At 39.9% G+C, this 135,154-nt stretch overlaps 9 protein-coding genes and 1 long non-coding RNA gene across 14 annotated transcripts in view; 6 read left to right on the forward strand and 4 right to left on the reverse strand.

Moving 5' to 3' along the window:
- The first annotated feature begins 1,294 nt into the window (after positions 1-1,294).
- On the forward strand, positions 1,295-33,545 carry coro1ca (coronin, actin binding protein, 1Ca). The gene is made up of 11 exons (XM_071482914.1): positions 1,295-1,446; positions 14,774-14,970; positions 25,722-25,844; positions 27,336-27,465; positions 27,625-27,806; positions 28,197-28,316; positions 28,677-28,781; positions 28,908-29,053; positions 29,244-29,301; positions 29,453-29,695; positions 30,681-33,545. Exons 2-11 carry the CDS (start codon positions 14,776-14,778, stop codon positions 30,798-30,800), a joined length of 1,422 nt encoding a protein of 473 aa, XP_071339015.1. The 5' UTR covers positions 1,295-1,446; positions 14,774-14,775; the 3' UTR covers positions 30,801-33,545.
- Positions 33,546-35,299: 1,754 nt separating this feature from the next.
- tmem119a (transmembrane protein 119a) lies at positions 35,300-40,491 on the forward strand. The gene is made up of 2 exons (XM_071482916.1): positions 35,300-35,438; positions 38,155-40,491. The coding sequence occupies exon 2, from the start codon at positions 38,170-38,172 to the stop codon at positions 38,914-38,916; it is 747 nt and encodes a 248-aa protein (XP_071339017.1). The 5' UTR covers positions 35,300-35,438; positions 38,155-38,169; the 3' UTR covers positions 38,917-40,491.
- A 1,978-nt stretch (positions 40,492-42,469) lies between these two features.
- Positions 42,470-44,017, forward strand: LOC139624767 (leucine-rich repeat-containing protein 24-like). Its single transcript, XM_071484143.1, has one exon. The coding sequence runs from the start codon at positions 42,470-42,472 to the stop codon at positions 43,805-43,807; it is 1,338 nt and encodes a 445-aa protein (XP_071340244.1). The 3' UTR covers positions 43,808-44,017.
- iscua (iron-sulfur cluster assembly enzyme a) lies at positions 43,831-46,365 on the reverse strand. The gene is made up of 5 exons (XM_071482917.1): positions 46,048-46,365; positions 45,754-45,867; positions 45,541-45,651; positions 45,362-45,440; positions 43,831-44,542 (listed from the first exon to the last, which is right to left on the reverse strand). The coding sequence occupies exons 1-5, from the start codon at positions 46,147-46,149 to the stop codon at positions 44,451-44,453; spliced, it is 498 nt and encodes a 165-aa protein (XP_071339018.1). The 5' UTR covers positions 46,150-46,365; the 3' UTR covers positions 43,831-44,450.
- Positions 46,366-46,382: 17 nt separating this feature from the next.
- Positions 46,383-54,827, forward strand: sart3 (spliceosome associated factor 3, U4/U6 recycling protein). The gene is made up of 19 exons (XM_071482912.1): positions 46,383-46,580; positions 48,062-48,188; positions 48,289-48,393; positions 48,484-48,668; positions 49,041-49,146; positions 49,724-49,848; positions 49,975-50,130; positions 50,758-50,896; positions 51,112-51,219; positions 51,327-51,404; positions 51,481-51,539; positions 51,905-52,014; positions 52,112-52,224; positions 52,319-52,395; positions 52,483-52,654; positions 52,763-53,226; positions 53,746-53,898; positions 54,059-54,246; positions 54,355-54,827. The coding sequence occupies exons 1-19, from the start codon at positions 46,383-46,385 to the stop codon at positions 54,545-54,547; spliced, it is 2,856 nt and encodes a 951-aa protein (XP_071339013.1). The 3' UTR covers positions 54,548-54,827.
- A 1,946-nt stretch (positions 54,828-56,773) lies between these two features.
- Positions 56,774-59,571, reverse strand: ficd (FIC domain protein adenylyltransferase). Its single transcript, XM_071482913.1, has 2 exons — positions 58,971-59,571; positions 56,774-58,484 (listed from the first exon to the last, which is right to left on the reverse strand). The coding sequence occupies exons 1-2, from the start codon at positions 59,239-59,241 to the stop codon at positions 57,403-57,405; spliced, it is 1,353 nt and encodes a 450-aa protein (XP_071339014.1). The 5' UTR covers positions 59,242-59,571; the 3' UTR covers positions 56,774-57,402.
- Positions 59,572-74,585: 15,014 nt separating this feature from the next.
- On the forward strand, positions 74,586-77,067 carry cmklr1 (chemokine-like receptor 1). Of its 3 annotated transcripts, none has more exons than XM_071482921.1 (2): positions 74,586-74,707; positions 74,830-77,067. In XM_071482921.1, the coding sequence occupies exon 2, from the start codon at positions 74,864-74,866 to the stop codon at positions 75,893-75,895; it is 1,032 nt and encodes a 343-aa protein (XP_071339022.1). In that variant the 5' UTR covers positions 74,586-74,707; positions 74,830-74,863; the 3' UTR covers positions 75,896-77,067. The 3 variants fall into 3 exon arrangements, with proteins under 3 accessions (XP_071339022.1, XP_071339020.1, XP_071339021.1); XM_071482919.1 differs by having other exon boundaries at positions 74,588-74,721; XM_071482920.1 differs by having other exon boundaries at positions 74,599-74,717.
- Positions 77,068-79,712: 2,645 nt separating this feature from the next.
- Positions 79,713-113,898, reverse strand: wscd2 (WSC domain containing 2). The gene is made up of 9 exons (XM_071482918.1): positions 113,567-113,898; positions 94,190-95,110; positions 90,799-90,913; positions 88,322-88,506; positions 86,030-86,151; positions 85,766-85,940; positions 84,240-84,404; positions 83,949-84,149; positions 79,713-80,386 (listed from the first exon to the last, which is right to left on the reverse strand). Exons 2-9 carry the CDS (start codon positions 94,575-94,577, stop codon positions 80,034-80,036), a joined length of 1,704 nt encoding a protein of 567 aa, XP_071339019.1. The 5' UTR covers positions 94,578-95,110; positions 113,567-113,898; the 3' UTR covers positions 79,713-80,033.
- LOC139624109 (uncharacterized) lies at positions 109,135-112,749 on the forward strand. Its single transcript, XR_011691630.1, has 3 exons — positions 109,135-109,479; positions 109,700-109,819; positions 110,905-112,749. It is a non-coding gene; the product is annotated as an uncharacterized lncRNA (long non-coding RNA).
- Positions 113,899-128,156: 14,258 nt separating the features above from the next.
- Positions 128,157-135,154, reverse strand: part of LOC139624110 (sodium- and chloride-dependent GABA transporter ine) — a 15,555-nt gene continuing 8,557 nt past the window's right edge. For all 3 annotated transcript variants that reach the window (XM_071482922.1, XM_071482924.1, XM_071482923.1), the window contains 7 exons: positions 134,738-134,862; positions 133,539-133,651; positions 132,523-132,663; positions 132,308-132,407; positions 132,002-132,102; positions 131,735-131,902; positions 128,157-131,273 (listed from right to left, as the gene is read on the reverse strand). In XM_071482922.1, coding sequence (XP_071339023.1) covers positions 131,172-131,273; positions 131,735-131,902; positions 132,002-132,102; positions 132,308-132,407; positions 132,523-132,663; positions 133,539-133,651; positions 134,738-134,862 — 850 coding nt within the window. In that variant the 3' untranslated portion in view covers positions 128,157-131,171. The remainder of the gene's footprint in view (positions 131,274-131,734; positions 131,903-132,001; positions 132,103-132,307; positions 132,408-132,522; positions 132,664-133,538; positions 133,652-134,737; positions 134,863-135,154) is intronic.

Consider the following 135,154-nt stretch of genomic DNA (forward strand, 5'->3'; position numbering starts at 1 on the left):
GCACCAAGACCGGCCAAAGCCAGCTGAAGTCAAGTCTGACGAGCAGGGCCAGTCGGTGAAGGTGGCACAGATGAAGGCTGCTTTTGACTCAGTTCAGAAATCTCCAGACAAGGCAATCGAGAGGAAGCCATCAGTGAGAAAAGGTAAGGGCATTTTAAAAAATATATAAAAAATAAAATAAAATAAAATAAAAAAAAAAAAAATATATATATATATATATATATATATATATATATATATAGAGAGAGAGAGATGTATGTGTATGTATATGTAGATATACAGATATATGTACTGCAGTATAAAATAAGTGGAAACTGCAGGTATTGCAGAACATGCTGGTAATAATAGTACAGCAGATAAATTAATCAATCAGCCACTGAAGTGTGCTTTCCTGGTACATGGACCCTAAGATGTTAGGTTGCCATAGTTACCACAAACAATTGCATCAACCCTAATACAAAAAAACTGGAGGAGGGTGAAGAAAAATAGATTGGATGATGGGATACAGATGTTTTCTGCTGTCAAAAGTCTGCATCACTCTGGATTTGTGAAATATCGCCATCTTGTGGTGCTGTAAGACACTTGTGGTACATTGTGTTCTTCAGGAGAATTGAAATATATTTTTAATATTGTGAAATGACATCTAGGACACCAATATTGTATAAGCATTGCCGATTGGTTCACTGCAAAGTATATATTAGAGCTTATAGTTGTGGACACTAGAAGCAGCCTCCATAAGAAGTGGAATCTAGAAATTATTTTCTAACATATAACCATTTCTAACATTGAACCATACATCCTTATATATGTGTCTATATCCCTATATTTACAATTCATAAATTGACCCTCCTCAATCACAGTTGCACAAACATACATACAAACATATATGAAGTCAGACCCTAAACACAGCCAATTTTTGTTGTTTCACCCTGATTAATATGTTGTGTTAAGGATCATCCTGGCTCATTAGAAATGTTGTCACATGAGTTAGTGAGATGCATTTTTCTATCCCTCAAAGAAAGAACTATGTAACTCCTATTAGTTGATAAATGTGATGACTGTAACATAACAATCGCAGATAATAATAGACAGACAGTTAACGGATGATAGGAATATCACGGGAATCAATAAACCACAATAAACACAAAATTGAAGGTGATTTTCTGTGACTGGGAACCTGAAGAAAGGAGGCGTGAGCCCTGGTCCCTGTTTTCCAACGAGTCACTCTGATTGGCTGTTGGCGCTGTCCGTCAGCGGCCACTGAGCCACTCTGGGCTCGCCAAGGCAAAGGAGGGGGCGGGGCTAGTGTAGGAGTGGGGAAAGAGCACAGAGCGAGCGGTGTCAGCACAGCGGCGGCTCCGGCACAGGGAGGAATCAATTGGGATACACGTCGGGCTGTGTTATATCCTTCGGCTTTCGGGAATACTTTCATTTTCCTCTCAGAAGGTAGGTTACAGATTATATGGTCTGTTTAAGGTGTTTTAGGTTGTTTCCTCCCTTAAACTGGTTGCAACGGTCTTAATTTGTCCACCCACAGTAGAAAGTGCAAGCGCTAGCTAAAATGAATCAGGATATAATGTGAAGTCTGTTTTTTTTTTTTTTGTTTTTTTTTTTAAGCTAGCACTTAGCCTTCAACGGCAGTTTACTAACTGACAATGCTAGGAAAGTTTCTGACCGATAACCAAAGAAATTCCTGTTTTTCGAGCAAGGTTTTCGTTCCTCTCGCTGTTGGGTGGGTTTCGTGGACAATTCACGACATGAAATGTGCTGTTGTACGTTATTGAGCGGGGTGGGGTAGCTAACCATAGTGCGGCAGGAAAACTTATCTCCGAAGCGATAGATCCACACAGACGGAGGTGCAGGCAGCACAAACCGCGCCCTGGCCCCTCGTATCCTGTAGGTTAACATGGTCTCTTCCAACTGAATCATCTGCTCCGAACATGTAAAAAAAATCCATCAACAATTTGATTTTCACAGACAGTTATTTATGGTCAACCCCCCCCCCCCCCTTTTTGATTTAAACCCGGTATCCGCACTATTCATCCAGATGCCAGGTTCAGATATGACCCACTAACACACTAGTATGGAAGATAAAATGGAAAAAGGTCATTGCACAGAAGTGGTCGCTGCTTCCCTGCTTGCAACTCCAAATGTTGCCAAGTTGCATAGATCCTCCACCAATTCTGCTTGTTTGGTTTATTCATAAAACACGTGGAGATTTAGTGGTATAAAATTATGCAGAATCTGTTCATGGGCTGCCTCAACCTTATCAAGTAGTTAAGCATAATGAGGGCAGACAGAAATATCATGTTGCTGCACCTGAGTGTATTCCTGCTTATAAATGGCGTCCTCCAGCTCTATTAATAAGTTGTTTGAAAGGAATATTTAATCCTGGAGTGTGTCACAAGTAGGGCTGTGACGGAAGAGTGAAGACTATTTCCACTATTTGCTGGTCTATCATTTTTTGATTCATTATATGATCTATTGAAAAGGGAAAAAATGATGATACCATGAAACGTCCTGATTTTTCCCGACCATCATTGTAAAGCCTATACATATTCAATTCACAATGACATAAAACAAAAACAACAAATCTTCACATTTGGTTAACTGCAACCAGAGGGCATTTGGCATTTTTTTTACAAGATGACTAAAACAATCAATTTGTTCATGTACAATAATTAAAAAATCGTGAATTTGTCTCATCCTTGAAATTAGGATTGGTTCTGCCTGTGAGTAATGTGATTCTCAAATACCAGTACCATTCTGGGGAAGCCTTTGCGGTTGGAAATTGATCCAAAACTGAAGGTTGTAGAGAGATCACTGAAGACTCTCTCCTCCTCACTTGGCAGTCATAAATAGTCTCTGAAGTTGATCCCTAATGGCTGGCTAATGATCCAAATAGTCCTCTAGGTGACCCCTCTGTCTGTATTCCACCATCAGCTCATTTGCTTGCTCATGACAAAAGATCAGTTTGATTTGTAATAACCATGGTTGGTGTGGCAAAGGGGCAGCATGATTTGCATATTTGGCCCCTGTCTTGAACAATGTTACTTAACTCCCATGTGTAATCAGCTTTGGAGTTGAAGGAATTTCTCTTGCCGAGTCTCGCTGTGGGATGCAGAGCAGGTGAAGGCTGAGAGAGCGACCCCAGGGTCGACAGTCAGCAGTGCTACAGCTGTGTTTGGGCTTGTTACCCATTCCAGATGCATCAACCTCTGCTGGTTAGGCTGCAGTATAAGGTCTTTAGAAGTGCGTAGCCTGCCTTCCTATGGCTGAGCTGAAAGAGGAAGTGGGTCAGGAAGCAGAGGGAAACTAAGCATGAGATGTGAGGGAGTGTTTGGGTCCTATCAGCAGTGGAAAGGCACTCTTGTGTGGGCCGTGGTGAACTCTTAAGTGCATTTTTAACATTTTGAATTGGTTCAGGAAGATTTATATCTAGTATCCACCATATTCATTACATTAATTCGATCAGTGTTGAGTGAGGTCCAGCTGTGCTGAAATTGTTCAGATGTAGAAGCTTGGGCTTTGTTTTGTGTACTGGATATGTACATTAGATAGTTGGTAGCTTAGTAGTGGTATGATATCTCTCCTGTTACAGTTAGTTCCCATATCACTCTGCTGGAATAATCACCATCCTATGGAAATAAGCTGAATAATTAGTCCCTAGCTTGGCCTCTGCATCTCAGTTGGACTCAAAGATTACATTCTTTTAACTTGTCTGACATACCTCAGTTTGTGCCTAGTCCTGTCTGTGCAAGATGTTATCTCACTGCACTCTTTCAAGAGGACTTTGTGCCAGAAACTTTCAGAATGAAGTACCACTACTTTAACTGACTTTTGATTCATATTTGGAATTTGTTTTACTTAAGATTTATTTTTTTCCCACACATAATGGTAGTTTTTTTTTTAAGGACAGGTGCAAAGAAACATGTCATTATCTAACCACCTGTTTAGCATGTTAGTCTTTGGCACCAGTTTGTTTGGACCAGCCTGTGGGATGAAGAGGATCACATGCCTAAATCTGTGTTGCAAATTGTTTACGCAGTAGAAAATGGACGTTGACACAACCCACTGACTGTACAATTTTTTTTTTTTTATGAAGATAAACAAATAACAAAGGGAACAATAAAATTATAACTAAAAAATGAGTGAGAAAGCAAACCATATGTCATCATTTGATATGCCACAATTATGATAAATGCATATATATATATATATATATATATATATATATATATATATATATATATATATATATATATATATATATATATATATTATGATAAATGCATATATATATATATATATATATATATATATATATATATATATTAGTGTCTTTCAGCTTATAACTTGACTGAATTGTCTTTGTGTTTTTACATGTTGAATAATCTGCTGGTTTTCCTTGGAATCTCAATCATAGATAAAGTTCAGATGCCACACCTGTTTTGTTGAACCTTCTCTTTTAGTTTTGGTATGTTTTGTAGTTTAGCAATTCCAGCAGATGCTTACAGGCTAATACTTTTTCTTCAACGGGTCATTCCCACCACAGCTGACAACATCTGTTAAAATGGAGCAGTGGTTTGTGCTTTGCTCACTGGGAGAAGAGGAAGTAGCTGATCAGGAACAGGAAGGATCGTGCTTTGTACATTCAGGCTGTAATATTTAGGAATTAGGGGTTTTTTTTTTAGAGCTGAGAAATACGCAGATTTTGGCATCTGTCCTCTTATGTCTGTTTTGTTATCATCTGATAGGAAAGGTGTTTGAAAAACCCCAGGCAGTTGTTGTATGTTTGAGTTTTGCGGCTGCATATATAAATGTAACCCTACACGTAAACACTCATAAAAATAAAAAATAAAACAGATTTTTTTCCTATTGTGAGTAATTTTATAGGATTTTTAAAGTGGTCTCTTTTTAAACCTTGACTTTTAAGTAGGATAAGAAGTTTAGGATTTAGCCTTTTAAGACTCAGAGCACAGAAAGTGATAGAGAGTTGGAAAGGGGGTTAGTTCTGGAGTACAGTTTAAGGCATGCTCAGCATCACAGCAAACAGACATTTGCTGACACATTTATGTTTCCTTTGTCTGAAACTAAGGGGTTTGTTTTTCCTGTTTTGGAATGAGGAAGTTGGCAAAACCTAATCATTGAGCTGGTGTTGAAATATTGTACATGTTATTGATACATGGGCATAACCTTTACCTAGTTTGAGGAATTTGATTGGAGCTGGTAATTGATTCTTGCTGCATTTTACCAAGCATTGAGATGGACCTTTAGCCACATTGCTCTTGTGTCTGCAAATCTCATTTCCTCTACAAAGTATGAAAGAATACAATAGCATCCCTTGAAACAGTGGTGCATAATGTATTGCGTTCCAGTTGCATTTAAACTGGGCAGACCACAGACTGTATGGTCACTTGGGGTTGGAGAGAGGTGAAAAAACAGCACCTTATCTCATTGTTGCAAAAAGCACTGGAATGTAGCTGGAATCTGATTACAATGGTGGTCCGTGGCCTTGGTTACAGGAAGGGGATTTAGGTGGCGTCTCATGCGGTCTTGGTGACAAAAGGCAAAAAGGCAGCCAGTGTATGGAGAGCACTGAGGCGACATCGCTGGTGTGTGTGTAGTGGGGGTGAGGGGGGACGTGGGTAGCAAAGTGTGGGAAAGAAAAATCTGTGACCATTGATGGTTGATATGTTTCTAAAGTTACAATATGAAACATTCTGACAATAACATACCAATAATGTACAGTGTTTATACATTTACCAGATGCCATAACACCTTTATTGTAGAAGTATTAGTCTATTATTAGTTGGAGGGATGTATCTTACACATGTGGCAAACTCTAACCTGGGCTGGGGCTACCAAGATGACGCTAGCAGCCACATTGCAGGGAAGTTGGCAATAACAACAATGATGAAAAGCATCAACAAACAAAGGAATTGCAAAACTAAACATGTAGCAGATAAGACCTGCTGAGAAACGTGGCTGAGCCTTGTTTTATTTGCTGATTGTGTGTATCTGCAGAGGGGTTTATGCACGCCAGTGATCTCAGCTTTAGAGTACATGCCATTTTTCAGGATAAATGGCACCAGATGAGACAAATGTTGGGTAGTGATGAATTTGACAAATGAGATAACAGACTAACACAGGAATACACCTCTTCAAAAAATTATTGTAGTTTTAAGTATCATGAGCAGCAGCCTCTTGTGTATTTTCTTGTGCTGAAACAGTCTGTTGATTAAACATTTAGTCAAAGTTATTCTGAAAGTCAGTGGTTTTACTCAGTTACCAAAGTAAAATACCATCCTTTCTTCTGACAGCCTCAATTTTTTTTTTTTTTTTTTTTTAAACTTAATTCCTGGTTGGAACACTTGGCGTCTCTGGCTGCATATGAAGGCTGTGGGAGGACTAGTGGGCTAGCGGGGTTTTTCTGCCTGGTCAAGCTCAGTCTGTAGTGAGAAACAGATCTGTTTTCTGTCAACATTACAGTCAGTTCCCCTTCAGGTTTACAACCTCTGGAGGAACCATGTCAGAAATATTTATATTGGGCATTTTTCATGATAGGAGTTCATGGAATGGTAAGTGAAAGACTTTGATGCACATATACTGTAGTAGACATGAGTACACAGTTTTCAGTAGTTTTCCAAAATAACTGTGCTGTGGAGACTGTTTAGGGTTGGTCATAATTCTGCTCTAATTCTGCTGCCCCTCCCTCTCCTGCATCAGCTCATCCTGATTTGTGGCTAGGATTTTCATGTTATGTCACATCTCCCTCACCGAGCACACTATGAAACACAGAACATCAGGAGCAGTTTTCCCCTGCCATCAGCATGGTGGTGAAAATATACAAAGGCTGTCTATAGAGTTTTCATTGACAAACATTGTTCACTCTTGTTTTGCATTGCCCATTGTCCAGAATAAGCCATTTCACAGATCTGGAAATAGGGAATGACTTTTAATCCAGGTTAGGCTGGCTATCTGCCGTAGCAGGGATCTAATTGTCCAAGTGTTGTAGGTAAGCAGTTTAGTAAAGCTCATCCTTGTCCAGAGTTTTCTCTTGGAACTGAAGACCAAGTCTTATCTCCTCACAAGCAACAATTTATTTATTGCTGTGTCTTCATTATCAGGGTGGAGCAATAATATGAAATAATATTTTTGTGTAAAAGCCCTGTCAGTGAAACCAGTTGAAGTGCAAATAGGTGTTGACAGAATGGGGTGGCTCCATGTTTCAATTGGAACGTGTGAACATAATTCAGTGTGGCAGCTTTAGGCAGAGTTAAATGTCTCCTGTCTCTGAGGACATACCATAATCTTTCATGTTTATGTACATGCTCTAAAATCTTTACATAGTTGCTTACCAAAGGGTGGATGCCCCAGTTTTAAGGACTTCTGATGACTCAGTAGCACGAAGTAAGGGGAGAAATTAAGATTTTCCTGGAACATAGTCACCTCCCAGTGCTTCATTGATCTTACTGTTCAGTTAGTGAGATGCATCTTGGATCAAGCAACTGAAAAGTCTTTGTTCTTCCAGTAATAACAAATGTTGTAGGAATTGCATTCTGACACACTGGCCAAACATGAGCCCTCACTAAGCTTTCTTTTTTTACTTGTTTCCTCTCTGTAGCTCTTTTGCAGTCTTATGTCAGAGCAAAACAATTTCCCTTTGGTTTAATGGAGGGCAGCAATCTGTACTGTAACTCTGAGGAGGAGATGAGAGGGAAACCCTCTATGGCCTAACACAGTGAGCTCAAACACCAGAATTAAAGGCCTAAATTCTTCTTTTGTCACCTTCCTTTTCATACTGTTTTCTAAAGTGTATGATTGTCTATTATTTGAACCTACTTGCACATGACAAAACTTCTATTTAGTGAGATTACAAGGAAACCCACAACCACATTAGTCATTTGTATTTTTTAAGTGTGGTCAGAATAACCTATGAAAGTGAGGTACAGCACTATGAGGTACAGTTGGTCATAGGAGCCACATTTCCTCAACAGAACTGTCAGATGTGAGTGGTCCCACTTCCTGTTGGTAATTTCCTCAGGCTGTGGGGTCCTCCTTCTGTCTCTGCACATCAGGGTCAGCTCTGCTGGTACAGGAGGCAATAAGGTACATCGCGCTTCTTTCATCTGATTTGCCCAACAGATAGTTGAGGTCATTTTGCTTGAATTAGGGCTGGATCAGTGAGCTGTAAATCTCAGGAGAGTGTCACAGAGTAGCATAGCATTCGCCTAAGGTGTGTCTATATCTCTGGCGTATGTGTGAGGCTGTCAGACTGGTGCCAGCCCTTCACTGCTTTAACATAGCCTCTGCTGACCTGGTTATATTCAAATGTAATCATCATTACGATGTTGATATTTGGGAATGAGGATGGGCCATAAAAACTGTATATTAAATAATTAATTTGCCGCATTGACTGCTGAGTCCTTAGTTTAGCTCCTGCAGTTATTCTGAGGCCTTTCTTGTTGTCATATATATATATATATATATATATATATATATATATATATATATATATATATATATATTTGGCTTTTCTAATTTTTTCACCTAATCACTTCTTAATTTAAAGTTATTCAAAACCTGTGCTCCACTTGATGAGGAAAACCTGTGCTCCACTTGATGAGGAAAACCTGTGCTCTAATGGTTGTTCTTCATATATATTGTACTCTTTGTATTAAAAATTACAGTGTGTAATATTATTATTAGTTCCCGGGATTTCTGTGGTGACCACAGGATTTTAACAGGAAGCGGGTCATTTGGTTAAGGCCTCTGCTGGTTTGGAGCAGAATGACCCTGCCCTTCTAGTTCCTGCGTGTTGTCCTCTGAAGCCTGCCTGTTTCCACAAATTCCACAAAGACAACCCAGCTTGTCAACTGCTGAAGTACATTCAGGACAGTGTAGAGGTTTTAGAACCACACAGAACCATATGAATAGAAACATTTTTAAATAGACCTAACATGGCAAATTTTCTGTTTATTTAAAATTGAAAATCACATTACTTCCGGGAAGGTGATTTACTTCAGCTGCAACATTACAGCTGCTTCTCCTCTTTTCCTCTCTCAACACAGTCAAACACCTGAGCCTGGTCCTGCTTTGCTTCAGTGAGATCCTTGAACTGTGGGAAATTATAACAGCCTTTTTTAAGATATACAAAACAGTTAATTGATTGATCCAGAAAGTAGTTGGGAGATTGATCAGTGAAAAAATGAGTGTTAATTGCAGCCTTAGTTATGACACGAGAATTCACCTTCACTTTCTGCTGCCTGCGGGTTTTTTTGTCGGCTTGCTTGTTTCAGGCTCAGAACTCCTGCACAGGAGGCTCGAAACAAGTCCTGTCATGTATAGCTGTAAGGTCTGAATCCTGAGTTTTAAAAATGATTTCCGGTCTGTGTTGAGCCTGAAGTTAGCAGCATTTAAACTTGAGTCTGATTTGAATCCTAGTCAGGACTAAAACAGTACAGTAGTTGGTTGATGTCCAGGTGCAAAACTGCTGACATTAATGTAGTCATTGACATTTGTGAATTTCCCAATTTTGTAAGTTGTAAGTTTTGTAAGTTGAACCCTGATTTTTTTTTTTTTTTTTTTTTTTTTTCTTGCTTTGTCTTACCAAATATGTAAATGGGAATGGCTATTAAATCAAACCAAGGTGAGCATCCAGGCAATAATACTGACAAGGACTGTCAGGATACACCACCACCACCGCCACCACACAACAAAGCTTAAGACCTGGTATTACATAATCAACTGCAACTCCACCCCGTCTGCTCCGACCTGCAGGGTGTACACTGATACAGCCCAACCCTTTCCATAAAGGTTTCATATCCATTGTCTGCATTCTAGTTTATCCAAGATTACTTTTACATGTTGTAGGAAATCATGAGTCAGTCTGGTGAACAGCTTGATTCAGCTTCGGTAGTGTGAAGTAATTTTTCTTTAAAAATATTTCCACTTTTTGATGATAAGTTTTGATAATAATGAATAGGACTAATCATATTTTTTCTGTGACAATATCGTAGTTCACATTTAGGTGTTCTTTTGAGCATCTTTTTAGCCAGCGGCAGCAGTTCTCTATAGGTACAACAGTAACGTAATCATTCAACAATAAGCTTGAGTAATGGTAGCTACAGCCACTGAAGACAGTCCTTATAGCCAAGTCTCACCATTCGGCAGCCATCTTAGCAACGCCCCTGGGCAGTCATTTTGAGCTAGCAAGACAAGACTCCTGTCTAAGTGTAGAATGAGGGAGAGGGAGAGAGCCATAACTGTAGTATCACCATGAAATAAAAACTCCATCTAGAATCACCTGTCAAAACTGAGAAAAAATACATAAAACATTTGGTGAAAATATGTTTCAAGACATTTTTTTCCCCCACAGGTTATACTTCTACTACATATGCAAAATGCTTCACTTGCGCATATGTAGTGCAAGTTTGGCTTGGTATGTTCCCTATTTGGTTGTTATAAAGCAGACAATTGAGTTATTGGGCAGAGTGGCGGGAAATGTCTCATACAATCGCCATCTTTGGTGTTACGGACCCCTCTATTTGTGATTCTTTAAGTGGTTAGTCTCTTTAATAACGTCTTTGGGAATAATACCAATAGAGGCTTCCCTGCGCACATATTAATATCTCACCAATACAGATAAATTCTCAGCCTGTGGGAAACACTGCTCTAGTAGAACTTAGAGTAGCTGTGAAATAAGCCTTTTTCAGCACCTTAAACAAACTCATGCAGTGAAATGGGAGCAGTGTTTGTCGCTGTGAGATTCTGATGCCGGCTCCCACCCCAATTCCAATACCACAGCTAAAAAGCAGCAAAATTTTAAAAATTTAACACTGTAAAAAAAGTGAGATTTAATGTTATGGCCATATCACGAGCCTTGGAACTAGCCCTGATTTTGTTGTCTTCAGAGTGGTTGGTTGTTACAGCAGTAACATGTGATATTAAACATTTGTAGAGCTAAAGGATAGTGTGACTGGGGATCGTTGTGCATGCCCAGACTAACCTCAAGAATGTGGTGATTGTTTTGTCTAGGCTAGTCACACTATTATGGTGATAAAACAGCACATCCTATAAAGTTCTCCTCCGTAAAAAACAATGTACTATTCTACTGCAAATAAACAGAGCCAAGAACAGCAGGATAGTTTCACGGCTGGTTCTGCATTAAGAATGGGCAAGGCTCAATAGCATTTATGTGGGTTAGGGGTGTCATCAGTAGAAATCATCCCGCAGATAAGTAGACCAGATTTTATCCAACAAAAAAGTGCTCTCCTCAGCAACATAATCATGAAACTGCACTACACCTGATCTTATAAATTGCCTCAGTTAAAACTCAAAATACAGTTCTGCTTGTTCTCATCATCTTAACTACTTCCCATCATTTTCTGATTGGTCTGGGTTCCAGCTGCTCAACACAGCCCAATGTCAGTGTCAGTTTTATTTGGACGAAAATCATGTTGAGAAACCTGAGCTCATTAGATTTTGCCTGGTTTTTTAGCAGGGCTAATTCCAAACGTGGAGATATAATTAAGTTTAACAGTTGTTTGCATTTTGGCTGTGTAAGCTAAATAACCTTTTAAGACATGAGTTTGTATTTCTTACTATTATATTGTGTTTTTTGGTATTTACCTGATGTTGCTAAGCAGCATGTCTGTGTTGCTAAGCATGTCTTGGAGACACATTGCAGCTACAACATTCTCTCGGGGAGAAATGGTCAAAATAAATTACCTTTCTTTCTGTTGTCCACTATATTGCTGATGAACTTGCAATGGCCTCATAACTCAGTTATTGCTTTGCTTCCCCTTTTCACTCCTCCCCCTTTATGAAAAAATATTCACTGCCCTCCAACAAGAGAGCATATGGTTCCATTAGACAGCTAGTAGGGACCAGCTGTAAGCAGCCAACAATTAACTTGTGAGACAATCATTCAATTCAAGAAATATGCCAAATTCAACTTTCTTCCAATTTCATTAGATAATTTTCACCAATATCTTATTTTAAAGAGTTTTTATCTCATGTTGAATCATGAAAAGAAATGTGAGATGTAGCTGTGAGTCTTTGACCAGTATTGTCACACTAAGCAGGGACCAAATAAATCCTTGCTTAGTAGCTAAATTTCTTTTTAACGTAAATTTCCACTGTACCAAATTTCTATCCCTGATTGTAACTAAAAATGTTCTCCATCATGGAAAATACAGTATAGATTGTTTCACCTCAGGTTGGACACGGATCCTTAAATCGTGAACAAGTTTCTAAGGTGCACTCATTGTTCTCTGATGACCACAGAATTATATATCATATATAAGGTGGTCTTTGACAAACAATATCAATAAAATGAGAAAATGTGCATAATCAAGCAAGTTGCTCAGCACACTTGAAGTCAGAATAAACCAAATGTGTATTTTTCTGAGTGGTGTCTAACCAAACTATGTAGCAAGCTGGCTGAAGTCCTAATCTGCTCTGTCTCACTAACTGCAGTAGAGTTATACGTTTGGCAGGAAAATCAGTAGATTGTTAAAATAATCTAGGTTTTTCACCACTGCATCAGTTTAGTACACAAGCACACCAGCATCAGCGTATTGTGTAGAGGGGAATATCTGCCTGAGGGCAGATACACCATCACGTCTAACCTGCCTAATGCATTTGGCACACACAGTACCTTATTTAGAACTGCTGGTATTTCCTAGATATATAGTATATATGTGACAATCAGCGCTGATGCAGACATGCCGTGGAAAGCTGCCTTTTGCATGTCAGTAGGACAGTTACATAAGAGAAAAGGCTTAAAATGATCATGTACATATTGTAAATGTTCACTAAATTAGCTGTAAATTACAAAATCATGGTCAATCAACAGTAAAAACCTGCAAACCATCAAAAACAGAAGGGAGCAGGAGCAATTTCTGCTCACATCCTAACAAAAACCTCTTTGAAATGATTGTTAAGTCTCCCACTGGACAGGTAGCTGATTTAGGTGTCTGTTCACATGCAGCTTCTATTCCAACCAAGCTATGTGACAGATGTACAGCTCTAAAGGTAACACACAAACTTCACCCCTCCATGACAAAGTTGTCCTTGTTGAGTGTTGCCCCAGAGTATCACCACATTACTGTAGAAGAAGGGCTTGTTTTGCCATTTTTGACACTTGGTTAAAATTGTAACTGATTATATAAGGTTTCCTCAGCAGTGACAAAAGACTGATTGTTGGCTGCTGATGATATGCTGTGTTTTTAGAAAGTAGAGATTAAAAACAACTTTGTCAGAGTGTCCATTTCTTGCTTTAAAAATATTTTTTTTTTGCTTTTTTTTTTTTTGTTTGTTTGTATATTTTTTTTTAACTAGAATATATCTACCAGGATTTCTGGAGACTGTTTATAATTGGATTGGATGTGTCAGCCTTTCCCGAAGTAATCAAATTCAGTTTCCTAGACAAATGCACTTCTGATCCAGATAAACTTAGGGGAGGATTTACAGAATCTGATGTAACTCCTCCTCAGTCTAAGGAAGATTAACATTTAAGTGTCATTAACTTTTTGATCTATTCCGAACAAATTTGTCTTTTAGCCCACCGGGTTTGGAGATCTCAAAAGTACAGTTGTAAAGACTGACGTGTTTCACAGACGTTTTTGTTTGGCTAGGACACTCCCACGTCCCTACAGGAAGAACTTCCTGCTTGTGTTGTGATCCTTGTCCTGTCGGAGACATGCCATACAAGCTTTTCTTGCTTGCGCTTATTCTTTCCCTCTCACTCTGTCTCTCTCTTTTGCACACTCACACACGCATGTGCGCGCACACACACACAATGGAAAACCACCTCGAAAACATGTCCCACATCCTGTGCTGTGCTTTGGTCATGTCGGTGATTCAGACTGGGAAACTGTTTCCATGTGCTGTGTCAAAAAATAAAAAAGATTTAAAGAGGTTTACAAAACCACTAAAAAGCTTTTGTCTGTCTCTAGGTTGTAGGTTAGACTGGACCTTAGTTCTGGTCGTTTATCTGAAACTGGCCAGCTTTCCATTATCTTTGGAAGTGGCCTGTTATTGTAAGCAGAGCAGTGAGACTTGTAGCTTTTGAATGGGCTTGTTTTCCAAAGCTCTCTTGTCTGCCAGCAGATTCTTGTCTTGGTGAAGATTTTAGCTGAACCAGCTACAAAGTCTGTTTTTGTTTGGATTGAGTATGTCCTATTTTCCTTTGGAAGTGGCTCTTTCAAAGTGTGCCACAGATAAAGTGTCTTAGTTTTGCCGATGTTTAATGTTTAGCACAACGGAAGATGACAGGAAACAGTTTGAAGTCATTTGAAATATCATCAAGCATTTGTTTTGCTGTTATATTCATATTTCGTATCTTCATTTTGACATTTTTAAACAGTTTGATTATTCCAGAAGTTTTTTAGGTTCGAAGCTAAGTAGTGAGTCAGTTTGTGACACTACACTAGGGAATCAATACCTGTGTTGGTAAAACTCTTCTATGAAATTGTCAGCACCACAATTCCCAGAAATCCTAGAGAGATCCATGGAGTAGCAAATCGTAGTGGTTTGTTACAAAACACCCTCATCTGCAAAGGGAGTGTGTTGTGGAAAAAAGCTCACATGTGATCTCAGTCTATTCCAACAGCTTTGCTGCAGTGTGTGGATGGGATGTTGTGTGTCTTTCAAGTAGCTGAAATAGTTTATGCACATGGTGGTTCATATTGCAGGCTTCTATCCTGTATTCTTGTTATCTTGTGACTGTTTGTGATTTTAAGTCTAATCTCTGCTCTTTCCACAGATATGAGACGAGTTGTACGGCAGAGCAAATTCCGTCACGTCTTTGGCCAGGCGGTGAAGAATGACCAATGCTATGATGATATCCGGGTTTCAAGGGTCACATGGGACAGCTCATTCTGTGCAGTCAATCCCAAATTTGTTGCCATAATCATTGAGGCCAGTGGTGGCGGAGCTTTCCTCGTTCTCCCTCTTCATAAGGTATGTTTGTGTATCATATAATATGTGAAGTGAATAAACACTGTATTGTGTACGGAGCACATCAGTCAAAGCTAGCCTCTGAGACCAGATGGAGATAAACTGGATGTGTAAGCATGTTTGCATTTACTGCTGAATTCCTAACCATGCAATGGTTAATCAGTGTTTTATAGGCAGTTTTTATCACTTTTTCTGTGCTGGAGTCAGCTACGTCATTTGGTTTACTTTGGTGCACATTTTGTGCATGCACTAGACTTTTTTTGGTCACCAGCTGGGTAAAGGTGAACATCAGGCAAGATGGCAGATTGCTTTGATATTTTAGTGCACATTAAGACCCTTATAATTTTAATGACCAGTGCAAGGACAGACTGTGCATTTAATGCAACAAAATTCTCAATGAGGTTTCTGTTTTCTCAATAATATAAAACTGGTTTAAAGGTGATATGCTTTGTCTTATTGGGAGAAAAACAGTGCATTGAATGGTATAATGTTAACCTTTAATGGCATTGTGTGCCCTTTGAGTGCTGTTATGCATGTGATGTTTTTGTTACGGATGATTTCAGTGGATCAAATTACGTCAAGATATTTTTAGATGGGGGTGGGGGAAGTCTTGGTATTTTCTCCATGTCATTGGTGACATAAAGAGAAGGAAAACCAGGCTATCCGAGGGATCATATTTGAATGTACATTAATTTAAATGTAAAGCAAATAAAAGTTAGAGAGCATCAAAATAAAAATCTGGATACCTCTTTTTTGAGAGTAACAAGCCTATTTCCCGTGTGAAGTGTAAAGCAAATAATACTTTGCATTGAAGACTTTACCTCTTACAATCAGGACTGCTGCCTCTACATGTCGGTGTACCTTGGGATTAATGTTTACCAGCAGGCTGTTTAACACACCCTCATGTGTACAACAGAAACTACTCCAAAGCCCTGGAGTGAACAGTCTCCTGATTCTAGCCTCCATATAAGGAATCGCTCCACTTCAACTAGAATTACTCTTGGGTTGGGCAAGACAGTGTTTGAAGAGTGTTTGGCTGTAAACAAGTTAGCTCGGTGACTATACCGCTCTTTTGTTTTAACCCTTCTGTCATAATTGGTCTAATTAAGGTGCAATAGAGGCCAGAGTGCTCTGGCATGTCCCCCAGAGAGTTTAACGGTGCCATTATGGTTGATAGTGTTGAATTGCTGGCTGCTGCTGTTTCTGTTTGGCAGCTCCAAGCATTTGCCGAGTGGCAGGTCCTGACACCATGAGTGACATAAGTACTGCAATACTGTTGACAGATCTAACCTGGGCCTGTAATTAGTACCAGTACACTGCTATGTCATCTGACAAGACTCTAGCATAGGGGACCGATCCTTGGGCCTGTCATCACATAGCTTACACCTCTCAGCACCTCATTGAGTACAGCGCCTGTACTGGAGGTGGGCTGCGAGCTCGACTGGTTTCACACTCCTCCTGCCCTCCTCTCTTTGTCTGTGTTTGAATGAGCTGCCCTCTGCATGCCATGTCCCAATACAGTAATGGTGTGTCTGTTGAACAAAGTCTACTTTCACTACTGAATTAAAAAGTGGTGGGAGACTGAGGTCTTTATGTACAGAGCAAACCTCAGGCAATTTCCTTAAGTGAAAGATTAAAAAAAGCTCTCTTGATTTTTAGATCTTCCCACATTCAAACTGGCAGGCGTGACACAGACTAATCCTTCAGATATAGCGTTTTCCTCCTTTCTACAGGCCTTGCATTGAGAAGCTGGAGCCGTAGGGGAAATACCATGTTATTTAAGAATTGTAGTGTGTTGCATATGTATGTTATGACTTTGGACAGTGTGATTTTTAGTTTTTTTTAATTTTAAGGTTTAGCTTAAAGAAGAAAGTCAGCTACTGGGACATAGAAATAACATTAATTTCAGATCTCAAATTAATGGGCTTTCCTCGTTTAACTTATTTGCGATTAACATCTATTTTTGGAATTTATCACCACACTATTCTCAAATGAATTTTTCTGACAAAGCAGGTCCATCTGGAAATCTCAGTATAGCCTCAGCTGGCAATGCAGGTCTCAAAAGTGGGGCGAGTCTGTTCTTGCAAATGGTATGACTAGACCGCACTGCAGTGGATCAGTATTACAGAGGTACTCTCAGCACCTGAGATCATTTCTAATAAATAGAATTATAAAAAAAGATTATGATGTTGCTGCTTAGTTAGAAATTGTTTAAACTAATTTCTAAGTGAATCAGCATGCAAAGTGTCTGTTTTACTTTATTAGCTTCTGAGACACTCAGCTCAGCCTTGTGGATAAAATACTTTGCCTGATTGAGGGACAGTTGATATTTGAATCACTTGGGTCTCATTTCATTTTGTTGCAGGGACAGACATCCCATAAATGCCCCCACCCTCATACCCCTTCCCCTTTTCTAATGTGGGGGTGCATCTGTCCGGCTAACCCATCTGCCTATGCTGTGTTGCTCCCGGTCTCTGTGGGCAGCCAGCTGCTCAGGCCCTTTGTCCTATGCTTACTCCCAGCACAGCCCTTTGTCATTACCACACTTGGACTGGGGGGAGGCAGAAGTGTGATGATGCTCCCCCTTCACAATTAAACCATATGCAACTGTGCACCGTCTTTGTTGTAGTGACGCAATAGTGGTAGGTGACTCCCTCAAAAAAGCACTGTACTCCCTCTGCTTATATTCAGGCAAATCTATTATTTGTCACAATTGTATGTGTCTGGAAGTGGATGGAAAAGCATCTTCTAGAGTTCAGAGGTTGATGTTGTGGATCTGTGACCTGACCTGAGGTCTTAGCTTCGTTTTGAGCAGTCAACCAATGGAGCTGGTCTTTGTGTGACTCACTAGGGTGAGGTTAGTGTGGCAGGCCTCCGTGACTCAGCACAGCCATGAGTATTGTTGCTTCCTCCTGTCAGAACACAGGGATTTATAGAGAGGGCATCAGATGTCCTGCTCAACACATGTCATTCCCTTCCCTCATGCTTTCAATCTCCCCCTTTCTCTTTCTTAGCTGGATGCCTGCTAATTTATTCCCTGATTTCCATATGAAGGAAGCTGTGGGAGTGAATGCAGTAGCTAGCAAGTGTTCACTGAAAAATTCCTTATAATTCCTCTCTGTCTACTCAGCATAAGAGGAGGGAAGTCTCAGTTAAACATTACAGTTGTTTTGATTTATATCCCTTTACTAGAAAATGTCTTATTTGATTTATCAACGCATGACCTTGTGAAAAGTTCCATGCTTTCTATCCTGTTTTAGCCATCAGCATCTTTATTTTCCGTGTGTGTAAGTCACTTTGTCAATTGTTAGCATCTTTAGTTTCCTCTTTTGTCTATTTCTTAGTAAATGTGACCTAAACTTCAGCCTTAACACCAGATAGTGTATTGTCTAATGTAGAAGGCATGTTCCACGTTAGTGCTTCAAACACTGCCTCTGTGCAGAAAGAACGATCAGATGTGGAGTGTGTGTTTGATTTGGATTCAATCCCTCAATGCACCATTCATCCAGTGCTCAACCTTTGCTGTTAGTAATTCTGGGGTGTGTGCACAGTGACACATTATTTCTGTTCTGTCTTCCATACACTAGATTGGCTGCTAACTAAGCTGCATTCTGTGTCTTCACACAAAAAATACTTGTGTGCATGATATCCAGGGTCTTTCCCCATACTTTGGTCAGCTTGAGTTCCAAGACCTCTATACTGCTCAGTCGCCTCTGCCTTTGCCGCTTCTGCCGCTCAGTCCTGCTGACTGCAGATTTTACCATATATGGTCATTCACTGCTCCCTGCCTGACAGCCTTCCAAGACCATTTCCTCCCTGCCCTGCCATTGGCTGCTTCATGCAGTGTCGGTACACATGTGAATTCTGGGATAGGCTGAAATATGAAGAGCGGCCAAGATGAGAGAACTAGGTTGAAGTCAGATGTTGTCTCTGTCACAGAGTCATTCACTGTGTGAAAGTGCCACATTTAAATAATTATTTTAATATAATCAGTTTTAATTGCTGGATTACTGAATAATATTTATAATCTATTAATATAGAGCTGTGAGCCCTGATAGCTTTATTAAATAAACCAGACCTTTTTTTTTTTTTTTTTTTTTGTAGCTGTGAACCTTAGAACAAAGCTATGATGCTTTTTAATGGTGATGGTGTGTACAGTGCCATTCTCAGCCATTTCATGCATTAAATGTCAGCTGCAAAAGAGCAATTCATTCACAAACTGACTGGTTGCACATGAATGCACCGATCTGGCAGACAAAATTGCAAAATAATCTTTTCAGTTGGGTTGTCTTCGATATGTTTCAAAATATATCTTCTTTCATATGCTGTCTGTTTCTCCAGTTGATTTTTTTCACACCACAGGTGCTGGACTGTATCACAGCATGCAGTGGGGAGACAGTAGGAAGCTATGGAGACACTGTGGACAGAGGCCATCCTTTACAAGGGAATACAATATCTATTCATGGCAGTCTCATCAAAGAGATGACAGAAGTTAATGACCCCCCCTGATTCTCTCTAGATGTCTGCTTAAAGTATATGAAAGTACTTTGTTGAATCTAATTGCTATGACCCTAGACATACTGGAAATATGTTTTTCTCTGTCATCAGTAACCACCTGCTAACTAATGATGCCTTGAGACTATGACGACAGTGGCCTGTTAGCAAATATCTTGGACTGCAGGAGCACTTGGACACTGATAATAAATTTTTTTGCTAGATAGTGGACTTGTTTAAGATACTAATCATTTGAAATCATCAAAGAAATGTACTGTACTACAGTATATCTACAGTGTATATCTGTATAGTTATGTCTACTTAATCTGTCCAGCTACATCTTAGATTTCCACTCAGTCTGTAGTGTGGCGTTGTATTGTTTCTGCCCTATCATACAGAGGTTGTAAATCTTAAGAAAAGGCTCAGGGTGTGACAGTACTACTGCTGCTACTGCCTTAGCTGTTTGTCTCAACCATACAGATGCAGACACTTGTTAAAGTGGAAATTTCCATGGAGCTATGAGCAGCACTGGACAGCAGGCATGGAGGACCCTTTAGTGGTGTGCATGTGTGAATCACATGTTGAGCTGCAAGGAAATGAAGTGTGCTGGCCTCTTGTGTGAATGAAAAGAATGTCCTCTTTTGCCTTCAGAGAATGTTGTTCATCCATTTTCTTGTGTTTCAGTGTTGTGCTTTGTATCTATCGCTGTGTGATTCACTCTCATTTTCTGCAGCCTTACTTGTTGCTATGCAACTGGTTGTTTTCTAGGCGTCACACATTCCTCTCGAAGGATACAAATGTCTGTAGTGTAGTTATGGACATGTTAGGTATTCAGCTGCTGAGTTTAGCCCATTGCTGTCGGTGTGGGTGTTGTTTTGTTTGTTTGTTTTTTTTCTTGTTCTGGACAAAAAGATGCTCAAGATGTATGTCTTGCTAAGCACGTTTCCTATACCTGTAGGCTGGTTGCCTTGGAGATGATTTTCTTGCTTGGCTGGTTTAGTCTGTTAGAGCCTTTTTTGAGCAGTGTTGTGAAAGTCTGATGTTACCAACACTCCTACATAACTCTTCACCTGTCTGCCAAGGTCCAAGATCTTTATATACTTTGCAAACCTTGGATCTGATTGCAAAACATGAGGAATCTTCTCCAGTGGGTTATTCAAAGCACTAAGTAAAAATGTATGGCAGGTTAAATCTGCCAAAATCAAAGGTGGTTTTCCTTTAAACTACTTAATTTTTTCAGTCAAAGTAATTGATACCTGGATTTGATAAAACTTGAAGGAGAATCAGAATTGATAAAACCTTAACACCTACTCCCATGTGTTGATGTTAGCTTGCTAGCTGGCTTCACTGTAAGTAGCTCTTTCATTACCATAGTGTTTATGCAACATATGGTAGCTTTTTGTCAGTTTTATGTTGCACTTAATATAACACACTGTATGTTTTCCTGTGCTCAAATAAGAGGAGAGGTGGGCAGCAGCTGATTCTGCGGAGGAGTTGAACTATTTCCTGTCAAGATGTTTTATATTCTGCACAAGGTTGAAATTGCCACAAACAGGAAATGCACAAGTAGCTAATTGGCTTGGTTTGGCAACTCTTCCTTGTCCTGTCCCTATCTTTCTTATTTTACAATTTTCTATAGTCTGAGTAAGCAGTTACATAAATTTACTTTAAAATGTAAGTACCATTAAACAGTCTGACCCAGCTCAAGGATGGTTCATCCCTTTGTGATTCATTTGTCTGATTTATATCCCTGTATCTGCCTCTCCTGAGTGACATCTAATTAAGCTTGTTGTTGGTACATGGCGTTCTGGTACATGCTTCAATGAACAAGTCACATTTTGAGACAAATTTAGGCTTGCACATTAGCCTAAAGGGCTGCATTTCCAAAAGGGGCAGAGGGGTGAATGCCATAGGTTTACCCATCTCCACAACTGATCCCACTGCAGTGAGCTGGTGTTATGAGCTAACTTGTGTGCAGTTTTGGTTGTTGTTTTCAGTTAAACTCTAAATTGGCAGTGCTAACAATTACAGTGGTCTTACTTCATACAAACAGCATTCCTGCCTTGTGTATCATGTTATCAGATGTTTATGGAGGCTTGAGGCAAGATCCACTTGTTTCACTCTTCAGACCCTGGTATTCCTAATCATATATCATATCAGACACAAACACCATTAACACCTCAAAGGGTGCTATATTTGACACCCTAGCAGCCCTCTTGCTCTCATTAGCCATACACATACCAAAGCTCCCTGGGGCCGAGGTGTGGAATGTAAAGAACGCGTCTCTCTGGTCGAACTGTCGAACTGTCCTCTGCCCTGCCCGGGTTGATCAGGAGGTCGAGCTCCGCAGCTTAACTCAAGTGTTTCGGGCTTTGTTGACACCAGTCAACTGTAACAGCTATGATTTATTTATTTATTTTTATTTTATCTATTTATTTTTAACTTATTCTGATGATTAAATAGTGTTGATGGAAAATTTTTGGAAACTTATGTTAGAGGTAATGTCACAATATGTCTGCACTGGAGTTAAAATGTGTGATGTGCTGAGGTTTAAATGCTGATTGCTAATGTTGGTGGTCTTAATCCTGTGGGCTCTGACAACCAAGCTTTCTGCAAATACAGACAGAAAACATGGATGTATGCTTATCATAAATGTTCTGTTTACATGCTTCTAATTGCATGCAAGAAAAGTGTATCTTTAAACTCCTCATTGATAATGAAGCCAACACGTTCACAGCACTGCACGGTCTGCCTGAAGTCCAAACTGAACTCTGAGGTTCAGATGAATGAGATTTGACTGTGCATGTGCAGTAAACAGTGATAATATTCTAACATGCCCAGGTCACAGTCTCCTCCCTTTTTTTCTTATACATAAACTATAACATCTGCTGCAATTCTGGAGCACAGTTGAATGTGTTAGTTTAAAGCATAAAACAAGTTATGTGAATATAATTTAACAGTGTTTCATTAAGTGTTAATTCATTGTATAACATCCACCCATATGGATAATGTACCATAAGTACTTGGTGTCAGAAAAGAAAAAAGGGCACAGCCCTAAATTATGTTGAAATGGTAGTAACAGTTTTACATGACAGGACTTGTTTAACGATAGTATTACTCAGGGTGATGTTCTTTGTGGGCATTAAATTTTTTTTAGCTTGACTGAACGCGATTCATTATACTTTGAATCTGTTAATTTTGTAGAAGTCAAAATGAAAGCTTAAGTGTAGTGGCGCATAACTCGTAATGGTTGGCTCGTCTTATCTCTGTGATCAGTTTGTTTATGTTCTTGTTGCTACACCTGGTCATCAGTCTGTGTACTTCCTGCTTTACATCCTGTTTCTGCTGACTTCAGGGAGTGCAAGAATAGTCTTAACTAAATTGTGATATAAATCTCTGTGATAAAATTAATATACACAGATACCATGTCTGTCTGGTAATGAATTTTTTTAAATGTGTGATTTACTAAATGAAAGCAAAATTTTAAAAATACACTCAGCTGCATAGGAGAGGTCAGCAGTCTCATATCTAATGTTATCTGATACCTGATGGTGGCTCATAGATTCCTGTTGACAGCAGTGTCAAAGTCTGCTTTCTTTACACTCTGCTTAAGGGTAGATTTCAGGGCGTGTTCAGCAGTCAGGGTGAGGTTTAGACAAGATCTTGTGATTTTCACATACTACACGTACACTCACACAGAGTACATTCTCACATACACTGGACTTTGATCACTAAACTTGGAGCTGGAGTATGTGTCACAGCCCAACTCTGTGTCAGTCAGGTGACTGCATGGTTACAGGCCTAATATTTTCATCTAGCACAGAGTCACATACTGTGATTTGTATGGATGTCCAGCCACTCAAGGACTGTACTGACCTTGTGCATCTGTTGCATCTGACTGAATATGAGACCTCTGAGATATGAATCATGTTACTTGGTGATATCAGCCACACCACTGTGGATGTTCACTGTAATAGCAGCAGGCTCGAAGTCTACTCGGCTAGGCTGCATTATCTGCTGTAGCAAAGAGAAATGTCTAAGAGCAAGAATGCTTGAGCAACATGACACTCATATCCTGGATTGGACTGTCGCTCCAAGGCCCAAACCGCCATCCTCTGCATGCTTCTGGGTTTTTGTTTCTTACTGTGTTTTGTTCCAAAATTGAAAATGTGAAGAGGAACTGTTTGCTGCAAAACTCGATACCTTTCTTTATTTTCCGCTCATTTGAAATTCTGAGCATAGCCAGTGTGTACTACAGACAGTAAATTGCAGTAAGAGTCATCACTGCTTACTGTATTTATCTCTCTGACATTTCTGTCCTTTTGAAAGCTTTAAGACATATGTAATCATTTGGCTAGAAAAGCCATAATTTACAATTTGGGGTGAGCTTGGTCTGTTTAGAACTTTGAGACTGTGACTGTTCACATCAGTAGCCCTGCTTTTTGTAGCCAGGGCTCACTGACTAAAGTGACATGCAGTTCTTGCCAGTACACCCCACATCTGTTTGACAAATGCAATTAATTATTTGTCTTGTTGTTAAAGTGCTGTTGAATGCAATGCTGCAAGTAAAAACTAGTATAATGAGGATCTGTGATGTCAAGTTTGTCTGACATCTGAGGATCTGAAAGTTGCAGTGGGAGAAGACATGATTCAGAATTACCTTTTGAAACAATAAATAGACTGGAAAAAACAGGTCCCTGGGGCCACTGAAGAAAGGCAAACAATTACATAACATGCAGTTGCTTGTTGCAGCGTATTGTGGCTGGTTTAAAAAAAAAAAAAAAAAATTTAAAAAAAATTGTGTCAGTGTAAAACTAATTTGGCCAGTCTGGATACACTATACCAACTGATGTCGAATGCAGTGCTTCTTATTAGTCAAAACATGCCATTTTGCTTGTGTGATCTCCAATTTGTTTGGAATATACTGACATAAATCACTTGTAAATCACCTCAGCATAATGTGTAACTGTTTAGTGCACAATGGTAGGGGATCTTAAATCTATTGTTTGGATTAACATTAGTAATTGCTTTGAGTTGTGTTCTCATGAGGTTTAATCCTAGTTTTGGTTGTACCTCTTACTCATTACTGAATATGCAGTTCTTAGAGTTAGTGGTTGTTCTCAACCAATTATTGTTGCTATTTCCAGTATAATGGCAGAATAGCTGTGGGCAGTGAGTGATTCTTTTCTTTTTTTGTGTTAGGGAAGCCATCATGCTTTATATAGGGCTGCAGCACGTCTCTTTCCACAGTAAGTGACATCATTTCTCTGGCCCTGCAGTGGTATTCTGAGTCCTCACAGACTAGGGTGTGTCTCAGGCACCCCAGGCACTACAGCATGGGTTTGCCAAGTCACCTCACCACGTAGAGAGAGCACCTGGGGCTCCTGGCTTGTAGGGTTCAGAGGTCAAATGTAGCTGCAGGCTGGTTTTAGGAGGATAGAGAAGGATGCACGGTATAACTGGAGGTCCTTAGTGTGTTTGTGTGCGTCAGAAATTCATTTGTAGCTTTCTATTCTGAGCACAGTTTAGTGTTTGATTCAGGGTTACAATTTAAAGTAAGGAGATGGTCTGTTGCCATGTGTCTACTGTATAATGATGTCACCACTAATAGCTTTCTTTAATTACTGTGGGTGGTCCAATAGGGGCCAAATCTAATCTTACTTTGCTTCTATGTAATGGCAATAAAGCCAAGCCTCTTTTTTGGCTGAACTATGGTTGGACAAACCAAGACTGATGATTCTCTGGCATTAGACAGTAATGTTTGGTCTTTTCTGTGCTCATACTTTATCATTGAACCATGTAAGGAGACTTAAATCTTTAAAATTGATTTGTAGAATGCATGTTAGGCTTCAGCACTTTCCCCTCAATGTTCTGACAACATGTGTTTATTGTAATCACATCCAAAGAAAACCTCAAAACTCATTTATGTATAGACCCAGTTCTGAGTCTGCCTCTGTCTGCCTTCATTATGATCTTTACAATGTTGAAAATGTAGTACTTCCTCTCAGATTGTGTTACTTGCATGTAATTTCATTTTAAAATAAATCTGTTTAAGCGCCTTTCCTAAGATGAGAGAGAGAGAGAGAGAGAGAGAGAGAGAGAGAGAGAGAGAGATTAAATTTGCAGGTGGGATTTAGGATTATACTGTAATTGTCCTGTTTCAAAACATGCTCACTCCTCCAGCATGGACAATGTTCTCTAAGCAGGTCCAGACTAAGACTAATCTCATTACCCTGTGTTGTTTATCTTTGTCTTTACAGACGGGACGCATTGACAAATCTTACCCCACAGTGTGTGGTCACACAGGCCCGGTGTTAGACATTGACTGGTGCCCCCACAATGATCAGGTCATTGCCAGTGGCTCTGAGGACTGCACAGTGATGGTAAGGTTTTCCTGTACACCTGAACTCAAGTCTCTTAATTGAGGGATCAGCATCGCACATTCTTGAGCTAATAAGTGACAAGAGCCTACATGCTTTTATTGCGAAAGGCAGGACTGTTGTAACTCAGAGATGGGTGCAGACCTCACCCTCTGGATTAGATTAGGCTCAAATATGTGTTGTAGGAATCAGAGCTGGGAAATGATTTTGCTGTTTATTGAGCTGAGGTCACTGACTTTTTTTGAGACTCTAGTCCTACTTTCCTCCATATGTCCTTATTTGGGCCGTGAAAAGCCGAGATGAGCGTGCTGCCTGTTTAGGTGGCTACCACTTCCTCACCTGAAAATTCTGACTTCCTGTTATACCCACCCTGAATCAATGTTAATTTATATTTATTTCATGTTTGCAGAAGTGTAATCCATGTAATGGAGACAGGAACTATGAGTGGTTCTGCTCTTTGTGATATTTGGTATATTTAGTTCACAGTCTAGACACAGACAGAGTTTTGCACCATGATGTGAACATTGCTATACCATTACTTACAGGAAGGAATGGATTTTAATTGTCACATTATGTAAGACATTTAAAACACGTGAGCATATGTTCACCTTTTTGCTTGTACTATAAAATGTATTAGCATGCTGAAAAAAAGTGGTTGATTTAATGAAGACAGATCCTACTTAAAATAGTAGTGGTACTGTGATGGGTTGAGCAAAAAACTGATAATTAGTAAGATATGCAAGGTGACAGCTGATGCCAGAAATGGTAATATAAGCAACAGTTTATCACCAAAAAAGTCTTTTGCCAATTTGAAGGATTTTTCAGCATTCCTTGCAGCACATGTCACACACAGTGTCAGCTTTTTGGTGCAATGCATTCCCATCAAGTATGAATTAAACCCAAATATTAGAGAGATAATGACTTAAATTCAAAGCATCGGTAATTGCCACCCCATAGTATTATACAGCATTTAAACAACTTTTTAATAAAGTTATGAGTGAAAAATATAAATATTGTTATGTGTATAATTATCTCAGATATTGTAACAATGCAGTGATATGCATTTCTGGTCTTACCTCCCAGCATTATAATCAGACTTTCCCTCATGTGTTTTCCTGCTTGTGTCAGGAGTACACCACTAAGTTAACTCTTTGAGTTGTCAAGTAAGTGTAGCCTGCATACTGGTCATTTTATTAAGATATGGACAAATTTTGTTTGGATACTAACAAACCTTACTGCGTTCTTTTAAATATGACTGTATGTCCCATCTGTTTGGGAATCATATCCTGTCGTTTGCCACTGAATTCTGAATTGCTGCTGCCCCCTTCAGGTTTAGTTTGGTAACTACAATTTATTGGTGTCTGTTATGCAGTAATAGTTGACACTTAGGGGTTGACAATTACATTTTGTTAAACACATTGGTGAAAATGAAAGTCTCCTTTATTCCTGTCCTTTTTTTGGTCCTGACCACTGTCCTGTTGATGTCCTCTACAGGTGTGGCAGATTCCTGAGAATGGCCTTGTCACTTCCATGTCTGAGCCAGTGGTGGTACTAGAGGGCCACTCCAAGCGCGTTGGGATCATCACATGGCATCCAACAGCACGCAATGTCCTTCTTAGTGCAGGTAAAAACTCTCTCTGTGTCCTTGAACCTGAAAATGTTGCTGAAATCCAGCTGTCCTCAAAGCTTGCTGAAATTCAGTTTGAACACTAATCTTCAAACTATAGCAAACACAAAACAGTGTGTGACTTTGATCTTCTGCTTGACTTTGCTCTTTCCAAAGGTTGTGACAACCAGATCGTCATCTGGAACGTGGGCACAGGTGAGGCCATGATCACCCTGGAGGACATGCACCCTGATGTCATTTACAATGTGTGCTGGAACCGCAACGGTAGCCTCATCTGCACCGCCTGCAAGGACAAGGCGATCCGTGTCATCGACCCCCGCAAGGAGATGATTGTTGCTGTAAGAAGTTTTCAAAGAATTCCTTGTTTGTTCAATTGTATCTGCATTATGTGAGATGTGGTGCGAACACCTGGCTTCAGCATCTTGGTTGTTGTGCTGCTGTGTAGAGGAGTCTGACCCTCAGAAGGAAACAAGTAAAAACAATTAAATTTAAACCGAATAATAGAGTTTGTGTTGCTATTTATCTAGAAGTAGAGCTTACACTGTGATTTGCAAGAGGACAACAGAATAAGAATAGTCTAAAGACATTAACACAGGAGTTGCGGGACAATACAAATTGACTAGGAGTGTAGAATTAGCAATCAGAAGCAAAACTTAAAGTAATAGTGGACATAATAAACTGTTTTTGGCACACATGCGTCATGTTGACCTATAAACTATACTTCACAGGAGAAGGAGAAGGCACATGAGGGCGCTCGACCTATGAGGGCCATTTTCCTGTCTGATGGCAACGTCCTCACCACAGGTTTCAGCCGCATGAGTGAGAGACAGCTAGCCCTCTGGAACACGGTAAGCTGCTTCATGAATGCTGACTGCACTACCTCTGTTCAATGATTATGGCTTCTACATTTCACACTTGCAATATTCAGTTTATGTAAATTGTAGGTCTTGGAAGATGAAGTTGCAATTGTTGATTTACACCTCAGTCTTAAGATAGTTCAGAGAATGCATTTTTACTTTATGCCAACAGTATAAATGAAACCACTATTCACAACTTTATTATTATGGAATCTGCTACATTATCCGCAGCTATTAAAAGTACAACCACTTCTACCTGTTTTTTGAAGGTCATTACCTTTTTTTCCTTTTCTGTATTTGTAGTCTCTCTTTGACAGAATTCTGATTTACCATTATACTTTTGTTCCCCAGCAAAACATGGAGGAGCCTATGACTGTTAATGAGATGGACACCAGCAATGGAGTGCTCTTGCCGTTCTATGACCCAGACACCAACGTTGTTTACCTCTGTGGGAAGGTAAGTTCACCTTTTAAACACTCAATAATCAAATTAAGCATTATTATAACATGCAAAGTTGGATGTGTAAATTTGATTTCCACATAGGTGACTACAGAAATAAAACACTTATTTGTTTCTTGACAGGGTGACAGCAGCATCCGTTACTTTGAAATCACAGATGAGGCTCCGTATGTTCACTTCCTCAACACCTTTGCCACCAAGGAGCCTCAGAGGGGCATGGGCTACATGCCCAAGAGGGGCCTTGATGTCAATAAGTGCGAAATTGCAAGGTAAGCTAAACTAAGTTGTACGGCTGATCATCATCATCATCTCTGATGGTAGAATTCACATTCACAAGTACCAAGCTCCACCACTAGGAGGCAGAACATAATCACTAATCTCACTGGGGACAGTTGTGTTTATTTTTGTTTCATAATTCACTAACTTGTGGGTAATTGGTTTGAATTTGTCTGTTTCCAGGTTCTATAAACTGCATGAAAGGAAGTGCGAGCCTATCGTGATGACTGTGCCTAGAAAGGTGAGTCTTCATCTAAAGTGACCACTTAGCATGCAGCCAGTACACCACCAATCTGCTTGTTGAATCACAGGCAGTGTAGTGAGACCTTGTCTTACAATGTGTTGGTTATAGACTTTTCCTTACAGCTTGTCACTCTTTACTTTCCCTTCAGTCGGACTTGTTCCAGGATGACTTGTACCCAGACACAGCTGGACCAGACCCTGCCCTGGAGGCTGAGGAGTGGTTTGAGGGCAAGAATGGAGACCCCATACTCATCTCCCTCAAGAACGGCTATGTCCCGGGCAAGAACCGTGAGTTCAAGGTGGTCAAAAAGAACATTTTGGACAACAAGGTGACCAAGAACACAGAGAACTCAAGCCCTGCCAACAAGTCTGCCTCCCCCACTCCATCGATTGTGAGTATTTTTCTAACCCCCCAGAGTGTCTGATAAATGTAGCGCAGCACAATTTCCCCTTTATATAAACTTTTATATAGTTTGTGTTTTGAAACCAACAGTCCAGAACTGAAGTTATTCATTTCACTATCAAATAACAAAAGTGAGGAGATGAGAAAATATTTATCATTGCTTTAAAAAATTACTCTCAATAAATAATCAATCAAATTGTTGCTGTTTAATCCTTTTGTTGATCAGTTAATAATCCCAGTTTTAGACTGCATTGTAGACTAAGTGGACATGACACATTTTTCAGCTGTGTTTTTATATAAATTGTAGTATTTATTTAGATTAATAATTGTCTAAGTTCTGATTCTCCAACAAGAAATCCCTGTTATGATAATAGACATTAAACAGTTAATACTATTACACTTAGACATCATCAGAGATCAGTGTCTGTCCTCCTCACTCCCACCTCCATCTCAGTCATTAATGGCCCTCATCGCTGGCCTCGTCTCTTTGTAGCCAACTCTCTGGAGCTTATAGTGTTAGACAGACAAATTGTATGTGGAAGAAGCAGGGCAGATTCCTAGCTGTCTTCATGAGGTGGTTTGTAAATGTTGTTCAACCCACTCTCTGACCCACAAACTGAGGGGTCTGCTGCTGCTCTGGGCGCCTGCTGCTGGGCGTCCTGCCGCACCTCACCCACAACACAGCCTCCTGCCTGGGACCCAGCCCATGCGTCTCTCTGCAGTTCTGCTCTGTAATCACGGCCCATTTGGCTCCAGTGCTGGCATAGCATGTTAACCCTCAGAGTACCAGACCCTGCCACTTTGGCAGTCCAAGACTGTTTGGAGCGCTTTTGACACAGGTGGTGTCTTAATTGCTATTGAGACATATGCTAGGTTTCACATTGGTCCAAATGTGTGGTGGCTGCAGCAGTATTGTGATATCAACATGTACAAACATTGCAAAAAGTCTAAATTGTCTCTTGTGTCTCCCACAGAAATCTGAAGCCAAGCTGGAGGAGATCTTGAAAGAAATCAAATCCCTCAAGGACCTGGTCAGCAGTCAGGAGAAGCGAATCATCAACCTTGAAGAGCAAATGTCCAAAATTGCCATTTAAAGACCCTATACCCAACCCGCTACAATTCAGGACGTTCTTTGGCTGGGGGGTGGGCAGGACCGGTCACTGCCTATCTCAGTGTGACAGTGTTTTGTCTGAGTCCTGCCCAGCAACAATCCCTAGCAACATTCCAGATGAACTTTTTCTTAGCCAGCCCCCGACCCTCAGTTTAACACAGGTGGAATAAGAAGGACGTGTGGCAAATTTAGCAGAAAATATTCTTGCTTTTTGGTGACAAAGGACTCTACTCCTTTTATTCTGTGGCAGTCATTTTTTTATTTTGTCTACTTGTATAAAAAGGTCTTACATAATTCTTTTTGTTTTAGAATAATGACCAAGAAATTGCAATGTCAGCTGCTCCCATTTACTATTGTAGACCCAAATATTTTTTTAGATAGGTATCAGTGTTCCATGTTACCATACTCCAAAATTTTGCCAAAATTGAAATTTTGTTTACACCTCCTTAACAGTATTTCTTTCTCTCTGTTATGGGAATATTAAAAATACAAACGGGGAAGCTCACTGCAGGAGACTGGTTATACAAGAAGAACTACTACGAAATTAAAATGATTTGAATCGTTAGAAAATAAAGATTGACATGCCAACACTCTGTAAGGAAATAAATTCTGACTGAAGACACATTTAGCTGCCACAGTCTACACCAAGCCCTCAGATAAATCATGTATAACAAATTCCTTCTGTCTGTGTTAAGGCTGCACAAATTAATACCTGCTTTCTGCTTTATTTTCCATTCCTGTTGCTTCCCATCATTCTGACTGTGGACACTAGTCCATTTAAACATGCATTCCTTTGTGTCTTGTGCTTCATTAACATGCACTGTGTGCTTATTGGAGAAAATGACAAATACATTCCACAAATCTGATTGATTGGCTCTTCTTGGTGTGAGGGAAAAAATGCTCCTATAACATTCCTCAATCTGTAAAGACTCTACTATAGTGACTCAGTTACACTGGTTGGTTATTATTGTGACATTTTATGTGCTGCCCATGAAAAAGACCATCTTCGTGGATTTTCAGCCATTCTGCAGAAAATTGTCTGTCAGCCCTTCTTTGTTTTTGTGAGAGGTTCAGTCACCAACCTCATTGTTTAGAATTCACGGGTTAGCCCAACACACAAGTGTAGTCAAGTGTAGTGGGATTATTTTTTGTCACTGTTCCTTTGCAGTATATGTCATCTCAGATTTGTGTTTTCTATACAAATCAAACAGGAATTGATATGAAATGACAGCAAGTAATCACACATTCACATGACTATTTAAAACCATCTGGTGATAAAACTGGAGATCACTACAGAAACTGTTCATGATCGACCTTTAAGGCCAAGATTGTGTGTGAATATGTGCCTCATGTTTTTGGCCTTTTTGGTACCTGTCACTATGGATGTTCCTGCTCTGTTTCTTCTCGGGTGGGTTGTTATGAAATGGACTCTGAGTAGATTGTCCAAGACTTGGCTCTAACCTGGATGAATCAAATAGTTCACTGTTAATTTTAGCCTGTTTCTTGTTCCAGCTGTGCTTATATCCCTCTTAGCACTTCCACTTCTGGGTTTTTTTAATGGTTATTTCTCAGATTCCCCCATTCAGTTTAGTTACTTCAAAAACAAGCAACCGTTTAATTGTCCAGTCTGAGCTGTTTTACTATGAGAAAAGCTCTATTTTCTTGATGTTGTAGATTTGTTTCCCAGTAGGAAGCTGAGACGGGTTCAGTCTGTTATTTGCCTTCAATAATTGTTACCACTGTAAAGACCTGAAAGTGCCATAGAGGTGACCATGGAAGTGTTTGTAGGGGACTGTTTTGTGAGTAGATTTGTGTAGTAAATGGAAGAGTTGATAGGTGCCCGGATTTAAAACCACTTTGAGGTGCTATATTTAGTGCAAACGCTATGTTCAAAGACCCTGTTCCTAAAGTACTGTATGTTGGCCACCTGGATGACATCCCACAATACACCAGGCAGCATTACTGGTCGGGGTTTGTTAGAAGCATCATGCCCCTGACATTTTGACACTTTCCACCTCGGTACGGGTATTCAAAACATAAAAAGAAAAAAAGAAAAAAAAAAAAGATGTCAAACTAAGAAGCTGTCGGCTGAACGCACAGCTTTTTCAGTCACTGTGGCTTCAAGATGCAATTTGAACAGTGAGTCTTAGAATATTAGTGACTGGAAATCTACAGAGTGCTATAGCAATGTGGCTCTGACACAAATTATACTGCCCTGTCTTGTATATCAGACTGCCACTCTGGATTCTTTATAGCACTGTTGGCACGAGAGCTACGTTTTGAGGAGTTGTAGTGAATAGCAATCCAAAGGGACACTGTAGGTTGGAGAAATGTGCAGTTGAAAGATAGATGTATGTTTGTAATTAAGGTCTAGAAAAATGAGTGAAAGTTGTGTAAATAACATGACCATATTTTCTGTAATTTTTTTTTTTTTTTTTTTTTAATTTCATTTTTGTTTTGTGGTTGTGCTGAAGAGGGTATTTGTAAGGGAGGTGGGTTATAAATGTTTCCCCTTGTCTGTGTTCCCTGCACCTTGCCATAATGCATCATGAGACAACAGAACCTCTGTTATATTGGAGGTCGTATGAATATCAAGAAAGAAAATCAGACAAAAAGGAACCAGGATGAAGCCTCATGTGGAGGTCTGCTCAGCATTTTTGTTCATTATTCATGCTTCAAGTATCAAACATTGATTATAAGAAAACTTAATAAAGAATTTTTAAAACGGGCTCATTGTGCAGTTTTGAATTTGCAAATGTTGATTTGTTGGTGTATCTTTTTCATTCAGTCATTGGTGTGTTTGGATATGTTATCCTTACTGAAAAATCTGCAAAGGATAAGGCTGTGTAAAATTAGAAATTGAAATTTTGTTTGTTGGATTTTTTTTTTTTTTAACGTAAAGTTGCAATCTCCAAGACCAGTTTCGTTATCTTTGACAACACCTATGGTAATAATTACAGGTTTGTCAGTATCTTTATGTTGGGGACTCCTGTTCCTTGTGATTTTACGTGCAGGTCACACCACACACCGAGTTCAACAACAGACAGTGACTTAAACACATATTTAAATGAAAATCATCGATACTGGCAGATTAACGTTAGTAAATAGGCAGTGCTGATGTCTGCAAGAGGCCACACAGTTTGTCATCTCTGTAACAGCACCACTAATAACTGTTCACACATTCAAACCTGTCTCTTTATTGTTGTCTGTGAGTTCATTCTCATAATAAAAAATCTTAGTGTTGTAATTGTAATTAACCTTGAGCTGTGTCTCAAACTTTACCATGTTTGGTCCTGAATTTGAGCAAACTGGGCCTGGAAAGCCCTTGAACTTGATGTTTAAGAAGGTGTGGGAACCCTGTCGTTAGTTGAAAGGAGAGCAGAGATTATACTTTGCACAGTATTGTTTTGCTTTGCTGATTTATTGTGCGGCTATATTTATTATTGTGCCTGAACCGCCAAAAATAACCAAACACAGAACTATTGTGAGTCACAAAGCTATTTGAGTGCTGTAATGGCAGATACAACAAAGTGTGAAGCATAGAAATACCACGCTGCTATGAAGAATCTCTCCTAGTTTTCCATACTGCCCCCACAAACTGAAACACTTGATGAAGCTGAAACATTAAAAAAAAAAAAGAAATGAATGTTTGAAAACAAAGTTCCCCACAAACATTTTGACACATACTTTTATCCCCTCTAGTCTTGTTAATTGTCACCTTCTTCACTGCTGACCAACTATGATATCAACATCTCACACGTCTGTCAAAATAACTGAATAAAATAAGAAAGGAGACATGAGCAGCTTAAATAGATCCCTTGCATATTTAGAGACATATCCAGAGATAAGTGCTCCTGAAAGACCATGAAGTTTATATGTTCGCTCTGTACATATGTTTTGGGATGAAAAGGGTGCTTTCTCTCTGTGCTGGTCTTGTGTGCCCTGTAGCGACAGGCTGTAATCAACGTGGACTAAATTAGAGAGGACTCAGTGGGAGGCAGAGAAGTCTTCAGACTCGCCCCGCCAAGTACAGAAATACCCATTTCCCTGAAACATGGGTCTGTTGTACCAACTGCAGTGTCTTTCCAGGTCGTTCTTGCCAGCAGTTTTAAAGCAGAAAGCCCAGGTTAAACTGTGTCTGTCAGTTTAATGGGTCAAGCTTTTAATGTTTTCACACATATTCTGCTAAATTGCACTTTTATTCCAAATAAAGATCATTTCTACAGACGTATGTTTTTCATTTATCTATGCACTTTAATATGTCATTATGCACGGGGTTACTTCTACATGGCTGTTCTCTCCATAATAATTCATAAAAACTGTAGAGTAAAAATGTCTAGTCCCAAGTAACTGCTTCATTGGAGCAGGAGGATGAAGACTAAGGATGGGAGGTTGCGAAAGAGGGAGGAGAGGCTGAAAATAGAGGGCTGAACATCAGTTTGCAGTAAGGAGACTTTTTAGACCTCAGTGAAAAAATCTCTCAGTATAACATAGCAGGGAGGGCGAACGCTCGGAAACACTCTTTCATTCTTACTTTCCTCTCGTTACTGTCTCCCCCCTTTTTTCCTCTCTGTCTTCTGCACTGCATTGAGCTGAAGAGAAACCAAGGATAACACATTCTGTGAGTATATATTTCGATTTGTTATGAATTTAAGGTCCATCTGTGTGTCCAGTCTGACAATATGTTCGGTAAGTGTCAGATTTTATAATCCATTTGGTTCATATGTTAAGTTTTCTTGTATTTTAAGTTTTCTGTCTTTTACATGTAGAGTACATGAACGGGTTTTAGAGGCCTGGAGAGATAAAACTACTACTTTTAGGAACATATTTCTCAATTTCTCAATCAATTTCTTTGATTTTATATTTATATTCCATCATATTTTATCTGGAAATATTGTACTTTTTACTCCATTACATTTATTTCACAGCATTAGTTAATTTGCAGGTTGGGATTTAACGTGCAAAACATATGATTAGATTTTAAAAGAAGATGCATTGTGACAGATAAAACTTCTGCTAACTAGAGTTTGCTTCATCTCCACAACTGTAATAATAATCAAATAATATGATGTATAAAATTGTAACTCACAGAGGTCATTTTTCTGCGTCAGTACTTTTCCTTTTGATACTTTTTACATTTTCTCAATTATATGTTTTCTTTTATTAGCATAAGATTTTTAATGCTGAACTTTTACTGGTAATATATATTTTACACTGTGTTATTACTCCTTTGACTTCATTAAGGTACTTATTCCTCCCTGGCCAACATTAGACGTTGTTCTTAATCTAAATATAAATTACATGATTGACTTTTATCCAATACTAATCTTCAGGGGTTTTTTTTGTTTTGTTTTTGTTTTTGTTTTTTTTTTCTCACTCTCAGAGATATGACCTGTAGTTTGGAGTGTTTAAAGTAATTAGGTTTTATGTTTTGAGATGGTTTAATTTTTTTCCCGTGCCTCCACCATTGTCTGGCCAAGCATTGTTAAAACATTATTTACTTTTACTTTTATTTTTAGCTGAGACTGAATTTTGTGTAAACAGCCGAGACATGCAGGACATTTCCATTTGAAATATGCAGCCATAAAAAGATGGTGTGAGAATATTTCAATAGGTCTTAGCTGAGCAAACTTACACAGTGTGGTAAAAGCTTTTTGTAAATTTAAAGACACTCATGGGGATGTCATGAAATAGATTAATTGCAATTCAGTGTCTGGATGGCCTTCAGTCAAAGGTAATGTCGACCCTGCGGCAAAACACGGGAAATGTAATTATGGCTGTAATTATGGGGATTCGAAGGGCAGTGCTGTCCTATAGCTGTACATCCAAGGATGAAGACCCAGCCTACCATCTGGTCCAGCAGAGCACGTAGTGCATGTTCGACCACACAGGGTGGGGGTTCGAACATACACTACGTACAGTGTGAAACAGAGCGGCAGCAGGTTCTCCATAGCATGATGCTGATTAGAAGCTTGTCTTCACAGTTCAGCACCGTGTAATTACACACTGTGTTATAGGTTCAACACGTTTTTAATTGGTAACAGACTGAACTCTGCACCAAAGATTTGTGTTTTCTTTGTTAAAGCTTGACTTCACATTGAGATGGAGACAGAATAATGGAAAAATTTGATCGGGAAGTTTATTTAGTCAGTTGTACTGTAAGTAAATGCAGGTTTCCCTGGAGGCAGAAATATCTTCATCAGGTCTGAGCTGCTGTGGGCTGGTGTACAGCAGCTGGTGCCCAGTGTAAATATAGAGGCCACAGCCACAGGTCTCCCACGCCTCTGTGCTCCCACTGGTATATAGCTTCCTACTGGCTTTGGTGTGGTGAATGGGTGGCCGCCCTCTCTATACAAATTATAAGGCCTCCAGCACCAAACTCACCGTCTCCACCCCAAATAAGTAATGGCTACTCTGCTGCCTGCTAAAATAGATCTGGTGCAAGACGGAGAACAGCAGAAAACCTAGAAAAGCATGAGTCAAGATGGATACTGGAGTTACTCAGATATAAGCAGCCCTTAGAACACTGTTATTTTATCAGTATGTCAATGCTGCATGAGATACTGCTTGACACCAGTTAGTGTCAGTTCAACAGGTAGCAAGAAAAATCTGAGGGGTTGAAAGATGATAAAAAATATTGCAAACGTGTCTGCAACAAAAAATAAGTTTACTCTTAACTGACTTTTCTGTAATCTTCGCTTATTACCGCTGTGAAGTATTGGATAGTGTTATCTCCAGGCCTCCAAACCATTCACGTGGAAACATCTGAAAGGGAAACAATGTCTTTAGTTGAACTGCCAAAAACTCACATACAGTATGTGACCTTGCTTCACTTTTGGGGAAAAAAAAAGGTTTGTTTTCTTGGCAAGAGTTAGATGATACCATTCTCAGGCCTGTACTTTTAATGTGTAGAGCCAGAAGGCAATTAGCTTAGCTTAGCACAAAGACTGGAAGCACGGGGAAACATTTGCCCTGGCTCTGAAAGCTGGAGACAGCCCATATCTCCCCAAATAACCACGACTTTTCATCTTTACTTTTCTGTTAGTTTGTGGATTAAACGAACAAGACTGAATGTGTTCATCAATGAGCTTCAGAGCTGCTCTTGGGCAGATTGTTACCTTTGGACAGAGCCAGGCTGGCTGCCTCCCCCTGTTTCCAGTCCTTATGCTAAGATAAACTAATTACTACATGTTCTATCATTACAATTAACGCGCATAATCTTTTATTTATTTTAACGTTGCATCAAACCACAGTGTTAGTGGATTCCTAAAGATCAGCTCTGAACATTCACTTTTTTCTGATCCTGGATTAAAACCAGCCTGTTGTTGTTATTGCAGGACTCAGAAGACAAGATGACGTCTCACCTGGTTCTCCACGTCACCTGTGTGACCCTGCTCTCTCTGTGGTGTAGTGTGTGTCACTCTGCTCCTATGTTCTACAACGCATCCATGGACGGCAGTGGTGACGCAGAGCTGGAGCTTCTTTTCCCAATCTCTTTCTCCACCAGAGCACCTGTTCACATCACCACTGCTACTGGAGCTCCCACCCTCACCAACACCATCACCACCACCATGATCCGCCTGAAGGACTTTGTCCTGAGCCGAGTGGTGGATTTCCTGCAGCAGAATTTGCTCATAATCATCGTCGTGACCTCTCTTCTCATCGTCATGGTCTTCATCATATGCTGTGCCTCTGCAATGAGTCATAAGCGCAAGCTGGAGGCCTACAAGCCCCCTCCTCACCCACCCAGGAAGTACATGGCAGATAAAACTGGTGGAAGCAAGAGTTCAAGCGAGCTCCAGGAGAGGCCTTACGCCGTCGACCACGTCAAGAGGGTCCAGACTCAGAGCATGGCTTCCCCCAAGAACCTGCGCATGCCCTCTAAGGCTCTGGTGGGAGAGAAAGGGAGAGATGTCAGGTCATCTCCTCGCCAAGAGGTCAGAAAGGTCCGGGAGGCAGAGGAGGTGGAAAAGCGGAGAGAAGAGCCGAAGCACAAAGAGCAGTCAAAGCACAGGGAGGAGGTGCAGCAGAGCTCCAGCCCCAGCACCAGCTCCAGTCAGCCAGTCTGCACCTGCCATCTGAAAAAGGTCCATCACTAGGCCATGACCAAGGATCTTAATGGCAAAATAAGTGAAATGTCTCAACCATGACATAAAAAAAAAAAAAAAAAAATGTGTCTAACGTCTTTTAATTGAAAGAGCTTTTTAAAGAGGGAAAAATATTTAATTGAAGCTCCTGCCTCATATGAAAAATGACCAATCTTTGAAACATAAAAATCCAAACACATAGAAATATGACGTGCTACATTAAAAAAGAAAAGGAAAACAGAACAGGACAGAAGATATGTGGACAGAAAGCAAACACTCAAATGTGTTTGCACAAGTCTAAAAATGTTACAGACATCTCCAAGCACGTCTGTACATTTCTGATTCATGTTGAGATTAAGATGTGGGCAGGGCTGTCGATTTGTTGAAGTGGTCGGTCCTTTGGCTTTATCAGTGATTGCAGAACAACCAATTCTCAACAGCCTAACATCAAACCAATGTGCTATTGAGGTTGCATCACTTCACGAAATACAAGTTTTTTGTTCTTTTTCTTAAGAGGAGAAAGACATGAAAAAAAGCAATATCTTAAAAATACAATAACAAAATAGAAATGGTGAAAATATTAAGTATGAACGTGTTTTTAATACAGAAATGTGTTACTCCATATGCCTGCCAAGACAGAGGGATCTCCTCAGTCTGTCCTGCTGTACGCCACGACATCTTTTTAGCAGCTAAGAGCCTTTGGCTGAATCTGTGTGACATTTAGAGAGAAAAATCTTTGGTGCTGTAAATAAAGCAAAGTGAGATGCCAGTGAACTTGAGTTGTTGGACTTAATAAGAAAACATTCTCTTTATATTTACACTCATATTTACCTGTTTGCATAATGTTATTTTATGTCATATCATATCATATTGTATTTTACTTTAAGAACCTATTTGACAAAGCTTTATACCAAAAGTACAATTTGTAACTGTGCTATTTCTGGGTAGCTGAAGATAAATACATACACATATCTACTATCTGTTTGTCTACATATTTATTTGGTTGATAATTTTCCTTTAATTTGCCTTCAACTGGCATGTACGTTAAAAACAGGCTTTTTTTTTTGGTATAAAAACTTTGTGAATAAAGGTTTGAGTTTTTCTAAATACGTAATACTTCTGTATAAGATAAATTATGATTTTTATTTTTAATGTAATGATTTGTAATGGGTCAAAAACTTGAGTACAGGGATAGATAGTTGGTCTGTTTTGCTGGTGTAACACGTTTAACTTTGACTCATGGTGGCTAAGAAAGTATTTAAAAATCAAAAGCAGAGAAGTGTATATTTGGGGTTTAGTTATCTGATTTTATTTGATTCAAATTCCAGATTGCACTTGAGAAGATCATCCAACCACCTTTCCCAATACTTAAGTTCATGATTCTGATCATTAGTATGTGATATACAGTTTGTGTGATTTATGGGCCAGAATTTTTGTCATGTTGAAATACTCTTTTCCGCTGAACCTCAGATTTGATTTTTGTCTTCAGATATTTCCAGACAGATGCTTCCTCTGTAAGTGACAGTTTTATTGTTTACAAAATAACAATTTTGTTTCGCTTATGATTAATAAAAGTGTTGGTAATGATGGTTCTGTCGTTATTGAAAATTTAGCAAGGAAAAAATCAGTAAAAGCAGTGCCATGATGAACCACAAGAAGCCTAAGGTTAGAAAAGGCGAGAAGGGTCTAAAAAAAGAGGATGCTCGCTACATGCACATTATGTACAACTTGGGAATCTGTAATTTTGAACTGCTTCCACTCAAGAATGTCATATTTGTGAAGTCCACTCTGTGGAGGCACACGCTGTATTTTAACTTCACATTTCAAGCCCAGGATGTGCAGCTTTCTGACTGGCTGTGGTGAGGCAGCTGGCACCATCACACCCAAACACAAGGACTGCAGAAGGTATCAGAGCCTGGAGATGACGAGAGCCCCCTTTGTCCTTCGCTGGCTACTGTACAAGATTGTTTAAATATTTCAGCAGCAGTAAACCAGATACATACCAAGTCCTTCACTTCAAAACAAGAGCTCATGTATTGTCTGCACAAATCTTGGAGGCACTGATTTGTTCTCATGAAGTTCAAACATAAAGTCAAATAACTTTAACTTCTTTGTTCTCTGTTTTCAATAAGCAATAAAATACTGCCCTCATGTGAACAGGACAAATATTGATTTAATGCTATGTATGTTAATGCTTTTATATCTACCATATGGCCACATTCAGACCATATCTAAAATTAAAAATGAATTAAAATGTAATTAGTTATTCCTAAAATGGCTGAAGCACAAAATCGCCAAAGATCGAACATCAAAGGTGACAGCACACCAGCTAAAAAGCAAAGGTAACCCTGTGACAGCTGAAACGTGAGCCCAGACAGAGCCTTGCACTAGAGTCAAATTCCCTTCTCTTTTGTCAATGAGGTGCTAAATAATTCGAGAAAATACTACCCCTTCACTTTCACTCTTCCCACCACAACGGCCACAGGACCACTCAGCAGCCATCTCTCCCACAGGGCACGTTCACCAGAGTCACTGTCTGTTTGACTTTTAGAAACCTCAACCTGTTGTTTCTTTTTTATTTTTCTTTTGTTTAACACGGTATCTCTTCTCTTCACTGTCTGATACTGACAGACAATAAGGCCTCTCAATCAATTTGAATGAAGAGGATCCAGAATAGGTAACACGGCACCTTAAGGCTGTCGTTAAACTTTGATGAGCATCTGCCTGGAATTCTCCGTGGTTATCTTTAGAGAGACACTGGATCGTGTGAGGACCATGGGGAAAGATGCCTGCCCATCTCTTTGGAGGAGCTGATAATATAGGAACAGAAGAATGGTAAACACTCGGGCCTTTATTCCTTTATCGGTACCACTTTCTAATAAGTCACACTTTATAAGTTGTTAGTAACAGCTTCGTAAATTGTTATTAAATCATTTAGTGATGGGAAAGATATTTGGTTTGCCAGGCTGTGGAAATCTGTCTGGGTGGTAAGTCACTTTCTAGTAAGCCATCAGCTTAGTTATAAATGTTAACTCATTATGAATTGATTCATAACGGGTAACAAACCATCAGCTCTGCAGCTACAATTTGAGTTAAATCAAGTCAAATTTAGTCATTTCTTAGAAGTCTAATTACTTAGGTTCCTAATGTCTACAAAACCATCAGCAAAAGGTAGTAAGTGATTTGCAAATACTGTATAAATGTTAATAAATCATTTAATAATCCATCAGGTTTGCAGTTGTAACTGTTAAAAAGCTCTCTTCCCAAAGGTCTGTGGTCAAATAGACCCTGCGTAATGTCTCATATCTGATCTATAAAGTATTAGTAAATAATTTATTAATCAACAATAAAGCCATTAATTACGACTTATAAACCCTTCAAGACGGGTGCCTCAATGTAAAATGGTACCCCTCTTTTAGTTAAAATAAATGAGGCATCAGTTTATTACAGTTTGATGTGTCTAATGTGGTTGTCTCTCCTCCATTATTTCTCGCAGTGAGTCATGCTTTGGTGCAGATGTTGTGTCCTACTGGTTCTCTGCATCTGTCCTCTAGCCTGCCTCACAATGTCTCCCTGTCCCCCTGGCTGCTGCTGCACTCGCCCAGGACTTCTGGTCCTGTGCGAGTCCCTGGGTCTCAGGTCGCTTCCTCCCTCTGTCCCTCTCAGCACCTCGGCTCTATCTGTGGCCAGAAACCAGCTCTGTAATGTGGACCACCTGCTCCGGCCCTTCTCCAGCCTCCAGGAGCTCAGTCTCAGTCATAACCTGCTGGCCCGCTTCCCCCGTGGCCTGCCTCCCAGCCTGGAGTCCCTGCTGCTGCAAGAAAACCGCATCACTTACATCACCGCAGGTGCCCTGAGGCAGCTGGGAAACCTCACTCGTCTGGATCTGGAGGATAACCGAATCCGTGCCATCCAGCCCGGAGCACTTCAGAGTCTTAACAAGCTGGAGGTCCTGACACTGAAAGGGAACAAGCTTACAAGCCTCCCTCTGGATCTCCCTCCATCACTCACCCATTTAGACCTCTCAGCTAACTGCATCTCCGCCCTGGACTTGCCCTCGCTGTCCTCCCTGGTCAACCTGCAGGTCCTGAGGATCAACAGCAACTGCCTACGCTCAGTCCCAGAGAGCGCCTTCGACAGTCTGCCACGTCTCAGATCTGTGGACCTCACCAACAACCTGTGGGAGTGCGAGTGTGACATTCTGTATCTTTACCGCTGGCTGCTGAGTGGTAGAGTGAAGATGGCCACAGACCTGGTGTGCACAGAGCCTGTCCATCTTGCTCACCGTCTCCTTCTGAACCTCTCTGTCATGGCTATCTGTCCTCATGTCCTGAAGCCAGATGAGAGGACGCATCACCTGGCACCGAACTCTGCACTGGAGAGAAAGCTGGAAACGCTGACGGTGGAGTCAACAACACAAAGCTCATTTGAAAACAAGAGGAATTTAGGAGACTTGTCAGAGCCAGTATCAATAGAAACTGTTTCCAAAGATCTTCCTGAGACTCGTGTACTACATGAACACTACACTTTAGAGACCCTCACCTATGAGGAGTGTTTATTCCTAAATAAAACACAGTCTGCAAGCACGTCCCATTTAAAAACTACTAGTTCTCTTCCTGATGAGGAACAGAAATGCCGAGATAACATCACAGGTCGGTACCCTCCAAGTAATGCAACCTCTGCTGAGGTGACGCGGGCTTTGCTTTCTACGAACAGAGATGCAGCCTGGCCCACTCCCAACCCACAACCGTTCACACAACAAGACTCTGCAATTGTCATCTCTCTACTGGTTGTGTTATGTGTATTAGTAGCTCTCCTTATCCTGGCAGTGCTGCTTGCATTGAAACAGGTACTTCTGCGCCAGCAGAGGGTGGCTCCGCTTGATGCAGGATCTGGTGGATGACATCAGCAAAGACACACTGAAAATATTTTCTAATCATTTAATTCACAAAAAGCACAGTCTCATACAATGCTCTGTATTATGGTTTGGTACATTTACTTGAGTTGTTGACTTAAGTGCATTTTCATACCGAACCCCCCACAAGGGAGCAGTTGTTTTATACACTCGAGCCAAAATAAAGCCTAAATCCCAAGAAATATACAAAACAAAAACTTATAGCTCCTGATTTATGATGTATGTCATTGTATTCTGTGTAGAAAAGTTCTGCAAGTAAGTAAAAGTGTTCAGCTCCCTTGTTTAAAATTAAGCATCAAGGTAGTACTAAAATATTTACCATGAACTTCCACCACCAAAATCAGCAGCAATTAATAAACATTTCTGATCATGTGATGAGAAATAATCCACAGACACCATTAACATCTGGCACTTAAACATACGGGTATCCTGGCTTGAATTCAAGAGACTGACCCCACAACTATGGAGATTTTTAAATGCTAGAAAAATCCCAGAAATCCTAGAAGGGTGCAAGACCTGTTGTATTATGGCAACTCATCTTCTATACAGCTCTGCATAGCTGCGTGACATGAGCTGGTGCTAAAATATCAGCGGGATCAACAGCCCGTATTGGACAGTTAATAGCAACATATTAACTGCTGGCTTTGACATGTTCCTTCTTCTCGTCCTGTTGTTTTAGTCTGTAGTCGGACAGCGCTGCTTTTATAGCATCTTCTGCAAGCACTAAAAGACAAGGAGAGAAGAGGTTTTAGAAACGTTATGATGGATTTTACTGCAGAAAAAGCTTTGGTCTCAATGTGTGATAAGAAGAAAATCCTCTATCCATAGCATATCAAAGTTTATATCAGAATAACAATATTTATTTTGACATAATACATTTTCTGAAAAATCAATTGTAAAACTGTAAAGAATATTTGGTTAAGGCTAATCCTATGAATTAAATACCAGACTAATCAGAATATTTCATTGCATTGTTGCAGAAATTATATAAAAATAATCTAGTATTGCTCATTAATTTACAACATTGCCAATGTCCAATTACACACAGAGATGTTAAAAGGATGGCCACTAACTGTAAGTTACTGTAAGGCAAAATCACTGATCGTTGTTACATTTATATTGTGTCCATGTAAATGTGAAATATAAATGGGTGACAAATTATAGCAAAAACCTCAATTAATTAGTTGAAAAACATAAAAATGCACATACTTCAATATAGGACATGAGGGGGGGTTACTGAATATTTTAATGAGTATTTATGTGTATGAAAACTGGACACATATGGCTGATTCTGAACAGATGTGTCAAGTGCCAAACGCTCTAAATCACTATTATCAAAATACTTCTTTTATGAGGAATGACGTTTTTGTCAATTTGTCAAACATCTATGTCAAAAAGTTATGGAAGCTTGTGATGTCTTTGGTTTTAGTTCTTCCTTTAACTTGTTACAGATCTCTATGTCAGTAAGTTTCTGTGTGTATAACGTTACTAACTTCTGTCATCAATCATGTGTCTGCTTTGGTTTTATTAACTTGAACTTACTCGAGCAATGAAGCTTGACTGGAGGAAGGCAGAGTTCTTTGGCAATATCTTTGTTCTTTATCTTCAGAGCATCATCAACCTGCAGCGTGAAAGCAGAATAACCAGATCACCAACAAACTACCCATAAAAAACATAAACTTGTAAAATCTTTCCTTTTTATCTGTGTTGTACCAACTTACCGACTTCCCCTTCACCCACTCTGTTGCTAGAGAACTGGAGGCAATGGCTGATCCGCAGCCAAATGTCTTGAATTTTGCATCCACAATCTTACCATTTTCATCCACCTGGATCTGCCAACGACAGAGAGCCAAACACCAAGTAATACAGCAGGAAGTTTTAAGTCATGGCAGCAGCAACTGGGTGGTGACACCTGCGCTTGACCTCCAACTTACCTGAAGTTTCATGACATCACCACAGGCTGGTGCACCCACCAACCCCGTCCCCACATTCTTGGAGTTTTTGTCTAGAGAGCCCACATTTCTTGGGTTTTCATAGTGGTCCACCACCTTCAGGAAAGCCAGAGATACAGAAAACAATGCATTAGCGCTCAGTTGTTTTTAGGTAATGAGTCAAAAAGATAGGACGCTGCTGGTGAAGTTACAGACAGACAGACAGACAGACGCTAACTAACCATCGGCGGGTTGGTTTACAATTACAGGCTGAAAACATCTTTTGCAGTCAGTTACCTTTTTGTGATATGAACAGAGAGGATTCAGCCCCGGGGTCGTCAACCTGCTTCTAAATAACAACAGCGAGGTCGCTGACTTTCGTAAGGAGACCGTCGCCATGTTTAGCTGCCGATGATGAACGGAAATCGACGAGTACGTACGACTGGAGAAGACGGGTTTTTTGTTGACGAACAAGCGAAAAGGGAGGTTTCGCCGACGAAGGAGCCCCTACTAGCGGATAACAGTGGGCATTACATGTGAGAGGATCCTCGGCGGATTCAGAGAGGGGCTCCTCCTCTCACGGCAGTGCTGCTGGCTTGTTAGGCTGTTACCAGGCAGACAGCCTTTCCAACATGGCAGCGTCAAGCAGCGCAGAGCAAACGCAGTTGCAAGATATGGAGGAGGAAGATGCAGGGATGGAGGAGAGAGAGATGGAATCGGACGAGGAGGAGGAGGAGGGCATGGGAGTAGAAAATTCAGACGACGAGGAGGACGATTCGTCTGAAGATGAGAAGGAAAATGAAGCCGAAATCCAGCGTTTGGAGGAGCAGGTAATTAGCCAACAACCAAGCCAAGCATAGTTAACTAACGTTAGCCGACGAGCTAATGAGAATGAATGGGCGGTAAACACAGTCAACTGCAATACGTCAGTAGCTTAAAACTGTGAGCTGTTCTGCCCTGCGGTGTTTTAGCAGAAACTAGAAAAATAGTAATGTTAGCTGCTGTTGTCCAAAACAATTAAAAGGGCGCGTATGATACGACGCCATTCACATAGCTGTCGTGATTAGCTGTCCTGCTAATCTGTGATGCTAATGGCTCCTCTGGTGACACATGCGTCTTTTCACCATCTCCGTCCAGTGTGACACCACAGCTTCCAGGGTGGTCAGGCAAGAAGTACACGTGTGTAGAAAGTACACACTGTCCTAACTTTATCCGCTGTCACGTTTAAGGTGTTGAATCTGACTGATCATTACATTACATGCAATAAAAGCTCCAGTCTGTGCTTCCACCATAACCAAAACAAAACCGAGTCTATAACTTAATAGCAGCTTTACTTATGTTACACTCAGTTGCCAGTTTATTAGGTACACCGGTCTCACACTAATGCAGTTTAATACCAAAGACATGCAACAAATCAAAACAAGTTCAGTTTTTGCTGAAGCTGTTTCAGGGAGGTGTTGATTCAACTTAATGCCCTCACTGCTATAAATAAATCATTAGAAACGCATCTCAGAATAACACACTACAATTCAATAGCACCACAAACTGCAGCCTCCAAAATGACCATAATGAAACGGTGAACCTGAAAGGAGCATGACAATGGTAATCCTTAGGTACAATTAAGGGTTGCTACTAACAGTTATCTTCGTTATTGATTAATATGCCACTTATTTTCTACTTTAATGGATGTCAGAATATAGTGAAGAACACTCATTAGAATTTCCTAAAGCCCATAGTGATGTCTTGTTTCGTACAATAAACCATAAGAAAACCCCTAAATTACTGATTTATATGAATCAAAGAAAAACAGCAAATCCTCAGAATTTAGAAGTTGGAACAAGGGATTGTTTATTTTTGCTTAGAAAATCTCTTCAATGATTATTTGATTATTAAAATATTTGTCTAATTGATTAATTATCAGGTAATTTTAGCTCTAATAGAATTTATAGGCATAATATATTTGCATCTGTGGTACCCTGGTGGGATCTATCTATTTTTTGTCCCTTATTTGTCACAGTTTGTGTCTTTATTAAGCTTCAAGTTGTGATTGTAGTGTTGAAATCTCTGAAGTCACTGCTTGAATCGCTCAAGCATTCAAGCAGTGACTTAATAAACTTAATAAAGTTACCTTGGTTATTAAGCGGGCACTAAAATCAAATTATAATTTCAGTTTAATATTTTCTTGGTTAGTGGTAATAAATCACTGCTAAATTAACACAGAATAAGCACTGGTTAATTAGGATGTATTTAATTATGTTATTCAACATCTCCCCCCTTTCTTTGAGTGATTTTGTTTTGGTTTTTTTTTCAGCTGTCAATCAATGCATTTGACTACAACTGCCACGTGGATCTCATCAAATTACTGAAACAGGAGGGAGAACTTTTTCGACTGCGAAAGGCAAGGCAGAAGATGAGTGAACTTTTCCCTCTCACTGAAGGTTGGTCTATGTTTAATATGGTTTTGGGGTCATAAACATCAGTTGACAGCAGCCCTGCATTATTTGTGCAAGTGAAATCTCATTTTATTTAATCCTGCAGAGATCTGGCTGGATTGGCTCAAGGATGAGATCCGTCTGACTGAGGAAGAGCCAAACCGGGAGAAAGTATATGAACTTTTTGAGAGAGCTGTAAAAGATTATATCTGTGAGTGCACCGCACATTTGTTACCGCCTTTGACTTGACATTTCATTGTTGCATAATCTTTACATTTAACTCTGTGCCTTTTATATCCAGGTCCAGATATCTGGCTTGAATATGCTCAGTATTCAATTGGAGGCATGGGCTCACCAGGTGGGATAGACAAAGTGAGATCCATCTTTGAAAGAGCAGTAACAGCTGTGGGGCTTCACGTGACTAAAGGACAGACGGTGTGGGAGGCATACAGAGAGTTTGAGAACGCCATTCTTTCTACAGTACAGGTTTGTGTTTCCATCAGTAGCAGAGATCTTATAAGTGGTCACACATACACTCTGCTTTTGTTGCTATTTGATCATGTATGTACGTGTGAGAAAGATTTCATTTTTAATTATACAGTCTCAAAAATGATATTAGATAATTCATGACAGACACTTGTTCGATTAAAAACACTTGTACTGTAGTAAAGAGTAAAGGGCAGATAATATCAGTCTCATCTGCCTCTGTCAGGTTAACAAATCAGGCTTTTAGATGATAATCCACTCATCTAACTCAGAATAAATAAAAATACTTTAAATGTTGAATTCCTTTGATGCTAGACTAAATGGGCCTTTGCTAAATTTTGACACAATTCTCTCTGTTGCCTTTCCTTTCAGCCTCCCCCTGGCAGGATTCCCAGTCGCGAGGAGCAGGAGCTGCTGAACGCTCAGCTTGAGCGAATCCATACACTGTTTCGCCGCCAGCTGGCCGTCCCCTTAATGGGTAAGCATGATGCCTCTTCTGTCCAGACAGGTTGCTGTAAAATGGGCAGGATTCCTGTTGTGAGGGCTGTGTGTCATGGCCATGGCCCACCTGAAAAACTGCATTACCACATTTGTAAAGATAATGCTGCCTTTCAGGATGAGTTAAAAGTGGCACTGACGTGATGTGGCCTCTGAAATACCGTACAGATTTAGAAAGAGAGCACTCCTCTTCAGGCTCTGACCATTCTTTCATTTTGGTTCACAAGTGGACGAGAGTTGGTCGGAGGGTCCAGTATTGTGTAGTTTTTATTCTGACACAGCTGAGTGGAGACCAGGGGCATTTCTTTAATGTTTGAAACTCTTTCCTATCTGAAATTCTCACTTGTGGAATTGTACACTTAAGTATTGGGCAGAGATAAAGAATTATACTTTCAAACATTTGGAAACTGACCCTAAATTAAAACTGATAACTGTCAATGTTACTCTTTTACATGTTGTAAATACTGAATGTGGTGTGTGTGTGTCTTTATTGATAATGTTGAAAAAAGGAAGATTGCATTTAAAACTTGAAATAATTGTGCTCCGTTGCTTTGTAGACATGGAAGCCACCTATGCAGAGTATGAGGAGTGGTCTGAACATGGGGTGCCTGAGACAGTCCTGCATCAGTACAATAAGGCTTTGCAGCAGATGGAAAAGTGCAAATCTTTTGAGGAGTCACTGGTAACTGACTTGCATTAATAATTCTGGCTGAAACGTTATCTATTGCAGTCGTCCTCCGAAAGGACTTGAAATGATGTGCGTAGATTTTGCTGTGTATAACATTTGCATGCTGTTGTCTTGCTGCAGCTGGTAGCAGAACCTCCTAAGCTGGCAGAGTATCAGACCTACATCGACTTTGAACTAAAGGAGGGAGACCCAGCACGGATCCAGATAACCTTTGAGCGTACCCTGGCAGAGAACTGCCTGGTACCAGACATGTGGGCAAAATACACCACCTACCTTGTGAGTACTGGTCAGTGTTTGGCGTGGTGCTGCCTCCCAGCCAGACTGTGATGTTTGCTGTGTAGCGTTGGAACTTGGTTCACATGCCATTACCTCCTAGATGGACTGATCTTATTTGGGGTCTGAAACTGGCCAATTCCATTGTCTGCCAGCAAGGACTAAACAACTATGATTACACTGTTGCAGATTGTGTTGAGTTTATCTTGCTAAATTACAGCCAATGATTTCACCAGCAGCTCCTTCTGAATGGATTCATGGGTCTTTTAACTGTTGTAATGTAGTTTCTGACGCCTTAAAACACTAAACCTGAACAATGACCTGTGATTTGTAAGGCTGATAATCATTTCAGTAATCTTCAAAGGGGGAAACCAATTAAAATTGTTCTTATTTTAGTTGTATCGGATTTTCCCATGGGCACAGTCTTGTTAAAGTAGCCATGTCTTCATGGATGAACTGTGTAAATATTTGCAGTTGCACAAGCAAGCAGTTCATATTAATATAATTTTTAGAAGGTTGCTGTGGTTGCTGATAGAAGTGGCTCTTTACATCATTCGTAAAAAAAAAATCTTCCAGCTCATTTAAGACTATTTTAATCATTTTGGTATTTGTCTTCTTTGGGCTCTTTAGGATCGTCAGCTGAAGATCAAAGACTTGGTTCTTCCTATTCATGAACGTGCCGTCAGGAACTGCCCCTGGACCATGGGTCTGTGGAAGAGCTACCTGCTAGCTCTGGAGAGGCATGGAGCTGATCATCAGGTTGTCTCAGGTAACAACTAGAAACCAGCATGAAGCTGTTCAGATCATGACTCACTTACTGTATTAATTATTTTTTTTGTATATGATTTAAGTGTACTTGCCACAAACATTGTTTGAATGTGTTTTTAAATGATAACAGACTTATGGGAATATATCCTAGACCCTTATAGTGGTATGTTGGATCTTGTTTCATATCATTCCGCCATTCCTGTTTCTTCCACACAGATGTTTTTGAGAAGGCACTGAATGCAGGTTTCATTCAAGCTACAGATTATGTGGAAATTTGGCAGGCATACCTGGACTACCTGAGGAGACGTGTGGATTTCAGTAAAGGTGAGAGCAGTTGTGTGTGTGTGTGTGTGTGTGTGTGTGTGTGTAACACAATTTAAAAAAATCTAATTCAGATTGTTTTTTTGCTGATATTGTCTTGTTTTTTGTAGAATCAAGTAAAGAGTTAGAGGAGTTACGAGGAACCTTCTCTCGATCTCTGGACTACATGAAACAGGATGTGGAAGAAAGTAAGTGGATTTCACTGAGATTTGTTTTTGTGGTGTACTTACTCTGGTTTTCATGCAGGTTGTTGTGGCTTTGCAGGATTTGGTGAAAGTGGAGATCCATCTTGTATCATAATGCAGATCTGGGCAAGAATAGAGGTAAGCATTGTTACTATGACAACCATTTCCAAAAGTTGGATCTCTGTTATGTTCAGTTGTTTTTAACCCTGTATTTAATCTGTTTTTTGTGTCTGTTCTTTTGTTTATTAATATCTTTTTTGTGTTTTTTTAGTAATAACTAAAGTGTGTACAACTACTCAGTGACATTCTTAACCCACTAAATTATAATGACTTACTTTTCCCACACTTTGACAGTTTAAGATTATTATACTATTAAATAATAATTTATGTGACAATCTGAATGTGTGTTTAAAGTTCTAATAAGTCCCCCAAAAATGGCATGTAATATGGAAACAATTTGCATGAATTAACATTTCATGATTTTCTTTTTTTCCTGCTACCAGGCCCTCCACTGCAAGAACATACAAAAAGCCAGAGAACTGTGGGACAGTATCATGACAAAAGGGAATGCCAAATATGCCAACATGTGGCTGGAGTACTATAACCTTGAAAGGTCTGTCAATCCATGTCTGTAAGGGGTTAATTGAAGTGCTCATGACTTTGTGACCAATCATTTGGACTAAATGTGTCTGTTTTTACTTTATCCATAGGTCTTATGGAGACCCTGTTCACTGTCGGAAAGCTCTTCACAGAGCAGTTCAGTGCACCTCCGACTACCCAGAGCATGTGTGTGAAGTCCTGCTCACCTTCGAGAGGGTGGAAGGTGAGTCCCAAAATAAAAACCAAAGTTAGGATGAAAATAAACAAGATTTTCACAAATGACAGCGTGTCTCTATATTTTGCCTCCTCGCCTGCAGGTTCTCTGGAGGACTGGGATGTGGCGGTGCAGAAGACAGAGACGCGGCTGAACAGGATCAATGAGCAACGAGCAAAGGTAGGAGCACGTAATCAGCGCGGCACTGCGCAGCAGTATCATTTAGCTGCTTTTGGCTAATGTTACCATGTTGTGCCCATCTGTTAGGTGGCTGAGAAAGAAGCCTGCCTGGCTCGCCAAGAGGAGGAGAGAGCTGAGCAGCGGCGGAAAGCCAAGTCAGACAAGAAGGCTCAGAAGAAGTTCCAGAAGGGCACACGGTTCGGGGAGAAGAGGAAAGCAGAGCAGGATGATTATCAGGACAAATGGAATGAAGACTCAGGTAAGATAGGCTACTTGGTTTAAATGATAGAACTTTTTACTTTTCATCAAAACAAAGTCTGATATAATTCATTACGTGTTTCCTGATTTTTCTATTTCTCTGTGACAGAACAAGCCCCTAAAAGGCACAGAGGAAATGGGGACCAAACCACAGAGGAGTACATGGAGACTGAGACGGGACTCTTTGGGAGAAACGCGCCCCCCGGCTTTAAGCCTCCTCCACCTGGCACTAAAAAAGTCCAGCAGGGAGCGGCGGTGGCGGCTGATGCCCAGAGGCAGAACGATGACAAACCAGAGCTTCGAAACGATAAAAGCAGTGTGTTCATCAGCAACCTGGCATATACCCTGGAGGAGCCAGAGACAAAGCTTAGGACACTGTTTGAGACCTGTGGTCCCATCACACAGATTCGCCCTGTCTTCAGCAACAAAGGCAGCTTCAAAGGTTACTGCTATGTACAGTTTGAATCCCAGGTGTCAGTCGCTGAAGCCCTGAAGCTGGACAGAGTGGAGGTGGAGGGCAGGCCCATGTTTGTGTCACCTTGTGTGGATAAAAACAAAAACCCTGACTTTAAGGTAAATATGACCACAAGAATACATGTTTTTTATTATGGGCAGGGTATCTGCAGGACAGTCATTTCATTGGGTTTCATGGGTTAGAAGGTGTTAAACAACTTTACAGTTCATTTACAAGTTCTTAAAGATCTTCTTTTGACTTGAAGTTAATTAAGGTTCTAATCCTGTAGGTATGAGTAGGCGGGGCTTATCACATTTTTTGTTTATATCTCAAGCTGACTTTGCTCACCTGAAGTGACCTGCAAATTGCTACTTGCAGTTATAATTGAATTAATTAATTTTAATTGGTTAATCTGTCCATTTTATGCCACTTATCTGGGTCAAGTCATACTGCTTAGTGTTACTGAAAATGTAATGATCAGTAAATCTAGGTCATATCATCCCTACTGGTTTTCCATCATGCTTTGTCCAGTGTGACTGTACAACAGGTGTTAAGTTGAATTCTTTGATGCTTTCAAACGCATATAAACCCTGATAACATACAACACACGTGATGTCTTCACATTTATGTCTTTGTAGGTGTTCAAATACAACACATCAATGGAGAAACACAAAATCTTCATCTCTGGGCTGCCGTTCTCATGCACTAAAGAGCAACTGGAGGAAATCTGCAAAAGTCATGGCACGGTCAAAGAAGTTCGTCTGGTGACGTATCGCTCAGGAAAACCCAAGGTGAGGCATTAAGCGGACGACAGTGTCCAGATGTTTGGCTAAAAATGGTGGTCTTGATGAAGATAATGATTACCACCTACAGCCACGCAGACACTGAGCCAAGTCTCAGTGTGGAGTTTTGCCGACGTTATTAACTCTCTCTTGCTGTGTGTCTCCACAGGGTCTGGCGTATGTTGAGTTTGCAGATGAAACGCAGGCGTCTCAGGCAGTTCTGAAAATGGACGGCACGGAAGTAGAGGGCAACAAAATCTCTGTTGCTATAAGTAACCCTCCTCGCAGAAGCATGATGGATAAACCTGGTTCCAGTGGACCCACGACAGACATGATGCCTCGCCAGGTCTACGGATCGTAAGTTGATTAACGTGTTCCTCTGCTGTTCTTGTGTCTCACATTTGTAACTGTAAAGATAGACAGCTGAGCTGTTTTTTTTTTTGTTTGTTTGTTTTCTTTCCCCAGGAGAGGAAGAGGGCGCACCCAGCTGTCACTACTCCCTCGTTCCCTGCACCGACAAAGTGGGCCCGCGAGCAAAGTTGAGAACGGTACTGCAGCTGAGCGGGTGCCGGCAGCAGCCAGCGCATCAGCGAACGCAGCGGCAGAGACCAAACCTTTGTCAAATTCAGACTTTGCCCGGATGCTTCTAAATAAGTGAGAAGATGAGCGAGAGGATTACGACCGCCTTCACACTGAAAGCCATCTTGTGTCCTTACAAATTAGTGTTGGTGATTTTTCTGTAATTGGTTACCTGACTTCCCTTTAATCTCAGTGTTGTTCTCATCATCCCTTCTGCGAGATTGCCTTAATCGCCAAGCTCCTGCCCTCCATCACAAAACCTTTTCAACCAAGACTTTTCACCAGTGTGACGGATTGTTTTTGTTGGGTGTGTTTGAAGGTGGCTGGCAGGCTATTTTATAAAAAAAAAAAAAAAAAAAGTCTATTATATTTGTGTGTAAATATACTGTGTTTAAAATTGTAAGCCTTTTGTTGCAAGGTGTCTTCTTTTGTTGTGTAATGTGAAGGGGACCTGACAGAAGCATATGGGAGAGTATTTTTTTAAATATTCAAAACAGCCAACCTTGTGAATGTTGTTTTAAAAAATGGGGCAAAATATGCAAAAGTTTGATAGTTCAGACGTGTAACATAGTTGGTGTGTGTACATAAGTTGGATGTGCTACAGTGATGAAAAGACATATTCTCCAGATGTTTTTAGGGAACCTATGACTTTTATTGTGTAACTTATGTTCACCTCTGAGGACACAGCTAACAAGACTAGCAAAGATTTTTTTCTGACTATGGCTAAATCATTATTTTTGCATTACCCTATCTCTGAGTTACCATCTGCTAGTAATCATCAGTATTGTGATGCTGTGGAGTACCCCAAGAGGGTCCAGCATATTAGTATTAGTTAACTGACTTTATCTTGGCCTGGGGGCACGTTACAGTACGAGAACTGCCCTCATGTCATGTCACACTGCTAACAGGTGGTAGAGTATTTACAGACTATGTTGTGTTATGATTTATCTGTTTTCACACATCACTTTCATCACTAATAATGTGGCCTGTCTATTCAGGGTAAAAACATCCATCATCCAGCCACTTAAGTTGTGTTGCACATCATTCTAAATTATGTTCTGTGGAATTAAACAGAGATTCAGAGGGAAATGAACCACATTCCCTTCATCTTTTTGATATTCAGAGCGTGCACATGTAAGCAGGGTGTTAATGATGCCGTAGAAATGTGTCTAATTGGCTGCTTTGCTGGCTGGACACATCCCCGACTAAAGTCTATGTGCTTTAGTTTGGTTGATTAAAAAAATGTTTCCAGCGATTTGGATCTCTAACTTCACATGAAAACTAATAAGCCCAACATAGATTGATAAAGAATCCTCTAAATGCATATTTAAGGAATATTTTTCAAATATATTGTATTTCCAACGTCTCAAATGTGGCACTTGTTTGGTTTTCCTTTTCCTATATTATGGTGAATTGAATGTATTCAGAACTATTGATACAACCAAACTAGACATTTGATGACCTGACACTCGAAGAGCACAGTTTTTTCAAGTTTTGTAGACTGAACAATTAATTAACTGAGAAAATATAAGCAGATTCATCTATAATAATCATTATTTTCAGCCCTGCAACAGTTCATTGATATTAGAAGACAATAATTACTTTTAGATGTTAAAAAGAGTTAGATTATAACCATAAATGTTAGAAAGTACATGTGGACAGTAGTTTTATAAATGTGTGTTGGAGCAGGTTTTCTTCATAGGTTCAGTAGAGTTGATTTCCACTCTGAATGGGTCGTGTTAGAAGAGCTGCAATTCCCTGACAGCTAAGAGGCTACTGCTGTCATCTACATGTATTATTTAGGTCTGCAGCTCCTTTTGACACAAGAGAAGAGAATCTATGCAGTTTTCCCATTTGTGTTTTTCCTGTGTTAGGAGTCAACCATTTGTCCACCAGTTCTCTTGCCCTGTTTGGATAGTAACAATTGTGTTATGTAACATTCAGTATGTTCATTTCAAAAAGGTCACCAGTTTGTAATAAATAGAAATCTACGTTAAAAACAGATGGAATACAAGCTATATGTATTGCTCTCACCAAAGTGGCCTAATATTAAAGAAAAAGAAAAAAATCTGTTGGTCTTTAGAAGTCATCTTCCACCTTCCCAAAGGTGGTTTGAGTGCATTGCTGTTGTTTTGTATAATTTCTATAGTCAATGTTTTGAATTTGGTAGAGGTGAATAATAAATGGCTATTTTTCTGTTCAATCACTGTATTTATTTTCCTGTTTGTTTAAATGTCTAGTCTTTTCTACCCTTGTGTTTTGGGTCCTGTAAGAAAACAAACAAAAAAAAAAACAAAACATCATGTCATGTTTTTTTCTGCTCTAAAACTCGTTTTAATAAAGTTCTGTAAATCATTTTTGATTCCAGTATGACACTCACAGCATTGTTCATTCAAAAACTTTATAACCCGAAAACATAATGAAAGTTAATACTTATATTTTAAAATAAAATAAATAATCCCAAAAAGTGCTTTCAGTGTTATGAGACATTGTGAACTAAAAGTTCACACACCGTACACATCCACAGTTGAAATCACTGAAGCATCTCAAGTCAAAAGACATGATAAAGCTTTGTTTCCCCATCCCATCACCAGTAGTCAAACTTCAGATATGATTCCAATGAGAATCAAAATGCACTAAAATCTTATGGAAACGTGGTTACAGTGGGGAAAAATGCTTCTCGTCGTTGTGCAGGAAAAAGATGTGTATAAAAGCAAACCTAAACACAGCAAAATCTGATTTCAATTCATCATCCTGCAGCAGAATCAATGAAATCAGCAGGACAGAACCCAAACACGGGGACAGTAAGGTAGAATACGGCCCGGGGACAAGGCAATTCAACACATTTTAAGATAGGATTGTTATCTATCAGGTGCATGGAAACCTATTTCTGCATGCCAGTGTCTCATGCTTCTGTTGTCCTCCTTCTCCAGCTCAGTTGTGGATGGGGATGGTCTGTTTGCAGTCAGGACAAGCATGATCCTGGCTGGCTCCTGGCAGTCCCACAGCATGCTCTGTTGTAGAAATCAACAATGTGTCCAATGTTATCTCTGTACATTTGGCTATGAAGCGAATGAAAGGCCGCACATCACCCTCATTAGCTGTGTCTAGAGCTGCATAATATTCAGCCCTTTGTTCTTTGCGAATTGTGATCGGTGGGTATCGCGCTTGCATGAGCACAAGGTTCATGAGCAGGCGTGACGTGCGTCCGTTGCCGTCTACAAATGGGTGCACATACACTAGTTTGTAGTGGGCGAGGGCTGCGTACTCCACAGGGTGCAGCTGCAGGGCCTCATCAGAGTTGAGCCACTGCACCAGCTCCTGCATGTGTCTCTGCAGGTCCTGAGGGTGCGGTGGGATGTGGTGGCCCACAAACACCTGGCTGGTGCGCAGTCTCCCTCCCTCCACGGGGTCCACATAGCCGAGCACCCGCCGGTGAATCTCCAGAATGTCACTAACAGTTATGGCTCCCGATCTGGACAAGAGTGTGGTGTTGATGTACTTCATGGCCGCATCCACACCAATGGCCTCGTTCTGCTCCTGCAGGCTCTTCCCAGGGACGGCATAACGCGTCTCGATGATGTGACGGATTTCAGACAGAGTGAGTGTGCTGCCTTCAATGGCCACCGTGTGGTAGATGTGGTGGTAGTAGGTTTCCTCCATCACCCGGCGGAGCGCAGAATTGCCTTTAGGAATGGACATAAGCCTGCGGACTTTACTGTCAATGATGCCAAAGTAACGCTGGTCAATCTCTTCCACCAAGGGCAGAGTCCGGTCTCGGCTGACCAGAGCCCGCTCATTACATGGCGAAATGGCCAAGGCCTTAGTGTAGAGGTGGTCTGCCTGGACGACATCCTTCTCCTCCTCCAGAATGGTCCCCAGCTCTGTCAGGGCATCCACAAAATCAGGGTTCATACTCAGTGCATGCACCAGCAGCTTGTGAGCCTTCTCCCTCTTCCCCAGTTTCTTCATCTCCAGAGCCTGTTGCAGCGCCGCTTTGGCCTCCAGCTCCATCTCTGCAAACACAATGACACCAGCGTCTCCAACAGGTCAAACACACAGACAACAGAGCTGGACAGTACTGACTTATTCCAGCAGTGATCATTGTATATGTAAAATCACCTGCTGTTTTACACAGAAACACAATTGCAGACAAACAGGAACTTGCATTTTTAAGAACCAGAAATCATTCAGAAAACTAATATTTAAAATCCCATAAAGAGATTAGAGGACAGATGATAAGGCTGCAGCCCGGGGCCTATTAACCTATTTCTTATTTTGCACATAAAACGTCAGAAAATTGTGTGAAAATTGCCATCACAGTTTCCATGAGCGCAAGGACACGTCTTCAAATTGCTTGTCACAGTCACAAATCCTCATATTTAAGAACCTGGAAACTTGAATGTTGGGATATTATCCTTGACAAATGACTTGAGACGCCATAACATATGGTACCGAGTTGAACTGTGAGTTTGGTGGAACAATACACCTGTTGTTTGTACCTTTGCTGGGCTTGGACCTGTGAGGCAGCAGATCAAGGGCGGTGAAGGGGACGGTGAGGCTGGTGGACTGCACAGCTGGAGGCTGCTGAGAGCTTCCCCACAGCTGGCAGCGGAGCTGAGCGATGCCCTTCAGGGCGGCGCAGCACTGGTTCTCCACCCCGACCAGGGGAAGCAGGAGGGCCACCAGAGAGCCGAGGAGGACACACAGCAGCGGGCCCCATCCTCCGAGGACACGGCCACTGGTGTAACGCCACACCGTCACAGCAGCCATGATGATCCCAGGTTAATTTCTCCATCCTCTGGTGGTACGGTTCCCCATGTATACCCAACCCAGCTAGGAGAGCCGGAGGGCGGCTGTCAGGATGGACAGCACGGCCAACATGACAACTGGGAGACCCGCCGAGAAAACTTATCTCAGGATTTCAACGCTGACAGCTCGTCACTTAGCTCCCTGCCGCCTGTGTGAGGGTGTGAGGCTCTACGCTGGAAATAAAGACCAAAAAAACGACTAGTTGATTCACAAACCGACTTGTTTCCGGCGGTAGCTGTAGCTGTAGCTGTTGTGTACAAAATATACACATCATCTCCTCGGGCTGCACTTGTGAACATTCTCGAACCTCATTGGCCTGAATTTTATTAAAGGACGGTGCTGATTGGCTGAAAACGCAGCAACACAACGAATGGTTCGTAGCCGTTTCTGATTGGGAGATTATTGGGACATGATGCCCGAAGTTTAGCCTTTCAGGCAACGCAACGCAATGTTGCACAACCTTCCAAAACATCTCTAACTTATTTATTTATTCAATACAAGTATAGGTATTATGAACTTATAAATATTTCTGTATTTAATTTGTCTGTCCCTGTTTTAATTCAGTTTTAAATTTTCCGTTTTTTTAAACCAATTTTCTCTGTTCATATGTAATTTTTTTAAATTTAGTTTTCTATTGTTTTCTATTGACACAGCCTCAGGCCCAAAAAACTAACCTTGACTCAAACATAACTATTTGATTGCTAAAGAGCATGCAGAATGTGGGGAAACAAACAAAAAAAACTTTTAAAAAAAGAAAGACAGAAAGAAAAAAGAAACACAATATCAGCTTAAGCGCCCCATGCACAAAAAACAAAAAAGTTCACAGCGAAAGTAATGGCTGACCAATAGTTGTGGCCCTGGAGCATACATCCATGCCCTGGAGACAGACGCATGGTAGACAGGTGTATAGTTTATAGGAGATACCTGAAAGGTAATGCTCAGGGCCATAATTCCCAATTTTACAGCTGCAACACTTCAGAAGTAAAACTGTGATACAAATTGCTCCTACAACTCGAGTTATGATAACTTAATATATGTCCCATTTTGTTGCTGTTCTCATAATAAACACATTTCCATTACAAATAATTTCTCATAAACAGGTGGTTCAAATATTCATGGAGCTTGCCTGGTATGATACTTTGGGCAGATCAGTAAATAGATCAGTATTTGATTTGGCCTATCACAGTTTGCTTGTTGTCCAGTGTGGAAAGGATCAAATACATATTAGAATAGTTACTTTGCCTGGATGGCATTGGCCACCAACAGTGTTCACTTTCTGGGAGTGAGAAGTTAAAAAATAATGTTTGATCTACATGTACATAATTTACATGGAGGAACTGAAAACAACTGAAGTAGTTTTGGCATTGCATCTTTAATTAATTGCTCAGTATTTTTTTATTATGGAGCTATCAGCACCAAGATCTCAAGCCCTGCTACCACTTGTTCATCTTCTATAACTTTAATGCAGAGGAAACAGAAGAGGGCAGCATTGCTCTGTTATGCAAATATCACAGTCATCCTGCAGCATGTCCTCTGAAGCCCGCAGTAGCCACTTGGCCTCAAAATCATTATAATCAAGATTTGCTCTGATGCCATCCAGTTTTTGAATGCAGTAAAAATGAGTCTGTGTTTGCATGAAACAAGAGTAAGAAATACATCCTCTCTCTTTTGTTCCTTCTCTTTCTAATAACATTTTGTATTTTTTCAGTTGTATTTAGACTTGTCCTTCATGTCCTTGATATGCAGTTTTGTTAGGCTTTATGCATTTTCAAAAGCTTCCATTCTTTCACATGTGTCATCTATGTCTAGTCTAGTGAAACTGCCTTTACACAAATTACCACCAGCTGTGAACAGCATGTGGTGATGAGGACTGATTCGTGGCTGTGCGCCAGTTTAACAGTGTTAAACATTATCAGCTCAAAATAGCCCAAATTCACACACAGGCTGCAACTCTGCTGCAACACACTGTCCCCACAGACTGTGTAGGAGAAAGTAATGAATGAACAACCATGTAGATGATTGTGTGTGCAGTTAGAGATTCAGTGGGTCTGTCTGAAATTTGGGCTTTTGAATTTGTCTAGTCATGTTGCACACTGTGCACCATGTTAGACCCTGAGCTGCACACTAACATCATTTACCACCACAGAGTCCCTCTGTGCTGCTCTTACCCACAGCAGTTTCACCTTGGAGGATAATGGAGCAGCCTGTTTGAGTGTGCTTGAGCCGCATTATTTCTTTTTTCCTGTTATTCATGAACTCTATCGCACGCAGATCTCAAAGCACAGAGGAAGCTGTAGCAAGTTATAGTGGCCATGAGGATGTGTACATGTATTTTTCATTTCCTCAGAAAGAAAGAAAGAAAGAAAGAAAGAAAGAAAGAAACCTTGGGGGAATATTTAATCAACACGCTGCCAATGATTAACTGTGATGTCTGGAAAGAGGACAGCTGCCTGTGGGACACTGGCTCTGCATTTTGTGTATCTGTTGCTCAAATCAGACCTGGTGCTGTATAATTTGCCACTGAATCATGATACTTTTACTCTTATTAATCTTTGGTTTGGAAGCAGCAGCCTTAACTCCATAATGCATGAAACCAGGCCTACAGCTGGTTGCAGTGAGAAGACAGAAGACAAAGCCTTCACAGGCTCTTATCTCCATATAGAGATTCTTGCTTTTATTTTTCTCTTCGTAACAAAAATGAACATAAGGTGATATTCTTAAGATCTTCCACAGCCTATAATATACCCTCTACTGGCTCAATACCCACTCTATCTACCAAATTGTTGATTATTCCTCCATATAAAAGTCTATGGAAATGAAAAAATAACAAGGTCTGTGCCATAATGAATTAGAGGATTTCCAAATGTAGTAAATAGCTCTCAGAGAGGTGAGACAAGCAACAGACTTGTGAATGGTGAATGTTTAGTTGCAAAATTTTATATTTTCAACAGCCGACTGCACTGAAAACCAAACCACACATCTACATGAAAAAATCTGTACTGGGTGTCAGGGGTGTCAATGTTAGTATGTGTATCAGTACTGTAGCTATCCTAATGATCTAAAATAATAGAAAAAAGAAAAAAAAAAATCCCGGAAAGTAACTAAGACACATGCAGAGAGGCATATACGACGTATACAGCGCACATCACAAAGCCTTCACAGGTTTCCTCAGATCAGACTGTGACTTTTAGGTCTCTTTGATTTATTTTTTTTACCTCATGTTTCAAAAAAAGTTAACTGGCATTTGGCTCAATAAGGTTTTCCTGTGAGGCTAACTTTGTGATTTTGTGTCTTCAAAGTGAACCCCCACCCTTAACGGTATTCTGTTCTCAAAACAGCAGTGAGGAGGAAAATAATTAGGATGTGGATTTTATTTTATTTTTTTCTACCTTAAATTGAGGGTTGACAGAATAAGTAGATTCTGAACTAGTGCGAGGGATCAGTTTTGCTCCTTTCTTAGATCCTGTTATCTGGCTGCAATCCAGTTGTTTACACCACAAACAAGCATTAAAGCCTTGACATCCTGGCCAGGTCTCCATATAAGTAACCACAAGAGTTGAGTTTAGATTCTATTTTAGTTGAAAAGCAAGGACAAATGTGGCGGAATGAGTGACTGATCAAGGAGAAATGATGGCATGAAATGAATGGCCCTCTGGTCATATTATGGACTAATTCTATGCCCATCTGGCATATGCTCACATGAGCTAAAACCCCCTTAGCTGTGGAAACAGATAAAAGAGTCTGCAGTTAAAATTACTGATGAGCAATTAAATGCCACGCATCACTTTGGGATTATTATCAGATTGGAACCGTTTCATGAAAAGTTAGGTGTCTGTCTTATCTTTAATGCATTCCTACAGTATTGCTTTTATCTCCTGTATCAGTGTTGCTAAATGACTGCGATGCATGGAACATGAATTACAAGCTTTCTCATTAACCTGTATGAAAAAAAAAAAAAAAACAGAAAACGTTTCCACTGAATGTTTGGCAGATTTTGTTGCTACATGCATCAGCAGGATCCTCACGCTGGCTGACATGTTAACTTGAAGCATCCCTCCATAGATGACCTGTCACAGTCTATTTTTTAAAAATAACACCCTGTCTTTTCACTACTTGCTAGAACTCTGCTTCAGAGGTAGAAAATCCATCTGCCCACCTGCAAAAAAAAATGCGACCTGTCAGGGCAGGAAAATAAATCCCTCTGATACAGACGCCTCGCCTCCTCCCCTACCGGCTCTCCTCTCTCCAGCCTCTGTAGAGCCGTCAGTCTGCTTGCCTATCTGTCTGAGAAGAGGCTTTGTTCTGGGTGACAGAGCTGGGTGTCAGCGATAGAGGATCTCGTTAGACAGTCAGAGAGAGAGGGATGGTGGCTCTCTTTCCACTCTCTGAGTATGGATGGCTCAGAAAGCAGGGATGAGGGTGGGCATAAAATGGATGACAGAGTGAAGGAGAGCTGCACTGGGAGCAACAACTGTCAGCATCAAAACACCTATCCAAATGGAGAGTTTGCTCCAAAATGTGAGATCCACACATTCATTGGCAGACTGACAAATGCTGTTACAAGATGATTTGGGGGGGTCAAGATGTCTCGTTTTCTCTGGTGACGAGAGCAGGGGGCAGAGGGTTGCCTTTGTTTGCCCTCAACCTGGCCAGGAGCTTTTTCGTGAAGTCAGAGAGATAAAAACACCTGCAACAAAGTAACAAGGTTAAAAGCCTCTAAACTTCAATGTGTCACAACGACAGTAATCTGATTCCTCCCTCCATCTCCCTCCGATCCAGCAGCCTGGTGAGCCTCACAGTGCCTGCTGAGGCTCCCCTCGGCTGTCTCTGCTGAAAGGAGCTCAGAGCAGGTTGGAGGACAGTAAAGAGATGCGGCACACCTGTGGCGGCCTCCCCAGGTGTCAAACAGGTGATTACTAGAGCTCTGTCCCTGCAGTTTTCACTGCACCGAGAGAGGGGTCACTGTCCACAACCCGGATGATAAAGTTTCTTCTCTTGAGGTATGCATGAAACAGGTAATGACGATTCACAGTTAACTGGTTAATTGTTTACTTGGACGCCCATCCCCGATACAATATACAATATACACTATACTAAACAAACAATAGTTGCAATGTCGCCATTACACCCAAAATACATATAACACACAAACATCAAATACAACCACTGGCAGCAAAACATAAACAATGAAAATTTATATTCATGTCAATAGCATAAAGAAATTTTAATTTAAATAATACAAATTTTGCTCATTTATTTGGAAGCCTGTCTTTAACCAAGTATATCTGAAAACTGTCTATAATGTCCAAATACTTAATTTGCTGCAATCCACACACTCTTCCTCATATATAAAATCTCTACTGGAAAGTTAAATCCCTTTCACAGTAAAGCTGACTCATTCACTGGACTGTAAAATGATAGAAACATTCAGTTTTGTTTATGCGATATTTTATAGATACATTGTGGTTATTATTGCATGAGGTTATACTGACGTGAGTTTCTGACGTTACTCTCTGACTGTCCTTTATCCTACTGTAACACAGAAAATAGAGGTCGTTCAGGCAGACAGCTCACACACGAGACTCCAGTGGCTACAACATACTGTGTATCCTGTAAGGTTGTCTGTTCTACACCCTTGATCTTTTTCTCTGCTCCTTTGTGAACTCTGCTGCAAACACTGTGAAGCCTTGCTGCTGCCACTGCTGTTGCTCATCTGGCATAAATAAGACATTCGACCATGCAGCAATACATAAACCAAGGGAACCACTGATAATGAATTTTAATAAATGACTCTGTCTTATTTGCTTGTCAGATGTAGCATACAATGTCAGATTATAGAGATTGTCCCTCAGACCCTGTCTCCTTGTCAGGTCCAGCAGGCGAGTCACCTGCTCAAGGGCCTCAGCAGTGCCAACAGGTGAGTAAATAATCTGGTAGAAAGACAGGAAACAGACATAATTAGCTCTCCACTGAGGGGCAGCCATTACCAGAGACCTCCCTCAGGCGCTTCTTGCTGTTTCACTTATTATCTCACTTCCACACTGGCCTGAGCTGTTCAGAGAAGTGGGTGTGCAAGCTACCAGCTCTGTCAGACGCACCAATTCCAGCACTAACAGGCACATCTTACAACACACAGCAATGACTTAGCAACTGTGGGTGGCTCATTATTTTCTTCACCCACTGAGAGAGATGACTGGCTGGTGACTTTGTTTGGTTTCTTTGGTAACGTATAGGGGGAGTACAAAATGAAATTATAGCACCTTATAACATGATTAAATACTACACAATACTTCTGGATGACAATGTTTGCTTATGTGTCCTCCCCTGAAGTTGCTCGCCTTTAGCTGTTTTGTAATGTGTTTATGAGACTTTGCAAATGCAGACTGATGATTTTGTGTCACAGGAAACTAATCATACCATCTGAGTAGAAATGCTCTCACAGCCCCTGTTTGGATTGCTTTTTAAATGGGCCTGTCAGCAGTCAACCATTACACACACACATGCAATACTGTAAATATATCAGTCAACAATTTTGTATCAGATGCATCCTGACTTTACAATGAGTGAATTGTCATTGTACTTTTTTTTAGTGATGTAGTTCGAGTGTTACAAATCAACTGATCAGTGATACCCTCAAGTGGATAATGAACTGTATAATGATGATTTTAATATATATCTACAGCAGCAAGGTTTTAATCAGGAAAACCCACATGTGAATTCTTGACCTTTGTTTCTTGGGCTTTTAGGCAAGCTAGCTGCATGGCTCTTTTAGTTGGTCCACCGCTTTGATCTAGACTGAAATATTTCACCAATATTGAACAGATTTCCCTGATGATTTGAACAGACATTCGTGGTCCCCAGAGGATGAAGTCTAATTACTTTGATGATCCCCTGACTTTTCTCTGGGAGCTTATCTATGTTCCCAGGGTCCTATGTTTGCAGGATCCTACTCTATGGTCCCAAGTTTGATATTCTAATAACAAACATTAAACTTCCAATTAGGCCAATGTTCTGGGCAATTTTAACCTGTTTCAAATTAAAACATTTAATAAATACCATAACCCTTTTTTATTGTAACAATAACCCTGACTCCTAACCCTAACCCCTGTTTGAACTGCCTGGTCAATGGACAAGGTGAGTAATCGAGATAGCTTTTACTTTCCTAACCCTAACCCTAATAGGTAGGCCTATTATACTGAGAGCCATATAGCAGTGCTGGCAAACAGAAAGCCACTTTGATGAGTTTCAACAATAGCCCATGTCATATTAAGCAACTACAAACTTGGGGAAGATCTTTTTCAGGTTCCATAATGTGCTATAGAGTTGGGGAACAGAGGAGCTTGGGAGGGCACATATGTAGAACTGGGGAACATGAGACCCTGGGAATATAGGAATGACCCCTTTTCATCCAGTGCCATCATAGATCAAATTTTTATTTTGTCTAGTTTTCATTTGTTCCTGTATGTTGTTCTGGTAGTTATTATGGCCAGCAAAATTGATGCCATACATCTTCCTCAGCTGCAATGATGAACATGGTAAACATTATTCCTACTAAATTTCAGCACATTGACATTGTCATGATCATGCTCATGTTAGCATTTAGCTCACATCAGTGTTTCCTCACAAAACTGCTAGCACCGGCTGTGGACTCTTGTTCCAAGTAAATCATTGAACATTTTTCAGAAATTCTGAAAATAACATTTTCAGCTGCTTTACTGTGAACTTCAATCTTCTCATCTCAAAGAGAGGTAAGAATACGAGATGAAAAAATGTCTCATTTGAAAACCTTATATGACAGAAAGATCTGTGTTGCTGGCAGGTGTTAGGCTATTTGTGCTCCAGAGGCATCAGACGCCAGTATATCTAATTAATCATCATGTGGGCCCATATGGTAATCATACAGGGATCCCATCTGGAGGCTGACTTCAACATATTAAATAAAAATAAATAGCCAGCAGCAACTTCCTTTCCGTCCTTCCCCTCCAGCTTTGCATTTGCACGTCCTGCATGTCAGCGTCTAGGTTGCCAGAGCGTCGCTATCTGCTCTCACAGTCCTGCACACTTCAGAGGACAGAGAGTCTCAACTCAGCTGTGAGCTGAGGAAAGTTTGTCTTCTTATTAAAAGAAGTTTTATTATTACTGTAATGTCACAGATAGACTGATTCTTATCATCTAACTGATATTTGAGAACCACAACCTAATGTTGTGATACTGTGATTATATGCAGAAATCCCACGATCATGAGCCAGGGTCACTTTGAGGATTAGAGCTGTTAATTGACTTTTTCAGTGCCATAGGATCTGTGTGATCACTCTAACAGGATTTAGATGGTTAAAAGCGGCACAGATGATCACATAAAACCACAGATCCAGGGCCATATTGGATTATCATAGCTGCATAATTTCTGATGTTTCTGCTCTATCCCATTAGTTAGATTTTCTTAATCTAAAAATGAATGCCTAACATCTAAAAGCTTCTTTTCTAACAAATGTGTCAATGCAGAATATTTATTTTGGGACCCATGATAATCAGCAATAGTACTGATAACAGTGAATGTTTAGTAAAGGAAAAGCTTATCTTTTGAATTTACTATAACTACAGCTGCAGTTGCAGAGAATCTTCCACTTGGTGTACTCAATAAGATAAAAACATACCAGTATTATGGTGCTAACCTATTCATAGGCTAATCTTCCCATAGTGAGTGAATGTGTGAAATTAACATTAGGTCTGATATTCATTAGTTGCAAGAGGGATGAACTTAACTTTTTTTAGATGCCTGCTTTCAATGTATTCATATTGTGATGAGAAAAGATACTGTACATACTGTGCTTGGCAACATGAAAGAAGATATATAATCTCCTGTTTTATTCTTCCTTTATAACAGAGCAAGGAGTATTTATAAATTAACAAGCCACTTTTGCATTTTTCATAGGAAAAGAAAGCCAGCACTGTCATAAAAAAAAAACCCCAACAAGAAAAAGAAGATAAAATAAGGGAAGAAAAAACAAGAAAAATGAAGAACATATAAGTATATCTACATTATAAAGCAATTGTTTTATTAGCCATGAATATATGCGAAATACATGCTAAAGCATTTTATATCTCAATAAGTTCATATTATTTCAATATATTGTTCCAGCTATGTGCCAGATCTGGGCTCCTCCTGTCTGCATTTTGCACTTCATGTCCCCTGAAGCTGTATTTTAGTGTAAAGACATCACCAATACAGAAAGACTGACAGCCATGTGACTTCAAAATTGTAATCTCCTTTAAAAGCAAAAAGGGTCAACTACACCAAGTCAGTGAGGGAAACAGAGGCTGTTATTCTTCAGTCTTTCAGGCTCTTAAGTTTTCTCATCAACTACTTCTGTGTCACATGACCTCCTCTCTTGCAGTAGAGTTCTCAGAAAGCTGGCCTCTGTCAGCTTCCTCTATTACCTAAATTTCCAGTTTGTCACAATGACCGAACATTAATTGTGAAAAGAACATACAGAGAAGTATAATTAATTATACCACAATTCAGTGAGTCTTTGACATGACAGCAAATAATCATAAATATTCACTATAAAAACTATACATAGAATATAATGGGATGAACTAATAAATCTCTAAAACAAATGAAGCTAATATAACTGATAAATTTAAAACATAGTTTAGGAGCAAAACAAAGACTTTAAGGATTGAACAAGAGGACTTAGGGACCTAGCAGGGACACACCTCTTAATTATATCAGAGATAAATGATGGAGCAAAGCAATTCAGTGCTTCAAAAGCAAAGTAAAGAATTATTAACTATTAATTACATAGAATCATTAAATAATCTCTGTTACAAGCAGGTAACCACTGCAAAGGCTTTAAACTATAAGACACATTTTTCTACAGCTATGCTAGCAGCTCTGTGGTTGCTGTGTTTGCTAATTAGCACTAAACACAAAGTACTGTGATGCCCACAGTCTCACACATCTAAAGACAATGTGTCATAGGTCACAGAGTTTTTAGTCACACACTATAAGATTTTGTAAAGACTGGGGATCTTGCAGGGTTAATATTTGCATAGACTAGATTCCCTTGAGATTATTTCCCATCATGCTCCTGGTGGAAATTTGCTGGAAGAAAACCTTTTTTTTCCAGACTTTTTTGATCTTTTAAATTCTACATTATCATTATTATTATTATTGTTATTACTATGATTATATAAAGTCACCATTATAATTGTCGTGACTGACTAAATGACTGAATTTGGACATTGTATTTATGATTTATGGTTTTAATTTGAAATTATTTTCCTTGTGTCCAATTACCCTTGCCTCCCTAATGACAAAGTACTGGACAAATTGAAATTTTAACCTGACTATGGTGTTAAATGAAATATCAGGGCATCTAAGTTAATCCTCTGTGGACCATGAATGTCTTTTCCAAATTTCATGACAATCCATCCAATAGATGTCAAGCTCGTTCAGTAACAACCAAAAAGATCAACGAGCTGGTGGCATTAGAGAAAAATGAGGGATTTCCATCAAAGACATATTGATCCAGTGGGAACCATGAATGTCTGTACAGTTTCATGGCTGTTCATTCAGTAGTTGTTGAGATATTTCAGTCTGGGCCAAAGTGGTGCAACATTATCCCGAGAGTCAGATTACTAGCAAAGCTAAAAATAATCCTATTGCCGATGTCTTTTTTCCTATAGCAAGTAAAAGCTAATAAGAGTTGCCAAAGCTTTAGAGGCTGACATGTTTCCACTCAACATTACACTACCAGCCTATTTCAAAGAAGTACAACTACTGTCAATGATGCTCATGTCATATTCAGACAAAATCAATAATTCTTCGGTCAGTACTAAACTGGGATTCAGTGATTGACTTGCCTACTTAACTTGCAGCTGTGTTAATGGTACTGGGGAGGTGAGTCAGACAAGAGGGCAGTAATATATGTATGCAAATAAATCTTGATATTTGTTTATCACCATTTCACCACAGAAAGGTGGTGAAGGGTTTTCCACATCAGGGAAAGTCAGATATCGTTAATCACAAACAACTGACTTTCAGAAACTTTTCTGTGATTCTCTAATCTCTCAATCATTGTCAGTCATTTTGCACCTACGATGATGATTTTTAAACAATATTTTTAGCCTGTGGTTAATGTACCTGGAGTACCTTGGCAGAGGCAGTTTTGAGTACTTTAGTGGGTGTTTGTCTGTGTGTCTGTGGGCAGATATTGTCACAAAAATAGTGTCACAACTGTGCAAGATACAGACACAAAACCTTACAATGAAAGCCAAGGTCATAGATGGGTGAGTACTGACTACTCAAGTACTAATGTAGTAATAACTACTGAGTACACATGAGTCTGAATGTCAATATGCTGATGGTCATTGCTGGGATCACAACAGCTAGACCATTGTAGTTCTAATGATAACAGGCAGAACTGAGACGTATGAAGTTATCACTTCCTGAGGTTAATGCCACATTTTAACCCCCGATTACTATCTACTTCTGATACTGTAATTCAAAAACTCTGCCCATTTTAATCTGCATTGTGGAGGTGGAATTTAGGTAAGCAGATTTATGCTGTTGACTGCTGCATCTCTGCTACACTCTAATCTATATAATGGGTTTCACGGAGAAGACACTAGCATTGCGATAATGCTCAAGTTACTTCCCAATTCAGTTCAAATGGCACACGGGCAGGCAGGAGTGGAACTTGATACACTACAGCAGAGGACCCTTCATCGAACTGCAGGGGAGGAGGGGGAGACTGGTCCTGATTGCAGGAAGAAGTATAAATGTTCAGTGGCCTGTTGCAGGGTCTGAAAGCTTGAAAAACAGACTGGCTGATTGAAACACAGAGGTATTTCACACAGGCAAGTTTCATAAAGGAGGACATAATGTCAAAGAACATAAAAACAGAAATAGTCTCTTTTGTAGCTTTTGGGAAAAAGACTAGTATTTTTTGAAAGAAACACTGGATGAAAATGAACATAATCTGTGAGAGATTGATAGGCTTATTGATCAGCTCATTTGTTCTGGTTACATGTCATGGAAATTTCCTGCTGTGGGGTTAGAGTGGCTGACAGCTGAGAATAAAAATCACCAGTTTGTTCCCATGTCAGCCATACGCATTTCCTGTCAAAATGTCAGTGAGTTATGTAGTGATTGCTCAATGAACGGATCTCTGGAAACCATTAGCTGAAAGCCTGAAAACCTACACTCTCTGGGTCTAAAGATGATGTCAGAGCAAAGATATTTTTGAAAAACCAGGCACGTATTTCACAGCACATGAGAGGAATTATTTTCATGACTTATAGAAACTCAAGTTATGTTTGTCTCTGCCTATGAACTTTTGTTTTGGCATGTAGCTCGTTCAGTTCTTATAACACATAATTAAAAAGACAGCAGTAAAATCTTAAGAGAGCCAGAAAAGGTTGGTATTTAAATTTCTTACAGTAATGTAGTTATTACTCCAAAGTATGAAAAAAAACATGTACAGTATGTACTAGCAAATATCTGCTCTGTTTAACTTACTTATATGATTTATAATACTTAAAATCAACTGTAATTCAATGATCTCTTAACTCCTTAAATATTTTTTCTGTATTTAACAGTAGGAAGCAAAATCGCCTATGGTTTCCTCACAGGGTTTGCTGTGCATTTCCCAGAGTAAGCTAATACCTGGTTATTGTGTGAGTGTTTGATTATTTATAACCTCAGCCATCATTAGGAAATCCAATCTGCAGGGCACTGACAGGTCCTGCATCCCATCCACGGTGAAAGTGATTTAGCTGAAATGCATCTAAATAGGTCAGGTGGGCATGCTTCGCGCAATTAGATATTTTTTCATTTAACAGAGAACTCATTTCTCTGTCAGCGTGTGTTTTTATGTGTAGAAATTCAGTTACTGTACAATCTAATTGAGAGAGTAACATTCATCTTTTGACAGCAGTAACATCCTCATAGGGGAGTGATGAACAAACTGCCAACAGTACAAACTCCAATCTCATCAGCATTGACTTCATTGGATTCTGAGTTTAGTAAACACTTGTGTTAATTATTAATTATTATTATTATTATTACTTTGTCAGAGAGCAATAGTTCCTCTCTGGTTCAGCCACTTCCCAGATTAAATGTATTGCTTTTCTTTGTTTTGACAGAATGGGATCTACTGTGTAAGGAAAATACAAAAGGCGAACACATTAAGCATTCAGCAGTAGTATGTTGAAAATGCTTATGTGGAGCTAAAGACATTTTTCACAACAAATCATTAATTTCAGTATCAAAGAGACAAAAGATAAAATATGTGATATGTCTGGAAGTGCTTGTGTATTAGTGTGTGTGCACACACACACACACACACACATACGCACACACACAATGTAGAAACCTTTTATGAGTGGGGGATGTCGGCTATAGAATAAACATTGTGTATGAACTGCATTTCAGATGGATTCATTCTCACTCTCACCAAAGGAGCTGCACAGCACCCAGGTGTTTTCACTAAAGCTGGCTGACTGGACCTCTGCTCAGGTTGAAAGTGAGGAGAATCATCTTGGAAATTGTGTCTAGGAGAGAATAAATCAAGTGCAGGTCTACATTAATTAATTAAATTCATGATTTACCCTGAGTGTGCAGGGCCTTTAATGCAGTCGCTCTCAGTGTGAAACATAGCAATATGTCTTATAACTGAGCTCCATTAGCAACATAACACAATGTCAAAATCAGAGACTAGAGGGCTTTTGGTGCTTTATTATTATTATTATTATTATTATTATTATTATTATTATTAAGAAGGTGACAGTTTGAGGTTTAGTTTCTGGATAGAATTCATCTGTTTTTGTGGCAGCCTGGTAGTTGAGTGGTTAGGGTGCACACCATGTGAGCGCAAGATGTTCTTAGCAGGCAGTTGCTGGTTCGACTCCTGACCGGCCTGACTCTTTCCTGCATGTCATTCCCCTCTCTCTACCCCCTTTCCTGTCAGTCTCCACTGATCTATAATAAAGGCAAAAAAATCCCACTTTTTTAAAGTCTTTTTTTAATCGTTTCTTCATCCCCTTGTACCTAATCTTTTTTCTATGTACCGGAAAAGCTGGTGTCACATGTGCACCAGCAACCTCCCCTGTCTCTCCCTCTACATCTCTGTGTGGGACTGTCTGAGTGGAAGTAGGTGTACTGGATTCAGAGCACAGCCAGACCTGCTGCTCCTCATCACCTTAATCAAACTCTCTACAAATAGCCAATTCTGTCAACCCTGCCAGACTGTAGCTTCTGCCTCAGTCAGTCAAAGCTTCCAGTCTCTTTGTTACTTTGCAAAATTGCTATTCTGCTTCAGCTCATTACCTGTTGCCTGTGGCGCAAACCTTGTCTTGTCTCCCCTGCAGTTCTGTGTCCCCTGACTCCAGCCCCTGGCTCCTGGTCTTGTCTCATCGCTGGTCTCCACCGTCATCCACAACACCATCACCTCCATCACCATCTTCAATAAAATATCTTTTAACCCAAACCTTGCCTGCCCCTTATCTGTGTCTGCACCTGGGTTCACTAGTTCAGAAGCCCAACTCTACAATTGGAGTTTGAGGTGGTATCCAGTGTTATGTTTAGGATCAACGCTGTCCTCCTCACTCATGATAGCCTCTTCAAAACAAAATAACTTAAGTAACATCTGTGTCTTCTTCCTGCAGCTGTTCTAGCCAGATAACACTGTGGATGGATGCATCTGCCTCAATGATTATGGTTCCATGAAACAGGACAACCACAGAAGGCTAATTTAGTCAGAAATGATGGCAGTGCTGTTCTCTGACCTGTGTTTACAACAGCTGTTGCTTTTTATGTGTGTTATTAGAAACATCTGCATCTTAGGCTGGGGTTGAAATATCAAATCAGTGTGTTTATTGCCTGAGATGTTCATCATTTTGTGGCCAAACATTCTTTCCTCCTCTGGCTGTTTTGAACAGATACATCTGGGCATTAGCATCTGCATCTAGAAGAGAAAAGAGAAACATAAGTACCATATCACAAAACTCTGACACAGGGGAGTAAACCTACAGTTTGTGTGATAATTAAGATACTTTTTTTTCACATGGCAGAGCAGGATCATAAAATGATACAATTTACTTGTAACCAAAATGCTTTTAAAGGGGTTTTCCTCATTGTATTCTGTGTCAGTCTATTACAAAGAATTTGCATCATGGGAGGTACAAAACTTGCCTAAAAGTACTTATAACGTTTACCACAAATGCAAATAAAATGTGTCCAATAAGGTGCAAAACCTCAAAATGCAGTACTGAAAGTATTCAGGGGGATGGAAGTGTTGAGAAACCACTCGGTCAGCTGATGTTGGGTTAAGTGGTGTCTCTAACACATTTAGACATTTAGAGGAAATAGCTCAGCTCTGTGCTCACTCAGCTTTGAACATCATCAACTCAACAGCAGTGGAAGGTCTGTCCTTGTAGGTATTGTGTCATAATCTTAATCTAAAAAAATTATAAATTTTGTTGGAAAATGATGTTGAGGTTGATAAAATGCAGGTCATTTAAAATGTTTTCCTTGTTTTTCCACAGAAATCTCTAAGACAGCTCTGCTCCTTGAGGAACAATGGATTATGATCAATCGTTTGACTATAACTACAGTAACTATGACAATTTCACTACACAAGAGGAAGCTGTTTTTCAGCACAAATCAACATGTTTGAACGATGTCTTGTGTGTGTCTTTGCTGGTGGTCAGTGTGATCATATTTCTGCTGGGCTTCTTCGGGAATGCCCTGGTCATCTGGATTTCTGGCTTCAAGATGAAGAAGACGGTCAACATCACCTGGTACTTGAGCCTGGCCATCTCTGACTTCCTCTTCTGCGCCTTCCTCCCGTTCAGCATCACCAACATGGTGATGGAGGAGTGGATCTTTGGCCTATTCATGTGCAAGTTCGCCTCCACCCTCATGTTCCTCAACATGTTCAGCAGCATCTTCCTCCTGGTCGTCATCAGTGTCGACCGCTGTATCTCTGTCATGTTTCCAGTTTGGGCCCAGAACCAGCGCACTGTTAAAAAGGCATCCATTGTTGTTGTCCTGGCCTGGTTTCTCGCTATCGGTCTGAGCATCCCCTCTATGGTCTTTCGGGATGTTCGTAATCACCTGGGTAGGACTATTTGCTTCAACAATTACACAATGACCCAACACAGTCACAAGATAGTCGCTCTGAGCCGCTTCCTTGCAGGATTTGTTGGCCCTTTCATCATCATCATTATTTGCTACTCTGTCATCATCCTCAAACTTCGCACCAACAGGATGATCAAGTCCTCCAAGCCCTTCAAAGTGATGAGTGCGTTAGTCGCCGCTTTCTTCATCTGCTGGCTGCCCTACCACGTGTTTGTCATACTTGAGCTGAACCACCAAAACTACGACCACAGTATTTTAATCACTGGACTCAAAGTAGGCACCTCTATGGCAGCAGCAAACAGCTTCCTCAACCCAGTGTTGTATGTTTTCATGGGCAATGACTTCAAGCAGAAGTTCAAGAGCTCTGTGCTCTCAAAGATGGAAAATGCGATGGGAGAGGAAGGCCGCACCACCAGCCGATACCTGTCCAGGACGAGCTCTATGGATGGAAGAGCTTCTACATACATTTAGAGGTGTCAGACACAAACTCCAAAACTCTTTCACTCTGTTCACTCATTTGGCAACAAAAATACTCTTTTCAAATATGCAATTAATTAACAGAAGATATAAAATATGCCTCTGCTTGTGGCAGCACACATGAATCAAAGTTATTTGCAAATGAGCATTGTTGTTGCACTTTTCTACTCTTGGCAGGACAGAGATCTCTGCTTGCAAACACATAATGTAGTTGAAGAATCTGCAAGCTTGAGCCAATATCCAAACATGTACTTAACTCATGTTGCATTGCAGAATGGGTGGAATCAGTCACGTCTAGCAGTGGGAATGTTTTCAGAGCAGTATTTGTGCATGGTTTCGCAGGCAACCGCAGCACACAGAGGAATTTTTGTTGTAAATATTAAACTAATACTGAACAAAAAAGCTAAAAAATGTGCTAGAATTATTTTGCTCATTTGACATAGAAATGATTGTTGTGAAGTTGGCGTTTGCTTCTTTGACTTCTGAACTTAAAAAAAAGGCTTTAAACTGAATATAACAGTTGATTAAAGAAACAAGCCTACAAGTCTTTTTTTTCATGCACATGAGACCTCAACTAGCCCAACCATTAAAAAGATGCACTGTGGTTTTGTTCACTGACACCACAGTACACAGCTTTTTCAGTGTTGCAGCGTTTAGGTGTGATATCTTAGACTGACATACAATGTGCAAACGGGTGGAAGTTTATGGTTAAGTTGTGTGCAGTGTTGTAAGTTCTCTAAAAAATGAAAGAGGTAAAGAATTACCTTGGGTCCTCCACTGCTATTCATACTATAAACTCTTTTGGACAGGAGTTTGTTTTGTGAGATGAATGTATCTTTCAAACAACTCAGTATAGCAATCATGAAATCATGATACAAATACCACACTCACAGCTGTGATTACCAGTTGGGAAAAACAGTTTGTTGAATGGAGTATTTTTCTTATTTCATGTGGAAAAACTGTACAGTGAATGTGATTTGTGCAATAAATGTTTCAGTGTTTTTGTTTTTTTTTTGTTTTGTTTTTGTTTTTTTCTTGATCCAGTTTTCTGAAATGAAGCTGTAACTATTACAACCAGATCTTTGATGTGTTCTGTAATCTCTCAATATTGAGGAATTATTTGTATTTTGAGGCTATATTCTCCAAATAAATGAAGTAATCCTTTCTTGAGAAGAGTATTTATTTGAAATTTATCAGTATTCTTGATTGGAAAACTGTGGTAAAGGCAATGAAAACTTAACATTAGTGAAAAGAGATAAGTCAGAAGAATTAGGTTATTTTATATTTGCTGTCACCGAGAGAATCTCACTAAGCACCAACATTTCATGGACAGCATCAATCATTTCATTGATACCTCACTTGCAGTAACGTACATGTATTGTATACAGTACAATGGTCCAGTGGTCAGTAGAGAAGAGTAACTTCTTGACATGTTTTCAGGCTAAGTTTTGCAAACAATTCTGAAACAATAAAGGGTGAAACAGACATGACATATATAACACATAAGAGTGCCACATCTCCAGGGTCAAAATTATTCCTCTGAAGGTGTAGAGATCACCTGCTCAGCAACAACATAACAGGAATCTTAAGACGAATGAGAGTATCTGATGATTTTTTTTTTTTTTTTTTGATGTTGAAACAGTGGAGGCCACAGGGACTCCAGAGGTTACATGAAACACTAGCAGTGAGTCACAACGTTGGACAGAGTTTACCTTAAAAGCTGCAAAAAAAAAAAAAAAAAAAAAAAGCTGCACTTAAAAAAGAAAGAGCTTCCTCAAAATGAAGGACTCTCAAGGATTACTCAAGAATTATCACTTGACTCTGTGGTTCCCCTCAGCTCTGCAGGGCACTGTAGAGTCTTTCAGCAAATTGTTTTGGTTTTACGGTAGGCTTCAGAACTTTGTTGTTACAGTTCTGACTTCTAGCCTTGTTTTGAGCTGCAGCAGGCGGCTGTGTCAACAATTACACAGTTACTTGGTGAACATAGTGAAGAGATAAGCAGCAGAGTTACATTCATCGGGTTGTCAGAAACACATTTCTCGTTTCTTCTTCTTTTATCTAGCATCATCATCAGGTCAAACATAATAATTTGTCCAATATTTTTACAGTTCACAGCCTCTCTGCTGGCCTCTGGTACTTTGTGTTTAGTGCTACTCATCAAGTGTCACCATGCTAACATGCTTAACTAAGATGGTGAACATGGTAAAAATGATGCCTGCTAAACATCAGCATGTTAGCAATGTCACTGTGAAAATGCTAGCACACAGATGTTAGCATATAGTTCTAACCCTCACACAGCTGCTAGCGTGGCCGTAGACTTGTGGTTGTGTTTATTTCTTTCTTTTACAGGAAATCTGAGCCAAGCACACTGGACCATAAAACAATTACTTAATTTAGTGTATTTAAATATTTCAGAGTATATTATACATTAATTAGAGAATCTAAATACTGAGCCCTACTTTTATTCATTCTATGGTTTAATGCGTTTAGCAGAGGAGCCTGGGGAGATCCAGATTTTCTTTGATCTTCAAAAACACATTACCTTTTAACTAGTCATTTCATTTTGTAAAAAGAGTAGTCCATAGCAACTTATTTAATGTACTCATTTATTGGGCTTTATCACATTACATTCATTCCATAGAAAATACATTCAAATGTAAGACCTACGTTCAGAAAGTGCCTGCTTGTCAGTGAAAGCGAGAGCCGATAAAGTTTAAAGCATGTGTTAAAAATAGAAACAACTTCTCCCGTTTGCTTGTTGCAATACAAATATTTTTGATGTGTCAGCACACACTATAAAAATATATTTATATTATATTGAAAATGGAAGTCAGTCAATGTCTTCTGTCTCTCAGTCACCAGTGTTTTCATATATGTATATATTCATGTATTTATTTAATTATTTGTTAATTTTTGTGCATATGGCATTGCACATTGAGTATCTTTGTAAGACGTGCTGCTTATAAAATCTGAGCATTTTTCACACTTTTGTGGAGATTTTCTTTTTTAATTATGAAGAGTAAAATGATCACCAGCTTCAACTGTTTCATAGCTGTCCTTACAACAAAGCAAATAAAAAAAAATAAAAAAACAATTTTCACATTCAGTATGATTAACTAAACGATCACTACTACTAAAGATAACCTCCAGTCTATAACATGAGTTTAATGCCTAATTCCTCAGTGATCTTTGGGGCAAGTGTCGCACAGCAAAGTGCTTTTTGGATTTCTGCATCAAGTCCAGTGTTAAGAAAACATATTCACAACCAAATTAATCAGCATGTGCACTGCACATCAGAGATAAATAAATGCTGTAGAGATAAATCCTCCTCTCTCCTTGAGTCAGTGCCTTCAAGAGGGATTATTCGTCTTCTTGAATATGAGGAGCTGAGAACCAAGTCCTTTACCTCTTTATCATCAAAAACATGATTTCTCTTCCATACAGTAAGTTGAATAACTTACAAAAATTTGGAAACACACAGTATCGTCATCAGGTAGTTAAAGCCTGCATATTGCATTTTTCCCTATAACAAAGGGCTAATATTTTTTAGCTTTTCAGTGAAGTTCATGTATAAAATAGTAATATTTTGTAACTGTGATAGCAGCGGAAAATTGAATGTTTTGACTTCTCATAAGAGTTATTTCTCTTTTGCACAAAATAAGCACATACAACACACTGTGCAGTACTGTATATTACTGTGTACTGTATTATATTTTTTGGGTCCAGCACAGTCAGATCTCTGCAGTCACAGCTATTGTACTTTCTTCTTATTAAGGCATGTGCACATGCCTACACAGCACATGTGCATAGAGCAGGATAAGAAGTGCTTTTTATTTTTTTTCATTAAGCCAAAGACAAAAACAAATCTCTCTAGTCAAAACTGTTTCTTCTATTCATGCATGAAGCTGCTGAAGTTCAGGACAGAAAATTACAAAAGATGAATAAAAAATGAAAATGGGAGGGTAAAGACACTGTGTTCTTCTCACTACAGCTTCAACCTATATGACTTTAAAGAAAAAAATAGTTGAAAAAACTATTTAAGTAATGTTATCCTACAAAACATGGTGCAGAACCTGTTGAAAGAACTGTCCAAATAAGTGAGCAAGAAAGGGAAGTGAGGGGATGACATGTATCATCTTGGCATATATTCCTGTGGGACTCCAGACATATTCCTTTTCTTCAAGGCAACATCTACTGTCCTGATCAGTTCATTGATGTTTGCTTGCATTTCGCTTGTATATGGGTCATATTCAAGTTTTCGCAGCCCAGATCGCTTGAAGTTTCCATCTTTCTGGCCCTCAACACAGAGTAGGCGGTCCTCAGAAACCTTCAAACCCAGAAACTGGACCATCCCTTTGAGCTGAGAGAACAGGTCCCTCTTCAGGTCCTCAAAGTGCACCACGTGGACGTTCTTCCCATAATTCAACCAGTCCAATGTGTGGGATGCCCACCAAGGGGCATAGTTCTTCACGAATTCGGGCCACTCTGCAAGAGAGGGGGCAAAAAACAAAAACAAAATAACTTAACAAGGACTTAGAGGTGCCAATCCTTTCAACAAAGCCCATGATATTTTGCAGATTGAAATATGGGAGACAGAACAATCACTCAACAACTCAGTTTGTCTTACTGAAGAAATCGGAAGGACCTGTGTTTAACGTTGAAGTAGAAAGTTCTTCCCTTAACTCAAAATAAAGCCACTTACTCCTTATTATAGTAAAGTGTAGGAATAACGTTTAAGAGCAGCTCTCAAGTGATCACATGATTTAATTGCATATCTCCTCAGAGCAGGAATATCTGATCTGACAGAAGGATTTACTCTACATCTACCTGATTGCTCATTTTAAATCTTGTTTTTATTGTTTATTCTTTTATTTTTATGAAACCTTTTATATTATCTAGTAATCAACTTGCCAAAATGCAAAATGAAATTGCAGGCAATGAAATTGTATGAAAAATGACTGCAAACAAAATTAATGTCAGCTTTATTCTTGTTGTCTGCTCCTCTAATGAATGAATGTTCCTTTGGAAATATCAGCTGACACAAGAAAACAGCAGCTGTAGAGGTGAGCAAGTTCTGCGAAATTTTGATAAATAGCTTTTATTCCTGCATAGGTAAAAGTGAGTTTTACTTTTAGATTTTACTTAAGTCTGAAACTTCCATTTACACAGTTTGATAAATATAGGCCCTGATCTTGAAACAAGATACCAACAAAATGTAAAAATGAGGAAGTGAAATAAAGAAACAAGGTCAAACAACCAATGTGGGGAGTGAAAGAAGGGGAGGCAATGCTCATGACACCCCAACGCTTATGTCATTTAGCACGCAAGGTCTGGTGTAAGTCATGGCAGGCTACATTAAGTCGCTTCTGAAAAGTCTGGGCAGTAAAATGGACATTCTTGGTTGTCAATCAAACTGCAGAGGTACTGCTGGAGAACCCTTTGCTTGCAACTTTTTACTCATTGATAATCTACTGGCCCATAAAAGCAGCAGCTGGCAGGAGCTATGCTGCATTAGAGCACGTCTTTACTGCTAGGAGAGGTTGTCGTTAAAGTTTAAAGCCTGCTGATTTCGCAGTGCTGTCTCAGAAAGCAATGAGGGAGGCAATTTTAGTACCAGAGTGGGCAGAATATTACATACTGCATCTAAAAAGCACAACCAGCAGTATAAAAAACACTGAGGAACTGAACCTCTGACCACACTGGCTCTGTTATTCTTCTTATCCGGATTTCAACAGAAAGAGCTTAAAAAAGGATGAGAACAAAATAAACTATAACACAAACATCCTGTTCTGCTGATCTTGGACGAAACATCTCATTTAGTTAAGATACTTATGTTCTTATTAGCAGAGGTTTGTCTTCAGAAAACCCAATAAAGGGGTTTATGTAAGCGCCTCTAACTAAATCCCCCAGATAACACTGGAAAATAGCAGACTGTGCTTTGTAATATGACATGCCCTCCAAAATAAGTTACACTTTCCCCTGAGTTGATTTTATGTGGCCACACTGGAAGGCATCAGTGTCTGTAACATCATCCGTGCCCCACAGTCTCCCTCCGCAGAGGTGAGCGCATCAAATTGTACATGCAGGGCCCCGTACACAATGTCACACTGCCTCTCAGACCGCAGCCTCTTTCTGTATTCGAAGTGGCAGCTGTCAAAAAGCCTTTCTCTTTACTGATGTCATCGTGTTATTTCCCCAACAACACAAGGAGTAAACATTCATTGGAAATGGCAGGGCGAATGTGCTGATGTTTCCACAAAGAGAGACAACTGCTGGGTCGGCAACTCTCCAGCCTCTGGAAATTCGATTAAACCTCACAGAGAGGACGAGACAACTCCAGTTGCCATGGCAACCGAGACACAGTTTGGTGGGTGGATGAAATAAACATAAAGATATCTTAGCAAGGAGTATAAAATATCTTACTGGACCTTAATGCTTAATATCTGTAATTATGTCATGAACAATGACGTTTGGATTAACCACTTGTGATCATCAAGTAAACGCAACAGGAATTTCACGTGAATAAATTGACATTTGGACTAAATGTCCAAATCAATCACACAACAAAATGGATAAAAAGGGACCAATGAAATCGTTAAAAGTGTAACATCACTGCATACAACACTGTCTTATATTAATATCAACTATAATATAAATGAAGTGAATTATTTCAGAAAGTTTAGGATGATTTGTTTTTTCTTCTTCAGCATAATCTTAAAAGGAAGCGACTTGGATCCACAAACTTGCACTGTAACAATAAGATTTTTCTGTTTCCACAGGCAAACAAGTTCCTGGAACGAAAAGTTGAGAACATTTTTAGTTCTTCAAACTTCTCAGCGCTCTTCGAGTAAATAAAACAAGGATAATTATTAGAATAGTCTCCCACACAGATTCAAAGATAAGGCTGTAAACAAAGTCTTCATGCTCTTTGTAGAAAATAATAAGAAAGACTAAAGAATAACTATAAGATGTCTATTTACAAAAAAAAAAAAAAAAGATTTGATTGATGATTTTAATTGCCATAAGTGTATTTATAACGCAACAATGTTTTTTTTATGTAGCAGTATTACACTACCATTCGTTTGGAAAGCCTGAACACAGGTTTGAAGATGTTGTTTATTTGCTTTATGTTGCTGCAGTCAGCAGATTTTTTAAGTTTTTTGAAGCCGGTGCAAAGCAAACCAGCTCTTTCCTCTTAATGTCATATTTAACATTCAGACATGAGAGCAGCATACATACAGTACGTAAACATTACATTTCATAATAAAATGTACCACCGAGGTCTGAGTAACAAGCTGATGTTTAGCTGATGGCACAACTCATGATCTCACCAGACTGAGGGCTGATTAATTTGTTTCATTTCTCATTTCTCAAAACAGATACTGGCATTGTGTCTGATATGCCGGAAATGGTTTTGTCTTCACATTGAAAACTTTATACTCAGCCACATTGGTTTATACGGTCAAACCACTTCAACATCCATTTAGTTTCCTCTATTTCTTTACAATTCACTGTAGATAACTACCCAGTTCTTTGACCATGTTATTACACAACTACTAAACCTTCTCTTTCTCTGAGTAAAGATTTAAAATGAACAATCTAAGTATTGTCACAGCCACAGAAGACGTTGATGGAAAATGTAGATTTCCATTTAATTTTATTAATTAGAGCTGAAGTTTTTTTCTTTCTTTAGCTTTGTAACATCTGTGAAATTCCATTGTAAAGGACGTTGCCTGGTGAGCGATGATTGAAATTAAAACAGTTCTTAGTAACGATTCATTTGTTTTTCAACTGGATGCATTTTGGTCACATGCCCACAGATTCTTATATTTTGCCTTATGGAATGACAAATAATTGTGCCTTGCTATATTTTTGTATGACAGCTTTAAAAATGTACATGTTTGCCAGTTTGTCAGTTTGAAAATGAAACATGTCCTATTGATGACTTGATAAAGGTCTTTCTGTTTGTTTGCACAGAACATTATGATTACCTTCTGCATTGTTAAATACACTGTAAATAAAACAGTCTCTATCTTCATTTGCTCACCTTTCCCTCTCCAGTGGGCCTGGGAGGCAAACCCAATGTGACCGCCATATTTTCTGTTAAATTCTGCCATGAGGGCTTTGTAGGGGTTTCGTATCATGAGGATGCTGGAGTCAAAGGCTTCTATCTCCTTCTTGCCGCTCTCATGTGTTTTAATGCAGACCGTCCTCCCACTGCGCCAGTGGTCACGCTCCCCTTTAAAGCCTGTGAAACAAAGATGTCCCACAGTGAGTATATGTAATCCACATGATTTAATATGTTTGTGAATCATGTCAGATAAATGCTGAGGCCTGCCTTTATTGTAAAGGGAGCCATCAAAGTAGTAGCTGCCAGTGTAGAAGCCAGTGGCAAGCTCTATGAGGTGGCGAGCCCAAGTGTTGCCTGCGCCAGGGAAACTGGCGAGGGCCACCAGCTGCTTAGCACGAGTAGGGAGGAAGTGTCGGTCCATGCAGCGGTTATCTGAGAAAAAAACATAGAAACCAAAAGGCTATGTTAAGGATTTATTGCATGTATAGAATTACAGACAATCCTGCAGTGATAGAAGTGGGTCTGAGCTGTGTCTTACTTTTCAGATACTGAAAAGTAAGACACTTCCTGCATATTAAGTTTTGTAATAACAGGGGTTAAAAAAATTGTCATGAAAGTTGAAAGTTAGCGGCAAAGACATTTAACATCATTAGAAAAAGAGAAAAGGTCAAATACAGGGATGTAGGCATGTGGCTGTATGGTGTTATTTTTTTGTTGTGCGTGGGTGAGCTTATTCCTGTTCCTCAAAAATTGCATAATACTGCCCCCATAGTGACGTTAACGTGTTGGTTAAGATGTTTGATAAGTTAAAAAAAAGATAGGTGCAGATTCCTGAGAATACAGTATCTGGAAGTTCACTTCCCACTGCAACTTGTTGTGTTTTTGTTTTGTTTACTGGACCCTGTAGTTTTGCTGATACAAACCCCGGCTGTCTGGTTCATAAAGAAATACTGCTCACAAAAACAAATAAACCAGAAACTGACCATTTACAACATAAAAATCTAATAATTTATCATCATATATCCATTTTCCTTTTCTTCCTTTTTTACTGACCATACAACATAAATATTTTTGGTTAGGATCCCTGTAGAAAAGTATTTTTCAGCTTCATGATAAAAACTCAATTCTTAAAGATGACAATAAGAGTACATATAAGATGACACCTCTCAACAGTAAACTTCAAATCAGGGTTTACTTAGGTGAATGAGCTAAAAATTAATTTCAATTTCTCAAATGACCATTTTACAATATAGATCCATACTGCAATAATAGAATTACATAGAGTGTATGATAACAGGTGTTTTTATTTATATTTAACTTTACTACTTTACTGAAAATATGTTATGGGAGATAATTAAAAACACATAAAAAACTAAAAATATATTTAAAAAATTCAAGGTCAAATGTAAATAAAAATGTAGCCTATAAAATTGATAAAATATTAAATGCAGGATTTACAGCACTGTGATTTGTTTTTTTATAAATGCTGCTGACAAACCGTTTATTGTACACTGAGACCAGCTCTGTATGTTCTGTGTTACTGCTGAATCAACTAATATTGGTGTTACTGGCTTATACCAATCACGCACACTTATGAAAACTTATGACGTATGAAAAAAAGAAACAGGAAACATGGGGCAGAATCATGTACTTGATAATATATGACTGTGCTGTTAATGTGCATGTATGTTATTTCCTGAACACAGGAAGTGGCTTACTCTTAAACTCCCTCGCATGCCTCTCGTTCAGTTCTCGTTCACTGAGGTGGCAACATCTGAGCTGCCAAACCTTACCTTGAACCTGTGTCTGGTACACCACAAAGTACTCGTCATTCCCGCAGCTCTCAAACTCTTCTCCGTGGCAGCGGTTGAGACACATGTCCTCGTCCTCCAGCTCATGAAGGGAGAAAAGATGTGTTGGGAAGCCACAGTAACATCGGTCTCCAGCCAGCACAGCCAGTGATTTCTCCTGAAATATAGCTGCCATTATACACTGCAGACACACCCATATGTGCAAATGTACAATGTGTGAGTGCACACAAACACAAATCCCCTCACCTTCTCTGTGCACATGTCCACACACTTGTCCACAGACATGTTTTGGATGACTGTGCTGAAAGGAAGAGCCAATGTGACATTGTCCGGTCGGTGGAAACACCCTTTGAAAATGGCGCTGCCATCTGGAACAGACAGAACAAACCAAATTGTTATTCATCAACAGGAAAAAAGAAACACTATGTACTCCACTCTTATAGTTACTGAGCAGAGCTTCCATCAGCTTGGCCTCTATCCACTGACCCCTGATGAAGAGATCCCACTGGGACTCTTCCCCAGCCTACTGAGGCCGTGATCCGCCAGAGGACTGAACCAATGGCAGCACTCACATCTCTGCGGGGTGATGATGACCTTTAACCTTGGTTCCGCTCTCTGGTCTGATGGATAGACTGTAAATCACAACAGCAGAGAGGACCTGCTCCTCGCTTTCAGTGGAAGTTGTTTTGTTTCCTACTCTGATTAAGTTATTTTAACTCATTTTGATTTGCTTTTAATGCAGCTCCATTAAAGCATGATTACAGAACTACTGGGCAATAATTGGTGTTTATCCTAAAGGCTTCTTAAAATAATGAATCAAACAAAACTGACTGAAAAGAAAGAGTGGTTTTCATTTATGGTGAAGTATTTCTCCCGTCTTTAAGGGGTTGAGAACTTCTATTTTATATCCCTGCTGAAGAAAAAATCTAAACATCCATTTCACATTTATTTCAGGCTGTCAACATGTCAGCCATGCTGATATACATATGAAGTTATCTCGCTGTCAACACACTGTTTTTAATAACAAAGGAGAGAAACCAGGCACTTAAAGCTTTTTACTGTGACAGATACCATGATAAAGACAGCTTGCTTGTTCAAGCATAGCTGAATAAAATATGCAAATGCATCTGCGCATCTGTGGTATTCCTTCCCGTCTAAGTTAACACTGCCAATACCAGCACCTCAGCAAGACTGTTGTCTGAAAGTATTAACTATCAGTGCTGTGAGGCTTTAAATAAAGGTTACACTTGTAAATTAGCTCGATATATGTGTGTATCTAATGTTTTATTTATTTTTGACCTTTTTTCTAACTAAAAGTTGCATTTTTAATGTCATGTCCATATTTCCTTTATTCCCCTGCAGTATATCTTCAGTGCATCCTGTTTCTTTTAACCTCCTTTGCCCTTGTGTGTGTGGGAAGCTTTTCAAATCAAAACTGAAATGCTTTTTTTGTGCTCTATTTACTTGCACACATGCAGCATCCAAGCATATATCATAAACAACGTCTTGAGCAGCAAATGATAGATCTTTTATGCAAAACACACAACCAAGTAAAATCCATCATAGCAGTCAACTTATAGCACTCAATCACGTGAGCGTACTGGTATAAAACCACAAAACAACCACTTCAACACATTTCCTGCATTTCCTCTGTGATGTTCTGAACAAGGCTCACATGACAGAGATCAGGGTCAGAGGTAAGGACGCAAACATGAGCGGACTCAGCAGTCTGATAGACGGAACGCAAGCAAAAAAGCAGAAATGAAAATAATAAACAAACAACACTGGACTCAACAAAGAAAAACGGACCATTTATATTCAAGAGTTTCTTAAATATTCCCCAGAGATCTTTAGACTTATTCTCCATCCTTTTGTGTTAACTGCTTATTTCTAAGAATTAGTTGACAGATCAGAAAAGGGAAGAAGAAAATTAGTTATGTGAAAGTTGTGTGTGAATGGGACTTTCTTAAATTTGGAACCAACAAAAGTACCACAGGATACTGCAATATCTTTCAACAGTTTCAAACAAACTACCTCAACACACAGATATTTTCATTTTCACTTCTACTAATCAGCCCTTCCTTCCTTCACTTCACTTCAGTTTTGCTGTTGGCAGGCAGCGAGTGTTTAGGATGCAGGCCACGGCCGGCTGGGCTACGTAGGTAGCACAGCTCTCTGGGGAAAGAGGTAAACACAACAGAGCAGCCTGCTCCCAACTGTGGCATTATCCCAAAATAAAATAAATGTTTTCCCTCAAAACAGCCAGGATTGATACATTTCAAAGGTGCATCTTTGTGCCTCAGTGTGAATACTAGTACTGAGATCTTTCTCAGTAGAGGGAGATAAATTTAATTTTCTGATTTTTTTTTTTTTTTTTTTTCTGTTAACACATTTTTATTGAAATTTGAACAAATGTATTCAAATATCAAATGTGCCAGTTGCATCTCTTGTGTTTACTTGATAGTCCTGAGACTGTCACTGTGTGTGCAGCAGCACATGGTTCTAATGAGGCCGGGGGAATTTATTTTTCAGACTCACAGCGGCGTGCTGACTCCTGGCTCAGCTCCAGCCTATAGATGGACAGTCTGTTGGCTCCTCCGCACAAGTTGCTCCTCTCTCCTTTACACTCCATGTTGCATTCGCTCTCTGAGGCGTTGGGCGCCTGGATTTTGTGACCGCAGTAACACTCGGCTCCAAACTCCAGGCCCGCGTACATGTAACCTCTGGAGGAGTGAGACAGAAAAAAACGGATTAGCATAGTAAAGGAAGACCAGGAGGTTCAACTGATTTTTCTGAGCCTTCATTATGTGTCTTAATCCTTCACGGGCCAATACAGTTTATCATTCTGGGCAACTGGATAAACTGGAATCAATAAAAATAAACAAATGCTGCACAGAGGATGTTGAGACAAAGATGAAAACACATACAAACATTACTCTGAAATAACATCTCTCTCTCTTTGGTGATGGAAGATGAGAGAAGTCAGACATGCTGCAAGGCTCTAAGGCAAAACCAATTATAAATGAGTGTAGTGTACTTGAAAAACTGAAAACTGAATCCATCACACAAGGCCTCTTCTCTCCTTTCTATTGCTTCTAGGAGGATTTGACTCCCAAGACGCCTTTCGGATGCAATTAGACATCTAATACACCCCTCACACACAAATCCCCAAGGCTGTCAATCAGATCCAAACCTCTGTGTGCTGCTATGTGCTGTTGCCCCTCATTTTGTTTGTCTGTTTTTATTCACCCGCTGCTCTGAGAGAGAGGAGGCAGGCAGGCTGCAAGAGGCGAGAAGCAAGGCGAGGAAGGAGATGAAAACAAGCATCTCTCTCTGCTCCTACTCCTCGCTCTGCGAATCAGTGATGGGTGTAATTCAATGCATTCGATAGAGCCGTCCCTGGTATTCCTCAGGGAGAAAAAGAGAGGTGAGAGGAAGATGGTGAGGTCGTACAGAGAGGGAGACAGGATGTGTGGAAACAGGAGACTAATGGAGGGGAGGCGCAGGAGAGATGATGCTTTGAAAACTGGAGCATACATAACTGTTTTTCCTGTTTTAACCCCATACAAGATAACAAAAATGTTATGAAGGTGTGCTATAAGACCAAATGCTCGAATAAAGGGTTCTTATTTCAAATGTACGCAGGCACCCGTTTATTAAACTCTTCTGTGACTGTTGGGCATGTCATCCAAAAACCATGGATTCAAATATGTTAATATAACAAACTGTGCTCTTCTGGCAAAGCTTTCCACAAGACTTTTGGAACCAGGCTGCAGGTATTTGGTCCCATTCAGCCGCAGGAGCATTAGTGATATTGGGTGATAAGACTTGGCTCGCAGCTGGTGTTCAAAAAGCAAACCAAAAACATCCCGAAGGTGTTAGATGCCAGACTGGATCCAGACCAGGCACCAGGCTTACCATGAGTCAGCTGGTTTATGCTAATTTAACTGAACATTTGTTTGTGAATATACAACACAAAAGCCCAGTCTCAGTTGACATGATGTGGGCCTTAAAGTGGGTCTTGTTTGGTACATAATCTCAAGGCACTGTCTTGAAGAGACAGTTGGATAGTGTCACAGTCCAGGTTTAAAACCCTCATGACTGTATTTAATCAAGTTACGACAAGGCCTCGAAGCCTGCATCCAGGTAGCATGTTAGCACAGAAAACCATTCACAGTACACAGAGATTGGGACCAGAGGCTTGTCTCCCCCTGGAGCCCTGTAACAGGTTAATCTAGCCATGGTTGGATGGGGTTCATACAGGGGCTCCACAGGCATGTAAGGTTTCTCCCCAACAAGCTCAAAAAACTATTTCTTTTTGGACCATGGGAGCATTGCCATGTTGAAAACAAATGGCTTTCCCCAAACTGTTGACATAAAACTGGAAACACTCTATAGTCTAAAATATAATTTTACCCTGTAGCATTAAGATGTCCCTACATTGGAATTGGGTGTAGCCTGGACTATGAAAAACAGCCCCAGACCAAAAGTAGACTGAAGTATGTGGACAGAGGTGCCCGCATACTTTTGCCCATATAGTGTTTTTTAGTTGGACAGTAATCTTAATAGTCAGTAAGGTGTTTTCAACTATTATAATATGAATGATTGACTGTTCTGGAGATTTCAATCTATCACATTATCTTCATTAGCAGTTGCATTCTTACATGGTAATGTACATGGATGCTGCATTTTTTGTCATTTTTGTCAAATGCTGTTTCCAAGTTAAAGCATGAAATTATTCGCTCAACTGCAAGTTCAATAATTTTGCACGTCAAGACATCAGCTGAGGTTCTGTGAAAAGACTGTATTGGTCAATAACTAGCAATAAGCTCAGCAGTGTCATTCTGGCTTCTATAAAACACCATAAATGAAGAAGTACCTCGTAATCACCATCAGGTTTTTTAATTTCCAATTCAGCTCTTCAGTCTGACTTTAAATCTCAGCTTGTGCATCAATAGATGAAAAAAGAGTGATATCCAATAGAGGAGTGTTTTTGTTGTTTACTGCTATCATACCTTTCTGCACAGTTGTCCTGGCAACGGAATACCGTCATTTTTTTGTAGTCAAAAAAGGAAACTCCTCTCAGTGCTCTTTTCTGTATGTCATCAACGTAGCAGCCAATGTACTTTGCTGGAATAGAGAAAAAGAAATGTTAGCCGATATACAGGAGGAAACTTTGAAAGATAAAACACACACACACACACACACACACACACACACACACACACAGACACACACATATACATATATATATAAGGTTTGTATATTTGTTTGATATAACAATGCACTTTAGCCAATATACAACCGTCAAAATTATTTCTGAACATGCTGTCTGATCATTAAAGTGTTTGAAGTGAATACTCTCTGCAACAGTATCCTCTTCAAAAGGCTACACAGAGTAATAACAGAGCACATGAGGAGTCCAAACTGGGGCAGAATCTTTATTTATTTATAAAGACACACATCCCCTTCTAGTGGCCTGTAACTGGAGTAGCAGTCATTTCTGCATTTTTCAGAAGTGAGTGGGGGTTGGGCCTCAGTGAACCTCTGCAGAGGGATACAGCAACCACTTCAACAGCTTCTTGCCTCTCATTAAAATACTGTTCGTCTGTAAAACCAAGCCGACCGGGCTCTACTGTACCTTTAACAAACAAACCTCCTGCCATCTGCTGTGCCATTACCCCTCTGAGCCTCTGTTAATAGCTAAATGGGGAAAGCATAGAGTCCTAGTCCCTGCATTACTTTAATTGTTATGGTCTAAAGGCCTGCATTTCAGCTGCACGACTCAGCTATAATCTTCCTCCTAACTATTGTTGAGCTGGAAAATAATCTGCTTTATGATGAAGGGAAAGTCCTGATTTAAATGAAGCTGCAGGACCATTTTGAATAGCATATTTCTGCTCAGCATGACATGAGAGTAAAGGATGGAACAGTGTTTCCATTTGATTATTATCTGGTCTGGTTTTATAATTCGAACCACCATAACCTCATTGTACCTGGTGGATCATAAAAACCAATGTCAACAGTGTTTCAGCTATATTCTTTCCCCAGTCTACTCCTGTTCTCCTTTCTGTACAGTATGCTTCAATAATGTGCTGCAAATCTGTTGATGTGCTGCAGTCTGCATCTTATGCTGCAATATACCCTCCAAATTGAAATTCAGAGCAAGAGAGAATGAGTGCATTTGTAGCGAGGGGGGGGGGGGGGGGGGGGAGTCTCTTAACCGATTCTGAATATGGTTCAGACTGCAGAGTAATGAGTGGTGCTGGATGTATGAGAGCGAACGAATGCTTTGAAGCTGTTAATTACTCTATCATCACGTTTAGCTGCAGTCCTGTGAGGTTAGCATTTCAGAAAAGGGAAGGATGATAGGAGGAGGAGGAGGAGGAGGACTGAGCCAGACTGAGAGACCTTCATTTGATCAGATAACCCAAAGCCTGAATGTACATTGTAAACATGTTTGTTTTCTTGGCCTTGAATTGGAAAAACAGCTCAGCACTGTAGTAGTTAGAAAAACATTGTTTTTTAACACTCTAATGTGCTGCAGGATGCTGCACTACACTGTGACTCAGAGTTTCTATAACAGAGCCACTACTTTATCTTCCCTGTAGGTTTGATTGTCTTCAGTCTCACAGAGTTTGGAGTCACAGACAGAGCAGCAGTCACTCACACTTAGTGCATGTTTCATATTTACAGGCAGTCTAGTTTCTCCACCTGCTTGTACTGCGCTCTGGAGGGAAACCAGCAGCGACCGACGTAATCACAGTGGAGCTCTAGTAAAATCATGGAGCCATTTACAGCTATTCAGGGTCTATTTTAAGATGTTATGGATGAATAAACGAAAACTCCCAAACCATTTGAGTACTATATGGACCTGATGTTTTTCACTGCTGCTGGAATAATAATGAAAAACACTGAAGCACTGTACTTCACAATTTTAAGGTGTTTGTCCTTTATTTGAGCATTTCCATTTTATGCTGCATTTCACAGGAAAACACTACACTTTTTGCTCATTTATTCAGATTGAAATTTAACATGAAAAATATAGGATCAACTTACACGATACATACAAAGTGATTAAATTTAGATCCCCCACAACCACCTTTATAACTATTATGCTGATTATGTGTTAATGCATCAGTAATAATTAAAAAATGTAATGTATTTAACACTCAGTAGGGAGCCATTCTGCATCACTGCCAAACATTATTTTCTTCATGGAGAGATGAGCAGGAGAGTGAAACAGCTGTGGCAAGACAACTTTGGTTGAACGTGTGGGGTCCGCTTGAATACATGTTGGAAATAGCCACTGTTGACATTGTTTTTTTAATAATTTATGGTTTATCCAACAGGGCATAAAGTATTTGACAAGGACAGAAAAGCAGAGAGGGGGAAGCGGGAAGTGAGCCAGGAGTAAATTATATCTTCTAATTTGATCATGTTTCATTTGTGAAGGATATTCATACCACTCAAGGTCAGAGACATCAGCCAGTCGTCATCCTCCCACTGTTGTTTTCAAAACGTATTGTGATTTGATATGTCACAGTGAGGAGTTTATATGTAAACCTTGTGTGTACTTAAACAAATTACTAAAGCTGGAAATCCTGCAGTCATGAAGTCATTTAGATGTAGTGATTGTGCTGCAGCTCCAGTGCGGCTGAACAAACGTTAGCCAAGCGACACAAAGCGCAGCTACAGCTGGAGCACAAAGGGTGAGATCCTTGAAGGATTCACTCTGAGAAAAGACAGAGGACTTAATCACAATCATCATCTCACTCTTCTCTCAAGAGAGTTCCTGCGTGACCAATTACAACAATTAAAATGGTGCCGTTTGTAATCAGAGATTACTTTGGATCGCTTTCATATTAGCACGGCGTGTCGGAGGGACAAAAGCTGCTTGTTTGTTTGCCAGTGGATATAAATCATAAGTCAGACTGCACTAAAATTTTAATGTCTTATAATTTAGTGAATATTCTAATTTTGCAAAACAATGTGGTGTTATTAGCCAATAATAATTGCTACAATAATAATTTACACAGCAACTCAGTTTTACAAAGCAGTTATTAATGTTGCAACACTGCAATTATTTTTGCAATTGTTGGCACTCGTGATTATTCTCTCAGCTGAAACTCATTTTTTCTGCCTGTAAATTCTATTTATACCTTCGCTGATCTGTACAAATGCGCACTGCGTTGATTTATTGTCCTTTTTGTGTGTGGGAAGAAGCCCAAGGCAAATTTTAACCACTGTGGGCATAAGCCAAATCTTATCTTTCACAGTTTACTAATTGATTTTAAATTTTAAGACATGTGAGAAGACCACAGGGCTCAGACGTTGAATTTAAGAAGCTGCCCAATTGCACCACTGCAATAACATAGTACAGCATGTAGTCTCGGTTTGACCCACCTCTTCCATCATCCATGTCTTTGGCATTGCGTCCTTTAAGCGCACGGTTCCAGTTGCTGGTGTAGTCTCCCCCCCTGCCCTCCGTCTCCCGGCCCTCCTGCCTGGTCTTTTTCATCCATGGGGGTCCATACCTCCGGCCAGACCTGCGTGTCTCCTTAAACACTCTACTCATGATGCCAAGCCCCCGAGTGCCTGATGATGAAGTCCTGCTGCCCATCTCTGCAGCTGCAACAGAGTCCCTCCCCCGGCCTCCAGGGCCACTGTCCCCGACAAAGCCAGAGTGCAGGAAGACAAGGCTCCCAGCGGTCAGGTAGAGGAGGATGAGGGAAAAGAATCGGACAGGTTTCCTGCGGAAATAGCGCTGTATCTTCAGCAGAGCCTTGGCCATGCTGGCTCCCCCTGCCACTGAGACACACTCTCCCGGTGATGAAAACTCATAAAGTAGAAGAATCAACACCAGCTCTCCCCACTCCTACCAAACAGCCCAACTGGGCACCTAAACTAAAATGAAGAAAAAGTCAATTAAAGTGTCTCAATCCTGTATGAAGGTCATCCAAACAATAGCATGACTTTTCTCTCATGTACGCCTCATCAGTCTCATGACAGATGCGTTACACCTGTGCACTGTGCAGCTCTGCCGATCGTCTGCACGTGAGAGTCCTTCTGCGTTCCCCCTGACAGTCCAGCCCTGAGAGCCGGCATGAAAGGTGAGTGACCCAGAGTGAAAGATGATCACTCAACAGTGCTTTCACTCCAGTTATCAGCCCACAGAGATGCCACACCAGCACCGCTGTGGCACTTTCTCCCACGCTGTGCAGAAGGAAGAGGGTTTTATTTACCAGCTGAGCTGAGATCCTTTCACCTTTGTGCGGCCAGTTATTCACTGAGAGGATCTGGGAGAGAGGGGGCGTGACTCACCAGCTGCAGTAAAGACACAGAAAAAAGGAAGAAAGAAATGCACCTGAGTAAGGCACACATGGAAAAGGAGAAATAAGGTTGAGCAGGTTACAAAAGGATGAAGTCACAGCATCTCTTGCAAAGAAATACATCTTCAACATCCTACCAATCTTTAAACTAATCCAAGTGTCATGAGACACACAGAAACTCTACATTTAAGCAATATAACTGGTCTTTATTATAGTTATAGTTGAGTTTCCTGTGAACACAAGTGAAGCTGTCCTCAGTTTTTGTCTACTGTCAAATTCACACAAATTGGAATACAGAGAGATAAGCAAAAACAAATTAATAATAACAATAATAATAGGATTAAGAGCAATTAAGCATCTGGAAAACTTCTATCTGTTGTTGTGCACCAAACAGTCTGAGCTGATTAACTTCAACATTATCTGTAATAAATTAAGTTATGCTGAGAGGGGACAAAACAGAAACAAAGTTCTACCCTGTGGCATTTTCACTGATGTCACTGGGAACTAATGTGTGTGGGAATTGAAGGAAATTAAAAACATTATTCAAGATGATCTAAGTTGATAATAATTTGTGTGTATGTGTGATAGAAAAAGCACAAATTCTATTAAATCTAGAGCATATGCTGTAAAGGAATGTCTTTTATTTATCATAATTCTGTTTAGGATTTTACACAACCGCATTTTTTTGGGATGTCTGAATCCAGACTTTCAAAATTGTCAGCAGCGTCTCTCAAAGGAGTCTCTGTTCTGGGACAAGACCAGGAGGCTACAATTGGAAGGTAACGCAACACTCCTCAGGGTCAGGGAACTTTCCAGAACATTCATGGGGACACTCGCCCTTGTGGCTTTCGGTCTGCCTCGAGACAAATCTGCAGAATACTTGTCACATGAAACCTCAATGGCTCTGCTTTCCACCCCTCTGCTTTTCCCTGTGGTAGTATGGGAAGAGTCTGGGACACTCGCGGAGACATGGATCACATTCTGTTGATGTGCTTCAACCCAAAGCATCCAGGCATAAAGACAATCCTCATCCTGTCTGACCTCTCAAAACTTTGCCTCTGTATCAAGTTCAGTCACTTCTAAACACCTGCAAGGACGGTTTTCATTACTAATGTCTTTCTCTGCATTTAAATTATTCAGTGTTTTGCTCATTTTACAATCCAATGTCTTTTCCCAGGTCAAATTAAGTTCCGAAATAACAGAGACTAGATGTTATCTGGTATAAATGAAGGGTGTTGCTGCTGATAAATCAAAACTAACATAAAACAAGGAAATCAGATTAGTGAGGTTCAAACTCAGGGCATAAAAGGCATGAAAGAACTTCATTTATCCAGGCATTGCAGTTGCAAAAATAGGAGGAAAATACTGTCTTAGAAATAAATCTGTTGCAATCTGAAATTTCTGGAATAGTGCTAAACCTAATGAAATGCCACTCAGAGCCAACAGCCAGTTAGCTTAGCTTAGCACGAAGACTAGAAATGGGGATAAAGCTAGTCTGGATCTGTCTAAAGTTAAAAAATACTTTGGTTATATGTTGTTTAATCCTTACACAAAATATAAATGTAAAAATGACAACTTGTGCTTTCACATCTTGTTACAGTTTATACCCGATCATTTCTTATCAGTCTTTATGCTAAGATAAGTTAATCAGCTGCTGCTTTAAGCCTCATATGTAGTGGACGGACACAAGAGTGGTATCGATCTTCTCATTTCTCATAACTCTCAGCAAGAAAGCAAATAAGCAGATTTCGCAAACTGTTCCTTTAAACATTTGGATGTTAAATGTCAATGATTTACAGTCCTCTTTTCATACTCATGAACCACCTCCAAGCCACAGGGATTCATACAAATGCCATTCCACATATAATAATTCCTTATATTTGTTTCCGCAGCTTAACAGCTGTATAAATAATATTGAAAAGTGACTCCTACACTCAATCTGTAACCATGACGATTTTTCAGCCCTGTGTCTTTATTTTGCTCCCTGCCAGTGGAGAAATGATTCATATTTCAAGACAAATGAAATACAGTAACTCTCAAACAGGCTAGTCTTTGTCTCAAAATGAATAATTTGTTTGCCTTAGAGATACTGAATCATATCTGGGTTAGGTTCCCTACAGGGTTACAAGGTCTAAATAGAAAAATAAAACTGCATATTTCAACATGCTGCTAGCTCCAAATGCACTGGAGGGAAACAGTATCCAGCAAATGTGCAGTGGTCCTCACTGTGATTTAGATCCTTGAAGGTCATAAGGAAAAAAACGCACAAGAGAGCGTTGTTTCAGGGCAATGTGTGCACAGGTTATATAGCTATAGCTAAAAAGCAGTGAGCAGTGCTCCTGTTCCGAAAACACAGTAAATGGGTTTATGAGGGTGAACAGATGGAGACATAAGGATGCAGTACATGTGACACCTTCCCATTCTGCTTCTCGCAAAGGGCCACAGGGCCACACACAGTTTAATTACTGGTGTTAATAATTCATATCCACTGCAGTTAGGAAAATGAAACTGAACTCTGCTCGTGGCTAATTTTCAGGCTCAAATGACAGTAATAAGAACGTGGATGGACTACTGCATTGATCCTTGGTTTTGCATTAGATAAAAAGGAAACAAGTTTACACTCCACCATCATGTAGTGGCTCTGTGACACTGTACTTATTAGTACGTTAGTGCTTTAAGGTAAACGCTAACATTAGCAACAATGACAATGCTAACATGCTGATGTTTAGCAGGTACGGTGGTAACTGCATTCAGGTGAGTTTAGCATGTTAGCATGTTATATTAGCATTTAAGTAGCATACATTTACAGGTACTTGGTCATAAAACAAAGTACTGTATGAATTAAAATTTCAGTTTGTCCTGATGAATATCCGTACCAAATTTCATGGCAATCCATCCAATAGTTGTCGAGGTATTTCACTAAAAACCACAGATGTCAACCTTACGGTGGTACAAGGGGAAAGGCTAGAGGTGTTATCAGTCATTTGGATGCATTATAAATGTTTGTACAACATTTAAATTTAAATTTGGGACATTTCAGTCTGGATATAAGTGAAACTGCCATTGGCATCCTTATAGCCACAAAGCTATTGTGGCTAAAAACTCCAGAGTCAGGTCCTCATATGTCTGCAGAGGTGTTAACTACGGGTTCACATACTGTGAGTGTGTTCTCCTAGGAGGCAATGTGTGGATTTCATTGAAAGCAGTGGGTGAAAATCAACCATGACTCTTGTAAATAGACAGAGGAAGAGGAGGAAATGCAACAGACAAGAGACCATGGCAATTACTCAAGTGGAGTGGACATGAACACACTGACTGACCAATAATTCACATTCATATTAAATGAGCCAGCAAATATTTAATCAGAGAGGATATAGGTGTGGAAACGTCAAAGTTAATCTTTAGTGAGCAGGCCGACAGCCAGCTCTGCTTGTGCTGCAGGCAAATGGCTCCACAAGTCAACCCATAAATATTCTTCATATCTGTCGTGGGACTCATTGACCAGGAATGGGGTTGAACATGACAGAGCTGTGGTCAACTCTGTGACACCTCTCCTAGTGTGCAGTGTCAATGGGTGAGACAACAGTATGATTATGTATCATTTGTTTTGGTTTGAGGGAAAAAAACTGCCAGGAGCTGGGCGAACTGAAGATGTGATATGAGGGGAAAAAGGAAACTTTATGGAAGATGATAAAAAGACAATACACACATGTTTAATGTTTTAACAAGATTTAAAATTGTGAGTATTTAGGAGGTGCATATTTTGTCATGATAGAAAGCAGATAAAATATTCAATTTCATTACTTGGTTCTGCAGATGTGATCAATTTCCATTCCCCTGGTTTTCGATTGCCAAAAGCATTCTTTTCACTTCGTGGGTGAGGTATTTTAACTGCTAGACCTCCAGCTCCCCATTGCAAATCACAGCAGCTGAATTAAATTAGTTGTGCTATCCTCCCATAGTTTAAAACAGGTTTCGTCTGGTTTTCACAGTGGGAGAAGTTAGAAAAATATAGCAAAGCAAATGTATCATGAAATGTCAGTGAGGTTATGTTTGGTCCACAGCAAAAGCAGCACTGACACTCATTAACAGTGGGTTTCTAGAGGGAAGAAACACACATTACTGTGAAAAAAATAGTCAGTAACAGTGGCAGGAAGAAGAGGTTATCTGGTACTACAGTGCCATTTGTGGAAAAGGGAAACCACTCGAGTCTTTTATCTTTGTCCACAAACTCCCTGTTTGTTTTAAGTACACACACAGTCAACTGGCCCATCCTGTAAAAGTGTTGTACTGTAACATGCAGTTGTTCTGCAGAAGAAGGGTTAACAGCGTTAGCCGCAGCAGCCCTGACCCTCCCCTCACCCTGGGGCCTGTCTTTCCGCTCTCCTGGTGTGTTTGGCCTGCCAGTGCGCATTAGCCATGTTTGTCAAATCAAATCAAAGATCACATTCCTGCCCCCGTGATATCTCAGGCCATGCTTGTGTTCAAGTTTTCACAGACTGCCACACGCCATCCTACTTACAACTTGCCTCATTAAAATGTTTTTGAAGACATTTGCAGTCTAGAAAAAAACTGCAGTGCATATGTAAAACTGAGAAAGCTCAAATAAACCAGTTAGACGCCAAACCTTTGCTGCTTTACAGAGCATTCAAACAGCTCACTCAGTGCAGATGCAGTTTAGATGCCAACTCTAAGGAGTGCGTGACCCCTGAAAACTGGAGTGTGAACATGATGCAGTCCAACAGTCACCCTGCCAAAGCAGTTTTCTTATCTTAATGTTTGGCAAAAGTTAACCAGGGTATGCGCTACAGTTCTGGCTTTCCATTTTCATGTCAGCAATTTTAATTAAATCTGTTTGATCTCAGTGTGCGCCCGCATTAGTGATTGGCTTATTGCCCAATACACTTAATTGCTGGTGTCCACTCAAAGGGAAATTCATCAGCAAAGATGTTTGTGAGAATCTCTGAACAGTGACAGATTATATAAAGCTAGGAAAGCAGTTTTAAAACATTGTGACGAGCTTTTTGCTGCAAATTTCTCCTTATTATACTTTCTCCCAACCCAATGAGGTGACTATGAACCATTTATTACAGACAACATCCATCTCTGTCTCAGGGTTGACATTTAAAAGTGCCACTTCACATACCGCGTGATTACGTTTCTAAAAACAGATTTCCATATTACATATTATCATTTAGTGTATGCTATTTATCAGTAGGTTATCTGTTACTAGAACCTCAGTCTGTAGTCAGTCAGGGAGTCTGGACATTGACCTCTCATTACTGACCTGCTGAGAGGTTGATGAAACAATGAAAACTTTTCATTTTAGATTTATTTTAGATTACCTGTGTAATTCTATTTTATGAGATCCGTCGAGCTTGGCTACCGAAGTTTGTATAATTTGAATATACATGATACTAAACAGTAGCTTGTATTGTACTGCACAGCTCTATTTTAACTGCCTAACTACAAATCCTGCCTACTGCCGGCTGTAAATACAAAGCACATAAACATATTTTTTCACAACCAAATGGTTGCAGAAGTTTCTGTGTAAATTGTAAACTATGGGTTTTTAAACTCCCAATCCAAGAAAAGCTTTCAGCACAGCACCACTACACACTCAACAGACTATTGGTTCAACATATTTTTAGTTCCTTCAGCAGCTGAGGAGACAATCATGACTTGAATAACACTGGAAGAATGCTGCATACCAGCACCTTATTCATATCTGCACTGATCTACAGTATAATTGTCTATAGTAAAGGACTACCTAGCTGGTCTTTTAGAGTCAATCCTTTTATCTATTATCTTTAGAAAAGGTCACCACACACTGACAGCTTGCAACACATTGTTTTCCATGAGAGCTCACAGAACAGCAAAGTCAGGATTCACTACTGGCGTAATTCTTAGCATCAACACCTACAGTATCCGCTCTTCAAGAAAACAGCTGTTTTATCACATCCACTCCGACTGCCATTCCTGGAGAAAACTAGATCTCAACCCATACATCATGGCCAACATTACTGGTTGATTATTAGCTTCTCACAGATATATCAGTGTCAGTATTTACGTCAGCTAATGAGTATTGAGAAACTGCAGTACAGACATTTACAAACTGTGATGGCATTACATTACATTGTGGTACCATTATACTAAACTTGACATACAGCAGGAATAGAGCATGCACCATACAAAACATATATGATGTTGCAGTTTATTACAGAATAGAAACATAGTTTCTAGAGACCACGAATCATGAAATGATTGCAGTGTTTAGCAGTGTTGGTTACACCCTCCCAAAGCCTGGGGGTAATTACAAATACCAATGCATTGGACATTGGAGAGGTTGAACAGACCAATCACAGGAATAGTTTTAAGCACAACCTATGAAGCTTAAACATTAAGCCCAGGATGGCAGAGAAAAAGCTCATTGTAATCCTGATAATACTCCATGGTCCATTAAGCTCAATGGTGACCTTTTACTCTGAAAGAGAAGAGGTAAATTAAAGGCTCTAAAAATAATGTAATCCTCATCTTTGACTGGTGCACAGCAGTGTTAAGCCTCAGCATTGTAATGGAGTGACTGATGATCATGAACGTTTCTACCAGTATATAGTGATAAGCAAAAAGATGATTGGAGTGAAGGAATAATAGCTTCATTGTGATTGTGGAAACAAAGTAGCAGAGTTCAATTAGGTATGAGCAAAAAGACACAGACTGGACAAATCATTTGTATAAAATCTGGATTAGCACCAATTCTACTACTTGTACAATACAGTATGGAGTTTCTTTGTAAATCTGAAGAACTGGGGAAGAGAATGAACTGGAAAAGAAAGACATTTGACTATTTTAGTGGAGAGAAATGCTGAAAAAACTCTTTGATGCCAACAGGAAAGACAGTCCTGACACTAATGATGCATCACAAAGCTGCAAATGAAGAGAAATATCCCTGATTCCTGTTGTGAGTTTTAGAGCAACCATCAGTAGCTGCCACTCCCAGATCCCAGTTGGCCACATAGATGGACATTTGAGAAACAATCACTTGAATCAGTCCTCTCTAATGGCTTCATAAAAGAAGCAATTATTCTGCAGCAGGGAGGCACTGTCAATGGGAGATCAAATGATGTCTTCCACTATCCAACCTTAACAAAGCTCTTCATTCAGGGCCTTACAGAATATCTGCAGTTCAGTTTTTTTCAAAGAGGAAAGGAGCTTTCTCCCTTTCTCTTCTCCCACCTCCAGTAAGCACAGAGGATCTCTGCACTTTAATTAAAAGCGAATTCTCCCAGCTCAGTTCTACTGTGAATCTCAGTCCTCTCTGCTTGAATAGACATAAGAGGGGACTGCAAAGGGTTTCAGCAAATGTTTAGTTGGTGAGGAGGAGGAAGGATGAGGGGAAGTAGGAAATGCCTCCGCATGGAACTTGAGGCAATTTACAACCGCACATCATTAAGTTAAACTGCACAACGCAGATGAACACATCTTAACAACATGCAGCTGAGAAATACTGTTATTTATTAACTGAGGACAAGGCACTTTCTTTTTCCATGTTGGACAGTGGGAAACTCAGTGGCACCAAAGAGTGGGTGTTTGGCTCAGTTATATTTGGAACCACTTACAATTAAAGATATTTAATGTTAATGTTACTCAGTATTTACTATTTGTAAGCTTGAACCACTCCTCTGTAAAATAGGAGGCTAGTAAAAGATGATTTTATTCTGTGATATTCATGTGAGATCTGATAATGTGATAAATGAGGTGTACTTTAGCAGTGACCTTTGATATTTTCCAGTTAAAGAAATAGTTCAACATTTTGGTAAATACACTTACCTGCTTAAAAAAATCTCTCAAGCTATATGATTAAGACTTCCATACGTAAACAGAAATGTGCAAATAACAATTTGTGGTTTTACGTTGGGTAATGTGCTTTGTGACCTTACTATTTCCTCTTTCCATCCACCCAGCACTTCTGTGTAGTGTCTCTGGCTTTAGAACAGATTGCCAGACAGAGTGAGAGCACACATTTTTGTATAGAGTAAAGGTCGTAACAAAGCTGGCAACCTCATTGTGATATAACTCTAGAAAGCTGTGCAAAGTCTGAACGCCTTGCTGTTGCTAATAAAGAAATAGATCCAGCACAGACCTCCCCATAAAACTACGAATTGCTGTTTATACAGTCCTGTAATACATTAGTAAATGAGATATAAAGTGGTGATTAACCTTTAGATGCGCTGGTAGGTGTAACTTTGAAATGTGGATGGAGCCAGGCTCCTGCCTCCTGTCTTTATGCTAAGCTAAGCTAACCACAATGTGATTCCATCTCCACACAAAAAGCTGCTCTAATCAGTTTTTATAGTAACAATTGAATAGATATCTATGTGTAATGTTAAAAGGCTAACCTATAGTGAAAACCCACACCCCATGGAGTTCCCAGCTCCACGGAGCATTTAAGCATCTTTCAGCTCATTATTTTAATTTTACAATATTTAAATGAACTGTTTGGTTTAGTTTCATCTCCAGCAGCAGCTGTTTGAAAATTAGCAATATTTAGCAATATGTTCTCAGGAGTTGGCGGGTACCAAAAGAGAGCAAAAAGAGAGTGAATATTGGATTTTAATTTGTCAGGTGGCCAGAAAGACAAGCTGAATGTGCACATGTGCCACCTTTCACTAACATGTTCACCATATCAACTTTATAAGAAGATAATGTATGTCAGTGTTTTGTTTGCCAAATAACAAATAAATTAAAGCTGCTTCTCTGAACGATGTAAATAAGCATACTTACTAAAACTGCTAAACTGTTTTTTAAAATCCTGGATGCCACAAATATTTTTATCTCTAGTTTTCTCCAGCAGCAAAATCCCAAATACAGACACAACAATTAAAAATAACTGCCTAAAAGAAGCAGCTATATTTTACACTTAACACAGTAGTATCCTCTCATCATCGTGTATGCTCTGTGTTGTTGCTGTTTGGGGAACTTATTCTCAGATAAGAAGTTGAAACAGCTGCTTCTTGTGGCCTGTTAGGCAGGGGAAGAACAGAAAAATAGCCAAGTGTTCACCAGTGCAGTGAGAGGGGAGACAGACCCACTACTGTAAGGGCACGCATTCAAGCTCCTGTGCCAACGAGCGCCTGCTCTGCTCAAGTGTCCTTGAGCAAGAAGCTGAATCCTTCTGCAGTGGGACTAGAATAAGAAAACTTTTTTTTTTTTATTTACAATAATGAATTATATTAAATTATAGTAATATGGATGTGGTTGCATAGCTATAGTTATAATAGTTAATAATGAATCTGGAATTACTTTGCCAAAAAAACAGCCCTATAATTAATGTGTGCTTCAGAAGCACTGAAGACATGGTTGTGTTTGAAGTGATCAGCACTTCTCACTTCCCTCTTGCTAAAGTCATTTCCTTTCTCCTTTTAAAAACCACAGTGTGGTCTCACAGAAAAATAACACCTAGCTGGATCCATTTTCAGTTTGTGGTTTTCAGCTCACTGCCAACCAGAGTTACATTTAAGATTTTGACCGATGTACTGTATATCCTTGAGAACCCGGTAAGTCTGCGACAAAGTTCGGATTAGAGAGGCTACTAAAGATGTTGTCTGGAGTAAAGGGGGGATCCTGCTCACAGCACCACATGCTGGGATCATTTCAGACAATAAAAGATCCTGAAACCACAGGCTGCTGTCTCAGCATGACGCACACTTAACAGTAGGTAGTCAGTTAAAAAGTTATGTCTTTTGTGTATTCCAGACAAACAGAAAGGTAATCAAATTTATCCAATTGATATTGTCACTGCATGTGATTTTGTCTGAAAAAAATCAAACAGAATAAAAAGCACAGAGTTGTTTGTTTCGGTTGTTTACCATATAACTGCAACTCCATTTTCAATTCCAGCCAAGATAGTCAAAGTACAGAAGTATTATATTGTTATATGGATCATATTATTATTGTCAATGCTGCAGCTGGTTCATATGAGCTAATATGTAGCTTGTGTAGTTTAATTGATGAAATAAATTATGCTGTATCTGATTATTATGTTTTATGTGTAAAATCTGAGTCTGCAAAGTAACTAGTAGCTAATAGCTATCAAGAATAAAAAGCTGAATAACTCCCTCTGAAATGTAGTGGCTTAGAAGTATAAAGTAAATACCTCAAAACTGTACTTAAGCACAGCATTTGAGTAAGTGTACTAATTTTGAGTTAAATATTGATTTGAATACTGAATAATCCACCTTCAGACAGTTTTATAATTGCTTACTGCAAAGTGAGGAGCATCATTGGTTATAAAACCAAAGCATTTAATAACAAACCTTTTCAGCCTATTTCCTCACCAGACTGCAATCATAGTTGACAGTTATATGAGGAGAAATCACCCGCAAAAACAGCAAGAGTTTTCAATTTTCCCAGAGACTGCAGCCGCAATAGACCAGCATATTGCAGCCAAAACATGTGTTTTGAGCCGTGACACAAATCTAATTTTTTTCCACTGGAAAAATATTCTCCTGCTATTAGTATGCAGTCTATATTGCTGTCACCGCCTACACATATAACCCACAGCAGAATCTTAAGCATTTTGCACCCGTGCTTGAGGAGCTGTTCAAAAAGTTCCTGGCAAATTAACACAAACTGAAGTGAAGGAAGACAACAGGTACAACAGAAAAGAGCTTCATCACAAAAGAGCACTGAACAACATCACAGACTTTCTGGCTTTATTTTCCGTTAATAAAAAGGAAAGGAAATTCGCACAAGAACAGGCGGCTCTTTTGTCTCTCTGAGTGTTGTTGTACACAAGCTATTTCGCTGTTTTTCATGAGCTGTTCGGTGTGCACAATCACGCAGGGCGCAGAGCTGGGTGCAGTGGTGTGGATGCATTCATTTGAGGAACATGAAGTGTGTATGTAGCAGGGTGCTCTGTAAGCATGCCTTGCAAAATGTGTAGTGAACCATGGGCCGCATCAGCATCACGCAAATCTGCCTGTAAAGGTCGAGCAGCACCAGAGGCCTGCTGTCAACATATCCCTTCCAATTAAATGTGAACATCATTACAGGCTTTGTTGCTCATACATCCTATTTTTACTCAAATGTTGTTGTTGTTGTTGTTGTTGTTTTGTCCTCACTGTTGGTCCCATCAATGCTATATGAAATGACAATACCATGACTAACAAGAAATGAAGATGTTTAAACCTGTTCCTCCACTTGTAAGCAGAATGGGAAACAAAGTTCAGGTCAAGGATTATGTCTGTCTGGAAATTTACACCACTCTGAATTTGCTGGAATACAAATTTTTCTAATACTTTATATGGAGATAGAATTATTCCTGAGAATATACACTGCTGTCATCAGTGTTTCATGTGAAACTGAAAAAGGAAATTGAGAAAGAGTCACTTCTGCAACAACAGAAAGGTTACATGTACACGTATACACAGGAGCAATGCAATATTGTCACATACATGTGTCTACATGTATGTGTGTGCGTGCCTGCGTGTGCATGCCTGCGTGTGCATATGTGTGTGTGTGTGTGTAGAAGTAGAAATAGGAAAAGTCTCTCGGGATTCAGGCTTTCTGACAGCTGCCTGCTTTGGGCGCACAGGAAGGAGCGAGCCTCAGTGCTGCAGCCTCTCCTAAGATGAATAAAATATGACGAGCACATACAGTGGTGTTTCACTGTTGTTCTGATGCAACACAGAATAACATCTCTGAAGCAAAGGAAGAAAGAGGAGGCCTGTGTGTGTGTATTTACGAATGTGTATGTGTGTGTGTGTGTGTGTGTGTGTGTGTGGGAGATACAGACACAAAAATCTCTGAAATAACAGAGCAAGGTGACAGTGACATGCTCAACTATTTTCTGAAAAGAATACGTGCACCTCAGCCCAGTACGGATATGGATGATTTATTTAAGTGGTCAGTTCACCCAGCTCCTCCAAAAACATTTTTTCTCACTTCCCTCTAGTGGCACCTTGCCATGCAGATAGTTTTAATTTTATGAGCCCAGGGTTTGAGTTTCTGCCTGTGAAACTTAAAGGGACTCTTTGTTTGGTAGAAAGAGGATCCAAAGAAAACTGTTCTGAGTGAGGTCTGTGGATTTTACCTGAGTAACCAGGACATTGTTTTTGGAAAGACTGCTGAATTTTTCAAATCGGGTCATTTTTCAACGCTGTGCGCAACACAAACAAAATTCCCTTTACCTCAGTTATACTGGGGTGGAGGCAGAAATCAGACAGATCAAATCAGCAGACAAAACTGAAACTATCTGCATGGACAGAAAGCATTAACGCTCAGTGGAAAACATATTTAACACAGAATGCACTCACAGAAGGAAACAGAGTTCAGCCCCTCGGCCCACAGTGACTCTAGTAGATTGATATTAAACATGTATGTGGAAAAACTGAGGAGATGCTTATCTAATTTTAGAAACAGAAATTATTTGATCAAAAAATGCATCCACATGTATAGAAAATACATATAAATGGGATTACAGGTAGGATTACAGACTGTTTTGATGCTGATCTTCAGTATATTTTCTGTCATATTAAGCAGTAAATATCCAGTTATGAAAGGTAGACTGTGTGTGTGTGTGTGTGTGTGTGTGTGTGTGTGTGTGTGTGTGTGTGTGTGTGTGTGTGTGTGTGTGTGTAAACCAGCAGACTATCATGGCAGTCCCAATGAACAGCTAAAAGTAATTGTTAAATGTCAAAGTTCAAATGCAAACTTTAAATCCCATCCCATCTACAATGAAGGGGTGCCTAAAAGTGCTTCAGAGGGATGACAAAAAAAACCAAAACAAAACAAAAGGTTTGGAAAAGCTACACCGCAAATAATGCAGCCTGTGTTTTGGCCTCAATCTAACAGTGCAGCCAGACCGTGTTTAAGTTGCCGTGGTTGACTGAGGAGCGGGGCTGAAGCGGGGAGTCAGTGAAGCAGTGAGTGGGAGTTCAAGCTGAGTGGGAGCTAGAGCTGAGTCATCCTGCCCCTAAGCAACCTGGGAAAGACATCTGCACAGTCACCGAGAGAGTGGAGGTAAGGACGGCTGTGGCGATGGGCTCGTGGCTGACCAGGTGTGCTTCATTTACTGCATGCAGTAATTCCTAACATCACAGCCAACCTTGGCGGCTTCACTGACAGATGGAGGATATTAGCTCTGCAGAGGAGCTCATGTATGTGCTCTGCTTACCACCAGATTCAGAAAAGTAGCTGATAAGGGGATAGACTTAGGCCCTCATCCTGCTTGCTGCTGGAAATTAATGGAACAACATGTAAGGCTGAGCGTAAGAATAATAAGCCCTTACTTTAAGCGTGTATAAATAGACGAGGCTCGGCTGCTGTTGCACATCCTTCAAATAAAATCCCAGTAGATGCAATTACCGAGCACAAAACTATCACAAGAATCTTCTGCTATTTACCCTTTAATGACATATTCCCAGAAGGAAATAAGCAAAGTGGTTTATCCATTTAAAAGCTTGAGGATCCTGTTTTTCCATGATTATCACAGTGGTACATGGGTGGTTTGGAGGGGAACAGAGGGATGTACATCTTGATTTGACCAAGCAGTTCACATCACAGAAAGTTGACAAATTTCTCTTGCAAGTGTGACAGCCCAATTAGGGCCTAGCACACTGAAAGGAGATCTAAAGCTGCTGCTGACACTGACAGAACAGGGCCTGCAGACCCAGAGGGTGCTCCACTCCTGATTCTTTATCACACTGGCGCTCCTGCAGCTGTATTGCTGTTTTGTTAGGAGAGGGTTTATCAAAATCTCCTGACATCCTCTTTAAAGAAAATGTGTGTCTAATTCTTCACAGTGCAGTCTGGATGTGTTTGGATGTATTTTCACACATTGACTTGTGCTGTTCGAAGTGATGTTCTCCACACCACCTCGCTAATATTGTTGTAATTTTTCAACCCAAAAGAGCTTAAAAAAGACTGCTTTATATGTTTGCTGTCATTAAATAATGCTTCCCGGCCAACATCCTTAAAATTAGTGGAAAGCAATGATGACTTTATCTTTATTCTAACATCATTCACTTTTCTTTGACCTATTACAGTATAAATAACTTGAATGTGGAAACTCACATAGGAGTATAAATGGAGCTTTAGTTTGGGATCAGGAGCATTACCCAAAGATAAGTGCTTTTCAGACTAACACACAGGCAGCACTCAGACCATTTTGTCCTCCAGATTCCCTAAAAGTGGAGTTGGTAAACTGCATTTCTTTTATTAAAAGGCTTGGCTGTTGCCAGGTTGGAGCTCTGTCAGTGCAGCAGGTACAGAAAACAGAGCCCAGCAGTTTAACACCAACAAAGGCCTTTTTGTGGAGCAGGCCCCAAGCTGAAGAAAGGTCAAGGGGGTCTGCTGCTCGAGGTGAGCAATTACAGTGGTGATGTGCTAATCTTGGCGACTGGCACCATCTCAAGGTCAGCTGTGGACCACAGAGAAAGTGGCTTTTATTTTTTATAGTGTTTTCTCCTTATCTTCTGCGCCTCGTCTTTTTTCAATTTCTAAATCGCTTTCTCACTCGCTTCCTTCTCTCTTTCTAACACACACACATACACCATCAAGCCTTTCTGATTCCCCTGAGCAGATAGTGCTGGACATTCACACAGTTGTGAGTTGGTCTGACAGCTTGGAGGAGTTTGGGTCAGACTGAGGGGAGCCAGAGTTGATGCCACGACTGGGACCCTGACCGACCTCCAGCTAAACGGTAAATGTTGTGATAATCCATGTTTGGGGGAAAAGTCTTAGAGGAAGAAAGGTGTTTTTCTACATCTGACAAATGCCATGAATGAAATGGCTATAAAAAATAAACACATTGCTGTTTGATTAATAGGACGGAGAAACAGGACAGGACTTATGTTGCTCTCAGGTTTACTTTCAGTGTAACAGGAGAGCCTTGTGTGCATAAAAACTCAAAATTTACGTTGCATGTTGTATTTGCATGACAACTTAAGAGAATGATTCAAACAATAATAAGAATAATTATGTTTCACAGTTCATAGATAATGTGCCTGGAATGAATTTCAACTTGGCTGTTTGCTACTTTTTATTTGGCTTACACTGAGGGGATGACAGCAGAGGTTTGAGAAACACAGATTTAACAAATTAGATAACAGATATTTTATTGCACCATAATAATTATGTGCATGTGTAGATGTTATCTAACAACTCTGAGGCAAGAGTTTTAGTCTCAATATCTCTAAGAAAAACACTCGAGATAGCCTCGCTTTTTTTTGTTTACCCCAGCCTGCTTGGAAATAGATGCAAGCACACAGCCCTGTGCTCTGACTCAAACAGACACACACACACACACCATCTCACACCTCATATTAGGCTTGGTTGGATTAAACTACATCCATGTCCCCAGCAGGGAGCCTGTGTCTGTCTGAGAGACTGTCTCTGTCTCTATATTTTTGGACCCAAACAGCCGCGTCAAATATACTCAAATATATATTCAAATATATAACTGGCTTTTTACCCTTCAGTCGCTTTTAACTGCATGTAAGCAGGCTGAAACGTTTTCCTACTTACTGCACATTAGGATGGAAAACAAAGGACAATACTCAGCATTTGGTTTATGCAGTAGATGAATCTTAATACAGTATATTTTGTTGGCTGTGTTGTGCCCTCTCTGAGTCTCAGTTTGAGTCATGTAACACACTTGAAATAAACACACATCTACCATTAATATCTATCAACAAAACTGGAAAGACCGGTGTTTCAGTTTAGGTCTGGGGTTTTCCCAGTTTTGTCTAATGTCTGCCTCCCTGTAATATCTCGCCACCTGTCTAGGCAGTGATTATCTGGATGCGTCTTACGGAAGAGGTCTGGTGTTGAGAATAATCCTCCTATAAGCTGAAAATCTGGCTGAGACGTGCATGCAGCAAGGCTGACCCACCCCTTGGATCTGTGTAACCATAACACAGTTTGATGATCCTCTTTCTAAAATCATCTTTTCTCTCAAGGAAAAGGAAAATGAGTCATTGCACAATGTAATAATGCAACTCTTTGTGTTTTGAATTCACATCAATAAATACAGAACAAGAAGCCACTGAGTGTGACACTATTCTCCTCCTGAATGTCAGACGCTATAAAAAGTCTGAAACTTTCCGCACGTCTTTGGCGAAGGCAGCAGAGCATTTAATGCCAAGCTATTTTTGTCAGAACTGTAATGAGGATCTTGACATCCTTTCTTCATGCTGATACGTCAGGAGTGAGTACACCATCCAGCCTACACACAGCTTGTGCTGCACCACTGTTATTTCATTGTAATGGCTTGCACAAGCATGAAAACTGTAATTCCTGACAGTTCCTCTGGCGATCTTCAAAGCCCGCAGCCATTGGATGTGATCCACGGTACATCCCTGAGAGGTCGCCAAGAGGATGAACAGATAAGCTCTGGAGGAATTCAAAGCCTTCTCACTCTACTGCCGGCCACCCGGTCACTTCACGAAGGACATCATATCTGAGCCACTTTCAAGTTCTCCTCTGCAGCCACAGCCAAGCTCTGAAATGCAACATCAAATTTACAAAAACATTTCTTTCTTTCGGGACTGGATCTTCACGGTCCCAGAGGGGGTTTCGGCTGATGCAAATTGCTGTGACTTTGACTGTGATTATTCGCTAAATCAACAGCAGTGGGAACAGCGTCCTCTCATTCTCGGGTGTATTTCTCTGACGTGTGGTCACTCCTGCCTCAGGGAGGACTGAGCTCACGGGACAGTGCAGCCACAGTTAGCAACAATAAAATCTCTGTTTTTTCATTCCTTAAATCAGTTTTGACAGATTCCTGCCCTGCACAGCTGAAACAGCATCACTTTAGTTATGTCATAGAAACTCCTATTAGCAGAGGTTTAAATGAGAATATGAAGGAAAGGGAGCTTCGGTCATTATTTTACACTGATGTTAATGGTATTGATCAATTCAGCTCGATCTAGATTCAGGGTCTATGAACTGAGTGCCATGTTCCCGCTGCCATAACAAGAGCTCTGTCATGCTCTTTGCCTTTTATTTACCGTCATACCGAGTGCTGAAGTAGGAGCAGCATGAGCAATTACTGCCATTCATCAATTGATTTCAACAGCATTGTGATCAATCTTAACAACCATTATGCTCTTCTTCTAATGTTCTACTTCAAGACTTCACACTGAGCAGTTCAATACAGTGATCTACAGTCCACCGAAGTCATCAGAAACAATGAGGGGGAGTGGAGGCTGCTGAATTTACATAATTTCATTAAAATCATTGAGATGTCACCTGAGTAATGCACTTGTAGAGCTGCGAATAAAGATTATTCCAATTATTGATTAATCTGCCTACTATGTTCTTGATTAATTGTTTTCTTTTATGAAATGTCAAAAAATAATGAAAGATGCCATTTATAATTTCTCAGAGACCAAAGTCTTCAGATGTCTGGTTCTATCCAGTCCAAAATCTAAAGCTATTTGGGTTTTACAATTATATAAAACTGAATAAAGCCACAAAGCCTCACAATTGAAAATCTGGAACTGGGAGTTTTTGCTTTAAAATGATTGAAATGATTAATTGACCATAAAAATAATTGCCACAGACAAAAGACAAGCACTCTGTCAGACGATGTAGCTGAACTCTTGTTCTGAAATGTTAAAAAATAAATGGGCCCGAGATGCTCAACAGTGAGGTTCTGTCTATGCAGGAGCCACAGAGAAACACTTACATGAGTTTCCTAAAGAAATAAAAGGGGGAGTGAGGTTCTGCTGTCTGTTGTCTGTGTCTGATTTACAGCTGTGGTTAAAAATAAGCAGGAGGGCTCTAATGAAAGTCCAATGACTTCACACTTTGGGGAAAATGGTGAGGGTGCTCAGCCTGTGAGCCACCAGCCGTGCACCTGGTTGCAAACTAATGCATCTTTACCGTCCACTGAACATGACAGTGTGCTGAGCAGAGAGCAGAGCCACCTACACATCTGTCACACAGCAGCACACAAACATTACAGGCCTTAATAGTACAGAAAAACAATTAGAGGAACCTTTCAATTGGATTAGCCAGCTTCATTCAAATGGATAATAAGGAAATAGAAACAGACTGAGCAGATTAGAGTGCTGCCTCTTCACTCAGGTATTTATATCACCTGCAGGCTCAGTCTAATCAAAACATATGGCCTTTAAATGGACAAAGCCTACAGCAGCTACAGCACAGCCTTTGGTTTAACAAGTAGTTTAAACACAAATAACAAATGAATCATTAAATTAAATTCTGTAAAACTGTTTTCCGGGTTTGTGGGGTTTCTACTTCACCGATAAAGCAGCAGTGTTCCTGTCAGTGCGGCAACACTGTGAGACCGTCCGGACTTCTGCAACACCAACACGAATACAAGCATCCCCCGTACACATCCTGAGCTGCTGCAGTTTCAGATAGATCTTCTTCTCGTTTTTTATCGAAATCGGGGACAATGTGCAGGAAGTCCTCACCCTACCTCAAACATGAGTCGAGACCAGGCTGAAGCAGATTTGGGCTTTGATGTTGCAGTTCGCAGGACGCAACTCAGCTCAGGATGGTCATCTCTCCGGCGCAGGCATGATGTTTCACCTCCACGATCACGGAGCCAAACACGAACAGCTGCCCGCTCTCTGAAGAGCTCTAACGCTGGTTCATCAATCCCATTAGCTCGGTACAGTCTCTCTCAGCGCCGCTCAATAACACTGTCGGCTCCTGTACCGCAGATGAACCTCTACTCGCTTCTAGCTTCCAGGAGCAGGGAGGGAGTATTGTTAATGGCTCACTGGGCTCACCAGTTTATATCAGGCAGCCCCCCCCACCCCACCCCCCATCCCCACCCCGTTCCCACCCTCCCTTTTAGTTTCACTCGCTCCTGTCGTCTGCTCAGGTCGAAGCCTGGACGTGGTGCAGGCGGTGGGGTCGACCTGTCTGTTCTGTCGCCTGTCCGGTGATGAGGAAGCCGGCTTGACGCTGCGGAGAGGCAGCGCCGCACGGTGCGCCCTGCGCTCCCGCACGGACCAACAGCACTGCCTGCCGTGCTTAAAGAGACACAGCAGCGCAGCCAGGGGCGCAGCGGCCGCCGCACTCCGCGCTGCTGCTCTGCTGCTCTGCGGGCCGCACGGGAGAGGCTCTGGGCGCCGCTGACACACTCCCTGCGGATAGTTTGTTTTCATGCGAGGAGCGCAGACAGGATCAAATTCAGAATCGGATGCAGCCGCTTGCCTGGGCTGTTTGCTGCCTTGCAACAGGCCTACACATCCACTTCAAAAAAAAAAAAAAAAAAAAAAGTATGCAGATACTGTTGATCTGAGATGAAAAGTTGAACCATTATGAAAGAGGTCTAGGCCTATATTATAAGTGCGGTGTGCGTGGTTCCGCGTTGGTAAGTTGCTGATTGCAGAGATTAGACGCAATGGAAAGTGCTGATAAAAACAGATACAGTGGTGATAGCAATAATATCGATAGTCTAATTATAGCGGGTGTCACGGGGTTTGTGTAGAGTGCAGCTGAACTGCGGTTAATGACAGCATGTTGAACATTTTAAGATGCATGGAGCACATAAATGCTGCCAGTATACCAGAAGCATTTAATGAAGCACCTTGCCATACCAACACATGACAGTTAGAGACTGGTACTGACCTAGTACAACATACTATTAGCCTAAGATTTTTATTATTTGATCCATGTTTTATGGTTTTTATAAAGGCTACCTCTTTGAGAGTCCTTACACACTCAAGATCACTGGGTCAAAATTCACCCAATATGAGTCAAGATAGCACCAATGCAAACGCTGGGTGAACTTTACCGAGTTACGCATTGGTAGAAAACCCTTTTTTTAGTTCCTTTGACCCAGTGTTAATGTTATTTTTTATATTACCACTGGGCTGCAGTTTTGAATTTTACATGCACATTATATTTGTAAAACTAACACAATATTTGTGACATTTTTATGGTGATGTAATGGTGGTTTTTATGGTGTTTGTTGTGTCACTGGGTCAATATAACCATATCTGGGCAAATAACCTAAAAGTATATAAAAAAGCAGCACTAATATTGAGCCAAAACAGTGCATTAATGATGGGTGAAATTTCTCTCCATCGATCCATCACAGGATGAAGAGTTATGAGAAAACAGCAGAAGTAAATACATGGACAGAAGCCGTCTGCCTCTCTATGAGCCAAACTCATTAATGTACCACTCTACTGTCACATTTTGATTAACACTGAGAGGTTTTTTTTTCGCCTGCTTTGCATTCTGATTTTAATCCTGGCTTCTGTTTCTGCCTCACCCCTCTCAAACCCACCTCCAGATGTTCAGCTGCTGTGTGTTTCCCTGCTGCACGCAGGATTTCTAGCATCAGATCGGGGTGATCATCCATTCTGTTTAACTGCAAATCTCCTTGTGTGTAAACTGTGCTCTTCAGTCAGTTTTATCGTTCTGTCCCTGACAGTCACGGCTGTTAAATCAATGGCTTAGAGCAACTGCATTACACAGATCTTTAAAGGGCATGAACACAAATAGACATTCACATGCAAGCACGGTGCCCATAACAGCAACAGAGAGGGGGGTTTGGAGTCTCCAATCCACCCGGCTGGTGTGTTTCTGAAATATAAAAGGCCGTCCCACAAAAAAATTAAGAGTATTATGGGTTTGTCTCACCTGAGAGGATAGTCCAGCCTACTTAGTCTCCTGTAGCTCTGAATAAGCCACTCAGTTAGTCAGTTAGTCAGTTACAAGCTTAACTCTGGCCTGTCCTTAAGCGATGGTGTGCTGACACAACAGAGATGACTCTGCATATTTCAGTGACATCAATTCATGGGTTGGATGCTGTCTGTGCTGTCGCCTGTAGCGCTGTCACCTACAATTACTCTCCTCTACATGGTGACTCAGCGACGGACTCCGACTTAGAGGGGCACTCGTGAAATCACCAGTGTGCTGCCGTGATATTACTCATGCTGAATCAGGCAGACAGGATGGGACAGCGGCCAAACAACAAAATCCTAAAACTCCCAGGCAGATGTTTGAGGAAGGCAAATGGATTTGGTGGGTTTGTTTAGATAAATTGTACTGCAGTGTGTTGGAGAGAGATGCAAAACATCCCATCAAAACATACAATTTCATGTCTTTTCCAAGGGCAGACACACAAGCATGCATTGTTAGAGGTCAGAAGTGAGGAGTTAATCATGTGGTGCAAGAGATAAAACTCCGGGCCAGCCAACACAGCGGCAAACCCGCGCACATCTGCATCACAAGCCAGCAGTTGCTGCATTGTGTGCATTGTGCAATGACTTGTGTGTGATCACCACTGGTTTATCACCCCCTCAGATGCAGAAGACAGAAGTAAATAGATGACAAACAATGGGCTCATTGTGTGAGACCTCAGCTCTCTCATGTGGACGCACTGGCAGCAGTATAAAGGGGGGATGAAAAGAATGTTCCTCCATTTTCAGCTAAATTGTTCTTTTGATGGTGCTGCTTCATGTCAAACTGTGAGCACAGACAGCACGCAGTCCAACAAATAACTCAGCCACACATGTGAAACCGAGCTGTTGGATCCCTCCATGTTTCAGCGGACTACTACACTATAATACAGCACTACATCTCAAGCAAGAGGCCAAAGCCTGTCAAAGATAGTTTTATGCATAATCCCTCACATTACCTGTTTGTATTCAAAGGGAGGTATCACCCAAGAGACCAATCTATTTTTTGTGCTGTAAACAGAGCCTCATGAGAAATCTGGAGCTACAGTAAGGGAAGAGCTTAAACACTGTGAGTTCTTATGACAAATAGGGTCACTACTCATTTGTCACATGTCTGTGCAATGTGACGGGCAAAAAAGAAAGATGTTCTGCCTCTTACATGCTGCAAAAAGAATGAAAGCTACTCCCCTTAGGTTAGCTGTCAACATCACTTCACATGCAAAGAACGGAGACTTCATACTGATGTCAGAAGTCAACATGTGCCTCATCGTCAGTGACTGTTATTCAATTTCAGGTTTCTTGAATGGAAAACACTCACAACACCCACAGCTTTCAAAAACACCTTCGTCACAGAGCCATTGTGGCTGTTTTTATGTGCTAAGCCTTTAATAATTGTCACACGAGATCAGAAACAGGTTAAGTGCACTTGGGAACATCAGTGTCACCTCCAGCACACTGGGAACAAAGCACTGTAACTCTAGCTCATCATCCTGAGTGCAAGGTGACGTGAGCAACACATGCAAACATCTTCTCTTTGGATGGTGTTTAAATTTCACATGGTTGTAACAGAGAGGCTTAGGAAGAGGTTTGTGTTAGTGAAGAAGAAGCAGTTGTTTCCCACATCTCAACCTGTGAACTGGTTAACATCTTTTCACTGTCATAATCTACTTTTCTCTAGCAATCAGTCATTTGTTTGGAGTATAAATTGTCAGAAAATGTCTTTAAAGATGTGCACCACAACTTCTAAGACTCCAAGGGGCATGTCTCAAGTTTTATCAAACCAAAATGTTAAAAGTACCAAAATTCATAAAAAACCAATGTGGTGGCACAAGAGAAAAAGTCAGAGGACAGTCAGAAGTCATTGGGATTCATCCTGAAACTTAATGGCAATAAATAAAATTAGGGTTAGGATTAGGGGCATAATGGATGATCAAAATAGTTGCAGACTGCAGTAACTTTCTGTCAGTCAGCTAATGGATTCATAAACCAATTCTATCAGCTCTACACCGCCGTAAATATGCCTCCATTCATAAACACATTTGTATTTATTGCCGTTGGGTGTGTCTAATAATTCTTATGAAACAAGCCAAAATACTGCAGTCTCTGTATATGTGTCTACTTTATATATAGGGAAATCACACATACCAAACTAACTAATGTTGTTTTTCCAGTGTAATGTATCAGTGTAAAATCATCACCTGTATCAATACAGTCAGAGCTAACCGTTGCCCTAAACAACAAACATGATTGATTCAGTTTTTCTTTTCTAATTTTCCACTGGGATATTGCTGATTGTGCTGGTTTCTCATGTCAATCAGCTGATAATCACGTGTCATGTTTATTGATCTGCATGGTGATTTATTATGTGCCTGCTAGCCACCCTCCTATGGGACTAATCAATGATTCTCAATAGCATGAGCAGTCCAGCCCGACACATTTAAGAAGGACTTCACATCTCTATCTTTAAGTTTTTCTTCACTACAGTAATCATTTCTAGCAGATGAGAAACGTTAAGATTCCTTTCTGGAATAGTTCTCATTGATTTGACACAGGACTAACGCGATCAATAAGTGCAGTTGCTGTGCACTCTGTTTGACCTTTAAACCAATAAACACTTGCTTCCCACTCCGAAGGCAGCTTTTTGGCAACAGCTGCAATTACATAAGTGCCTTTTACAGATGCCTATTGTGAGTAATATTTTTGTCTCAGTGTTACAGAATTTTCAGTTTACTCTGCTGTGACTCAAGGGCATTCATGATCTTCTTGTATAGCAATGGAAGGCTCTGAACAACTTGAAATCTTACTTTGTGAAACTAAAAAAAACCAACTAACCAATCATATTTTTCTTCCATTTCCTTCTGCCAGTGATGAAGATGTATGGCTGCAATTCTTTGTTATTCTTACACTGGTGTTGCTCCATCAGGGTTTAGGGCAGAGCACAGAACCATAAAATGCTGCTCCAACTCCAAAATTTTCTTAATCTTATCATTTGCAAAGTAATCAACATCAACCACATGATAAGTGATTAAAGAGTATTGTTTATAGCTGCCGCTTCTGCTGTTGCTGCTCTTATCATCACCTCCAGTTTGAGCAATTCATGTGAAGAGATGGCACAAAGATTTCACACATATACATCCTGTGGCTTCCTGTCCCCGTCATGTATAGCTCTACGGAGGGGCTTTACCCACAAAGATCAAGATGCACTTTCAGTCAGTAAATACTTGTCATATAGGGAAGTGAGGAGCCATTTGCATGATAGTTTTATCTATCTGCATTACTACATCACTGTCTCTCCATATTGTGTGTGCTGATAGTGACAATCTGGATAAACTGCTGTGACTGACTGGAAATTGTACATCAACTATCAGTGACAGACTGTGACACTGATTTATTTTCTTACAAACTGTGCCCTTCAGAGAAACTGTGTGGGCCAAGGCTGGACTGATAATCTCCCCTTGGCTCTAGTAGCACCAAGAAAAAAGTCCTTGTGTTTGTTACATTAAGATCTTATCTTAATCACAAGCATGTGATTGTGAGTATATACTGTTCAGAAGGATGTCCACTATCCCATATGTGGAAGATGTGTGTTTTGAGCACCAGCCCTCACATATGCAGCACTTTCAGGAAGCACATGGCAGCAGCGTGACATATTGGGTTGTAGTATGACAAATGGTGATGAAATGTCCTCAGATACAGTTAACATATTAGATACGGTTGTAAAAGAGAGCAGGTTGTGGCTAAGAGGAAGGAGCAGGTGGAGCCCGATTAACTGAAGTAGCAGTCTTCATCTTTTAAACCTGGTGGGGGCTGCTGGTATTAATAATTCAGCAGTCTCTCTGAAAACTACCAAAAAATAGATCCTGCATTATTTAAATGGCACACTGCCTTAATTAGAAATATGAATTAATGATGAGATTATCCTAAGCATTCAGCTTAAATCCTGAGCTGACGTAGTCCATAGCAATCAACGGATAAATCAGTTTTTATTGTAGATTTTACATGCACACACACACACACACACACACACACACACAAATCTTCTGCTTGGAGGACTGAGGCTGTAAAATCAACCACACATTGTAATTACTATTCAGGAAGTGTCTCAATGTCATCGCTGCAGCCCAGAGTAGTATTACTAGAGACCTACATCTTTCAGTCACCATAAAAAAATAATGATTCTTTCACTGCGTTTCATTTGATCCTTTCGACTCTGCTGCCTGTCGTATCTCATTAGACACATCTGACACAGTTTGGGATGTGTTGGTCAGTAGTCGCGTTTCTCTGGCTGTGCTATCAGTGTCACACACAGTGCTTCAGCTTAAATCACACTCTTGAGAGAAACATAGTTTTCAGTTGTGTTTTTGATTAAGATTGATTTATCTTGCCCTGCTGTTAGCATGTATATTCAGTACAGGTGTTTTTTTTAAGGGTCTTACTTCACATTCCTGTACTCTGTTAATGACAGAGCATGCAGATGTTGAGAACTACAGCCATCCACTCTAAGCTAGTTTCACCAGCCGGGAAAACACAATGATATTTCCCTCTGTCTAAAGTCTAAAAGCATTTTAAAAACTGGGGAACAACTGCAGACAGTCAGACATGACACATGCTTTCAAGTTGCTTTGTTGCAGCCAATTCATGTCTTCCAAACTGTCTGAACGCTCCACCTCTTCTCTTATGTCTGTACAGACTTGTCCTATATTATTAATGATTGCAGTGTGGATGATGAGTGACAATAATGGCAAAGAAGAGTTTTAGAGAGGCTGCGTATTTGTGAGAGAGATGGCAGGGGATGTTCTATTTAGTTGATCTCTTTTAGTAATTGTCAGACTGGGGCAAATATTACTACAGCCACTCAGAAAATAGGTTGACTTTGTTTATATTCCCACGCCTTTAGGAATTCATCTGAGTCTGTTTGGTATCGCTAGATGAAATCCAGTGTTAAACTACTTTCCACATTTCCTTTGGGGATAGCAAGTAAAAATAAGTAACCTTCTTCCCAAGTAAAGTTGAGCAATAGTATCAAATCCCTTTGCGTGAACACTATTACAAAGCACTGCTGCAACATTATCCCAGACTGGGAAAAAAATAATGAAGCTACAAAAATTCTAATTACTTCGTGTGTTGTGAAAACTAATTGCGATGATGCTTCCTGATCCAAAACCAATTTGTTGACTTTAACACATTTGCCATTCCCAGACATAGAGTGTATTAACCTACTTTAGAGAAGGATTTTCTTTCTGTGCTCATTGAGGCGTTTATTTGTTTTTGAACGCCATGTTACAAAAACTCATTCTAGTAATTGGAGTTTGTGTCTCTCTCTTCTGGAAATTGCAGGGTGTCAAATTCTTAAGCCAAGCGCAGAACACCAGACTTTCACTGATAATTACGCATCACTGAAAATCATTCACTCATGCATACTCATCCACATATAGACATGCCCAAACCCATGGCAATACACACAACACACAATGATCTCCGGTGTCTAATCACTAACTTTTATTTTGTCACCTTAAAAATGGTCTTATTGACTGGTAAAAGTCTTTTTTTGTTGTTGTTCTGAGGACTCACATTCCAGTTTCTGAGTGTGTAAGTTGTTTACTGAATGAAAAAAATATATAGATTTTGTAGGAGCTGTCAAATGGCAGCTCAGTTGTGTCGCCATCATCCATTCTGAGCATACCCAGGAGAGTTGACCCACTTCATGGTGCAATTCATCTCGGTGACATCCTCCTTCACTTCTGTCTTTTCCTGCCACTGTCACCAGAAATAAGTTCAGATGACCTCAAAAAGAAAGTAAAGTTAGCTTATGTGTTTTTTTTCTGTCTATGCCGATACTGTTCTAACACCAGCAAATATCACCGTTTGTTTGAAACAGTGTATGGGTAACACACCCCTGACTCTTCAGATGGCTGCACAGATGCTGCATGGACTGAGTCCAACACGCAACTCGAACACTGGGTTAGTATACATGTTGGCTATGTAGCAATAGCAAAACCTATAAATAGCCCCTTTAAATGGTTTCTGTCCACATGACTCCACAGTGAGCGTGAGGCTGAGCTTGATGCCACAGAATCTCTCTGTAGGAAGAACGTTACTAATCATAAATACATTTTAAAAAATCCAAACATGTTTATTGTTTACACGTTATCTTGCAAGCTATCTATTCTTTCTACTGATTACGCTACTTAGCTAGCTGATTAGTTAGCATACATTACTAGCTAGCTAGCATATGTTAAAGAATCTGTGTATCTCTGAAGATAGATAGATAGATAGATAGATAGATAGATAGATAGATAGATCTTTATTGACAATGTTAAAAAATAACAGGTCAGTTTAGGAGCTCTTCATCAATCTGTATTCAATATAAAAAAAAAAACACCTATAAAAGCCCATGCAAACCAGCCATCTGCATGACGCCTTAACAAGCTCTGTGGTGTGTGAGGATCAGCAATCGATTCCAAAAGTGGAGATTATGAGTAGCAGATGACAGTCATGTTCACAGTGAGTAGAGGCAGAGCAAACTGGGTGCCATCACCGGTGTGATATTAGATGTCCTTGTGTATCACAAGTCAGGAGGATGATCTCTTCCAAATTAAACAAAAGATAATCTCAGTTATGGTACAAGCATAATGTTGATATCCACTCATACTGATCTTAGTTATTCAGTATGGATTATGAAAAACTGTTAAGTCATTATGTGAGTAATATAAATTAGTTGAGAGGTAAGTGTATTTTAGTGTAGCTCATTACAATTGAGGCAAAATAAATAACAGCAAAGAAGTTAAAAGTAGTCTGCAAACAAGGGGAACGTATTGGGGAAATTGTAGGAGGAAACAAACAAAGATGAATTGAACTAGGATGGTCTTTTACAAAAATCCATTTAAATTGGATAAAAGCACACGCAACACCATCCTCAAACCAATAGGGCTGCAGATGCAAAAAGGCATGCAGAAGCTTTATGAACCTTGGGGCCAAATTCAATTCCCTGCCAGCTTTATGGAAGCAAACCAGACATATTGAAATTTCTGTGCAACCTCATTAGACTAGCATGGTAGAAGCTGTTTATTTCTGCATCCAACAAGACAATGAAAAAAAGATTGTCTTTATTATGATGATAGCACCCTACATGCCTACACTTACAACATCAATTCCAGCCTCATTCAAGATCCAATAAAATTCTTCACCAGAAGTTCCCTTAAATGAGCAGAAGCTCTGCAGCTTTTTCACGCCATCCTCCAGGGTGTACAAAGCAAGACATCCTCTCCATACAAAAGCCATTATTCGGTAATCTATCAGTTCTGAGCTGTGGAGTCCATGCATTTTAAGTGAGATCTGCACCAAGACCACATGACTCCAAACTCTGTCACATTCAGACTCAAGCTCAGTCATAGTACTTTTTGAATACATCTCGTATGTCTGTCTGTATGTAAATAAACAACGTCAGTAACCCGTGGTGGATATAACATAACATCTACCTTAAGTCAAACATTATAAATGGAAGGCCATGTTTTAAAATATCCCTGTCAAATACTTCATATTTAATTTAATAGTTCACATTTAATTTAATAGTTTGAAATACATAAATTAACATGAATTAATTAGCCTGTGACATTGATGTAGAGATTGACTATCCCACAGTTTGGTTCACTTAGTTAGCAAGTAGAATTTGGTGACAGTCAGAGGAAACCTTTGGATAGTGAAAATAAATTGCCAGGAAGCCACATGATGTGCCGTCCTCACTGTTTCCTTGAAAAGAAAATTGACTCTCCATAAGTGTAACAGCATTTCTTATTTGGGAGAAAGGCCAACTGATGCCGTGAGCTGTGGCCTCATTACCAGCAGGAGGTGAGCTCTATTTAGGGACAGACTGGTTATGTATGCACATCCCAAACAACCAGAAAGAAAGCTCCAAAAAATCCTCATTAAACAAAGGCAACTGTGCAGCAGGGGCACACTGTAGCATCCAAGCCTTAAAAGCTCTTATCTGCATATGAATAGTTGGCAAGATATACTCATTAGCATTTTAATGGGTTGAAATGGAAAAAAACAAATATGCTTATTCAGGCACAGTGGACAAAACCTGTATGCATTAAATATAAAGCCTGCCATGTTTAAACCTCTGAAGAGGCTGAGCATATGAGGTTGAAAATCAGTGCGAATCAACGCAACAGCAGTTTACATCATTTGCAATGTAAATACCAACCTCTGAACCTTTGTTTTTCTATGCTGACTGAACTGCCTCTCTATAGGTTACTGCCACCACATACTGACCCAGATGTACCAGTTCTACATGGAGACTGCACAGCTAAATGCACATCAAATAAACCACAAAAGAGAGCAAATCTATAATGAGCAAGGCCGGTGCAGTGAAGTGTCTGCAAAGAGAAAACATGCTTCATGCAAATCAGCAGCCACAAGGAAGTGACACCGTAGGCAGTGATGTGTTGTGTAGATTCCACTTGTTGAAAAAAATGACAAACTACCACTGAGTTTGCAGAAAAAAAGGTTACAAGAGACAGACAATTTACAATTCTGTGTATTTGTACCTGATGTACCCAACAGCTGCAGTACAAAATATCTTCAAATTTGCCATCTCATTGATTTTTTATACTTTTAAAAATATGTTTTTTTGAACATTGATTAGATTCATTGACTATGTCATAGATCCAAATTAAGGACCTGTCTTTACTAATAGGCACTATAGAGAAAATTCTAATTATCAAAGATTTACTGATTACAATTAAGTAGATATAGGTCCCCAGTGTCCATATAAATAATGTCAGTTCATCTGATTATCAGCCCATTATATTTTCTATCTCTTTCCCCTCCCAAATGCCTGAACCCAGTTTGCTAGGATCTATTCCAGGTCTATTACCCCTCTCACTTCCAGGCAGATCTCAGATGCTTCCTCTTCTGCTCTCATGAAAGCTCTCCCTGCTGGTCTGGGCACAGAAGAACTGGTCACAGTATGCAATTGCACTTGCACTAATATTTTTGACTCAGTTGCTCTCTACAAAGTTAAAAAAGCAAATATCAAAGCTCAGCCATGGTTTAACTCCATAACTCGTGCAGTTAGCCAGGAATGCAGGAGAGCAGCATGTAAACAGGAAAAAAAGACAAACAATCAAATTCAAAGTGTCTTATCAGCATCTGAGATACTGTCTGGCTAGTTCCCAGCAGTGTGTTAAAGCAGAGAGTATCTTCACTCCATAGAGCCCAAGTTTTATTTGATACAGTACATACAGTACTTGACCCTGCAGTCACAAATTGTCATGAAGCAACACAGGGTACCTGTGAATATTTCTGTGGATAAGATTTGTAGCAAAATTGACACAATGGCGTCCATCAGAGTTAAGCTCATGCTTCTCAGTTCTCATCAACTCTGAAACCATTTCTCTCCTCTTTGACACATATTATCTCAAATGTGAAGCCTTGTATGTGTCCCTTAGAAATGATTCCCTCAAACCTACTTAGTGAGTGCTAAACACTGTAGGGCCAAGTATTTTATCAATACACAAATTCAGCACACTCCCTGAATGTAATTGCCCTTTCTTGCCAGATTGATATAGTCATATACTTTTTGAGGATCACTCTCTCTTCTCAGACTGGCTGTCTAAAGGATCATAGTACAGAAACTGTGCTTCAAAATGTTTTAACTTATATTATGCAAAATTCAGTTGCTGACTTTTGTGCTGTATTGGTGCTGTTAGACCTTTCTACAGCATTTGATACAGCTGAGCGTGGCCTGTTAACTGATCAACTGAAAAACTGGGTGGGCAGGTGACTAGGACTGCTCTAGACTGGTTTAACCTGAGTGACATATCCTTCTTAGTACCAGTTGGGAATGTCATCCAGCCATGCAAATACTACCTGCAGTGTTCCTCAAGGATCTATTTATGGCCCATTACTGTTACCTGTCTACATGTTACCTCTGGCCCAAATTATCCACAGCTACAATCATTCTTTTCATTGTTATGCTGATGATACACAAATCTTTATCCATAAATCCATCAGATCTATCCATGGTTACGTCATTCACATCCTGTCAAGTAACTTTCTGATGTTCTAATACAAACAGGAACCATGTAAATCAACTCCAGTTTCATAATACAAATGAGGCCAGAAATCTAGGAGTGGCCTTTTCGTCAGATCTGACCTTCTCTAAACATCTTAGCAATATCCCAAAATCAGCTATCTGTTGAATTAGGAATATTGTTAGGATTGTTAGATTTCTTTATTTCCAAGATGAACAAACTCTCATACATGGTTTTGTTCCTTGCCATCTATATCACTGTAAGTCATTATTTGTTGGACTGCCCCAGAAATCATTTAAATGTCCCCAACACAGCAGTGAGGATTCTTACAAGAACCAGAAAATATGACCATATTACCCATATTCTCGCCTCCTTGCACTGGTTGCTAGAATTAATTTAAAAATTCTGCTCCTTTTTTTTAAGAAACTGGTTGGCCATGCCCCACCTCACATTGACTTTCTTGCCCCTCACACCCCTGTTCATAGCCTCAGATCTGCTGACCAGATACTGCTGTCTGTACCCGTGGGTAAGACTTGTGACAGGGGGGTGGCAGGGCATTTACCATAAAAGCTCCAGATGTTCACCCTTCTGACAGACCTTTTAAAGCTGATGTATCTGAAACACTGAAGAAACTTACCGCTTACTGCTGCCACACCAGCTGTAATATTCACAAAGGCCACAAGAGTTTTAATTATATCTTTTGACATATTGGTGACATCCTCCTCACCAGCATATTCGTGACCTCAGTGAGCTTGGAGACAGTAAATAGCATCTGCTTTGGACTCCACATATGAGGAACCAAAGGCTGCAGTTGTATCATCGTGATGGAGTGGAGTGGTTAATAATGAGGTAAAACTCTCCTCTGTTGATGTAGTACTTCATATTATTCTCAGCACCACACCCATGACCAGTAGCAGTATGTAATCAACCTTGATCTCTGGTTCCTTCACTTAATCATTTTAACACACGCACACACACATGCATATGCATGCTCATTCAAATTAAAACAGATGGGATCCTCTTCCCTTCACATGGCACACTCCAAGGAAAAACACAAACAAGAGAGTGGAACAACAGAGTAGAGGATGACTAAAAGAAACCTTAAATGGTCACAAGGGAGTGAAATTTCAAGTATCTTTACAGACGTGTTAGTTTCTGCCCCTTTTTTCAGGCGCAGTTATTACAGAGTGTGGAGCAGAGATGATACGATGCACCAGTGGATTTCCTGGCCCACTGCACAATTTCTGCTCAAGAAAGGTCAGACAAGATCTGAAACAGCTCAGCTAACACGAGGCTCTGCTGCTTGTTAAACTCTGCCTGGCACAAATGAATGTCTTCACACCCCACAACAGGAGTTAGACAGCAACCCATCTACCCCTTCATAGCCTGTTCGGGCTCACGAACGCTTCCCCTCTGCCATGTATACCCATTAATTTACTACCCCTTGGGCTGCACTGTCTATGGCTATTGATCAAACAGTGCTCCCAGCGCTAATTTAGTGCCGATGATACGTTCTGTCATGAGGAAAGCAGGAAGGGGGTATTGATTAACGTACAGTTCTGCTAAGGGCGCTGCTGCAGCACTCTATGACAAGGGTCTAATTAACTTCCAAACCTCTTACAGCACTGCATTCAGCTGTGCTCTCCCTCTGCAGCTCAGTGTGATGACCACAGGCCCAGTTACATTAGAAGATGTGGTTCAGTTCCCAATGGGGTCATCCATTCTGAAAATATATGGACTGATGGTGCTGGTGGGCAGTTTAAGTGAAATAATGTCTCACTAGACGATGGATATTAACATCTATTAATATCTAATACATTACTAAATTTCTATTTCTTTACAGTCACAGCAAATCATACTCTAGAAATAACATATAACATTTATGGAGGCACATATAAGCTCATGGAGAGACATGAAGGGAAAAGTCACTGTATTCAATGTTTCATGCATTAAAATAAAAATGAAAAAACAATATTGTAAGGCTGGTATGTGTTTTGTCAATAAGCTATCGAATGTTTGTGAGTGTTGCTTAAATTTTGCTCAAATATTTTGTGACCAAACCATTGCAACAAAATAATTTATTTCAGATGTACAATGGAGTCCAAAAGTCTGAGAGCACTTAAAGGCGAAGTCATCCAAAGTGACTTGGATACCAGTGCATGTTGTACAACAGATAAAGCAGTTTTGGTACTTATAAGTGGAAAGACTGAGGCAGTTCAGTTAATGCAGACTAGTCATGGCTCCCTCTTTGCATTCCCTGCTGCTATACTGCCACCCAGTGACTCTCTGCAGCTGCAATCCAAATGACGCAAATAATTTGCCACCAGGGTATAAATTAAGGCTTTTTATTTAACAAGATGTAAGACACCACATATGATAGCACAGTAAAAATATGATGAAAACAGCAAGAAAATTAAACATACACTCATTGATATGAAAAATCAACATTACATTTGGTAAATTGTATATTTGTAGGATTTTGTTTAACAAAAAAACATAAGAAAAATACATTTAAGTCTTGAAATTAAAAAAAAAACTGTCTTGCTTAACAAATATATAGTTGTATTGCATTTCTGATTAGTTTACTGATACAGTGCATGAATATTAGAACACTAAAGATTTTACTGTAGTCACTAACTTACAGTGCAATATCGTGAAACTGTGACACATTACACAATGGTATTGAGTCACAAATTTGAGAAGTGCTTGTGTATTATGAGAAAATAGCTGACCTGAGCAATAAGCAGTGTTGTCTCATGGAGCAAAGAGTCTGCATTTTTTCATTCAGCCACAAACTTCACTGATTAATGAAACTTCAGCCAGAGAGGAGGTGATGTTCATCAGTCAAATCAGAGGATGTTTGGTTTAAATGAAAACTGACATTTTCAAGACTTTGTACATTTTCTAAACAAGATTATAACTGTGATTTTTAAAAAAAAGGCATCATTATGTTAATAGCCCATTACAATTTGTATTTCGCACTAAAAGTCAAATTACTAAAAAGCGTAAACAGTGACAAGTGCAGCTTACAACAACAATATATACAGATGCAACTTAAAGAAAAGGTTTGATTGTTGTATTAAATATAGATTATCTAAAAATAAAAAAAATCAATTCATGAAAGGCACTTGAGGCAGGTAACATTGATTTCTATGAAACAGATGCTTCTCTTATGTGGTCTTCAAAAAAATGACTTTTTAAGTCCCCAGATTAATTATTTTCTCAACCTACAGGTTAGCTTCTTACACATATATGTAACAAATACAAAACTGGATTGACAACATTTTCACCTTTAATTAGTGATAAGATGTAAAATGCATGCATCATTATTTTCAGTACTTTGGGAAAAAAAGGCACTCCGAAGTGAAGGTTTGTTTGATAAGCTACCCAGTAAGACAGAAAAGGCCAAGAACGTAGTGTAGGGTAAGGAACAATCTTTTAGACAAACTCACATGACAGTGTGACTTTGCCTTTTACACAAATCTCCACTGGTCTTTCCAGTTGAGGTGGTTAATCTCCATTAGACATTACCCCAAAGCTTACGGTTTCAACACTGACTGAACCCTTTTCTCCCAGTGCTAGACAGAATTCAGACTTTCAAAGATCTGGTTCAATCTAACTCTAACTCGTCCTCAGAGACATGAGGTCAATCTTTAGAAAAAGCATCACTTAACACCACTGTACAATCTCAAAGTTGAAGCTCGAGTTCAAATAAATTACATTTCCACCAAAGTGAACTTTTTGACATCTGTCTCTCTTAAGAAGTGTGAGATTAAACAGTTAGTAGGTTTTGCGTCAATATAATATGGAGTACAAGTGAATGGAGAGTCACCAGATTACCAGATAAGTGATGCCCCCTTGAAGATTATCTACCCTCATTAGCCCAATTCAACTTTATGGCAGTAGATCAAAGGCACCATTTATAATCTCTAAAACTTTTCAGAGTTACCTGCGCCAAGGTAGTTAAAAAATGATATTATCATGTCAAAAGTATTGAAACATTCCTCAACCTCAAGCAGCATCTGAGCTCAGTACACATGGGAATAACATTAACCTGCTGCCCTGATCACATCACTCGCTTATTATCGAGGTGATGGTCAAATGAGTCTTTCTGAAAAATGATGTCTGTAATTGGAACAAAAATTATTCCACTTATGTGTGTTCAAGGGTTTTCACTTAATGTGAATAGTGTTTGTGCACTGCAAAGTTATGGAAATCACAGGCTAAAATATTTCTGAACATAAAAGTAAAAAACTTTTGTTCCCAGCTCACTTCTATTCAGGCTCAGACTTGAGCTGTGTCCCAGTTCAGAGGCTAGAGATTTGCATGCCACCCTGAAACTGCTCTTCCTACCAAAAATGAGACTGTCAGGACTCTCACAGGTCAAAACTAATGATGCATTCAGGCAAGTCATAAAGTCAAAACATTTTAGGTTTGCAACCTAGCAGCTGCCCTCAAATGGTAAATGACGTGTAAATACCAGTGACAAACTAACACAAGCTTCATAATGCTTAAGTTTAGAGCACTGAGGTTTCAGCACAACACAGGACAGACCAGCAGTATTAAAATATATTGGTAAATAAATAATATGGTAAATTTTAACCTGTATTTTTATGTTATGTCTTGGGATTAACAACACTCTCAGGCTGTTATCAGTAACAAGCAGCGGGGAGGTAACGTCTAGCTCATGTTATTAATGTATTGCAGTGTTTTTATTGGTCTATTCCAGATGATGACCACCAAAACACCTGGCAAATACAGCAAAATATGTGGTATTTAAATTATTTAAACCATAGATATATTAATTAAGAAGTTAATAGGTCTCTGACTGCGCTCTTACACTACACAAACTCACTGACGTTTATCAAATATTGCAAGAGAAAACGTCACTGCATGCACCAGGCATTTTTACAGATTAACCAACCGAATGGGAGGAAATAATAATTTAAATTTCAATCTTTGGTTAGAATAAACAGCTGCATAGTTTAAAGAGTGAACATGATCACTCGTACCTAAATTAAATTAAATTAGATTAACCTTTAGGTTGATGGACAAAATCTCGATGGACAAGGTGCACAGGACATTTTGAAATTTCTGAAGTCAACTGAAAAAAATTGGTGTCTTGAGTATTAAAGTACTACAGTGGGCTAAAGATACAGTGAAGACTTTGTCTTCTGGTACAACAAATAGGATAGAATTCTAATTTTATGACCAAAACCTTAAGTAAAGTAAATCCAGTTTTTTACATCACATCAAACAGTGCCTTAAAAATTGAACTGCATCACAGAGTTTGATACATACAGATGCACAGACATGGCTCTGGCTTTATCTCTGGTCACGCTGCTTAAGTAAAAAAGGTTTTGCACGCCGGGTCCAGGTTCTGTTTTTCTGGCAAATGATCCTCAGCATCCAAGTCTATTGTAGGAGTCAAAGCTGTTTTAAGTCTCTGAGGATTAGAGAAGGCAATGTTTTAGAAGATCAACCTTTTACAAAACTACAGTATGTTGAAACACCTCCGCTCTGCTCAAGCAGTAATACACAGAGATAAAGACACAATCAGTAAAAAAAACTCTGAACAGAAAGTACAATATACTGAACTTATCTCTCATTCAAAACTCTCAGCCATGAATGTTATCGATGAATTAATGGTGCCGATATTAATGTTCCCCTCAGGATGAAGCACCACCAACAGACTCAACTGTTTACAACCAAACAGTTGAAAAACTCATTAATTACACATCAGTTGCACTTTGCGTTTATGCTAACTGGCAAATGTTAGCATGTCAACGCACTTAACTGAGATGGTCATCATGGCAAACATGTTATACCTGCTGACAGGTATGTTAGCATTATCTTTGTAAGCATTTTTGCAGGCTAATGTTAGCAGTCCGAGAGTGTTGTACTCACCTGGAGAAATGAGCCTTTGTTGCTGTAGATCTCTTGAATAGCGCCAAGTGGGATCCACACTATAGAGACCAGTGAAATCCCCCAGCCCACCCATTCAGCCCACTCTGGGTAAGGGTACTTTCCATAGTGAACAGGAGTGTATTGGACAATGCTGGAGACCAGTATGCACTATGAAGAAAAAATGACAACCTTCATTATTAATATGATTATACTGACGAATCCTGGTCAAAAAATTAAGAGATTGTATTCAGACAGTTAAAACCTCACCAGCACCAACATCGGACAGAGCAGCTGCCAACAGACGCGGAAGTAGATTTTTGGAGTTTTTCCTAGCATCCTTTTGACCATTAAGGAGATACGTGGGACACCTGAGGTGAAAAGAGGTCATTTAACAACTGGAATAACCACAAACCACTTCTACTGATTTCCTTACATTTTAGAAATCAAAGAGGTTTAGTATTCAATTTAATAATTAACCTGCCACAACAAGTCCTGGGGGCTTCAATGTCTAAAGTGTTTACTATGTAAACAGCATATCTGAGTTTAAACTTATGAACTTCATGTGACTCTTACTAAAGATCCAGCAGACGGCTACAACTTCAAAGAAAGCCAAAAACATGAGGGAAACCACAGCCGTGTAGTGGTCCATCAGCTGAAACACATAGATGCCTCCCTGTGCAGAAAGGAGAAGAGACAGAGAGAGGATAAGCCAGAAACAACAAAACAGCTGTCACCAGTGATGTAACTGTTGCCACATGTAGTGGCTGTTTTGCTGTTTCTTATTATACCTTTGTAATGTGAGGAATCCCTAAGAAAAAGCAGGTGATGCACACAGCCAGGGCGAGCAGCTCCTCTCTTTTCAGGAAACGCAGAACTTTGGTACCAAACTCGTCTTTTATGAAAGTCACAGCCACCTCCACTGTTGCAAACTGCAGCAAACACAAAACATATCCAGAGTCTATAATAGTAATCCCATCTTCAATTTTGCCAAATTGGCTCATTCTGACCTCAAGACATTCTTGCATCTTTGTTTGGGATGCAATTATGAGCCTATGCAAAGAGCTGGCTAAAGCACATATTGGTTGTTTGCAAAAACAGCAACAGAAAGAGTTTCAAATAGAAGCAGTATATTTAGCAATATTATGATATGAGTGGTTTTAAATACTAATGTTTAGAACACACTAAGCATACAGACGGAGAAAATCATAAGGTCAAAATCTAACAAAATTAACAACACTTTTTGTTTAGTTATGATTAGGTAATATTAGCAATCTGAATGTCATGGTGAACATGGTGAATATTGTTAATGCATGAAAATGAAATGGCTGGGATGTGAAATTGTCAAAAAAATGAAGTCATTATCAAAGTGAGTCTGATGCACATTTGTAGAGTTAGGCAAGTTAGTGCCTGGCAGTCAGTTCTGTTTGAGTTACACAAATCTCCGAAATAATCTTTTACAAGTTCATGGCCAAAAAATGGACACAGTTAGGTAAACAGTGACAGAGAAATGGTGAGCCTGAATGTGCACTGTTGGGGAGGATATCTTCTGTAATTGTTTGGCCTACATTAGTTGGGTAATGGAACAGCCGTTTTGCCCTATTTCTCCATGGGTGTACATTCCTCCTCCTCTCTGACTCCAGTTTTAATGATAAACATGTGTGAATGTTTCCTAGAAACAAGCAAAAGCCCAAATTTGTTGCTAAAAAATACCAATTCAAATGTGCAGAGCCCCAGCGCTTTGCTTCATTTTCACAGATGCCCTCCGCCTTCATCACACACTTGTGTGAGAGAGAGATTTGTTTACCTGGCTGTCCAGGCCAAGACACAGCAGCATAAAGAAGAACAGTGGGGCCCAGAGCTGAAAGACAGGCATGGTGGAGAGGACATCAGGGTACACGACAAACACCAAACCAGGACCTGAAAACATGATACAGCAGAGGTGTTGTTATTTCTACAGAATGCAAATGTACACACGAATGTAGAAAAAATTCTGACTGCTGTGCCTCCTTTCACTGAGCTGCACTTTAAACCTTTGTTGTCTGGAAGATTTTTATATATGTTCCCCATGTAGGAGAACAGGATATGCAACTGCAATTAACAGCAAGGGAGGATCAGACCACAGCACATTTAAGTCATCATTTGAGAATGTGATTAGAGCTGACGGAGATAGTGTTGTGATCACTTCATGAGATTCTTATCTGACCCAGAGGCTGAACACATGTTGTCTCTGTTTTTACTAATGCATCACTGAACAGACAAAGCTCCTGTTCAAATGTTATTCAAACACTGAGTTACTAAAGAAAAAACAAGCCTTTTTTTTTTTTTTTTTTAACTCTGCTCAAAGAAGAGTTGTTTTTCTCATTCAGCTCTCACTTCCGGCCAACACATCTGCCAGCTTTGGTTAAATTAGTTACATTTCACTACAGTAAACACACGCAATAAAGTTGTGTTCATGTTGCACTGCAATGTGTGACTGTAATTAATAATTAATGAAGCTGGACTTTTTTTTTTTTTTTTTTGGAATGAATCAAGCTCCAAAAATGGTGGATTTTCATAATGCAGTTTGTAATGTAGGTTTTCTGTTAAAAAATATTTTTTCATACATTAGAAAGCTCCTGCAGAGTCAGAAGACATTATACAACAGTTTTTACAGGCTGAGTAATGTTCCTCATGGCGACTACACTTCATTTGTAAAATCAGTCTATTGCTTCAAGAAGCACTATTTTGTCCTTAGGTGCCCTGCACAGTTATTTGGTGCAGGCATGCACATCTTGAAATGTGTGTTTTGTTTTACCATAAAAGGAAGACAAAAATGCTCCCTGGAGCATAAAAAAACAAAACCACGCATTAGAGTTTAGTATCTATTTATATGTCCACTCTATTTCTGGCCCTTATTCTCCATTACACATCAAGTCCATGATTTTGGCTCTCTGTTTATAATGCTTATAATCAAAGAAAGCAATGTAATTTTGATGCAATGGTCTTTCCAGGTTTGATGCTCACCATCTGTAGCTATGTTGTCCACTGGGAGGTTATGTATATGAGCCATGTAGCCAATAGCTGAGAAGATCACAAAGCCAGCCAGGATACTAGTGAAGGAGTTGGTAAACGACACAATCAAAGCATCCCTGGGAAATAAGGAGGATAAAATAAACAATTTCAATCCAGTTCTAGCATCTGAGGCACTCAGAAGCAGCCATTTGATCATCAAGACAGGCGTTTTACATTTTTCTGCTGGATCACCAAGCATGTGGTCAGAAACAATTGTAAAAACCAGAAATGAAAATAAAAGTTTTCTCTGGCAAGTACATTTTTCTGCATCCAGCACAGAATCCGAAGCCTACATTGGTGCATACTGGATACTATATTTAAACACCCCTCATCTCCTCTTGTTCTAAATGAAACTAGCTATTCTTAATT

The sequence above is a fragment of the Trachinotus anak genome, unplaced genomic scaffold (genome assembly GCF_046630095.1).
Source record: "Trachinotus anak isolate AG129_WGS33_773 ecotype Australia unplaced genomic scaffold, CSIRO_AGI_Tana_v1 ptg000008l, whole genome shotgun sequence".
NCBI classification, from domain to species: domain Eukaryota; kingdom Metazoa; phylum Chordata; class Actinopteri; order Carangiformes; family Carangidae; genus Trachinotus; species Trachinotus anak.

Excerpts from the sequence above, each read along its gene's own strand:
- coro1ca (XM_071482914.1), top strand. The coding sequence starts at position 14,776 with ATGAGACGAGTTGTACGGCAGAGCAAATTCCGTCACGTCTTTGGCCAG. Across the intron at positions 27,466-27,624 it reads CAATGTCCTTCTTAGTGCAG|GTTGTGACAACCAGATCGTC; the intron begins GTAAAAACTCTC and ends CTCTTTCCAAAG. Across the intron at positions 29,302-29,452 it reads TGATGACTGTGCCTAGAAAG|TCGGACTTGTTCCAGGATGA; the intron begins GTGAGTCTTCAT and ends CTTTCCCTTCAG.
- tmem119a (XM_071482916.1), top strand. The coding sequence starts at position 38,170 with ATGACGTCTCACCTGGTTCTCCACGTCACCTGTGTGACCCTGCTCTCT.
- LOC139624767 (XM_071484143.1), top strand. The coding sequence starts at position 42,470 with ATGTCTCCCTGTCCCCCTGGCTGCTGCTGCACTCGCCCAGGACTTCTG.
- iscua (XM_071482917.1), bottom strand. The coding sequence starts at position 46,149 with ATGGCGACGGTCTCCTTACGAAAGTCAGCGACCTCGCTGTTGTTATTT. Across the intron at positions 45,441-45,540 it reads AGTGGGTGAAGGGGAAGTCG|GTTGATGATGCTCTGAAGAT; the intron begins GTAAGTTGGTAC and ends TTCACGCTGCAG. Across the intron at positions 44,543-45,361 it reads AGTCAAGCTTCATTGCTCGA|TGCTTGCAGAAGATGCTATA; the intron begins GTAAGTTCAAGT and ends CTTGTCTTTTAG.
- sart3 (XM_071482912.1), top strand. The coding sequence starts at position 46,383 with ATGGCAGCGTCAAGCAGCGCAGAGCAAACGCAGTTGCAAGATATGGAG. Across the intron at positions 46,581-48,061 it reads TCCAGCGTTTGGAGGAGCAG|CTGTCAATCAATGCATTTGA; the intron begins GTAATTAGCCAA and ends TTTTTTTTTCAG. Across the intron at positions 49,147-49,723 it reads GCTGGCCGTCCCCTTAATGG|ACATGGAAGCCACCTATGCA; the intron begins GTAAGCATGATG and ends GTTGCTTTGTAG.
- ficd (XM_071482913.1), bottom strand. The coding sequence starts at position 59,241 with ATGGCTGCTGTGACGGTGTGGCGTTACACCAGTGGCCGTGTCCTCGGA. Across the intron at positions 58,485-58,970 it reads CAGGTCCAAGCCCAGCAAAG|AGATGGAGCTGGAGGCCAAA; the intron begins GTACAAACAACA and ends TTGTGTTTGCAG.
- cmklr1 (XM_071482921.1), top strand. The coding sequence starts at position 74,864 with ATGGATTATGATCAATCGTTTGACTATAACTACAGTAACTATGACAAT.
- wscd2 (XM_071482918.1), bottom strand. The coding sequence starts at position 94,577 with ATGGCCAAGGCTCTGCTGAAGATACAGCGCTATTTCCGCAGGAAACCT. Across the intron at positions 84,150-84,239 it reads TGGCTCCCTTTACAATAAAG|GCTTTAAAGGGGAGCGTGAC; the intron begins GCAGGCCTCAGC and ends TTTGTTTCACAG. Across the intron at positions 80,387-83,948 it reads GGCCCACTGGAGAGGGAAAG|AGTGGCCCGAATTCGTGAAG; the intron begins GTGAGCAAATGA and ends CCTCTCTTGCAG.